Source organism: Telopea speciosissima, chromosome 1, assembly GCF_018873765.1.
Source record: "Telopea speciosissima isolate NSW1024214 ecotype Mountain lineage chromosome 1, Tspe_v1, whole genome shotgun sequence".
Lineage (NCBI taxonomy): Eukaryota > Viridiplantae > Streptophyta > Magnoliopsida > Proteales > Proteaceae > Telopea > Telopea speciosissima.
This window is the reverse complement of record NC_057916.1, coordinates 6,758,914-6,878,465: the sequence shown is the minus strand read 5'-3', so window position 1 is coordinate 6,878,465 and position 119,552 is coordinate 6,758,914. Positions and strand designations below refer to the sequence as shown.

General features: G+C 38.6%; 7 protein-coding genes and 1 long non-coding RNA gene across 13 annotated transcripts in view; 4 read left to right on the top strand and 4 right to left on the bottom strand.

Moving 5' to 3' along the window:
• The first annotated feature begins 5,972 nt into the window (after positions 1-5,972).
• LOC122648621 (pentatricopeptide repeat-containing protein At3g53360, mitochondrial-like) lies at positions 5,973-7,904 on the top strand. The gene has a single exon (XM_043841832.1). The coding sequence runs from the start codon at positions 6,068-6,070 to the stop codon at positions 7,841-7,843; it is 1,776 nt and encodes a 591-aa protein (XP_043697767.1). The 5' UTR covers positions 5,973-6,067; the 3' UTR covers positions 7,844-7,904.
• Positions 7,905-11,155: 3,251 nt separating this feature from the next.
• Positions 11,156-13,819, bottom strand: LOC122640925 (60S ribosomal protein L30-like). The gene is made up of 5 exons (XM_043834217.1): positions 13,739-13,819; positions 13,522-13,627; positions 13,329-13,430; positions 11,448-11,516; positions 11,156-11,352 (listed from the first exon to the last, which is right to left on the bottom strand). Exons 1-5 carry the CDS (start codon positions 13,757-13,759, stop codon positions 11,312-11,314), a joined length of 339 nt encoding a protein of 112 aa, XP_043690152.1. The 5' UTR covers positions 13,760-13,819; the 3' UTR covers positions 11,156-11,311.
• Positions 13,820-15,794: 1,975 nt separating this feature from the next.
• On the bottom strand, positions 15,795-31,868 carry LOC122665716 (formin-like protein 5). Of its 3 annotated transcripts, XM_043861875.1 has the most exons (6): positions 31,434-31,868; positions 30,394-30,756; positions 29,485-30,351; positions 19,746-19,946; positions 19,505-19,656; positions 15,795-16,430 (listed from the first exon to the last, which is right to left on the bottom strand). In XM_043861875.1, the coding sequence occupies exons 2-6, from the start codon at positions 30,713-30,715 to the stop codon at positions 15,951-15,953; spliced, it is 2,022 nt and encodes a 673-aa protein (XP_043717810.1). In that variant the 5' UTR covers positions 30,716-30,756; positions 31,434-31,868; the 3' UTR covers positions 15,795-15,950. The 3 variants fall into 3 exon arrangements, with proteins under 3 accessions (XP_043717810.1, XP_043717801.1, XP_043717806.1); XM_043861866.1 differs by having other exon boundaries at positions 29,485-30,756; XM_043861871.1 differs by having other exon boundaries at positions 29,485-30,746.
• Positions 31,869-36,886: 5,018 nt separating this feature from the next.
• LOC122648844 (18S rRNA aminocarboxypropyltransferase) lies at positions 36,887-56,883 on the bottom strand. Of its 2 annotated transcripts, none has more exons than XM_043842110.1 (10): positions 56,746-56,883; positions 56,378-56,415; positions 54,363-54,409; positions 53,816-53,881; positions 43,073-43,113; positions 40,628-40,764; positions 38,787-38,877; positions 37,966-38,037; positions 37,357-37,469; positions 36,887-37,223 (listed from the first exon to the last, which is right to left on the bottom strand). In XM_043842110.1, exons 1-10 carry the CDS (start codon positions 56,823-56,825, stop codon positions 37,087-37,089), a joined length of 822 nt encoding a protein of 273 aa, XP_043698045.1. In that variant the 5' UTR covers positions 56,826-56,883; the 3' UTR covers positions 36,887-37,086. The 2 variants fall into 2 exon arrangements, with proteins under 2 accessions (XP_043698045.1, XP_043698044.1); XM_043842109.1 differs by having other exon boundaries at positions 54,363-54,415; positions 56,746-56,882.
• LOC122648845 lies at positions 43,281-43,689 on the bottom strand. The gene is made up of 2 exons (XR_006331137.1): positions 43,373-43,689; positions 43,281-43,317 (listed from the first exon to the last, which is right to left on the bottom strand). It is a non-coding gene; the product is annotated as an uncharacterized LOC122648845 (long non-coding RNA).
• Positions 56,884-58,563: 1,680 nt separating the features above from the next.
• LOC122670682 (MICOS complex subunit MIC60) lies at positions 58,564-77,173 on the top strand. Of its 2 annotated transcripts, XM_043867647.1 has the most exons (12): positions 58,564-58,786; positions 59,180-59,231; positions 59,742-60,443; positions 62,264-62,395; positions 62,539-62,691; positions 62,851-62,928; positions 67,734-67,826; positions 67,920-68,039; positions 68,407-68,484; positions 68,929-69,108; positions 76,445-76,549; positions 76,669-77,173. In XM_043867647.1, the coding sequence occupies exons 1-12, from the start codon at positions 58,776-58,778 to the stop codon at positions 76,900-76,902; spliced, it is 1,938 nt and encodes a 645-aa protein (XP_043723582.1). In that variant the 5' UTR covers positions 58,564-58,775; the 3' UTR covers positions 76,903-77,173. The 2 variants fall into 2 exon arrangements, with proteins under 2 accessions (XP_043723582.1, XP_043723587.1); XM_043867652.1 differs by lacking the exon at positions 62,264-62,395.
• A 9,593-nt stretch (positions 77,174-86,766) lies between these two features.
• On the top strand, positions 86,767-101,100 carry LOC122650717 (protein CELLULOSE SYNTHASE INTERACTIVE 1-like). The gene is made up of 7 exons (XM_043844132.1): positions 86,767-86,878; positions 87,756-87,829; positions 90,768-93,831; positions 94,053-96,591; positions 98,490-98,944; positions 100,391-100,507; positions 100,624-101,100. The coding sequence occupies exons 2-7, from the start codon at positions 87,765-87,767 to the stop codon at positions 100,762-100,764; spliced, it is 6,381 nt and encodes a 2,126-aa protein (XP_043700067.1). The 5' UTR covers positions 86,767-86,878; positions 87,756-87,764; the 3' UTR covers positions 100,765-101,100.
• A 2,049-nt stretch (positions 101,101-103,149) lies between these two features.
• The window catches only part of LOC122648849 (aspartic proteinase-like protein 1), a 16,567-nt gene continuing 164 nt past the window's right edge, over positions 103,150-119,552 (top strand). Inside the window, exons 1-10 of one of the 2 annotated variants that reach the window (XM_043842119.1) lie at positions 103,150-103,541; positions 108,477-108,615; positions 111,871-112,112; positions 112,242-112,469; positions 112,597-112,735; positions 113,000-113,070; positions 113,149-113,248; positions 117,893-117,953; positions 118,089-118,160; positions 119,042-119,552. The exon at positions 119,042-119,552 is cut by the window's right edge and continues 164 nt beyond it. In XM_043842119.1, coding sequence (XP_043698054.1) covers positions 103,246-103,541; positions 108,477-108,615; positions 111,871-112,112; positions 112,242-112,469; positions 112,597-112,735; positions 113,000-113,070; positions 113,149-113,248; positions 117,893-117,953; positions 118,089-118,160; positions 119,042-119,289 — 1,596 coding nt within the window. In that variant the 5' untranslated portion in view covers positions 103,150-103,245 and the 3' untranslated portion in view covers positions 119,290-119,552. Of the gene's footprint in view, positions 103,542-108,476; positions 108,616-111,836; positions 112,113-112,241; positions 112,470-112,596; positions 112,736-112,999; positions 113,071-113,148; positions 113,249-117,892; positions 117,954-118,088; positions 118,161-119,041 lie in introns of both variants that reach the window. The other variant, XM_043842120.1, reaches the window with a different exon arrangement.

The window sequence follows — 119,552 nt, the reverse complement described above, 5'->3', positions numbered from 1 at the left end:
TTCCGACGCCTATTGACATTCTCTCACATATGATATCGGAGTGGGGATTCCTTTTGATACCTTCTAACAGTCTCTCACATGCGATGTTACAGTGGGGATTCCTTCTAACATCTTTCGACACCCTCTCACATAATGTGCCATTGAATCCACATTAACTCTCTCCTCCAATAAAATGTGTGTCCCTACTAAACAAATCTATCTCCCATCCTCTCATTGGTGTGGTTTCTCACTTTTGCATCATGGAAAACTTCTGCCTTTTTCTATAATATCGACCACAGTTTTAAGCTATGTTTGGCTTAGATTTTATTAAGGTTTCGTCTGGTTATCTTAAGAATTTTGTACGAATATATTCGATCGTGACTTCAAATATTTTAATATCAACCTCAGTCTTGGACAACATTTGGCGCAGATTTTATTAATGTTCTGTCTAGTAGGAATTATGATTTTATAACTACCTTAAGCTCCTACCGCATAAGGTAATAAAATTTTGGGAGGGGTTTGTTGCGTGGTCCTTGCGCCTGCTTGGGGGTCAATGGGATCGTGCACAAGGGCATCCAAGGGGAGGGGTGGGTGGTCATTTCATTGTCCCAAGTGAGAGGGGGCGCAAGTGGACAATACAAAGCAACGTTCTTTTTTCCTAAATTTTTTCACATGAAATCTTTATTTTCCTTCTCAAATCCAATGAATGTTGGTCGCACACATTCATTGTTCTTAATGATTTCAAAAGGTTTCAATTTTAGTTTTGTTTTTACTTCATTTTTTTTGGCTTTGTTTAGCTCACAACTCTACTCATTGAGCTGAGCCAAGTTTTTTTTAAAGGAAAAAAATCCCCACGATTCCTTCTGATGCCCGCTCACATACTAGTCACGGGCTCACACTGACACTCTCTCTCCTCAAACATAATATGAATCCCCTACTCAACGAATCTGTTTCCCACATTTCACTGGTGTGGTTTCTCATTCTGGCATTGTAGGAAACCTCTCTCTCTCTCTCTCTCTCTCTCTCTCTCTCTCTCTCTCTCTCTCTCTCTCTTGTGTGTATGTGTGTTTGTAATATCGATCTTAGTCTTAAGTAATGTTTGACGTAGATTTTATTAATGTTTAGTCTTGTTGTAATCATGATGTATAACTATCTTAAATTCTAACCATAAGAAATGTATCAAATCAACTTTTTTTTTATGAATGGATCCGATCGCAACTTCGAATATTTTAATATCGACCTCAGTTGTAGGCTATTTTAACGTAGTTTTTATTAACGTTTTCTGATTGTAATTGTGATTGTATAATTACCTTAAACTCTCACCAAATGTGGTAATAAAAACTTTCAAATGAAATTTTTATTTTCCTTCTCAAATCCAATGAACTTGATTGCAAATTATAGTAAAAGTAACATGTTTTGGAAAATTTTAAATTAGATATGCATTTTTTTTATGGTAATGAAATTAGATATGCTTTCATTGTTCTTAATGATTTCAAAAGGTTTTCCGTTTTAGTTTTGTTTTAATTCCATTTTTCTATCTTCATTTCTCTTACAATTAAACTCATTGGGTTGAGCCAAATTTTTTCTTATTTTAAAGGGAAAAAATCCCCATGACATCGAGGTGAAGATTTCTTTTGATGCCCTCTCATATAACGAGTCGTGGGACCCATATTGACTCTCTCTCTCTCTCATCAAATAACTATGGGTCACTACTGAATGCATCTATCACAGACCATCTCATTATTGTAAAATCTCTACCCTCTTCTGTGATATTTACCTCATTCTTAAGCTATGGTTGGCATAGATTTTATTAACGTTTTGCCTTATTGTAATCACAATTGTATACTACCTTAAATTCTAGCCATAAGAAATGTATCAAACCGATTCTTTTTACTGCGTAGACCTATCAAATTTTCAAATATTTTAATATCGAGATCTTATTAAAGATTCATCTGGTGTAATTGTGATTGTATAATTACCTTAAACTCTTACCCAATATGATAATACAAATTTTCAAATAAAATCTCTATTTTCTTTCTCATATCCAATTACCTAATTTGATTTTTTTGTTAATGATTACAAAAGGTTTCCATTTTAATTTTGTTTTAATTTAACTACTTTATCTTCGTTTCTCTTACAACTAGGGAAATGCTTCCCATGCAGTCCAACAATTTGCCACAGGGTTGTTTGGAATTGATCAAAATCTTGTGAACAAGTAGATCCCAAAGGCCGCCACTCGCATTTTAAATTTCAGCATAAAAAAGTTGAATGCATTGTAAAATAAAGATTTAAAAATCCAGGACTATCAAGGGGTGCACAGTAATGCATGAATGCCAAGTGGAGGACATGCTATGCTGTGCAATGCATGAATGGGATCTAAGTGGGCCCCTTGTGAAATGACCATACCCCCTTGTTTTTGCTGAGCTGGAGGAGAGCCAAATTGGCATGAATGCCAATTGGAGGACATGTTAACATAGAGGGGGTTTTCATTGAATAACACTAGTAAAACTAATTGACATGTGGATATCTAAACTATGTCCTCTTTCGTTTGAATTGTCATAACATTCTTTTCCATGGCACAATTATATGGGCATCCAAGAAACGGACCCTTATCCCTTGAGGTTCGTTGACTGGTACAGTTGTGCGGTTCCTCTCATAGGGGGGATTGAAATGACCATTCCACCCTTGACCAAACACACTGCCAGGGTGAGGTCCATCTCCCTTTTATTAGAGGCACTAGGGAACCGTACCGGACCGAGGAACCATAGGTGATAAAAATTCCCAAGAAACCCCTTCCTAGGGGTTATGCATAGTCATTTGCTTCAATGGTCTGAAGATTTTTCTATTTGTTATTAATTTTTATGCAAGTGAAATAAAAAATTGTTTTTTAGGGATATAATTTTGTAAAATTATGTGGGCATCATTATATATGTACTAGATATTCTTTTAGATTTCTACAAAAAAAAAAAGAAAAAAGATATTCTTTTAGAAAGAATAGGGATATTATTAAAATTTTGGTAATTTATCTTACCATTATTGTACATATATCAGAATATCATTTGGAATTATGTGTAAAAATACAGAAAAAGGTAGATTTTTTTGTGTCTTTTGAAGAGATTATGAAGTAGTCTTTTTTAATTAAAAATAAAACAAACAACAAATGCAAAGAACATTTTCTCATTAATTGTGCAATAGTCCAAGTTGCACCTTCGATTGAATTATGGATATAGATTATGGGGAATGGAAAATTATAAATGGGGATATCTTGGAAAATTTTAGCAATTTTATTCATGATGGAATAAGTAGTAATACAATTTTTTTGTTCAAATATAGATATTATTATCATATTGGAAGCGTGATGTTGCAATTTTGAAAATATCTTGGGGATCTCATATACCAAGGAGAAAAATCAGACTCAATGATAATGTTATATTTGCTCATATGTTGGTATATCATCCCATTTATGTCCATGTACCATCTCAATAGTACACGGTCTCCTCTATATTCTTGAGTTTTTTGATGTATTGTTTTGTCACTGGACTTACTTTGTTTGGACTGAAACCTCATATATGCAAGAGACCTTGACTTTTAATTATGCACAAAATTTCAACCTTATTTGACATGTCACAAAATTTGTATGTGGATTAGGTTACCAATCTGATTGAGTTGATAAGAAAAGTTGTCTTTAAAATTTGTATATTTTTTGTATTTCTTCGTCATTAAAAAAAAAAAAAAAAAAAAAAAAAAAAAAGAAGAGAAAAAATAGCTAAAAACTACAAAATAAATTTAAGAACCAAAATTGGATTTTTAAAAAGTTATATTACATCAAAATCAACAAAACTCAAGAAATTTTATAAAAGTAAGAGTTATCTAATATAGGAATGCCATCCTGGTGAGGTAAGAAGTATTGGCATTTGGCAGTTGATATCAAAGTCAACACGTATGGTGCATTTAGCAAATTTAGCTTGTCTCCAGGGAGCCCAGCACACCCAGGGTGTTGCCAGTTGTTGGGCTGTGCCGCACACATTCCTAGGCGTGCATCGAGATGTGTGCGGCACAGTTCAGCCGTTGGATGCCCCTTGGTAACACCCTGGGCACTGGCCTCCTTGGAGACGATCCTAATCCGCATTTAGCAATGCTAGCCTAGTGAAGGCTGACTATTTAGGGACAAGTGTTGGCAAAGTATGCTAGGGTTAGGAAAGCCCCGGAGATTCTATAGGAAATTGAAATCATCGAAGTGAGTTGTGCCTTATAAGTAAGAAGATGAGGAGATAACAGACGTAAGATATATGGCACCATCCTCTGCTTGTTTCAATGGCAAGCCAAAATCATCTGGTTAGATTGTCATTTTGTGGGAAACTAACTAGTCCCTCTGTTCTATGTTGAAGCCATTACGGTTAACCTCAAGATTGACTGGTTGAGTTTGGGTTCATCAAACTAATGGTCAGTTTATCCAAGGTTAGCATCTTGGACATCCCCCTTTGGATCTGTTGGAATTTTTTAAAATATTGATGTGGACTTTTAGTCCCACATCGGCTATGAAAGGAAAGCTCATTGGGTTTATATGTGTTAGTAGTTAGTAGTTATTATTATCACATGTAATGCTAGAAGAGATTGTACGGTGCACTTGCGAGCGAGGACGGTAACCGTCCGAGCGCGTACGCGTGTGCGTGCGCGTGCGTGAGGCGCAATGTGGCGCTTTGATGGCGCACTTTGCACTTCGCACGTGCGCATCGTCGCAGTATGTCGCCTTAATCTTTTCGGGATCGACGGTGTCTGATCAAAGGGTGCTTAGGATCGATCCGACCGTTGGATCGGTGGTTGATCAAAGAGGGAGTGCAACCCTTGGTTTAACATTGACCCCAAGAGTTGCAGCCCACACGAACAGCCAAGGGAGCCCAGCCCAATGGTCATGACCTGTCAGGTCAAGCCATATGAGCCAATGGGTGTGACCCATCCGAACAGGCCTTGTGGGCCTATAAATGGGCCACAAATTCTCTCAGTCCATCATTAAAAATCTCTGATAGCTTCACAAGTGTTCTTGTCTCGCAACCATGAATCGCCTGATTTATCTTGGGAGGCAGGTTTGCTGCAACCCTTTGCAGGATTAGGAGGGTGCAAATACTGTCTTAAGGACAGAACGATTTCGTTCGACTCAGGCTTTCTTTCTGTCCTCTCCTTTTTTGTTCAGATTTCTAACAGGATCAATAGATAGCATCTCTCTTTAGCCTCTCTCCTGACCTAATCAGCCGAAAAAGAAAAATGGAATAAGTTGTTCTTGCTGGATTGGCCTGCAAGGTTTTTGATAATTTTTTATCTGGATCGGGCCAGATCGGTCAATCCAGGACCAATTACTGATCCCGGCTCAGAAACGACCAAGAATCGGTAGATTGGCCGATCCGATAAAATGGAATAAGTTGGTCTCCTTATAATTTGTAGCTATCTGATTCCTCGTTTGTCGCCAGGGTTTTCAAAAGTGGAATCGGTGATCAAATCGGTCAAAACCGATTCTGAGAAACAGGGGAGCTTGGGATCAGAACAGGTGTGTTGCGCACTTGCGCCCCAAAACCCTAAGATTGATTCAACTCCGCCTACCAAGGATCAGAGCAAGGGTGTTGAGCGGCTTGCAGTTTCAGCAGTACAGGCACCTTTCCTCTTCCTAAGTTCTTGTTTATCCACTTCTATTTCTTTACCTCTTTCTATGTCTTCCTTTTACTGTATTCAGAGTCATCTTCTTTACCTCTCTATCTTCCTTTCTTAAAGACTTCGATGATTTCATTTTTTTTTTCTTAGGTTGACCTGCAATCAAGGTTTTATGCAGCAATCGTCATTTTCTCAGAATCCGACTATTGGGTTTTAAAGATCACACCTGGTTTAAAAGAAGAGTCGATCATAAAACAGAGCTTCAGTCATCGTTCCAAACGATTGATTTTTAAGGAAGATGACACTGAATCAGGGTCGGTCCATAATCCACCGATTCTTGAAACCCTGTTTGTCACTGTAAGTGTTAGTTCTGGGTCTGAACTCTGAAACAGGGTGTGGGAGAGTTCTGTAATAGTGTACTGTTAATGGTTTCTACAGCTATTGCATGTGTTCATCTGCGCAGATGATAGTGCAGAGTCTTGGTTTTCTTCTCCATCAATGCTCCAAGGCCAGGACTTTCCGACATGGCCAATCCCTTCATGCTGCAGTCATCAAAGCAGGATGCCAAGCTGACCTGATCCTCTCCAACCATGTTCTCAATATGTATGCCAAGTGTGATGGCATTAATGCTGCACGCCAAGCATTTGACGAGATGTCTGAGAGAAACTTAGTGTCATGGTCAGCTATGATATCCGGCTATGACCAGGCTGGGGAGCCTGCAATGGCACTCAACCTCTTCTCCGTAATGCCAATTGAACCTAATGAATATATCTATGCCAGTGTTATTAGTGCCTGTGCCAGCCTCTTGGCTTTGACACCGGGGAAACAGGTTCATGCCCAAACAGTAAAATCTGGCTACATGCCCATTTCTTTTGTTTCTAACTCGCTTATCTCAATGTACATGAATTGCGGTCTCTACAATGATGCACCTTCCATATTTACCAGCATATATGAGCCGAATTCTGTCTCTTATAACGCAATGATCACTGGTTTTGCAGAAAACATGCAACCAGAAAGGGCTTTCGAGGTGTTCAAACTCATGCACCAACAAGGTGTTGTTCCAGACCGTTTTACTTTCATGGGTGTCTTTGGAATTTGTACGGGAAGGGAACACTTGTGGAGTGGTATGGAGTTCCATTGCCAATCAATTAAATACGGGCTTGAAACCACTGCCATTGTTGGCAATGTGATTTTAACCATGTACTCAAAGTGCAATTTGATAGAGGAGACAGAGAATGCCTTCAAAGCAATTGAAAAGAAAGATGTCATATCGTGGAACACCCTTATTGCTGCTTGTTCTCACTGTGAAGATCATGCAAAGAGTTTGAGAATTTTTAGAGAGATGGGAAATGCTGTTGGTGTAAAACCTGATGATTTCACATTCACAAGTGCACTTGCTGCCTCTGCAGGTCTTGCTTCAGGGCGCCATGGAGGCCAGATTCATGCTTATCTGATTAGAACAAGGCCGTATCAGGATGTAGGAGTTGGTAACGCTCTTATGAACTTGTATGCAAAATGTGGTTGTATTGGATATGCAAAAAGTGTTTTTAATCATATGGTCCACCACAATCTTGTCTCTTGGAACACTATCATAGCAGCATTTGGAAATCATGGGCTTGGGAGGGAAGCTATCGAATTGTTTGAGCAGATGAAGGCAAAGGGACCGCAACCAGATTCCCTGACATTCATTGGACTTCTTATAGCTTGCAACCATGTGGGGCTTGTGGATGAGGGTCAGGCCTACTTCAAATCTATGAAAGAAGTGTATGGAATATCCCCGGAGATCAAACATGTTTCTTGTCTGATTGATCTGTTGGGGAGGGCTGGAAAATTGGTAGAAGCTGAAGAACTCATGAAGAGATCTTCCTTTGAGAATAATGTAGTTATCTTGGGGAGCTTACTTTCTGCATGTCGGCTGTATGGGGATGTTGTGGTTGGGGAACGGGTGGCTTCTCAGCTTATGAAGTTTCAGCCTGTGACCAGTTCACCTTATGTTCTGTTGTCAAGCTTGTATGCTTCAGATGGAAGGTGGGATGGTGTTGCTGAGGCGAGGAAGATGTTGAAGGGTAGTATGGTTAAAAAGGAGCCTGGGCAAAGCTTAATAGAAGTAAAGGGAATGATAGAGAAATTTACAGCTGGGGATGTTTCTCATTCAAGGATGGAAGAGATAGAGGATATACTGAGAAGTTTTAGTTGGACAGTGAGTGAGGTTTCTTTGTAAGCCTTACGGGAGCAACATTAAAGATGACAATATCAATGAGTTTACTGATATAAAATGTCTGTAAACATCTGTTACGTGCACACAGGTAGACAGATCCTTATCACCAGCTAGAGTTTCTAATTAAAAATTGTACGTGACCAACATATCCAAAAGACCATCCAACATTACCACATGACTAAGGCTCTCTTTAGTGCAGTTTTTATTTTTTATTTTTGCCTATTTTACAAAAACCATTTGTGAAAACTATTTTTGGACAAAACATAAAAATCATTTGGTAATCAATAGACATAATAGATTGTGTACTCAGAAATAGGTTTGGTATACCTATGTGCAAAATGATTTTTAAAACTTTTAAACTTGTATAGGAAAAAGGATGTATTTGGATCCTCCCCAATTGATTGGATGCCTAGTGAGGCATCCGATGGCTGGGAGGACCCGAAAACGCATCCCAACACATGGGCGGGCTGTCCCAAGAACACGAAAGAGGTTCAACCGATAATTAAAGTGATTAAAAATATAAAAACATCATAATCTTTTGAGACAAAATAAAATCAGCTATGTATGATCAAAGATACCCATGACATTCTTGGGTCTTAAAACACTTGGCTACTTCATAGTAATTCAACATATGCCATAACTCTTATTTCTTCATAATGTTATGTTAAAAATCAACTGAAGGAGGTTGCCCGCAAAAATTTCAAATTGACCATTTCAATTCTTCAAAATTTGGGATGCTCATGATAGGCAGTTTCTAACCCATTTCAAGAGCATCTGTTGAAATTGACATCTGTAACCTAAGAAGACTTACTAGGCAACATAACTCTGGGAAGGCCTTGAACAGTTGGAGATTAGAACTGCTAAAGCAAGCAAAGTGGTTCTTCAATCTTGTAAGATACAAAACACACTAAGCGAGAAAGGAAATGGAAATAGGAAAATCTCAGAGAGTCTTGTCGAATGAGAAAAGAATCAATTTTTGCTTTTGAAGTTCCAAACAAGCGTAACTACAACAACACTTCTGCAACAACTATTACTAAAAAGTATCCAATAAAGAAACACGACAATGGCTACTAAGAAAGAGATATTTTAATGGCTTTAAAGATTTACCGTTATAAAAAGCTTTCAAAGCTCAACAATTAAAAAAACTGAGATGGTGGGCATGGAAGTATGTCATTATCTACTCAATGGTAGTGGTGATTGGGTCCGTATTTCCATGGCTAAGAAGTGAATGGTGAAAATTGCAAAAAGGAAAGTAGTTGGCAGTCTATAAAGCCTCCAAGACTCCATAGCTGCCTAAATGCTTAATGGTAATCGTGAAACATGTGGATCAGAATTCAGATACAGAGGGAGTCAAGGTAAGGGACAAGACATTAATGTCCATTTGCGATGAAAACAAACAGAACTCTTGACGATTTAAGAAGACGACGTTGATGTGAACGGGGTTAACAGCTTAGCTGACTCCATCGTGAGGAGGGCACCGTCAGTTCGTGCACGAACAGAAAACCTCCAAATCGTCCAGAGAGAGAGAGAGAGAGAGAGAGAGGGGGGGTATGCAAGTGGTGCTGTAATGGAGGGAAATCGGAGGCCGTAGAGAGTGTTTAGGGTTGGAGGCGACAGAGATTTGAGTTTATGGTTGGAGGCGGCAGAGAAGAGAATAGGGGTGAGAGATGAGGGACGAGAGAGTGAGAGAGAAGGATTTTTGTTCTTAGTTACAGGGCAATTTACAAATTTAACTTCAAAAAAGAGCCATTACAACCACGTGCATTTTAAAGTTCTTAACTTCAGCGCCCAAATAGCGGAAAAGAGTTTTCAACCAAAAATCATAAACGGCTTTTCATCCATTTTTGGTTTTTGGTTTTTTTCAATCTTTTATAAATAAAAACAAATTCCATAAATGATACTAAACGAAACCAAAAACGTTTTTAAAGACAAAAATAAAAAATAAAAACTATACCAAAAATGGCCTAAGAAAACCCAACCTTTCAATGCGATCCAAATAAATTTCATACTCGAATTCAATCTAATAACCTTCCACAAAATTTGGGCAATATCTGATTTGCCATATGACAGCGTATTCAGTCCTCTTTAGGAATGGCTTCCTAAATGGATTGCTTTGGAAACATGGTTTTAGGAAGCAGAATCGGGGTGAAGCTGGGTGAGAGGACCGATAATTTTCCTAATGAACGGACCTTCCAGCAAAGCCTCTGGGAGGAGGTACGATACACCAGTGTCACCACTGATGATGTCCGATGCAATGCAATTACTCCGTCCGAGACTGACCTGTACTACTTAGTGCAGCAGCGAACAGATTTGAGAATGAGAATAGGTTTCTCAGACTAAGGACTATGGAGGAGGGGTTTTGCTTTGATGAGATTTTTGGGATATCAGGATTCTACGGTATCTGGGTACCGGGATGAAGGAAGTACAGATGGATTGGGTTCATTAACAATGTGATGGTTTAATGGAGGGGAAGAGAAGAGATTGAGCCCCAGGAGAGTCACCGAGACAGCCCATTCTCAAAGCTTTGAAAATTATAGGTACAACATCAGGCGAATGGGCGAAAGAGAGAGTTTGCTTACACTCTGCATTATCCATGTCTCATGGGAGATATCCAATAAAATTGAAACACTACACCATACATTAAGCACTCTGGAGTTGGATCAGTCTATCTTACTCTCCTTCCCACCCCAGATCCCTGCAACCGCCCCCCCCCCCCCAATAATCCATCCCCTTTATTTCTCTCTTCCTCATCCCAATCCCTGTCCTCCCACCCGGCTCTGCAAATCCTAAGCCTCCCCCCCCTTCTCTTTGTTTCCCTTTCCCTTTCCCTTTCCCTCTGTTCTTCCAAACGACACATTTGGGGAGATCACCATGTGATCATCATGCTTTATTAACGAATCAGATCAGATCGGGTTCTCATGCCCACCATTTTATAGAGGAATGCCTGTAGCATTTCCTGCTCCATATTTTAGGACTAAATAGACAGTAATATAAAAATATTGTAATTTTTTGAGAAGTCCGTCCACAATAATGTGATTTTCAACATCTTAAACCATGCTTTTGTTAAGATGGGTATGATGCCAGATTAAACTGAAAATTTCCAACAACAGATAATTACATGGACAATGAATCCCCAATTGGATAGCACATGGCAGTAAACCCACAATGGATAAGATAGTTTCAATTCTGGCACTTGATTCAAAATCATTTCCATACTATCATCCTCAAAAGCCCAAGACTGAAACTGAATCATAACTTCAAATATTTTGGTCAAAATCTCATACAGCAGTCACCTAATGTAAGAGCATCTCCTAATTTAAATTTGAAAGAGCTCTTCGAACTAGTAGTAGCATCTAAGCCTTAATCAAAACCTAATTGCCAATGAAGGTACATGACAGATAGCATCAATTATCACAATCTCAACAAGGTAGTTACACTCTTGACTTCCTTGCAATCTAAAGGCTATCTCACTCATTGCTCACCAGGCAGTGTTTTAATGATATCAGAATCACCTGTTAAAATACAGAAGACAGGAAAGTGAACTTGTCAAGCTTTCATGCTAAAGATTCTATAAAAAACCTCAACATAACAAAAATATTTGCCGCACCTGGATCGATAATGCTGAGGCATGAGACGGGAAAATATTTACCACATGCTGTGCCTAAGTCAACATTGTCTGCAGAAGAAAGAAAAATGATCGATCACAACAGGGTTTCAAGTTATTCGTAAAAAACCAAAATAAAGCAATGTTACTCAGACACGGCAAGGATAGAACTTGGGTACAACAACGATTCCATTTCCTACGTTCTCATAGTCTAATCTAAAGTGCTAGATACCAGTGTGGCTCATAATTTGAAGTGTGCGAGTAACATAGGAGCAAAGAATATCACTTTTCAAACCAACCATCAATTATCTAACATGGGTACAACTAATGGAGGGGAAGATGGGGCAGAAATCCATTTGTCTATTCCAGAAACTTGTGACCGGGAGCAGCTATGAAAATGCAATGCAACTAATCAAAAAAGAATAAGCTAATAACAACAGCCCTCTAATACGATGTGTGGAGCAGAGATCATATGTCGGAGGGGAAAAAACTAAAATAGATGGAGAATTTCTAGCACTCCCCTATACTTGGCCTATATTAACTCAAACTCTCCGAAGGCCCTACCCCAAACTTCTTTTCTGATTCAACCCTGACAAAAGTAAACTTCCACAACTCTTTCACCCCTGGTAATTCAAAATCCTTAGATTACCCCTGCCCCCTCACCCCGCCATTGCCCTATGCATCTCCCCCACTGCCCCTGGCCGCCATTAACAACCAAAAGGCAACCACCTTTGGAGATACTGGCTTTTATGGTCATAAGAGAATCTTAAGGGTTTCTCTCTCAAGTACAGAGGAGTGATAGAAATTTCTCCAAAATAGATACACTAATCCATCAATAAAAGCCTGCGAAAAAATTATCAGCAGCTTTCAAGCATTCTGAACACGAGGATTGGACTAAAAAGATCCTCAATGTTATACAGAACATAGATGAAGGGCACCAGTTTCGAGTACAGCAACCACCTAGCTCACATTATTGCTTTGCATAAGTTGAACATGCCTGAACTCTTGTCATGGCAATGCAGTCAGATTAAACTAGTGTCCATGGTCACACCAGAAACAAGGACCTCTTAGACCAAAAAACAAATCCCTTCTGAACGAAGCAAGTTCAACTGCTGAAGGCCCAAAGTCCATTTTCTCTATCTGAAGCTTAATTTCAATACGTTAGCAAGATTATTCCAGGTTCCAGTTATCCTCCGGGAGAATTGGGATCATACCTCAAACTGTTTCACGCGCACCAAAAAGATACGGATTAAATGAGTTGAATTTTCATATTTTAAAATATTAGCCTCCAAATAAGAAGGCCGACCATGACACATTTGGAAGGATGATAAGAAACATTCATTATGGGGACTCACTAACCACAAAAGATTACATTGGACTCAAATTCTTCTTGTTTTTTTATCCTATAAGCCAAAAGATTATATATATGGAAGGGAAAAGAACCATTGGAGTAGGGCCATTGGAAATTATTAAATTAATGACTATTATATCCCATCAATGACACTCCCCCAGTTTATTCAGGCTACAGTCTTTTAGTGAGAAGAAATGTTTATTACCAGTTTAGATTGCAAGCGGGATTATAGGATGAAGGAATCCATCCAAGAAGAAATGAAAATGTTTACCCTTTACTAGGATAAGGATGCCTCATCAAAACCATCCCCCCAGACAATGATCCAAAGAGATAAATAATTTATGTACCACCGAAAAATAAGAAGATTCCCAAATGGAGGTTTTAGAATCCAAAACACTTGTACTATTAGGAATATTTTCTTTCCAGTATAAAGCAAATAAATTTTAAGATGCAGTTCGCCGCAACAATATAAACCCTAGAAACATTATCTTTAAATTCTATATAACATTAGCTGAGCGAGAGGAAGAACTTACTTCCATTGAAATGGTGAACGCCGACCTTAGAGAGCATCGCATAGTACTCGATCTCAGACTTCCGCAGAGGCGGGCAGTTATTTGAAAGAATTATAAGTTTTCCTGCCATTCCGCAATAAAGTCGATGATACCCAAATCCTTAAAGAGGCCAAGGTAACAGAATTAAAACGAGAAGCAAGGAATGGGAATCCACCTTTCGAGTTTCTGAGCGTATGTAGCACGGTTTTATAGCCGAGCGTATACTTTCCGCTCTTCATAACGAGAGCGAGCCTGTTGTTGATGTTCTCATGGGTCTTCTTCTGTAAGATCATTGCAAGACCCACAAGAGGGATTTAGGGCGAATTAGTGAACACATTAAACATCAACCCTAAATCACTAATATAATGAAAAAGAAAAAACATGTCCGGTACCGTCTTCTTGACCGTCACCATTGCTGCTAGCTACAGAGAATCCAAAACCTTCCGCCAAACTTTCTGGAGAGAGAAATAAGAGTGAGTTTCTTGCTCCAATGGCGAGAAAAAGATTATTTAATAAATAATGATTTTCAATTGAGAAAAATATAAGAGAATAGAGATTTAGAGGTCAGGGATCCGTCCATACTGTAATCAGAGATCTTTGAAAGTAGGGCTGGAAACCTTAGTAAGCACAACAACCCGCAGGAGAAATGTATGATTGAGCGTAGAGTGTAGAGTTGTAGACTATAAAAAACGGTAGAGGAGAATGAAGAGGGAGAAATCTAGGATTTCTAGGGTTTATCTCTCACTTCATCGCACATGCAAGTCGCACGTACGTGTGTCAAACAGATGGTCCATACCAGTTCCGCTCTTAAGGGGCCAATCCCAGAACGAATTTTTATCCTATGCTGTAACCGCACGGTGATGTACTGCATTGTGCGGTGGCTGCAGAGGCCATGTGCACTATGTGAAGCTCACTGTGCCACATGATCTTTACAGCACCGTGTTATAACAGGAGAGGATAACGATTCATCCCAAAACCGACTCATTTATTAATTGATCTCAAAATTAGGATCCAATCCAGAGGAAGGGTGGTCCGATTCCAGCTTCTTAAACAGTTCTAGGCTTCTACCCGACAAAAAAACAGTTCTAGGCAATCAAAATTTCTAAATATACAAATTATTGACTATATATTTTTAAACATACAAATAATCAAACATCACTTCTTAAGCATATAAACACTCAAATATGTGACAATCTCTCTAGTATTTAAAAGTAGAAAGTTTTACTATAATGTGGATGAAGAAAAGTACACCCATCAATGGTCAGTGCTAGGCCGATGATATCCTTGTACTGTTCCCCAACGCCCACTGCACACCATCCGAACGGTCAAGGGTGATTGTGGGCGAAGGAAAACATAACAATTAGGGAAAAAGATTTCTACTTGGTGGTGTTTTTTTTTTTTTTTTTTGACCCTTTCGGATCCATGTAACCGACCCCATTTAGTTGGGATAAGGTTATGGTTGTTGTTGGTGTTTCCTTATGATTACAACATAATCTCTATACAAATCAATTATGTATTAATTAACCTTAAATGAGTAATTTAAGCATGTTAAACGGTCCTAGGTTTCCGGTTCTAATCGATTCCTTATTGGGCTTTCAGTTTTGCACCCATTGGAAGCCCATCCCATTACATTTAACATCCCAAAACCAGTTCCAGAACCATCTCATTTGGTAATGAGACGGACGGGTTCAGGTTTTAATGGATCAGTTTTGGGACAGTTCCCAATTCTGGACCTAAATTGATACTCTTACCCAGCACGAGATCCAGCTCAAAGCAAGGTCCAAGAGTCAATATAATATCATTGTCAACCGTCCGATCAAGACAATCTCATCAAGTAGTTAGGCCCCTTTTGGTTAGATGTGAAGCGAAGAGAAAACCAGTCCAAGACAATACCCATGGTAGGGACTCTTTCCTATACGCCCACTATTCTTTTACCACATGAATGGGTGATATTGCTCTTCTAACCATCGGGGATAGAGAGGCTTTGGTCTTAATTAACCACGTGCTAAATTTCAAAACCTAATTTAATCAAATATATGAATTAACATACATCCCCATATACATCCCCATGCATGGTTATGTTTGCCTATGATACTATGTTTTGTCTTGTGACAAACTCTTGATAGAAAATAAATTTTACACATGAGCTTCTGACCATTTTGAGCACCACCTGATCTGCCCCATTTTGTTGGCATTTTAAGTGTATGAAGGAAAGGTTTTGGAATTTTTAATATTTAGAAATAAATTATACAAAATATGTTTTGTACTTTTTAAAAAAATTGCTTTGAATAAGGGTGCTTCTTCCAAATAAGCACCTAAGCCACTAATAGGTGTAATTATTAGAAGACGTGTCTAATAATCAATAGACGTGTCTTGCAAAAAAAAAACATGGTTTTTTGAATATATTTAGGAAATAATAAAACAGATCATTCCGCCACTCGACCATAAAACAGTATCAAGATTCTTTGATTTGTACTCAACATGAATTCCCATCCAAAGCAAAAATTAATTGGAACACATCATCCACATTTGACTCTATGCCTGGAAGAATTCCACATCCATTGACAATCCTGATACCTTCTGCACAAACTAGCACGGGTAATTTCATGCCTTTTTCTCTCGTGCTGCAAGTTTTGCTGTGACCTGCTCATCAGATAAAGGCAGGTAATATATCCGAGGGGTAGCTTTAGTCTTCCTGAACAGATCATCAAGGGTAACAATTGGTGGTTCTTGCTTCTTCAAGGGTGGAGGTGGGGGTGGAAGAGGCAGCCTTTCCCTTGCTGTGGGTTGGTCAGACATCGGTGGTGGCGGTGGTGGTGGTGGGAGTGGAGGTGGGGGTGGAAGCTGCTGCCGCAGCCCATGTTGACGAACAGTAGTCAATGGGGTCTGGAAGTTTGAAGGGGCTCCAGGTGTTGCTGGACTGGTGCTGACAGGTGGTGCTTGGGGCTGGGGGGGAGCTTCAGCCCGCATTTTCACTTCCTGGGGGTCAACAAATTCGGCCACCAGGAGTCGTCCTCCATTTGAAGGCCACTGTAAGTTGTACAGCGATTTTCGAGTCTCGATGGCTTCTTCTACCGATGAATACTGCACAACCCAAGCCTCGTGCACATCAGTCCAGTGAGAAACCGTGATGCAGATAAATCATATAAACAGGCTTATTGGCAATAAGCTTTGGGTTGGATTATGTATGTGTTAGACCTTTGATCCCGTATGTTTTCATAGTAATAGACCACTTTAATGGGCCTATAATGTGGGTGGAGGCTAAGCATATGGAATTACTTAGTTAAGTATCTTTATTTTAAGGGTTTTTTTAAATGGCCCCACTCAAACTGCCCAACATACAAATGCAGCCCTGAAACTTTATTAATTCCAAATGCACCCCTACTTTCCAAACTTTGTAACAATCTAGTCCAGTCCATTAGTCTAGGACGTGGGACATTAGACATTAGTTTTAGGAAAACTAATGACCAAAATGCCCTTATGATAAAAACCCACCAAAATTAAAGAATAAAATGACGAAATTACCCTCATCTTCCCCAAATCGTTTAAGATTTGAAACTGAAAATTCTTAAAGAAATCCACATGAAAAAACCTTCCAAGGAGAAATGAAGGATCTTTTCTAGTGTTCTTCATAATGTCTGCTTTTCATTTTTTTTCTGTTGCTTTTCTGTGCGTTTTCTTTTTTCTGCTGTTTCGTTCAGGTCAAGTAATCGTTTTTTCTTTTCCGGCTATGTTTAGGATTTGTTGTTGAAAGGTGATATTTTGTCAGGTCTCAGTTGAATTTCTTTGGAGTAGAATCTGCTCCTGAGCTTTTACTTCCAGGCTAAAATTTCGAAGCGATTCTGTGAAGTATTTAGGACGAAGGAGTTACTTTCTGCTGTTTCTGAAACTTGTCCTAATTCAAACAAGTCAAACTCTGTTAACCTTTTGGGGTGTGTGATTTGTGTGATTACACTTTCATAAAAAAAAAAGCTCAATACGTATATACTAATTCTATACTGGTCGACTCAATCGTGAAGTTTCTCTATAAACCCTAACCCTCTCATCACCTCTTTTCTTTGTCTCCGTGTCTGTGTGCGCGCAACCGCTTACCCTATGGCACCATGGTCAGGTTCGGTTCCAAAGCTTAAAAATTACTTCTTTTTTTTCCTTCCCCCCTTTCAACACTATATATTTGAAATTTTGATTTTGTTGGTAGGCGATTTTTGATCCACAGGAACACCAATCTCCAAGGAAGGAATAGGGACCTTTATTTTGAGTATTTACTGCATTTCGTCATTGACCCAGATCTTATTTCAGAATTTAATTTTCTTGCTAGTGGGTTTTTAATTTAGTATTATTCGCTTTTATTCTCTTTGACATTATTGGAATTGGCTCCTCAGACGAGACCTACCCTGTTTCTAATCCAGTTGTTTATTTAGGTTTTTTCATGTGGATTTCTTTTAGAATTTTCAGTTTCAAACCCTAAACGATTTGGAGAAGATGAGGGCATTTTGGCCACTTTAGTCTTTAATTTTGGTGGGTTTTTATCACAAGGGCATTTTGGTCATTAGATTCCCTGAAAGTAACATCTAACGTACCAGACTAACGGACTGGACTAGATTGTTACAAAGTTCGGAAAGTAGGGGTGCATTTGGAATTACTAAAGTTTCTGGGGTGGGTGCATTTGTACGTTTGGGCAATTTGAAGGGGGCATTTGAAAAAAAACCGAAGGTCGTGCTTGGCACGTTGGTCAAGTGCTCACTTGCTGAACGCTTGGTCACGGGTTCAAGTCTTGAAAACAGCCTCTCTAGAAACAGGGGTAAGGCTGCGTACATTAGACCCTCCCCAGACCCTGCTAAACGCGGGAGCCTTGTGCACTGGGTACGACCTTTTTTTATTTGAAAAAAAACCCTTATTTTAATTGTTGTTACGTATTTTAGTTAGGCTGGATGAAGATTCTATAATCCAGTCTTGTTTTAAGCCAGTTTCCTTTGTTATTCAGTTTACTAATCAGTTTAGGTTACTTTGTTTGTTAAGGATTGTATTCGGTCTTTCCTTTTTAGTGTAGGAGTCAGTTTTTGAGTCTTCTATATAAGTTTGTAAGGAAGGCCAGCATTAAAAGCTATTGCTGCACTTCTCTTTATGTTGTGAAAAAATCCCTTAAGTTTGATCAAGGATTCTCGTGTTCGATCAAGGCTGGCTGATGTTTTATCCATCCAACCACCTCGCAGCGTGAAGCAAGGGGGGTTTAATTTATATTTTGTTCTTGTTCTTCCACCATCCTTCATCCATTACCAGTAAGTATTGTTGTAGTTCTTTTCTGCAATTCACATTATAGAACCTACTGTTCTAGTTGTTGGAATCAAATTATGTTCTAATCGAAACTCTGTTCTATTGGCTGTATACGATACAATTTACTCACCATCAAATTGTTGAATTGACAGTGAGGTACTCACCTGATTTCAAATATGTTTAATGATTCTTTCAATTGAGATTTTTCTCTACCATAATCTGTAAACAATTTCAGATTCTGACCTTTAATTGATAGTCATATTTCAACTAGGAATTCATACGTTACACTTTTTTTGAATGAATTCTGATTAGGCCAATCCAACCATTAGAATCTGTCCAGATTTTGAGCAGTTGTTCTTCAACCCTAAAGAACTCGATCATAGTTCAGTCCAGATCAGACCTGCTGATCTGGATATATATTGAGTTTTCTGATTCTGCCCTTAAATGGTAATCTGTCCATTAGTAAGTTAAATCGAATTCTGATCTAAGACCTGTTCCTGCTGAGATTTACAATCCATATACAGAATCAATTGGACAGTCTAGTTCTGATTTCTGAAGTTTATTTTGATTAGTCAGATAACTGATTTGTCCTTCTACGTAAACTAGGATAGGTCCCAAATTTCAAACCTGTCCATTGGATCGATCTCAGATTTTCAGCAGCTGTTCTACTACTGATTTGCTAGATTCGACTTGAGTTTGGGGTTATTCTAACCATCTGATTTACTGTTATTTGAAATCTCCTAATCTAAACTTATTCTTTGAGAAAAGATCTTGTTTATTGGAACTGTTTTTGAGTCTTCAAATTCAGTTCTATAGTAAACGATCTCATGCATATCAGTCCAGTGAAACCACACGATATAGCACACAAGGAAGCAGAGACATACCGTAACATAGCAGTGTGTCTTGATGTGATCCATCCAGAAACTAGAGACTTTTCCAGTTTTGGTTAGAAGCTCTTGCACTGCTTTGAGAGTAAATGGACGGAGAAAACGATCGATTCTAAGGGATGTCGTTGGAGGTTTTGGTGAAGGTGGAACTGCCAACAAAAAAGCAATGGCAATCCATAATTAATTCTAAGGTACATTTGTCACTTCACTTTTAACTGCTGAAAAGAGAGATGCTTACCAACACGTTCCTTGGGTGATTCTTCGCTTATGTTTGAGTTGGACCTGGTGAAGTTTCGTTTGGGGAAGGTAGAGTGAGAAGCATCTTTTGGTGTTGTAGAAGGAGTGAAATTAGAGACTTGCAGTTGGGGAACTTCAATATTCTCAGAATTCCATCGACGCTGTCGTTTTGGAGGTTCAATGTTCCCAACAGCTTCTTGATCTGTGGGCAAAGCTTGTTAAGCACACGATCACGAAAGTAAGGTTTAATAGTAGAAACAACAGCCTATCCCACAGACCTTAAATCCAGTTTCATATTTCAGAATACTACAAAAAAAATAATTTTAAAACTACTTTGATACCACATTAAATCTGAGAACATATGACACCATGGAGGAAACCCTAAACTTCACATTATTTATATGAACTTACATATTCATAGAATCAAATATCATATTCAACACTAAATAATTTACAATTTCATGTCATACCTATTACTAATGGAGACTGTCAAAGCTTATAACACACTAAAACAAGCAAATTCTCATCACAATAGATAAGACGAAAACTGTAAACAAAATGATTTGTTTTTCCAAGAAAATGATTATTTTTTTCCAAAACACGATTTTCAACTAGTTCACTTGAAACCTGCAATATTAAATTAATACTGGAAACAGGTACTGCAGCAAAAGTTCATACTAACAATTTTCTTGTTCAATATGTAAGGATTTCTAAAAGCAACTAGATTTCCATTTTAGGTTACCTGTCCAATCTAAGCAAATGCACGAAGGATGAAATGGTAAATCCAGCCCTTCCATCGTATTATAAAAACACAGTGGATGGGCCATATCACATTTAATGAACTCTAACTGTATGGCAAACCAGTAGACTTCTCAGCAGTAAACATTGTTTTGTAACCTAAGCTTACAATGAAGAAGACTTTGGTTTGACTTGTGCTGAAGTGATTTTGGGCTGAATTTTACATAGAGGATGGTGTGGCCAACATGTGAAGCTCTTTTCGATTGCCAATTTAGTTTCCATGTCAATTATGGATTGAAGTATTGGTATGGTATCGGACTATCGGTTGTATCGGCCAATATGTATCAATACTGATACCGATACAGGTAGGTTGTATCGGCCAAAAAGTTGTCCTTTTTGAAATTCCATCCGATACTGGACCAACATGGCCCGATACCTGATCGAAACGGATGTATCGGTATTGGTATCACCAGAGACCAATATGGCATCCAATACCTATAACCTTAATGTGGATGTTTCCAGGGTCATCGACATTTTTTTGGTAGGTGACTGACCTCATATTTTGAGCATAGTAAACACTAAAAAATAATATCCAACTTACACACACCCAAAAGAGGGGGGTAAAATATGGTTCATAAAATATATTAGCACAGAATAACTATATCCATATACATGTACTGATTCAGAAAGTGAAGTTCTTATTACAGTTCCTCATAATGTCTGTTGCTCTTATAGTGAGTTTCTACACAGTTGCTTGCTTATCATCTTCTTAAGTTCTTATCGCGAGAAAGAAATGGGTTACTCGAAAAGGCATAAGAGCCTTCCCACCCCAATTTAAGGGGCCACCAGGGCCAAAGGTGGTAGCCGGGAAGTAACATAAGTTCCTGGTGAAAAACCTCTACAGTCTACGTTACCTATTTTGTCAAAGGCAGCCAGCAACCAATTCTACATCCCTAGGCATACAGTCAAAAAGACGAGTATCAAAAGAAATAAATATGTACAAATTTTAAAACTTCAAATTGGCATGCCAGTATGGCACATAACCAACTGAAATAGATGTTGTCCACAACAGGATCAGGAAAACACTCTGCAATTTCTGAGCATCCAACCTACCTAAAAAAATATTTAGACTACATCAAAATTATAGAACCTAACCAAAAACATGTACTTGGGCTCTCTTTGGTATAGTTTTTATTTTTTATTTTTGTCTATTTACCAAAATACAAAAATCATTAATGAAAACTATTTTTGATCAAAAACTAAAAATCGTTTGGTATACATTAGACATAATAGAGTATCGAATGATAAATGGTTTGGTATGTCTATATGTAGAATAATTTTTTGAAGAAATGATGGATGAAGAGATTCCCTCTTCATCCATCTTCCTTCCTGTGAAAACGGAAAGGAATGAGAAGAAGCCCAGATTAATCAAATCGATACAGTCAATTCGATTAAAAGAAGAGAAAAATATTTGGAATAAAGATATTCACAGTGGAAATGCTACCCCTCATACCCAATTGTTCCATCTCATCAACAATCCCACGAACAAGTTGGATAGAATCAGATGCAGACGACTTGGCCAAAAAGGTAAGAAGTCGATTGTGGGTGAAGCAATCATGTCGATAACCAGGGATTGAAGAGGAACAGAAGCGGAAGAATTCGAGGGCAGAGGTGGTTATGGTTAGGGCCAAAGTGTTCAAATACTCGGAGAGTTCAAAGAAGGGGTCAGAGGAGGCTGGAGACTGAAGGATTCTGGATACGAAGTAGCTATTTTTCATGGCTTGATAGAATAAATGGGAGTAATAGTATGATTTGAAAGGTTCCAAACAGAACGATACTGAACCAACAAAAATGAATGTCTTGATATGAGATGCCATCTTCAATATCTTTTCCTCATCCTCTTCAAAACCACTGCAATTCCTTGCATCCAATAGAATCAGGTCTTTACAACCCTACAGTATTATCTTTAGGCTATTCTTTGGAAGTGTACTTAGATCCATTAATCTCAGTGACACTAGGACGCAGAGATCACAGAGACACACTCCCCTCGAGTCCTATAAAGAAATAAACCCTCTTTAGCTTCACAGTTTACACTCACAAGGGGTGATTCATTCTTTAGTTAAAAATGGCGTTCATGGCTTCCAAAAAGAAGCCAAGCTTTGCAGAAGGGAGGATTAAATCCAACTACGAGGAAAGAGAAGAAACAGAAACCCTTGACACAGTGAGCAGCTGCCTTTACCTGAAACCTTCTCAAACTTCAGAGACCCTTGACAAAGATCAAATCCTCTATCGTATCGTAAAAGGGTAAACAATTACTGGGTGCTGGTGGCGGATGGGTTGCACAAAGAAGAAGAAGAAAGAGGAGGAGGAGGTTCGATAATTCTAATTAAACGATGAAAAGACGCTCTCACCCTTCGATTTTGAGACCTATGACCACGTGCTCATTAAAGTCCTGCATAAATGGTCAAAAGTGATTTTTGGCCAAAAACCATAAACAGCTTTCGATCTATTTTTTATTTTTGGTTTTTTTCACTCTTTTGTAAATAGAAACAGGCTCCATAAACGATACCAAACGCAACCAAAAATGTTTTTTAAGACAAAAATAAAAAATAAAAACCATACCAAAGACGCCCTTGAGATTCAAAACTTTGATCCTATTATCAAGAATAAAACCACAATCATGAAAATGTTGTCTCCTTCACTCTCAAGAAGTTCTGAACTAAGCTATCACCAAGACAAACACAATATGTCCTCTTGCAATGGCTTCCCATCTCTCCCATGGGTCAGGAAGATTCAGAGTAGTTCTACAATCTAAGCAACAACAACTCAGTCTTATCCCAACTAAATGGGGTCAGCTACATGGACCCTTGTCCTCTAATCAGCTCTATTCAAAGCCATACATCAAACAAGACCTAAGCTATGCATGCCTTTTCTCACCACTTATCCCAGAGTCCTTGGATCTGCCCCTAGCTCTATTAGCTCCTTCAATTTGAATCAAATCACTCTTCTGTACTGGAGCATCTAAAGGCCTCCATTGTACATGGTCATGCCACCTCAAACAACTTTCTTACAGCTTATCATGTATCAGAGCTACTCCCGAATCTGCTCTTTGATCATTACGTACTTTATCCTTCCTAATTTTACCACACATCCATCTCAACATCCTCATCTTAGCTACACTGAGTTTATCCATATGATGGTTCTTAACTGCCCAACATTCCGTGTCATACGTCATAACCGGTCATATCACTGCCCTAAAAATTTTCCTTTTAAGTCTTACAAGAATACGTCGATCACACAACACTCTGGACACACATCTCCACTTCATCCATATTATTTTAATTTTGTGTACCATCATCATCTCTTTTTTTTTTTAAGATAGGTACTTATTATGTTGAGGGGGGGGGGGGAGGGAAGATGAGAACCATGAGGCTTGAACCCAAGACCTCCTGGTAGGGTGGGCTTCAACGCTCCACATTTCTACCAACTGCGCTACGCAGTAGTTCTCAACATCATCATCTATTTCCCCTCATTTATTTATGATTGAGCCCAGATACCTAAAATAATCATTTTGCGAGATTGCACTCTCATTAATTTTCACCATTTCATTATCCGCGATACTATAACTAAAGTTGCAAACCATATACTCTGTTTGCAATCTAACTTAGCGTTGATCCCTACTTATGTTTCATCCACCAAAACAATATCCGCAGCAAAAATCATAAACAAAGTGGTGTGATCGGGGGTTCAAAACCCAGCTTGGATTGCTTATGGGCCCCATCCAATTTCTGAATAGATTAGTAAGCAATTGGGATGGCAATTCTGTAATAAAATAGAATGTTCAATATTGGTAAACAAAGAAGCAATGGGACATGAAGGGAATTACTATTTATTGAGAAGGGATAGAGTTGGAAGCAAAGATAAGAGGACTAAGGGGAATAAAGGGAAAGAGAAGGGGGAAAGTGAGTGAATAGACTAAGGAGATAAAGTTATCTTGTGAGTCTTCTTCAACCTTTGAACAGCAGCGAACCAGAACAGAAATCAAAGGACTTGGATGGCTAAAACCTTTCAAAAGATCACAGATCAACCTGAAACTTCAAAGGGAGAATCACTGGACATAGCTCTCTTGAATGAAAGTGATAAGAACTCCAACAGAACATAAAAGTGAGGGTTATTTATTGCAACTGACTCTAATGGCAAAACAGGGATCAGACTCGAGATCTGACGTACAGTCTCATACCAATTGGTGTTCCAAACTCGCACTCCATAATATAAGTCGCTCCTGAGGTAAGGACCATCTACCAAATTCTTAGGAAGAAAGGATAGTGGATGAGGGAGGTGGAACGTGAGATGGAGATTCTGTTTTCACCGCTAAGACAGGGAATCATGGCTATAGGATTAGGGAACTCAAAGGGAAACAGCAAACAAAGAAGAGATGAGAGAGAGAGGGAATATGGAACAGCAGGAAGGAGAAAGTAATGTACCTGAGAGAAAGGAGAAGGGTCAAAACCGCAGATAAGAAGGGGAAAGGAAGAACACAAGGTGAGAGAGAAGAGAGGAGAACGGAGGAGAAGGATCGCACAAGCACGCCACGCAGGCACTCACAACTCTCAACTATTCATTCTCAAATCTGAGTTCTAAAAGCACAGCACATGTACATAAATAAAAGAAGCCGCCCAAAATGAAAAGAAACCTATTCTAATTTGGAAACTCAAAACAATTAGGAAACTAAATTCTAGTAGTTATCTCCTACTTAAGCTACCAAATAAAAGATCATATGTTAATCCTAAAGTATAAATATATAAAAATTCTAAAATATCTTACTAAACAAAAGATCCAAATTGGACCCGGTTCATCTCTGTCTGGATTTGCAAACGGGTTCAGCCTAGTCCAAAGAACTGCTCCTGCATCACCAAGGGACCTGATCTCGAATGTCTCGAGTACTAAAATCTAAAATTACGATATAATCACAAATTGATGAACAAAAAATCATGATCGTTTTCCTACTAAGTTAAAACGATGATGCTTTTCTGCATACATCAAACACAGAATGACAATAACATTGCTCTTATAAAAATAGATGTCACATCAATCATTCGTGATGCAGGTAAAAAAGGGGGGGGGGGGGGGAGGAAGAATTAGTTTGCGATGGTAATTCCTTGTGAAGTTTAGAGTCCAACTACTAATCTGGTCATCAGGTCAGTAGTAGGAGATCCTTTTTTTATTTCTGTGTGCTAATCCTGTCCCATAATCATGGTAGGATTTGAGTTAGTGTTTTCCAGTTTCGTTTTTGAAAGTTTTCTCATCCTAGCTGAACTAGGAGTCCTATTATGCTGGTCGACAGGTCTGTGTTTTCAAATATCATTCTTAGCCTAGGAATTGATTCATGCCAGTCTAAGTTAGTCTGTGTCTGTCTAGTCTAATACCACAAAAAGATGCACAGAAAAAAGCCTACCCCATGATTTTTATGAATAAAGGATACTTGAGTTTTCTTCAGAGCACTGTGGATTCTAGTACTTTCTCTGAGTGGATTGACAGATTCAACTTGGTCGATTCCAAGAGGGTTTCAGGTGGATTTCTAGCATGTTCTATCTCTTCTACTCCTCTATCTTATCTATCCGTTATAACAGGTCAGTTTATTATAGTTCTAATACATCTGTGGGTCCCCTGTTTTCAGTCAAGTTCTCTAGTTGCTTTCTTCTACAACTACTCTCAAACAACTGATAAGCTAGCTTAGCTCAAATTGTGCATATAAGGCCCTGCATGACAACACTTCTGTTTATGTGTTTCTTTGTTTCTCAGAAGAAAAAAAATATGTTTGTTATACCAGTTAACTCTTTTGTTCCTGGGAATGAACCAGTTGCCAAGAAACACAAAAAAGGAAGATTTAGTGCCCGCTTGATAACCTTACGGGTGTTTCTGTTCTGGTTATATCCTGAGAAACAGCAAAACAGTTTTTTTATTTTCTGTGCTGAGAAACCGTTTTTGACCCGCATGGTAAACCTGTTCTTGAAAACAAGCAAAACCCTTTTTTTTTTCTTTTTTTTTTTAAATTTAACAGAAGGATATGTTTGGCACACTTTTCCAGTTTTACAAAAGAGCATAGTGAAAGAATATAGGAGTTTTTATCGGGCACACTTTTCCAATTTTCAGCCAAGAAACAACAGAACATGTCCAACATGTTCTGTCAAAAGTCTTCCAGGGAGCATAAATTTTGATTTATGTTTCCAAAAACAGTCACAAAAAACACTTCGTTATCAAGCGATTTTTAGATGTTTTTCCGTTTCTCAGAACGGAAAAACACCAGAAACTGTTTCTCGTAAGGTTATCAAGCGGGCTCTTAATTTGGAACTTTTCTATTCCAGATACAAAAGGGAGAAAAAGGGGGTGGGGAACTACCGATACTAGTTCTAGATCTGCAATTCTGTTTTCTTAGTGCAACTAAGAATTGCCTGAAAATCCCATTCTAGAACTCTTTTACTGAGATTATCTGCAGAGATATTCTACTCATTCATATTATAACCCCTCAACCAGGGAATTATACCTTTCTGACCTATCTCAAGTTATAAACTTCTCCCTAAGCTGCACTGTTTCATTGTTTTGGGTGATCCTGATTCTGCTAATCAATTCTGGTCCAATCAAGTGGAGGCCTTTTTGGCTTTCATGCAATGAGGACCCAAAGGGCAAGGTCTAGTCCTAAATATATTCAATCAAACCAAACAACAACAACTCAGCCTTATCCCAACTAAATGGGGTCGGCTACATGGGTACTTTCAAAACAAAGTAAAGAGGGAATTGAGAAGAAAAATGAAGAAATTATATAAGAAATGTGAGAAATGAAAAATGAAGTGAAAGTAAGAGAAAAGAGGATGGCCCAGGAAATCAGGAAAAATTCGGCTACATGGTGTAAACAACATGGATTCTTGCCTTCCAATAGGCTCTATCTGAGGTCATACTTGGCACAAGACCCAGACTAAACATGTCATTCTTCACAACCTCACCTATGGTCATTTCAGGCCTGAACCTAGTTCTTTTAGCTCCTTCAATTGGAATCAAATCACTCCTTACTAGGGCGTCCCCAGGCCTCCGTTGTACATGTCCAAACCACCTCAGACGACATTCTCAAAGCTTGTCGCTGATCGGGTCAACTCCCACATCAGCTCTAATACATCCGTTCCTCATTTTATCCTTATTAGGTTTGCCGAACATCCATCTTAACATCCTTAGGCGAAGGGATAAGGATCTCAAAGATTATTACTGTGGCAGCACTAGATTCAGAGTTACCCATCACATATCCACACCAATAAAACGTTGAACTTACTACCCCAAGCTCCTATCCAAGTGATGTATTTTTGCGTGGGGTAAGTGGTTCTTGAGCTGCAGTAGAAGCACTGCACTGGTTGAGAGACTGAAGGTGTCACCCACCAATCCAACCTCCAGTCTTGAGGGCTTATGGTAGAAAATCTTCAATGAGGATCTTGGTAATCGTCACGGTCGAGATCGGTTCATCTCAGCCAAAGCAGCAGATGAGCAAAGCAACCGCACAACAAACAGAAGCACCATATCCCAGTATGGCTCATGACTTGTCTTGGATAAGGAAGACGGAAAGTCACACCCTCTAGTTAGTTATCTAAAAAGTGCATTGTCAGAGACTGAAAAGACCCTCCTTAGCATAGAACAGTTCGCCAAATTGTAAAGAGGCCACCGAGTTGGGAGTCGCCTCTTCAAGGGAGGAGTCTGCCATTCAAAAACATAGAAGAGGAAGATAGGCATCAAGTACAAGAAGACATGACACCTAACATCTGAAACAGAATCAGGAAAGACAGCAGTCATGTTCAGCTTGTAACACCTTGCATCTTTGTCCTTGCATCTTTGTCCCACTACAGAAGAGGCTCCTGGTTTCCACAGAGGGAAGGGAACAGGGAGCCCTGCATTGAGAGGATGCATCCCCTTGCCCAGTTCATCCCTTGATCTGGTGCTAGACTGCTAGTTATTTCCCTTTTTTCTTCAGTCAGGATGTTGTACAGGTTGGCATTGGGTGGTCTTGATGAGGATGGTTTATTTTCGATATTTTTGTAAGGTTGTGAATGATTGGCAGTCTTGTGAAACTTCTGGGGGATTCTAGTAAGCAGGTAGAAGCATTTACCATCGATAAACGTTTGGGAATTGGTAAGGTCATCAATTTTTGTATCAATCTTATCTACCTTTTGAACATGTTCTCTTCGTTTCCTATCAAACAAAAATGAGTAAGCAATAAACCATGACCTCAAATTATAAACTTCTAAAGTCAAAATTAAGAATCTGTTGGAAAAAAGACAGTAGCTAAGATTCAGTGCCATCATGCAATCCCAAGATGTCGTAAAAATAAAATTAATAATAATTCTAGCATGGATAAGTATTAACACCACTCTAGTCATGCACCCAGACATACATTTACAAAAAAAAATACTTAGAAAACTTAGTCTCCGATCTGGAATGGAGCATAAGAACTGAAGGAAAAATGCCTCATGGTTATCAATTGAAGACATCATAAAACCTGGAGTCTAAAAATTTTCCCACTTCAGTATCAAAGGTGTATATTAATGGGAATAAATTAAGATATCACATTAACAACTCAAATATCACTTCCTCAAGAAGATATCCCAGCAACAAAAAGTGCTACCTTCATGTCTTGCATGCACAGATTGATAATCCACTAGAGAAATAACAAATTAAAACCACAAGTCTGTTGATGCCTACTGCATCTATGTTAATGGTCCAACAAAGATGGTGATACAGACAAATAAATCCCATGTACAAAGAACTTCTAGCCTAAACCATGTCTTAGAATATAGTCCATCTACCCCATAAACAATGAAGGACAGAAAATTAATTCAAAGAACTGTCTAAGAGGTACTGAGCAAGTCCAAAACCATGGAAGTTACTACAGTAGGAACATATTCCAGGTTCAATAATAGTGAAGAAAATAATATGGGAGAAAACATCTGAAGAATCAAATGTACCTTCAAGTTTTCTTTTCTCAGCAGGAACAGCATGACAAGTCTTATTATCATCAGGAACTTCCTTCTTCTCAGAAGAGAAGCCACCTCCCACAGCGTCAACATGTCTTTCCTCTTTTACAACACGCACTTCAGTTAGCTCATTGCTATCTCTCAATTCTTCAGAATTATGAATAGAATCAATCTGCTTACTCTCCATTACATCCTCCTCCATTGAGTCGTCACCGGAACTTCGGTCTAAATTTAATTTTTCTGAGTACCCCCCATCAGCACTATCATTTTTCTTGCTAATGTCCAGATTAGGGTTGTTGGTGTCATCAATATCTTCAACAGAGCCCTGGTTCTCACATGGCTCTTGATCATCCAGTGGATGTACATTGCCATCATTAGGAGGAACATCACTGGATGATGGTTGCACCATCTCTGGCTTAACTTCTAGGTCTAAATGGAAATTATCAGCATTCAAATTATCCTTTAGTTCATTCTTTTCAATAATTGACACAGAATCAGTAGAAATAGACTCACACTTTACTTGGAACCCTAAAACAGGGCTGACCTCAGATACCTGATTGTTCGGATCGGAAGCGTTGAGCACAGCATCTTCCTGGAGAGGCTTTTGATCCTCATTCTCTGTCTTGGTTTCATTGTTCTGCGACTCCTGCTCGCTACATGCTGACTGAGTTACCATGGTGTGGCTGACTGTGATTGTGGTTTCGACAGACACTGCATTGACTACTGGTTCATCAACAACAGCAACAGGATCTGTATTACCAGTTGATTCCTCAGCTTTTGCTTTCCCTTGAGCTATCTCAGGTATACTGTCATCGATATCGACAACAGACTCATCATCATCTGCTGCTTGTGTTTTAATTTCTCTGCCCTCATTAGTATCTTTGGAAGCTTGGAATTTATTTTCACTGCCATCCTTAGTATATTCTGCAGCTTGGGTTTTAATTTCCCTACCATCCTCAGTGTCTTTGATGATTTCAGTGTCAATCAGCTTTCGCTCTGCCTCTTTACTCTTAACCTCTTTGGTATCACAATCAATACCGTTAACAAATTCTTCCTCAGAAGCAGCTTCTCTCTCATTTCGAATCGCTTCGTCTAACCGTTTTATCAGGTCATCCTTCAGCCCCTTTGTTGTAAGCTTCCTTCTCTTAAGTTCTTCCTTTAACTCTGCCACTTTCCATTGATCAATGGGTCGGCTGTCAAGAACAGGGTACTGACTCGACATCTTCCCTTGTTTCCGTCCAGCACAAACTAAACTGCACAACACTAACCGCAAAAGCAAATTTACTACACCATTAGGAGCTTAAAATTTTAAGGCAGACCAAGGGGGAAAAAAGGAACGAATTTCCTAAAACAAAAGAACCAGGTCCATCAAACCCAACTAGAGCTTTCAATACAAAGCCAAAGGAGGGAGAGGGTAAGAAACATTTCAAGTTCAAAAGCTGAACCCAAAAGGAAGAGGAAATAAAAGTCCTTTAAATTTTTGTTTGGGGATGGAAGTTTGAAGAAAAGAGCAGGAGAAATAAAATAAGAAACATAAACTTCACCAAATTCCCCTAAAAATGTAACATTCAAAAACAAACCCGGACAACAGAAATAACTGTAGAAGACGAACAAAATGTAGCAGATGCATGAACCTATTGGGCCAAATGCACACAGATCAACCCAGAAGTAAGAATGACTATATGAAAGCAAAAGGGGAGAGGGGGGTGGGGGGACAAACAAAAACATGCACGAACAGGTGTACATTACCGTTAAATCAACTAATCAAAGTTTACAGCTAACAGGGAGGCGGAGGGAAAAGGAATCATGACGAACAACAGAATCTAGCTTATGGTGAATGCTTGGGGATCCACATACAAATACATAATGAAAATAAAAAAGAGAATGCTACTAATTTGAATAGAGGGAAGAACCAAGGTAAAGATGGAGAGAGATCTTACAGTGCTGTCAGCTTTCTAGTTCGCAAAAAATCAAAAAACCAACTCTTCCTTAAGAAAGGAGTGAGGCGTGAAACCCTAATTTCAGAACAGAAAGCCAACCATTAGAGAGAACCAATCAAAACTCAAAAAAAGACACTCAAAAGGGCAGACATTAGAGCTCCAGAACAATAAAAACGGCGAAAAACTGTCGGTTCGTTCTGGTTTCCTCCTCAGTAAAAGAGATGAAGTTCAAGAAAGAAATGAAACCAATAAGGATGAAACAACAGATAGATGGTAGTATACGGTTTTCCAGATAAAGAACGACAAAAGAAGGGCGTCTGCTAGGGTTTCTTCACTATTGTTTCTTGCATGCCGGTTCTCTTCAAGAGAGTTTCTCCACAGTACGAGATAGAAAAAGAGAGAGAAGAGCGCGAGTTTGTTGTTTTGGCTTTGAGTTCTGCCCTGCGAGATATTTATCGCGGTTTAATAAGTAAGTTAGTAAGGCCAGGATACCGAGTAATCCTGACCCTCGCCCTTCCATGGAAATGATGAGATTGTAAGGGTGTAAATCGGTCCGGTTTTGAGAAATTGGTCCAATCCTAAAGGATCGCGACCAGAACCGGCCTATTTATCTAATTGATTCTAAACCACGAGATCTAGAACCGGCTAATGGTGACTGAGTTGATTCCGGTTCCTAGTTGCTTCCAAACATTATCATAAGAGTAATAATAATGTCTGAAATTTTTAAAAAGAATTATCTAAGCATATAAAGAGAAGAGTTTTCTACTGGAAGTGTGGCCTACGTCAGCACTTCCATGTGTCTATCTCTCTCTTCTTCAAAATAAAGGGGCAAAAATGTCTATTCATATGGAGAGCAGAGAGATAAACTCAGGGAAGACAAAGTTCTTTTTCCCAAATATAAATAATTAAAAAAATAAATATAAATAAACAAATATTTATCCATAACATACAACTAATCAAATATCCATCTATAAACATGCAAATAAAAATATGAACAAAAATATTTACAAGAAAATTCTCATTACTAAAATATATGATTTAATGTAAGTTTGAAATGGGTCTGCGTGATTCCGGTTTTAGAGGGGTCGGTTCCAAAATTTAGATCCACAACTGACAAATAAATTAATAGGTGGATCGATTCCGGTCCAGTTCCCAAACATGGACCTAAATTAAAAACCGTTAGACTGACGCGCCTTAAAAGAGCCTCTGCACGTGATCCCAATCGCTAAAACAATGGGACCCAATGATGTCCCATCATAGGCCCCACTTTTGAAGGGTGTTTCATGGACTTAGGTATTGGTATCAGTATACAAACCAGCCGTATCGAGCCTGGTGGACTGCTTTGCCCTTCAAATACCGATACTTGGGTATTTTTACCGTTCTAAGCTCCTCTATTCCGATACCACTCATAAAGTATCGATCAGGTATGTAGATCAATCACGACTGATACCGATACGACGGATCCAATATAAAACCATGGTGCATCTGCCACACTGTTATGACTTATGAGTGAGAATACTGGGATTGCAAAATGGACTCAATAGTTTTGGTCTTGATTTGACCCAAACGTAACCCGAACCACCACCCCAATGGCTCAAGAAGAGAAAGGCTAAAATAGGTTCTCCAATCACCTGCTTTGTTTTGGAATCAGGATAACGTTATAGTAGCGCAGGTCCATTTGTTTGGATGAATTTTGTGGGGTGGGAACAAAGGGCCCTTTTTTTGGCGGGGTTTTGATGGATGGGATTTCAGGGGTGAAGAGTTGTATTATCTTCCTACAAATATGGTAAAATTCACGTTTGATGGATGGGATTTCAAGGATGAAGAGTTGTATTATCTTCCTCCACTGAAGATGCTCCTTGTTGTGCCTCAACCCCCAAGAGGTGGGTACATTATATTAAGCATTTTGAGTTCAACAAATTCCGTCGATCGATCCCTAACCCCAAAATGGAATCTGTTTATGTGGGAGCCCGATCCACGCCTAGTAAATTGTGTTGGACTCTACTTGTCAAGAACAAATCTACAAAGACCATAAATCATCAGGTTGGAACTACATTATGATGTGATCCCTACTGAAGATACGTAGGTAGCTCGATATTCGAGCTCGGTCCACATTTTCACACACACATGATTTTTTTGCCTCTAGAACTACATCATGATCTGATCCCTAGTAAGGGCACACAGACAACTTGACAATATATAAGGGTGTCAGACAATATAGTATCCGAATCTAGTACGATTTCAGTGCGGTACAGAAGATAAAAAGTAGATATTGAAACCATACTATACCAAATACAAATTGTGTTTGCAATACCAATACCATATCGACTCGGTACGATTTGTATATGGTATTAAAAATGGTTTTTATTCGGTATCAAAAACAGTTTTTATTCAATAACAAATACGGTTATCTATTTGATACAGATACAAGCATGTTCTTTATTTGGTACAAATACAGACATTGTCTCAACCAAAATTGCATGAAAAATATGGGTAGAAAATCTACTTAAAGATGAAGAATGATTAAAATTCATATTCAACGAAAATAATGTACCAAAGATGTAGGTTATAGAATTCCAATAGAGTGTGGAGAAAGAGAAAGGAGAATTCTAAACATAATTCCGTATGGTTTAGCCTCAGTTCGATACAAATTCAATACGGTATCCATACATACCAACAGTTTTGTCTTAGAAACTAATATTGTACCCTACCGAAAGAGATTCTTAACATGTGGAAGAAGAATATTGAAGCCCTAGCAGACAAGTCGCCCACCGCCTTCAAAACGTCTTGGGGTTCTGACCTTCCACTCAAGTGAATCATTTCAACTGACTCATTTTTGTAAGTTTGTTCCAGTTGACCATCCACCTAAGTGGGCTATAATTATTCAACTGATCTAAACTATGATAAGAACAATAATGGTAAGAAGTAGGTAATCACATTTATTATTCTTACTGAATTTCACTCGTCATATCAATTATTGCCAAGATCTGACTTTATATCGAAGATTCTTTCATTCTGGGCTAATCAATCTAGTGTTTTCATCTTTTATAGGACATCCACATCATCAAGTCGAATTCAATTGTCAACAAATAGATTTTCTTAAAAGATTTAAAAATATTAAACATGATGGAAAAAAGATAGCTACACTGTCATTATATAGATTCTTTTTTACCCTCCTCACATAATAAACAATGAGACATATGGATCCCATATGAAAGATACTATTTATCAATCCCTCATTGATTATAATGTATAGATTCTTTTTACACTGCCCTTATAGGAAACCCTCTCCCAAATGTCATATCTAATTCAGTGGTAAGCTACATAGAGGATCTCTAGGTATTTTTGCGTGGAAAATTTTCTATTAAGGCTTTTTTGTTTCGTGGATATATATATATATATATATTACCTATTTCTTAGGAAACTTTTCCTTTTCCACCGTTTTACAAGGAAACAAATGCGTTAAATCGGAAGGACTTGACCCCTTTTCAGGTCCTATCCAATTTGGATTTTAGAACATCACCCTTATTCAAATACAATCACTGTCCAAGTTTGGATTTTCAATTCTATTGAGATTGTTGCAGAGGATAGAAAGGTCACAAGGAATTAAAGTAAGAGACTGCACTGATTTTTCTTTGCAAATAATGACATTAGACTCCATGAAGATAAATCCACCCATGGTGAAGAAGCTTAAAAAGGTAGTATTCTTAATTTGTTCACCATTTTCGATAGGCCTTGAACTTACAGTAATCAGAGATGGCACTAATGTTCACACACCAATGAGTTTCAGGAGATTTCTAACTCATGTTATTGGCATCCAAAGCCAATAACAATCTTAGTATCTTGATCCCTTGAGAAAATTTGGCCAGACAAGAAACAAATGGATATGAGGTTTTAAGTGTTGTTTGGGGCAAGGGAGGCCGTAATTATTATAATTGTAAGAGGAACTAGTTCTCCAGATTAATCTACCCAGATTGTCTCTGATCCGCATTTAAAACCCTCTCCCTCTCTCTCTCTCCCTCTCCACTCTTCTCTATAAAAAAAAATGACACATGAACTAATCAATATTGTAATAATTATATTCGTATTGTTTTTATTATATTTTATTTTCTATCCGTTTATATTCTAAAATTTTCAATCTTGCACCACTTGGGTAATTCCTTATGTTGATCTAAGTTTGGCTAAGCTTCTGTTTCTCAGATTTCCAGATTCTAATGGCATGCTATATCCTTGCCTTTGAGGTTGGAGAAGCAGGCTCTGAGAATATTGCTTGGGAGCAGAAGAAGAATTCCTCCCAGATTATCAGATCTTATGCCTTTGATGGATACCAGAAGCCGGAGAAGCGAGGTACTACTGCTGCCAATGCTCCTGGATTCTGGATTTTTAGCCCCCTGCAGCCCGAATTTTTATCACCTGCGGTTCCCCTGCCCGGTACGGTTCCCTAGTGCCTCTAATAAAAGGGGGGTAGACTCCACCCGGGACTGTGTGTTTGGTCAGGAGGTGGAATGGTCATTTTAACCCCCCTATGAGAGGAACCCCACAACCATACCGGTTAGCGAACCTCAGGGGATAAAGGTCCCTGCAGCCCAACTTTAAAATATAAACTGAGACTGGGTGACTAATACTTGACAGGAATCAAACACTAACAGTCTCACCTTTGAAGATGACCTATACCAAGATCAAGAATGGATGAACAAGTAAGCATCTTTTCTTGTCCTTGAAAGGAGAGAGATTCTTCCATTTTCCTTTGACGGGCATCATCTGTCTTCAGAAGTTGTTCTTGAAATCACTGATTCCGTTCTGGAATGGGAAAGATCAGGCAACTGGGGACGTCAGCATGTACTAATCACTACACCATACTCACCCCCACCCCTAGTTATAAAAGCTGAGTGAGAAGACGACCTCCTCCTCTCCCCCCCCCCCCCCTGCTAAGCTGCTTGATTCCACTGAAGAGTAAAGTGAAAACAAGAAGTGTTGTAGTAGCTATAAGAAATTAGTTCCCTCAGGGCTTGTTGAATGGGCATAAAAAATTTATAATTGAAAAACTGATCGATCAAAGCCCTCCATGCTACCTGCAAAACAGAGAATGGTCCACAGTTATTAACATCTAATAAATCTATCTTTACTGGATTTTTCAAGTGTGAGCTTTAATTGGTTAGTTATGCACCATCCATCCAAATTAAACCAATCTCTAACTTGTTTAGTACGCTCGATATCAGAAAAACTTTGAACAGTCTCGCAGAAAAGGCTGTAATGAGAATTGAACCTGTGAAGTAAATTATTTTAAAAAATACATATCAGAATCTTTCTATCCTGTCTAAGATGTTTTATGAAAACCAGTTACTCTCGAGTCTTGAAGCAACCACGAGTTAATACCAGTTACTCTCGAGTCTTAAAGCAACCACGAGTTATCTTGATTTTGAGCTGCCCATAAATATCCAGCGCCCTTCAAAGAGCAACAAACAAGGACTGTCCATTACACATTTACAACAGAAACCTTGGAGGATGCACATCATCCTCAAGGCCAACAATCTGCATTATAGGCCGCTTCATGTCTGAATCAAACTTAAGTCGTACCAGATACCAGCAGCAAGTTGCCTTTGATGATTGTTTTTCTAACTGAGCAAGTGGAAGAAGCGCAAGTCGATCCCATTCACTCACTTTCATCCTCACTTTGCTCCAAGTGCAAGTGATTCAAATTCTCTTCAAGTGGTGGAAGTCCATCTTCAGAATCATAATCAGACTCAGCATCTCCACTGAGATGCCCTGAGTCCTCTACAGCACCAGAACCTAAGCATAAACACCTTACAATATTTAAAATCCATGGAGTGCGCAATTCATGGCAGTCAGTCTAAGCCAGTAAGCAATTGAAATGGCACAACCACAAAAACGAACAAATACTTCACAACATCAGAAGACATACCATCTGCTTCTGCACGAGGTTGTGGAACTCTAGGGCTCTGAGAAAGCCAAGCATTTTGAACAGAAATAACATCAGTACTGTTTGCACATTCTGAATATGCCTTCAGCAGTTGCCTGCAAGGACAGAATGCACTGACAATAAATACAGCGCACAAACTATTCACATAGATTTGTGGATTGTAATGAACAAAAAAATTATATTTTGTGTCTCGTAGTCGATAATATCCAGCAACATGAGACACAAGCTGGAGGTTTATAGATAGATTTGTCAAACAGAATGTCCAGCAACATGCAACAAGAGCTGGAGGTTTATAGATGCCATGCCAAAGATCCCACACAGACCTTCTAGATCCAATTGGAGAAAACCATTGGATATTGCACCCAACAAAATCAAAATATTAAAGCAGAAAATTCAAATAGACGGGGTAATAACCATCCAGGAAGAGCAACTTTCTACCTCAGATGAGCTCGGCAGGATCCAAGAGTAGTTGGTCTCTACCTCACGCATATGTTTCCAAGTATGCAATATTCCAATTACAGATGATTATTACCATCAAAAAGACTGAAACAGTAGATACATTTCACTTTTTTTTATTTATATGCAACATACCTGTTTAGAGACAAGAATGCATGACCCCACTTAAATTTGCCCAGCAGCAGATTAGCTGTTTCCTCTTCTCCACTGTTGAAACATGTGATGGAAATGTTACAAAACAACATTATTCATGATGTATAGTATTTTTTCCCCAAGAAGCATAACAAATTAAATTATATTAAAGAAGTTGGTCAGGATATTATTTCATTCATTGCACTACTAGCCGAGGTGACAGTACCCAGCATGACAGCCTGAAATTTGTACATTGAACATCAAAGCCTTGGCTTTGAGCCTCACATCAAGACAAGCTTCAAGGTGTAATCCACAGACAAATCCTACAATGCTGGTCCTCATTAAAAACCATTAAACAGTTCGATATGTACAAATGAGAAGTGGGAAAGATAGGAAATCCCACACAAACAGCTATTGAAAATGTCATGAAAACACCTTTTCCAACCCTCATAAAATTTTCATGGCATTTAAACCCTTCTAGACTCCATAGCTACTGCCAAACATATTATATTCTCCTTGTTCCTATCACCAGATTTGCCCAAGGAGACCATTCTCCAAGACCAACATATGGTTGTTATGACCATTCAATCAGATGGCAAAGTTGTAGTTATAGTATGTGGCTTCCATCTCTTCTATTTGTGCACCACAGTAAGAATACAAGGGGTAAAAAACACTAATCATCATCTTCCACAGAACAAACTACAAACAATCAGGTTATGACTGAAAGCAGTTAATGAAGACAAGCAAGTTGAATTGACCTAAATCAGAATAATATGATAGCATCATCCCACTAAATGAAAAAATGCACAAATAAAATTTGATACCATATTATTAAAGCTGCTGATAATGCTTCCACACAAGACAGTTGACATGGCCGACCATAATTTACTGGATTTGCTGCCACCAACCATGGTACTGCAATTCATATCAACTTTTCAGATGTCTATTGCTAAAAAATTATAAATAAAAAAAACTAACTAGAGTGATCAACATTCTTCATATCGACTTTTCAGATGTCTATTGCTAAAAAATTATAAATAAATAAATAAACTAACTAAAGTGATCAACATTCTTACACTAGACCAGAAGATCACAAAATGGTCTAAACCAAGTATTGGCCACAATATAGAAAGAACCTGTTGAGATGGTGGGAGTTATAAAGGTATAGTCCCACATCGGTCATTTGAGACCTTGGATGTGTCTTCATATACCATTAGGTTATCTTCACCTAATAATATAAGCTTTTGGGTTGGACCTCCAAGTGGTATTTCGTGGGCTATCCCTCTTTATTTAACAGAACCCATTTGAAAGGATTCTAATGGGGAACTCATAATTGCATATGCTACTGTTATAATGCAAACAGAATAAAGTAGCATATAATATAGAATACATTATTTTATAAAGGTACCATAAATGGAATGCAGAGTCAAGTAAAACTGTGACAGTATGCAAAGATAAGCACATGGGATCAATCACTTTCCATATGAATGCTATCAAAATAAATCTTCAAAAACCTCCATGAGATCCCCCTTGAAATTATCCCAATAGTTCTTGCAAAAGGCATGTTACAGTCATCCAGGGGCCGGGATCAATCACCTTGCATATGAATGCCAAGTTCCACTTCCTTCTTCTGAAAATTAAACCATTGGTCATCTCACCCTCTATGTATTTGTACTCTAAACCTTCCAAAGTATGTTGAGCTAGAATGATTTCGATGCAGAAATTGCTAGAACATTTCACCAAGTGATTGCAAATGTCTTCCTGTTCTCCATAGCGATTGGAGGCTTCGACTTAATTGACTCACAGTCAAACTGGAGCCCAGGCACTAATGCAAGTAATGCCCAGGTTGAGTCTGATAACTATGACTAGGGTATGAACCTATTATTTATGTAGGATGGACCTAAGAGCTCCAAGAATGAGTACAAATATTTTATTAGGCATTAATTTTCTTAATAAAATGGTTGCCTTGCTTTTATAAAGTTTCATTTGTGTGTACTGGTATTAATTTTAGATATTTTGAAGCTTCATCTGAAATCCATAATTTCCATGGATTGCATGGACTTCTATGATTTTCAGAATTTCATGAAATCTGCTAAATGTTCAAAAAGTTTTGTACTTCCATGGGGAGTGGGGACCAGAGTCCATACCAAAGCTAATTTTTAGATATTCAAATCCAATTAAGGCATGGGTATCAGACCTCCTTGATATGGTGCACAACCATCAAACTGGGATGCATCATTTCACAATTGCCAAATCTGCATAGAGATCTCCTAGGTCAAAAATCAATTTACTAGATTGCACCCATTTGAGTTATCCATTTCTTATGGCTTGGAAGAACAATATTTGAATGTCACACTCTTCTTAGATAGGCTACATAAATGCAGGTATACCATGCCAAAACTTGAGATTTTCTTCCAAATTGATTGGGACCTTGCATGGAGTAAAGCCCTGGTTGATATGGTGTTTTATCCCAATACATTTGCATTTTCTTGAAATAAATTTTGGAATACTATTCTGACTGAATCAAGAGAAAATGACACATCATAAGCCCCATCTGACAGTAATATATACCAAGTATCTATAAATGGAGAAAAAAAATTCACAACTTGCAACAGAAACAGAAAACAAATAACAAATCCTTAAAATATATGTGAGGACTCCATACAGAGACGGGGAGCAGCACAGCGAAGCTTCACAAAGGGTACATCACTCAAGCGTGCCCATGAGCAATCCACCACAGCCAACCCTTTTCTCTTCATTAAGTTCTGGTCTTCCCTCGAGACACACTGATTCCCAACAGGGCTGGCAACAGACAAGAACCAAAAAAAAAACAGTAATTACAAGTCGAACTGATCGTTTCCATCATACCCATAAAGCAGCATTAGAGTAATCGTTAATCAACAGAATGTACGAAGAATAATATACCACTTATCTACAATATGCTAATTAAATTGCAGGGGCCTTTGCATATGCATAGTGCAAATGCTCATCAATCTGGCAGACCCATCTTGTTGGTCCCACCTGCAAGATCTCCTAGCCCAGAAATCAACCCCATTTTATGACTCCAACAAAAAAAAGTTCCGTTCTTTTAAATCGTGAAATGAAACCAGTGGCACTGTCTCAATAGAATATCAGATAGGCTGGGTATCAGGTGATCGATCCCCTTCTGCACAGACCAATGGTATTGTAAACACTTAAACCACAGTCCACCCTGGATATGATATGAGCAACTGCTGGCACCAATACCTACCGCATTAGATGCCTACACAAAAAGCTACTATCCAAATGATAGAAGCAGTAGCAGCGAATATGGCCTAAAAAAAAGGCCACAGTAACTTCAAGCTGACTATAAAACATGGATAGCTCATTTGTATGTATTCCGGCATCATCGTTCACTTGTTCATGAGGCGAATTCATTAAAGGAGGCTTAGTTACCAAGCAGAGTTGCTTGGCTCTCTGACTTGGTTCTACAACAGAAAATATGTACATGATGTTTACTGCCAGATACTTTGGATCACCAAATTAATGAACCTACACCGAAGTACTAAATACATGATTGCATTAATTGCATAATCTCAGTTTCAAATTGATGAGCAGTCAAGATAAGTATGTAAAGAAACCTCCAGGTGACATGCAATAACAACCTCAACTGTCACACCTAATGTAGTCCTAGATTGGTTGAGGACCAACTAGGAGCCAATCATCCAGGATTTGTTATGAACACGTGAATCGGCTAGGTCAAAGTAGAGTTTTTGGTGAAATTAGAGTTAGGGTTTGATGTATGGGGTATGTCAAGTCAAGATAGGGGAGTCTATCAGAGAAGGTCCTGAGATGTTTTGCTGGATGGAAGTGTGTAAACTTGAATGGGTAGCAAACTAGGTTTAGGGTTTCAAGTTTTTGAAAAGTGGAAACTGAAGGAATCTAGGTTTCAGGATGGGAATCTTGGCCAGAGGTTTGGATCAAGTATTCCTAGGGTTGAGAGGGAAATTCGATACAAGTTTGAGAGATTTCTAATGGCTGGTTTGGTTTGGTCTATGGAGATTTTAGGGTTTGGGAATGATGTTCAAAGATGGAGGGATACTAGGAATTGGGCGGTTTAGAAGATTAGAAGTAGAAGGGGGATGCTTCAATTCAAAGTTGTTGCAGAAAATCCTTGGCAGCAGCTTGAATACTTGAAGAACTTGAATAAAAATCAGCTCTTGAACTTGAACTTGAAGGAGAGCTTCAAAAGAACCACCCGGGCTTCACACCGCAAGGTGCCGATTGGATCAAACACCAATCCCACCAACGAACCACCCGGGCTTCCCACCTCAATGGGTCAATCGGATCAAACACCGATCTCACCAGCCTTGATTAAACACAAGACAAAAATCTTCAATGGAGAAAACGAGCAGCAAAAGCTTTTCATTAATATCAAAATTCGTGTTCAATGTTTGGCAGTTTGCCCACCTTACAACCTTATACAAAAGACTCAAAAATAGACTCCTACACTAAAAAGGTAAGGCCTCACCCAATAAAACTATGGAACTAAAACAACTAATCCCGTATGAAATCAAATTACCCATAGTTTAGGCCCATAAAAGTGGCCTATTACATGAAAACCCATGGGACCAAAGGCCCAACATGTATAGAACCCAACCCTAGACTTATTCCTAATAAAACAAGTCTATTTCAGTGATGAATCTGCATCAACAACATTTCCGCAAAGAATATTAGTAAGAAGTCTTTAAATAAATGAAAAGTTTCAGAGAAAGAATATTGACTTGGAACTAAACTGAGAAACTGTTAAGTTTAATTGCTGGAATTGCATCCATAGCCAAACATTCCACAAGCCAGAACAAAATGCATCAGGTTCTGTTTCACAACCACATATGTATACTCATACTGAAATTTATTTAGAACATATTCAATGATGTATTTTATATATCTAAACAGACAAAAAGAAAAAAATGAATAAATACTGAATCGCAACCATAAAGATCTGGTTGAAATCCATAATGCCCTAAAACCATTACTCATGAATCACAAAAGGTATGCAAAATATATTGAACACAGGGCAGATATACTAAATCACAATTGTAAAGGCCTCGCTGAAATCAATCAAATATACCTCAAAACAATGCCCCCAAAGCCATTACTCACACGCAACTCCTGCATGATCAATATTTTCTCAGTCACCAGCACTACCGCAACGAATGGAATGAACAAATAAACTACATAAACATACAAAAAGTCAGTGTGACTACCATCTTGCCTTAAAAATCACCAAAAGGTAAAACGGCTAATCCAGCATCAGTTTATATGTTTCATTTTTTTAAAGTAAAATTATGCAAATTTAGAAATTTAGTCACAAGGCTTCAGATGGTATCATAGTTCTATTGGTATATATGTTTGCCACCCATCACGTAACATAGAAATTCTTCATCTATGTTAGCGATGGTTAATAGTTCCTAACCCTCTCCTCTCAAAAGTGACTGTTTGGAAATAAGAGAGGGTAGTAATCTATCCCTCATATTTTTTTAACTCTATTAATATATCCATTTGAGATCCCTTTCTTTAAGCTACCCAAACCCACACACATATCCTGTATATGCCATGGAATTGGCCGATAACAAATGCAGAACAATAAGGGCTCATCTAAAACCCTAAGTGTAGCCTACAGGACTGGGAACTCGCCATCATCTCATCTAGTTGCACCTCTCACATGATTATGTCAGTATATCCACTTGGGACTCCCTGTTTTGCCAATTGCCTCGGAATAATCTCTCTAGGAACCCACAACATATTTTGGTCAATAAATAAATATGAAGATCTACCAATTCACTCTTGACCTTTCATCAACTAGCTATGACGTAGTTGTGCGTAAAAGTCTTAAGCAATTCTTTGTCCCATGTTCCCTATATTCCCTAATGCAGTTATTAATGAGCAATTCCTCGTCATAAGCATTGATACATGCAAATCTTCATGACTTGAGAGCATTCCAATTAGCTCTACATTAATAGGTAACAAACACAGATTTTCAAATAGTTCAAATTTATAGAAGTATAGGAAATAGTGAGAAAAGAATGGGACCAAAAAAAAAGGACAATTACAATGTTGGGGTGGAAATACTAGGTGTCAACTCTAGAAGATAATTTGATAAGCCTGTCTTCCCTTCATTTTCAGTGTCATCACAGTCCTTCCTTCTCATTATCTTTTTCTTTAATTTGTATTCGAATTTAAGAAAATACTCACAAAGAGTTGCATCTTAGTATCTGGTTATTATATACTTTTCAAGCTTCCACTGTTAGATGCAGGCAAAGTTTGAAGTATCGCTGATGCAGGACATTTTGGGGCTGCTCCTACTAGCCCTAGCTCAGGCCCAATTAGATACTCCAAGGGATACCATTTCAGGCCCAGGCCCAAGTCCTACCAGCCCTACATTTAGTTTTTTTATTTCAGTTTTCATTTTCATTTTTAGTGGTAGTGTGGTGGGCAGTTATAACTAAATTTCGGTAATTTCGACACTACAGAGACAAGATGGGCTTCCGAAATGAAAAAAGTTCAAATTTCGGCGAAATTTTGGTATATTTCGGCATATTTCGGTATATTTCATAGAAATACTGTGAATTGAACAGTATATTTTGGTACATTTCGGTAAATTTCGTAGAAATACTGTGTATTGAGTATTGAACTATTGACTATTATGAAGTTTATGAGTTATGACTTATGCACTTATGACTTTATGAGTTTAAACTTTAAAGTTTAAACTAAAGGCTACATTTGACTTTATTTTTGTTTCATTACTTTGTTTAAATTTCTTATTATGTCTTTTAGTACTTAAACAATATGTATTTAACTATTTTATACAACAGGGTCCGACCGTATACAGTCAATCAAGGGGGCAAACCAAAACACCACTTTGAGTTCATTTTTTTTGCAATATGAAGGTTTAAATGTGTTTATTTAGCTTAAATAAGGGTGTCCATGAAGTATCAGGCCTAGATATGGCCAAATACCCACCGAGATGGACTCCCAAAATATTGCAGAAAAAATGCAATATTTGGGCGAAATTTCCCCAAATTTCGGATATCTCGGTAGGCCCAAGATACCGAAATATCGCAAGATATAGTACTACGTTTATAACAACCCCATAGCAAGTATGTAGACATTTATTTTCTTTAAAAGGGCTACTGCAGCTTCTTTGAGGAGATGAATGATGGAATAGAGAAAAGAAAAAAAAAAAAGGATTCTGAATCTTCTTCTCCCCCCCCCCCCTTCTTCTATCTGGTTGCTCTCTCTCTAATTCTTTTCCTTCTTTAAATCCCAAATTCTGCTACTACATCTCCTGTCTTTGTTCTTTTCCCTGTTCTTGTAATCCACCCCATCATCTCTCATCTAGTCTGTTGAATTGTGAACTTATATGCCACAGGGGCATACTTGTAATTTTCTGTTTTTACTTAGTTATAAATCGAAGGCTTGGCTGGTCACTTAACCATCCAAGCATTTCAGTCCTACTCTTTCTTTTAACATGGTATCAGAGCTAACAGTTCTGACCTAAGTTTCGCACTAGATTTCCCCTTCACTTTCTCCCAAGCTTTCTCTATTTTGACCTAAAACAGCCCACCACCACCTACCGCCACCTTCTCCATCTTCCCTACAGCCCTTCTTCCCTCTCTCGGCTCTTCCTCATCCAGAAGGGCAGCACTAATGAGGTGATCTATTATGGATCTAGTTGCTGCCCTCCTCCTTACCTTGTTTCAAGAATGATTTGGTGATTTAAAGACCGACAGTTGCGGCCCAGCTTTTGCACTTGATTCTTAACTCTTCTTTGGAGATTGATTTCTTCCCTTGCATTGCATAATCAAGTCTCCCCTTATTGAAGATCAAGTACTGCAGTTATTGGAGAGCATCTGTCACAGTTTGAAGATCAGAACCTTTCTTTTCTTGCCCTTCCTGCGATTTCACACTAGGGTTTTCTTCCAAAACCCTGCAGGATCGATCTCAGTCATCTCTCTTCAGACCGGGCTGATTTTTGGAGGAACTACTTGACTACCCCAGAGAAGAACTCGATCCACCTTTCAGGCATTTCTGATCTCTGGTTTGAAAGTTCTCTGAAATCTCCTTTTTTGACCTAATTTTGAGAATTGGGTTTTTCTATTTGGCTCATCAGAAGTTGCTTATTTTTGGAGCACATCTCAACCATTCCAAGAAGAGAACTCGATCCAACTTTGAGCCTATTCTGACGGGCTATATTTGGTGATTTCTAGTAATCACCTCTATTTGGTCAATTTTCTCTCCTATCTGATCCTTGGTTCATTATGTCAGGTGTTACTACTGCATCTTTCAGGATCTGGTGACAGGGACGATGATTGGATGTGGTAAGGTGCAAAGTGGTCTCTATTTGCTTGAAGATGGTTTTCCTTCTCCTACTGCATTACCTTCTCAGGCTCATCAGCTCAACTCAGCTTCCTCTGATCTCCATCAGTGCCATTGTCATTTGGGGCATCCTCCTTTTGGCACTGTCTCTTCTTTTCCCGCAGTTAGTTAAACAATGTAATAGGGATGAGTTTTCTTGTGAGGTTTGTGTATTAGCCAAGCAAACTCGTTCCAGTTATTTTCCTTTAAATAAAAGAAGTCTTTCTCTGTTTTATTTGATTCATACTCATGTGTGGGGCCTTGCTCGTCGAGTATCTATTTCCTGTCATCGTTGGTTTGTTACTTTCATCGATTGCCATACTCGGACTACATGGGTGTATATGATGCAGCATAAAAGTGAGGTGTTCCGGTGTTTTCAGCTCTTCCATAAAATGGTTCAGACTCAGTTCAATGCAACTCTTAAAATTCTCCACAATGACAATGACGAGAATACTTTGAGGGTCAATTCCAAACTTATCTGGCTAACAATGGGATTCTTCATCAAACCAGTTGCATAGATACTCTAGCTCAGAATGGTGTGGCCGAAAGAAAAAATCGTCATCAGTTGGAAGTAGCTAGGGCTCTCATGTTTGCACGACATGTCCCCTCTCAGTATTGGAGTGATGCTGTACTTACCGCTGCCTACCTGATAAATCGCATGCCCTCTCATGTCTTGGACTCATGTGCTCTAGTTGAAGTTCTATAGGGATCCTCCTCCTTTATTATTCCCCCTAAGACTTTTGGTTGTGTTTGTTATGCTCGCAATCATCATTCTCATGGGAAGTTAGATCCCCAAGGTCTCAAGTGTATCTTTCTGGGCTATTCGACCACTCAGAAAGGATACAAGTGCTATCATCCTCCTACACGGTGTACCTTGATGACTATGGACATTATATTTCATGAGTCCTTAGCTTACTACTCATCGCCACCTCTTCAGGGGGAGTTCCTCGATACAAATAATGAAGATGTAGCGATTGTTGATCCTTTCCCTCTACATTCTCCTTCGCAGCCCATAGGTGATCTTCCTCAAGACGAGGCACCGGTTCAGATTTAGGGGGAGATTGGTTCAGATACTGTTCAAGTTCAGGGGGCCTAATCAAGGTTCAGTTAGGCGACAGGTTGAATGATTCCAGAAGCAAATTGATCACCCAGACCTTCAAGTCTATCGGAGCCGAACCAAGAACAAGCAAGTTGAGACCACTACCACTACGGCACCTTTACACATCCCATCGCCCTCCTTCGATGCAGAGCCTATAACTCCATCTGGTAACAATTCTACTCCTGAGCCTTCTCTTGAGTTAGCTATTGCTCTTCGTAAAGGTACTAGGACTTGTACTCTAACACCCCATATCTCATGTAGTCTTGTTTGATTCCCTTTCTCCTTCCTATTGTGTTTTTGTGTCTTCTCTTTCCTCTGTTCCTATTCCACAGAAGTGGCAGGAGGCTTTTGCAGATACAAAGTGGAATGCAGCTATGATGGAAGAAATGAAAGCTCCGGAAAAAAATGATACATGGGATCTTGTGGTTCTCTCTCCAGGCAAGAGACCAAGTCGGTTGTAAATGGGTCTTTGTGGTCAAGCAGAAGATGGATGGTACAGTGGATAGATATAAAGCAAGGCTAGTGGATGAAAGGTTCACTCAAAATTATGGAATCTACTACCAGGAAACCTTTGCACCAGTTGCCAAATTGAACATTGTTCGAGTCCTATTATCATGTTCTGTTAATCTAGGATGGGATCTACAACAGCTTGATGTCAAGAACACTTTTCTTCATGGAGAACTTGAGGAGGAGGTGTATATGGGTATTCCTCCAGGTTTTTCATGTGATAAAACTCATGGCAGAATTTGCAAACTGAAAGCATGCACTTTATGGGCTGAAGCAGTCTCCTAGGGCTTGGTTTGGTAGGTTTCATAAGACCAAGATTTTTGTAGGGTATAAACAGAGTAATGCCAATCATATCTTGTTTATTAAAAGATCCAGCGACAAGGTAACTATCCTTATAGTTTATGTTGACGATATTGTGGTGACCGGAAGTGATGATGATGAAATCTCCCGTCTTAAAAGTTTCTTAAGACGAGAGTTTGAAATAAAGGATTTAGGAAAATTAAGGTACTTTCTTGGGATTGAAGTTGCCCAGTGTTCAAAAGGCATCTTTCTCTCTCAAAGTAAGTACATCATTGACATTTTATCAGAGACTGGTTTGTTGGGCTGCCATCTTGCGATACACCTCTGGAAGCTACTACTTGACTCAAGGATAACGATGGTGAATCAGTTCATAAGGGCCGCTATCAGCGGCTGGTGGGAAAATTGATTTATCTCTCACATACACAGCCGGATATTGCCTTTGTAGTGAGTTTGGTAAGTCAATTTATGCATGACCCCTATTCCACTCATATGGAGGTTGTTCTTCGTATTCTTCATTATTTGAAGTCAGCTCCTGGAAAAAGGGGTTAATCTGTCCCCTCATGATCATCTTCGTATTGAAGCCTACACAGATGCTGACTGGGGTGGATCCCTTGATCGAATATCTACATCAAGGTATGCTATATTTGTAGGCGGTAATCTTGTCAAGTGGCGTAGCAAGAAGCAAAATGTGGTGGCAAGGTCTAGTACTGAAGCAGAGTTCCTTGCTATGGCACAAGGGATCTGTGAATTACTGTGGCTCAAAGGCTTTAACCAAGAGATTGGCGTTCATGTTCGTCTTCCAATGATGTTATACTGTAATAACAAGGTAGCAATTAGCATTGCTCATAACCCAGTACAACATGATCGTATCAAGCATGTGGAGATTGACAGACATTTCATCAAGGAGAAACTAGATAATAGACTAATTTGTGTACCCTTTGTGAAGTCAGACGATCAGTTAGCTGATGTTTTCACTAAGAGACTGGGTGGAAAGTTTTTTCATCCTAATTTGTTCAAGTTGGGCATGTGTGACATCTATGCACCAACTTGAGGGGGAGTGTTGCATTGTGAACTTATATGCCACAGGGGCTTACTTGTAATACTTATATGCCATGGGCGCATACTTGTAATTTTCTATTTTTACTTTGTTATAAATAGAAGGCTTGGCTGGTCACTTAACCATCCAAGCATTTCAGTCCTACTCCTTTTAACACGGTCATTACCACTGACAACTGAGCTAATGGAATTGGCATTCGTAATTTTTCCCCCCTTTTTAAGGGGATAGGGGGCTAGTTCCTTATTGTTCTTGTTAATGATTTCTATAGGCAATGACCTAATTTCTTTTTATCATTGGAACAAAAGCAGTTGATTGGGTTATTATGATTATTCTGTTGGGTGTAATTTTGGACAGTGGACACGATACGCTTGGTGGATCAATATGTAACACATTACTTGCATGAGCATGTTACAAGTTTCTCATCTCTCTTCCTTTCCTATGATGTGGGAAGAAGATTGATTAGCTATTAGTGGAGGATTGTCACAGTTGTCGGTGATTCTATACACTAAGATTCTTGGATTTCACCTCATACCTTGAAAATTTGGGGTCATGCAATCAGAAGGGTATGGATACTTGGAAGAGAGCTGCCCCTCACTACTTTCTGAGCTGTTGGCAACAATTGCAATTCAAGAATGAAAATGACAGACTCGATGGAGCTTTCTCTCTTGCTTGCGTGAAACTCTCTCTCCCTCTCTCTTCTTTATTCTTCTTCTCTCCTTCTACTTCTTTATAATTCTCTTTCTCTAATTCTGCTTCTTTTCTTTATCTATCCTCCCCACCCCATGATTTCTGAAATCAGTACTTACTCTCTTTATTCTCTTTTTTTTTTTTCTTACATGTAATCTGTTAACAGGACATGCCTACTATATTGAGGTAAGAGACATCTTGCTTACTGTCCTATTACACTTTAAAATAGAACTTGTTTGTTATCACCTTGCTCTTCTTTCTAGATTATATTCCTTGCTTGTAATGAGTACTCTACATTAAAATTGCTGCTGTAACATTTAAGTTGGTCGATTCATATACTGCTGTAGCATTGCAATTTTCAAATTCTCGAACGTTCCTGCATAACAATTTGACTGAATGCTGCCTGATACTGATTCCTAAGTTATCTAATTGGTTCGTTGCTGAATCGAACATATTTAACCCTAAATGTATGCTGTTCATTGTCTTTATAACTGTTTCTTTATCATGCATGCATGTTATGTATGTTGCTGACAGTCCAAATTAGACAGCCTTTTAGAGTTGGTTTGCGTCAACCTTAGGTTAGCATTGTTAATTTTATAGGAGAATCTAGCTTCTAGGTTTCATCCTACATCAATTCTAGTATCAGAGCCTGAGTTTGGTTTTCTGGTTGCTGCTGGTTCATATTCCCTAGTGAGTTTGATCACCTTTGCATGCCTTTACGTAGTGGCCGTGATTACCAAAGCATGTCTACCCCTCCCGATACCCAAATTTCACCTGAACAGTGGGCAAGGTTGCTTCAACAAAATGAAGAGACCTTGAAGACTTTCCAAGCTAATCAAGAATTGCTTAAAGCTGCCCATGTAGAGTTGGTTGCTAGTAGGACAGAACGGATAGCACAAGCTACTAGCCTCCAAGCCATTGACCAATATGACCAAGCCATTACAATGAGACTTGCTGCCGTAAAGACATCCGTCCTAAACTCAGACGGACAGCAAGGTTACAATACTCATGATACTGGACATAGGGCAGAAACTCCTAATCTAGGAAATCATGTCAAGCATGAGCGTCACAACCACTTTAAAGGTTAAAACAAAATGGGAGATAATTTCCAAGGCAATGGGCATGGCAGAGGTAGAGGTAGAGGTCGAGGACCACGAGTCCCAAGACAATTTTTCCCTTATGGAGATGAGGATGGTTTTGATCAATTAGATAGAGGTTGGGATGTTAGGAAAATGGTTAAATTAGAAGTTTCCTCATATGATGGCCAGATAGATGCCAAGGTCCTGCTCGATTGGATTAAGCAGATGGATAGGTACTTTGACTTCTATGATATGACTAAAGAGCTCTGCTTCAGATTTGCTAAAATGAAGCTTACCAGAGCTGCCCAAGACTTCTACACAAAATTAGAGTACCAAGACGATAGTCTAGGACATGAGCCACTTACAACTTGGTTTGAAATGCAGGAAAGGATCAAGAGGGAATTTTTGTCTATCACCTATAGGCTACAACTGTTAAAGGACATGAACACCCTGAAGCAAGGGAAAATGTTTGTGACTGAGTACATGGGCAAGTTTAATGAATTAAAAATTAGAAGCCGTACTCAAGAGGATGTTGAGCAAACACTCTCCAGATTTCTTACTGGATTCAACTCTGACATCCAGTCACGCATGGCACCCCATTTGATGCGAGATGTCCATCAAGCTTTCTGGACAGCCCTCGAACTAGAAGCATCAATGAGGACTTTTTCTCAAAAAAAGAGCAAGGTGATAACAAACAAGTTTTCTTTTAAAGTATAACAGGAGAGTAAGCAAGATGTCTCTTACCTCAATTCAGTAGGCATGTCCTGTTAACAAATTACATGTAAAAAGAAAAAAAGACAATAAAGAGAGTAAGTACTGATTTCAGAAATCATAGGGTGAGGAGGATAGATAAAGAAAAGAAGCAGAATTAGAGAGAGAGAATTATAAAGAAGTAGAAGACGGAAAGAAGAAGAATAAAGAAGAAATAAAGGAGAAGAGTGAGGGAGAGAGTTTCACGCAAGCAAGAGAGGAAGCTCCATCGAGTCTGTCATTTTCACTCTTCAATTGCAATTGTTGCCAACAGCTCAAAAAGCAGTGAGGGGCAGCTCTCTTCCAAATATCCATACCCTTCTAACTGCATGACCCCAAATTTTCAAGGTATGAGGTGAAATCCAAGAATCTCAGTGTATAGAATCACTGACAACTATTACAATCCTCCACTAATAGCTAATCAATCTTCTTCCCACATCCCAAGAAAGGAAGAGAGAAGAGAAACTTGTAACATGTTCATGCAAATAACATGTTACATATTGATCCACCAAGCGTATCATGTCCATTGTCCAAAATTACACCCAATAGGATAATCAATAATCATAACAACCCAATGAACTTCTTTTGTTCCAATGATAAAAAGAAATTAGGTAATTGCTTATAGAAATCATTAACAAGAACAGTAAAGGAACCAGCCCCCAGTCCCCTTACAAAGGGGGGGGAAATTATGAACGCCAGTTCCATTAGCTCAGTTGTCAATGGCAATGACCAGATGGGAGATGATGCGGTGGATTACAAAAACAGGGAGAAGAACAAAGACAGGAGATGTAGTAGCAGAATTTGGGATTTAAAGAAGGAAAAGAATTAAAGAGAGAGAAGCAAATAGAAGAAAAGGGGGGGGGGAAGAGAAGAAGATTCAGAATCCTTTTTTTTTTTTTTCTCTATTCCATCATTCATCTCCTCAAAAAGGCCACAGTAACCCTTTTAAAGAAAATAAATGTCTACATACTTGCTGTGGGGTGGTTATAACTGCCCACCACATTACCACTAAAAATGAAAACTGAAATAAAACTACTACACTGCAATAACTGAAATAAAAAACTAAATGCAGGGCCGGTAGGACTTGGGCCTGGGCTTGAGATGGTATCTCTTGGAGTAACTAATTGGGCCTGAGGTAGGGCTAGTAGAAGCAGCACCAAAATGTCTTGCGACAATCGCAGTATTGGTAAGTCAATTTAAGGGATGCTCTGCAGATGTATTCAAATATATGAAAGTAGGTTCACTAGAAATTTCAAGATGCACATGGAAACTCTTGGGAAACATATTCAACTGTTTTGAATATCCTTAAATTGCTAGCTTTAAAGCAAATTTGATTAGAAATAAGATACAAATGACAATTTGTACTTTCGCTACCTATAAACAGATTTGCTGATCTATGCATGGATCCAAAGAAAACATTAGCACTTGATTGCAATTACTTATTGGAGCAAAACCCACGCAGATGAATTTATAAACTACTTTTCTTGAACAAAAACAAGGATAATATGAGATTTAATGAAATAAAATCAAATTTAGAAAGGACCTATAGAATTTAGCCACACCAAGTTCCACCAAACCACAATGGTACTTTGAGCCATCTTACTTGAATATTCCTCTCGACTCTTAAGTAATGAACAGTATCACTCATAATATACTGCATTGGTATTAACTTAACTGATTCTGTTGATACTAAAAAAAACTCCTGGTTTCCTGGTTAATATTATACTGTGTAGGTGGAAAACCAGATGCTTATCAGACTTCCCCATAGGATGTGTATATATTTGTTATACCTGGATGCAGGTAAAATGCTCCTAAAGAAATACCTGTGTGTACTTATTTCAGAATGTTCTCATGTAAATGAATAAAATAGAGAGAAGATAAAAGTACGAAACAATCACACTAAACACAACAAGAGAATCAAACTTATGCATCCAAACCAAAAAGATTCTGCAACACCACAATGGATCAGGTACTTTCTTTCAGCAATCCAAATCTTGAAAGCTTGCGCCCTGTGCATTTTTTTGCATCACATTGTCCAAAATCCTGAATCAACAATATGCTATCAGTCTACATCCTTTGATTTCCTGTTGTATTAACTTAAGATATGATAGTTTCAAGAGTCAAAAGTAGTCCAATAACAGTCCCATGTCCCTGACATACATATGGCAATCAACACTGTTCCATTAGAAGAATAATCTAAGAATCTCCAGTCAATTGACACCTGTTGGATTGGCTGTAATTTGAGTCTCAAATTGATAAGATATCGCTTCCCCATGCAAAATCACTTTCTGGTCTTCTTAAGACCTAATTATGTCATCAGAACTAGATAATGAAGAAAATTTAAGAATTCTTAATATCATGATTTTCAGCAATATCAAATGCAACAGCTGACTGATTGACAGGACCACAGAGTCAATAAGGACTGGATATGGTAGGGACATGGGACTAGTTCAGTGGAAAATATCAACATGTCTATCAAAGAATTCCTCTTGATATATCATCCATGCAGATGTATAGAACATACCCACATTGCAAGCTGAACTTTTGGAACTGGAGACTCTTCTTCATTTGCTGCATCTGTTCAGAAACTTGTCAGACAATCATCTTAGCAAATTCTTGGACAAAAGTTAAAAGCAGAAAATTAACAATGAGCACTGCTGGCAGCCCGACAGATATATGAAGCTTGAGTGCTTATTTGAAAAGCATATATACCGAAAATAAAAAATAAATAAAAAAATTGAACAACTGGGTAGTCTAAGACTCCCAACCAATTTAACTGAAGGGTATTCGAATATTCAAGAGGGGTGGCATTCACCTTTTGGTTGTTGCATCACTTCTTAAATAATTTTATAATATATTAGCTATTGGTTTCTCTTTTTTCCCTTCTGTTGGTACTCTTTTGCTTTATGACAAAAATATTAAGGGGCAATTAATGGATTATTGAAGAACTTCTACAGGACTTTTGTTTGGTTACTTATGAGCTAGAGATTGCCTAGAAATTAGGGTAGACACCTTGGAAATTCATTTAGTAATTTAGTAAACTAATTGTAAGGAAGATTTTATAGGGGTTTTTAGTGTTTTAGCCAAGATACGTATACAAAAACATGGAGCTGCAGTGTATCCTAACTACTGGGAATTCAATTTATCTTCTAATAAAAGAAAAGGGTTTAGTTTCTGTCTCTTGTGCTACTTCTTGTTGGAGGGGTATCCTAAGGAATTTGCATCAGGTGGTGACATTGTGAACTCCCCAGACCCAGCAGTGGTAAGGCTGTGTACATTATGACCCTCCCCAGACCCCACAGTGGCGGGAGCCTTGTGAACTGGGTATGGCTGTTGGTTGCGGGTTCAAAACTTGGAAACAGCCTCCCTTGCGAAGGGGGTAAGGCTGCATACATTTGCCCCTCCCAGATCCTGCAGTAGCAGGAGCCTCGTGCACTGGGGCGCTCTTTGTTCTTGTTTAGCAGGAGAAGTTTGTAATTAATTAAATTAGTGGCATAATGCTAATGGATTCTGCCCATGGGGTCTTGATTAGTGTATACTGTCGAGGCATCAGTGCTTAGTTACCACCTTGGCACGCCCAGGCTTTTTCTTGGGTCCAAGGCAGCAAGAATTATATTCTATGCATTGTTATTTATATGTTGATTTTCTCCTATTATGCCATTACTAGCAAAATTATATCATATTGCATAGATATGGCTTTTATTTTGCACATAAGCACAATTATATAAAATTCTCATTGTTGTATTACATACGGTCATATACTGCACAGCTAGGACTAGGCAGGCACCTTGTTGCCTAGGCACCCCCCCCTTCCAATGCCTTCGGTCACCTAGTCGCCTTGACAACTAAATTATGCATGTCATGTGTTGATTTCCTGGTCAATTCCTGGAGTTTCCTATCTCTGTGTCTGTATTTGCCTTTTATTTCTGTCAAGACCTGCTAATACCCTCCATTCATGAGCAGTGTTTCTGACCTATGTAAAGGGCGTACCCAGTGCACGAGGCTCCCACCACTGCGGGATCTAAGGAGGGTCATAATGTACGCAGCCATACCCTTGCTTTCGCAGAGAGGCTATTTTCAGATGTTTCTGACCTATGTACCATCCGAATTACCACCCACCCCTTACGACATCCAACCTTTCCACTTACATTTCCTATCAGCTGAATGCCACCAACCCTGGATATTGCAAACCCCCAAACATTCCCAAAACCCTGATTTCTTCAAGGAAAACAGCCACCACCCCTCAGCCTCAGGCAATGCACTTGACCTATCAACTTGTGTTTATTATATATTAGATGCAGTTAAACTACCAATGTAGTGGAGTCATTGTTGTCCTCAATCTTACCCCCTATGTTAGCCTACTGCACTGGGAATCACTTCCAACAAAATTCAGAAGATTGGAGTTGATGCCATTTATATGGATAACTTCCGAGTTTATAAATAAGTGGGGACTCCACATTTAACATTATGAGAAGCAAATAATAACAAAACATACACAACTAATAATACAACACAAGGAAAAAGGGGGAACGGTGTTACCTTGATCTTCTGGGATACATCCATCATGATAATACTCACTGTATAAGGCAATAACAACAGTATTAAAACAAGACCCAAAACAACAACAAAAAATTGTGTACTTGCAGTAGTAATAACAATGAAAATAACAGAAATCGACCATCTTTTCATTCCGAGTGATGTAAACGTCACTTGAAAAACTTGGAAACAAAGGAGAGGAACTTCTAATTACATCAAAAAATAAAATAAAAAAATAATTGGAAATCATCGTTTAGATAAAACGATTCTTGTTTATGCGGATTAAGAATGCTTATGATAACTACTCCGAAACAAAGTGATGATGGTTACCTGCAGAGGCTAAAAGAACGGTTTTGCTTTTAAGGAATTACCGTGAATGATCCCGGCTACTACTGGCCTGTCCCCGATGGGAGTGGTGGTTTCTGATTCGCTTCGGCTTGCCGTGACCCATTTTGGAGAAGAATGTTGAAGTGTGACACAGGAGATGCTAACCACTAACCACGCAGGGCTTAAAACTTAAATACTTTACTGTATAAGGGTTTCACTATCATGCACCAGAGAGCAGTTTAACGGTCGTTTAGTTTAGGGCTTAAAAGGGCCGCCCCGGCTTGGATTTGGTCTATGGGGCGGTGAACCGAACAGGACACTTTTAACAATGGGCCCCCAACCGTTGGACTTATGGGCCTGAGATAATGTTGGATGGGCACACTTACCTCTTCTTGGGCTGTTTGAGAAAAAGTACTCCCAGCCCAATTTATGGGTCCATTCCAGTGTTGGCTGGGGTTTAGTACTAAGACCACAAGATAAATACTATAACGTGTACAGCCTGATAGAAGAGAGAGAGAGAGAGAGAAAGAGTGTGTGTGGTTCCGGTTTAAATGATTCAGTTTGGCTCATGATGTGATAGACAAAAACTGAAATCGAACCGATTACTAAAATTGATTTCAAGTTCTAATTGGTTTCGGCGAATTCATATGTCATCAATTCCGGTTGCACAGTATATTATCAGTTAAAATCCGTTTGTTGTTGGTTTTTTGTTCGGTTTCTAATCGGTATTATTTAGTTTAATTGGTTTGTTTTTTCGTTCATAATTGATTCTAATCGGTTTATTGGTTTAAAACCATTATAACTATATTAGAATAGTAACTTAACGGTTTACAATTGAACCAAACCATTTTTTGACAATTATAAATTTTGAAATCAAATTAAATAATAATCGATTTACCATTTCCGGTTTGAGCGTTTTTACATGGTTTTTCGGTTTGAAATTAACACTCTAGTATGGGGGGGGGGGAACAACTCTTAAGGATGAAAGATCCCTGCAAATGGACCCGGATCCTCTACGTCATTATTGTAACCTTTAGGTTCAACTCCTCAAATCTTTTTTAACAACTTAAACACCTTCACATCATCAGGCTTTGAGAATGGGTCCTTATATCCCTTCCCTCTGTTAGCATTGTTTAGGTATTTCTTCTTAAATCAACAAATGTTGTCCCTCAACTGAGTTTTTAAATTGATTTTTTGACGAAACTTTGAAATGCAACCATGTCAACATTCATCTCAGTAGAATATTTAATAACATTATGAGAACAAATATTAAGCATACCAAGACTTCTGCTGATTTCCCCCTGACTTCTTTGTTTTATCAGGTAATGCATTATCACCGGTTACTTCTAAGTTCCAAGACCCAATTCATATTCTTAACATAATTTTTCGCATCCTTTTCCAAACAAACACTAAGATTCCATGGAACAAAAATCAATTGAATCAGATCGGTGTAATAAAGCAAAATTTCACTCCCTCTGTTATCGTGGAACAAAAAATCAATTGAATCAATAATTGAGAGGGTTATCCTTGATTCCATGTGACATTGATTCCTTTTTTTTTTTTTAGATGTTGAATTTTTAAAACGTATTGTTATCATTTAATCCGTTTAGTACGGGTACGTATCTTACACACAAATATCCATACCCTTTTTACCGTATTGGAACGTACTTGCAATGTATACAACTAGGTTGGCCGGGCCAAAGGTCTCAGACCTGGCGTGGCCCAAATACGGCACTGGGCCGATTGGATATGACAGGGCCATTACTGAAGGCCCATGGAACAACCGCTCTTCAGCAACACCGATACAGTGGGCCAGTGGGGCCAACTCCAAGAGTAGAGCCTGAATAATGAAAATTCCCTGCAGCCCTTCCCCGTAAGCGAGGGATTTTCCAGCAACACTGTCGATTCTGGAAAAAGCGAAAGAGCGAGAGTTTCCTCTGCAAGTTCGCACCCTTCGATGTTCGAACCGCGGAAAAAGTCTTCAATGGCGGGAAGTTATCAATAAAATCAAAAGGAGCAGCAGCTGGACTTGCCGACCTCGCTCCGTCTCCGGTTTTCTCCCAGACAATCGACGATGATGCGAAGGTACAAATTGCAAACAATTCTCTCTGGTTTTCTTCATACCTTAAGTTATTGGAAGCTCACACATTAATGGTTTGATCCACTTCAATTCAATAAATGTTTCCCTTCATTCGCTTATTTTTTCTTTCAACCATTGGCCGATTCCGCTGCCTTGTAGGGTTTCTTTCCTGAACGCTTCATCCGTACTTCTAATACTCCCATGCTTGAATTGCTTAAATGGAGGTTGCCTTGTTTAATTTTAGTACTTACATTACGTAACCTTGAGACTCGTTGGGTTCTCCTTGATTCACAAACCACTGTGTTAAAATGTTTTCTCAAGTGATAATAAGAACAGTTATTTTGACCATCTTGAAGCATTACAAGAAGAAGAGTGTGACATGTAATTTACCGTGACAGGTGCGTTTTAGAGTTTTCTTGTAGCCGATCTGTAGGGCGGATTACAGCTCAGGCATGTATAACTCAGGCTTGTTTCTATTTTATATCGTTCAATTTTGTTCATACTACTTTTGTTTGGTTGGTCACCTTAACATATTGAATTGGCTGCCTAACGACTTGCTTTTACCTTATACATTGCCGTAGGAAGATATTGTATTTGCTTATGCAGAGAATATGATAGCATGACCTCTTTAACCAAATTTTAAATTACATTCCATGCTTCCAGATAATCATCGAATTATCAACCCACCAAATCCCTAGTAATATTTTTATGTTTGGATCACTTCCAAGCATGTTAACTTCTTATTCTGACTTGTGTCAATATATATTTTTAGATGGACTTTTTGGGCAATTCCTAGTTCCTTAATATTTGACAAAAAAATGCTTGAGTTTCAATAAGGGTTTTCAGAGCAATATATTTGTATTGTATGCCATTGTTAATTCTCAAATATAGTTGAAAACAATAATTATTTATTAGCAGAATTTGTTATTTATGCCTTTATCTGATCCCCAACCCCCGCAGAAACCATTTTGGCTTATTTCTAGAAAAGAATTATCAGTTGCATCCCAACAAAATGCATCACAAAGAGCTGGTTCCACGGGTGAACCACCTAAATCTGGGAGTAACATCTCAAAAGTTGTCATTGGAAGCATTGCAGTTGGTGCTGTTGTCATGGCAGCTTATCAAACTGGCTATTTAGGTCAACCTCCTTTCAAAGATCTTTCTTCTATTGACTTCAAGTATGGTGGTGATAACAAAATTCCAAAGGGAACCGAAAGTTTAGGGGAACAAGTTGTTCATAAAAACAATCAAGGAACAACCGGTTCAAGACCTGATGTGGGACATATTGGGGAAAACAACGAGGTTCACCTGGATCGTCCTACTGCTCAAGATCTGAGCACAAAGGAAGATGTAAACCAGGTCCAGGATGAAGTGGAAGTGTCACCTGTGGTGGATACAATTCCTGTTCAAGAGAAAGAATTTCCAAGTTCTCATCAAGATAGTGTCACATTTGATGGTCAGAGTCCTCATTCTGATATATCAGTTGAAGAAGGTCCTGATCTGAAAAACATCGGAAATGGTTTTACGCCCGCAGAAACTAGCAAGGAACAGAACAAGGAAGATGACAGTGTACCTATTTTTCCCGACACAAAGGCAGTTAATGAAGAAGCTGAGCTTAGGACAACTCCAGCTCATCAGCTTTCCTCAAACGACATTCCAGAGGTATAAGCATATCTTTTTATCTGTTTTATTTAACTGGTGTGGTTGGTTACATCTGTATTGCTCATGATTCTCTATAGACTTTTTTTTTTCCCATGCAAACTGTGTTGTTTCTAAAATTCCAGTGATTATTTTTCACTGAATTAATATGTTTTATATAAGAAATCAGGTAACTATGACCAAATGTAGGAACACGCTAGTACAACAAAAAAGTACAGGACCACATTAAAACAAAGTTAAGATGGTTTATTCTTCCACCTTCGGCATTGCCATCAGCAGAGAGAAAAAACCATTCACAGAGAATTTAAACCACACAAATCAAGAGAATCTGTATCTTGTCCAATTATTCATCTCCCAATTTATCTCTGAAATGATGAAAGCAGGGATCTCATCCCATTCATACGAACCTCTTGAGAGAGCAGCTCTCTTAACTAGCAAGTCAGCTACTGAGTTGGATTCCCTATAGCACTGGGAAATTGTCCAAGTAATAGAGGCTACAAAATTCCTCAAGTTAAGCCATGATTGCTGCAATTTCCATGGAATATTTTGGCAAAGAAAACTCTCTACCACAGCCTTGGAGTCACATTCAATCCAGAGGTGCTGCAGACCTTTCTCCCTAGCTGATTCAATACCTTTGTTAACAGCCGAAAGTCCTGCCAAATAATTTGTAGCAATTCTGATGTAGCTAGAAAAGCTAGAAATAAGATAACCCAATTCATTACAAAAAACACCACCTGCACAACCTGGATTACCCATAGCACAGCCATCTATGTTCAGCTTCACCCACAGGCCACGGCCAAGGAGGTTTCAACTTTCAACCAATAAACTACACTGATGTCTCTATTGAAGCGACCAACAGTCCTGAGCACATGAGATCCTGGACTGAGGAAATTCTGCAAGGATTCACCAATGAAACATCCTGAATATCCTGAAGAATCAACTTCACAATATATTCCCCATGCCTCGATACATTCTCAAAGCGACCTTGATTTCGTTCATGCCACAGGTGAAAAAGAATAAGAATTAAGGCCGAGAACCAGATCTCCCTGAATGAAACAATGGCAGCTTTTCTTTTCCACCACGATAGCAGATCTTGGTAGAAATTAAACCCTGGCCAATTCAGCTTAAAGATATCAAGGAATTTACGCCAAACCCCTACTGATAGAGGACAAAGTAGAAAACTGTGAGCTGAGATTTCACAATCTTGGTGACACAATTCACATCTCCAAACTGGAGGAACATTACGTTTCCTCACATTCTCATTAGTTGATTCTCTCTCATTAATCCATCTCCATCCAAAGCAAGAATGCCTTGGATGCACACATTTTCTCCTAATCATACTCAAAAACTCCCCGAAGATTGATGCTCCGTAACAGCATTCCAGGCTGATTTGACAGAGTAAACCAAAAGAATGAGTTTTGTTCTGACCGAGTTCGACTAATTTTTGCCTAGTCAACTCGGTCTCTATCTTTAAGAATCGTATGAATTGTCTGAATTGTAAGTGATTAAGACTCAGTGCCCGAGTAATGATTCCAGCAATTCCTGCTAGAATGCGACTCACCAGGTGAATCTGAATCGGTTGGGCATCAAATCGTATTGAATCATAGGATTTAATGAATGAATTTGGACCAAACTAAAGACAGAGTTACCAATCCAAAGTTGGTCTTAGAGGTGCTTGCTAGCGTACTTGTTTATTCTGTGTCGACTTATTTCTTGTATTATTGAGAGTATCAATTTTAAACTTCTCGCACAGTATTTGCAGAGTTATTTGTTGGTTTCTGTCAGAAGTAATTTCATTAGTATTATTTTTTTCCTTCCTGCAGGATAAACTGGGTAAAGATGCAGAGTCACCAAGTCCCCTTCTTGATGCATATTTTCTACAGGAAAAGGATGAAGGAAGACCTGAGATTTCCTCAAGTGGAGAGGGTTATGCACCCTCCCCCCCAAAAAAAGAGGTTAGTTTGTACACAAACTTTTGCCATACTGTTTGCATTCTCTATTTGCTATTATAGTTCGTGCATATACTTAACATCCATCCTCGAACTAAGTCATTATTATATTATTTGCTTATGTTAAATTTTGTTTTGTGCAACTGAAGGCTTCATTAGGAATGACTGATGATTTGAAGAATGCTTACATATCTGAGGATGGAAAGTTGGTTCTTGATTTCTTACAAGCTATTCATGCTGCGGAGAAAACGCAAGCTGAGTTGGATGAACGTGTTTTTGCTGAAGAAAAGAGGATGTTGAAGGTTTGATTTGCAAATTATTAATTTAAATTATTCATCATATGATATTTTGATCTGATGGGTTATTCCATAGATGTTAAAATTTACTTCTTTTGATAAATAATGGATGTTTAACTGTTTGTTACATCTTTGGTTCTTCCCAATTTTTATTATGCATTTTAGGAAAAGTATGAGAAAGAACTGAAGGATGCACGGGCCAGGGAGCTTATGTATGCTGAAGAGGCGGCTATATTGGATAAGGTTGGGTAGCTAACAATTATTGTCATTTCTTTTAAGTTCTACTGCCATTTCTTCGTCCTCATTCGTCAGCTCAAGTGTATTGTTGATCATGTTTTTGCTTCCAGTGCATACTCTTGTTTCTTTTTCCATTTTTACTATGTTGAAAATTAGTGTCTATTCCCCCCCTCCATACACACAAAAAAAGTTTCTCATAAGTAAATATTTTTCAGAAGCATAATTGTGCTTAAATTTACAAGTTTTCACCTTTGTTCGGAAAACCAGACCATCCTGGACTGTCAAACCGGTTGAACTGGAACCCGGCAGCTTGATGTATTAATAGGAGATTTAATGTAGTCCTAGATAGGTAGGAGACCTACTAGGAGCCAAACAACAAAAGGGGCTGCTGGTTCGAATGGAGAGCACTAGGATTTAGGTCAATTCCTAGGGTTAGGGTTGGATATTGGGAAAGGGGTTTATAGGGTATTAATGGGCAGGTCTAGGGGGTCAATATGGTATAAAAATAATAGGATTTGGGAAGGTTTTAAAATTCTGCAGTTCTGGACAGAATTGTGTTGCAAGTTTTGGGTTTTAATGGAGTGAAGGAATGGAGGGGATAAAGTGGAGACTAAGGGCTAGGGTTAAGGTCGAGTGTAGGGAGAGGTGTGGGGGATATAGGCTGGAAGTAGGGTTCGAAATTGATGGCCAGATCTGTAGTTATAAGGGAGTCCTAGTTGAAGTAGGAGTTGCAGGTTTAATGGAGATTAAGGTTTGATGGATGGAGGGGATTGTAGATTAGGTCTAAGTAGAAGAAGGTTTAAAATAAAAACAGATTCAAACTCACTATATTGCCGGAACAATGGCAGCAGCTTGATGACTTGAGAGAACCTCCCGATCTTCACAATGCAAGGAGTCGCAGGAGTCCACCCACCCTATCCACCTTGAGATCCACAAGGATATACACGCACAAAGAGCAGCAGCAATGGCAGCAAGCATAAAGCTAATTTTTATTAATCAAATTCGTATTCAATATATGGCCCCCTTAGAACCTTATATAAAAGACTCAAAATTAGACTTAGACATTAAAAAGGAATGGCCTAACCCAATCCTTAACCTATTAGCTAACTTAAACTGACTAGGAAACTGAAATAGACTCAAAATAGAGTCCTAATGACTTAAAAACAACTTAAACTACTTAAAATAAAGAAGATTCCCTAGTAGCCAATAGGATATAAGAACCTCTTAGCCAATAGGATGACTTCACTTAAATTAGACCAATTGAACCAATTGGATGCAACCAATTTAAACCGGTTCAATTAAAAACACACAATAAAAACTAAGTATTGGGCTAATCCCGTATGCAACCTATGTACCCCTATTTTAGGCCCAGAAAAGTGGCCTATTACATTAGAAACTCATGGGATCAAAGGCCCAACATGTATGTAACCCAACCCTAGACTTATTTCTAATGAAACAAGCCCTATTTGGTGATGAATCTGCATCAAGATTGCACCTGAAAAAGTATGTAGCTGGCTGTTTTGCATGTGTTTTTTGCAAAACATTTCTTTTCCTTTTCGTTTACAATCCCTATCTTCACTTTCATTCCTGCTTCGCCCTGTCCTCTTCCCAAACCAGGAAATGCTAACCTTGCTCTGTAGTATCCACGATTTTACCTAGAAGAAAAATTTTAAAAGAAAAAGAACACCTGTGAAACAATAATTGTAGTAGCCAATGGAGAAGAAGAATCAAGAAGCACTTATAAAAAAAATAATAAGAAGAAAGAGAGGCACACCATACAAATTGAAAAGTGAAAATAATGCAGGTCACGAAACCCTAATCCTTATTTAGAATTTAAGATGTGAGAATATGCTGAAGTATGAGCAGAAATAGGGCCACACTATATGTGAAATAGGAAAGCACAAGGTGCTGGTGGTGATTTTCAATATGATATCAGAATTTAGCAGAAATTTCTGAAACTCAGAAAATCAGATTTTACGGTTTATGGGAGAAATCATCTAACTCTCAAACCTCCAAATCAGATGGGACAAAATGATTGAGTGGGCTATTATCAGTACCCTATCATGTCGTTTGTAAGATTCCTAGGATACTATGGCTATAGCCCAGGACTGATAGCAGTGTCAGAACTTATGGTTTATAAACCAAGGTACTAAAACTCAGGTCTCGGTACCAACTCGGCTCTTGGAAAAACCGAGACGAGTTGAGATCTCGCCGAGTTGGTGCATTTTTTTTTTCCAACTCGAAGCCTCAACTTTGGGTCAATCCGAGATCCGAGATCTCGGCAAGATATGTCGAGTTTTGTTCAGTTAGGTAAGGTATTTAAGTGGTAGGTGGGTTAAAATAATGGGTCGAAACCGAGATCCAAACCGAGATCCGAGATCTCGCCGAGATATTGCACTTTTGAGACTCGCAAGAAGTCTCGTCTTGGCTTTTCCAAAAACCGAGAAACTTGGCGAGATCTCGCCGAGTTCTCGAACTATGTTATAAACAGAGAGTAAACTGATGCCAAGAAGTAGATCTAACATTAGCAATGCAAACCAGAATGTGGTAATGACTAGCAGAATTTAGTGGATTGCATATGAACTAAAATTAGAAGATAGACAGAAGAAAGAGTAGTTGCAGCAGGGTAAAACCCATAAAATAACGCATATGAAGAAATGGAAATCAGAGCAACAAAAGGAGGACAGAAAGGGATTTGCTAACCTGACATATAGCTTTTCTTACGTGGCAACCAAAACTAAAATAGAAGAGGAGAGGGACTTGCAGAACCAGATGAAACAGTCAAGTGACCCAGAAGTTGCAGCTCCTGATCAGAGTAGACGAAGAAGGAAAAGAGAGAGATGAAGGAGATAACGCGGATAGTGAGAATGAAAATAGAACAGAGAGATCTGAGAGAGGAAGCAATAAACATTTTTGTTACAGGTATCAGGTGCAAGTATGTGTCAAGGAGTGATGCAGCAGCAGGTAGAAGCTACGGTACCAGAGAAGGAAGAAGGCAAGGTGACCGAAGGCAATGGCCAGGCACCTAGGAGAAAAGGCGCCCTAGGCGTGCATGCTATATATTTTTATGCAATAATGAGATCTATAATAGTGCTTTAATGTAATATAATCAATTTAATGTATATGTATCAATGTATTATGATATAATTATGCTAGTAATGACCTGATATGGGAAAATGATATATAATAAACAAATTATAGGATATAATATAAGCATATTCATCTCTGGAAACAGCCTCTCTGCGAAAGCAGGGTAAGGCTGTGTACATTATGACCCTCCCCAGACCCCGCAGTGGTGGGAGCCTTGTGCACTGGGTACGCCCTTTCAATATAAACAGCAATAAGCTAAGAGCATATTAGCTAAGGATGTCAATCGGTACGGTTTTGGTTCGGTACATTGCACATATGCCCCATACCAATACCGTACTGAATCGGTTCGGTATTATTCGGTACAAATTAAAACAGGTATTTCGGTACGGTTTATTATTTCTCTTGGGTGAGCGAGTGGCTTGTTGCCCTCACCAATATGTTTTAGGACCGAGTCCTCTTTTTTAGCTTTAGCTTTCTTTGCCTTTAGTCTGTCTTTAGGCTCGTTTGCCTCCTTTTTAATCTTCAATAAATTTTTTATTTAAAATGAAAAAAAGAAAAGGTATTTCGGTACGGTATCGGTTCGATATGGTGTATTTTCAGTATTATGGCCCATATCGATATTGTACCGAATACCGACTCGGTACGTATATCCCATATCGATACCGTACTGAATATCAATAATTTGGTACGGAAACGGTTTCGGTATTTGGTACTAGGTACACAATTACACCCTTAATATTAGCATATGATAAAGATACAGATAAAGAATCACTTTATTATAAAACAAAAAATAATAAAAATATTAGCCTTATAAAAAAAGGTCCACCCAAGGCATCGCCAAGGTTTCCAAGGCAATGTCTAGGCGACCAGGGCAGGTGCCTTTCATGCATCCATAAAGGTGATAGCTTGCCTATGGCACTGAAAACCGCCTTATTCCCTAGGCGACGATTTGATACCTATGCTTGAAAGAATGCCATCTTTTTCATGTATATCTTATTGCTCATAATTCTAGAACAACTAGGTTTTCTCCCACTTTTCCTTGGATGTTATTTAATGGTTGAGGTTTCCAGTTTCTGTTGGGGACCATATGTGTAATTTACACCTTTGATTTTTAAATGAATTGTGCAACTCTCATCCAAATTTTTGAGTTTAAATTTTTTTTTTTTGGCCCACTGTAATTATTATGAATGCCTCATTTAGCCTATATCTATGAGGTACGGATTGAATAAAATTTGTTGGAAAGAAGGGGAAGATTAAAAGTGGCTGGATGCATTGCTTCTTAAGGAAATAATAGTTATAGTGGCTCTTTGGCTATTCAGTAACAATGGGATACTTTAGAATGAATGGGCAAAATTCTGTCCTAATTCTAGTTGCAGGAATGGAGTTCTACTCTTTCTGAGTGCCACCGTCACGATCATCTACATCTTACTATGTCTAGATCTGTGGTTTTTCTCAAGTTATTTCATTAGTAGTAAGGATATTTAGGTAGATATGTGCAGTTGTTTCATTTACTAACTTTAAATCACTTTTAAAGTGTGCATCAACTATTTTGCACGATGTACAGCAGCTGCTGTGTAGCTTAGCCTGCTTTTTAGGCTATTGTAAAGGCAACAGAACCATCACTAGTTTGTTGTGCAATGTCCATTGTACAATGTACACTATCACAGTAATGGTCAGCGTATTTCATCACTTGCTTTAACCATTATATTCTTGTCTTTCAGGAGTTAAACAAAGAAAAAGCAAAGAATCTAGCTAATATCAAATCACTTCAAGAAAAAGCAGAGGAGAAACTTAAGATGGAACTGGAACGCAAGGTGTGATTTGTTTCCACTGTTCAAAAAGATTGGGTACATTGTTCAATAGCTTCAGCTCCCTAAATTTGAATTACTAATATATGGTGTCTGCAGGAAAATGAAGCAGAATCACAGCTGAAGAAGGTTCAGGAGTTAGCAAAAGCAGAACTAGCTGCAGCTATTGCAAGTGAGAAAGCATCACAGATTGAAAAAATGGCGGAAGCAAATCTGCATGTATGACTTCTTCACAATCATGAGATGCCCCTTACCTACATACAATGTCTTTTTTGGCTATGCATTGTAATTGTAACCATGGGATATAACTCTGAGTTACTGACCCTTTATATTTTGCTGATGTTCTTTAATGTTTTCATCCCATTTATTCCATTCATTTAGGCTTAGAATGCCCTTGAGTTGATCATTAACTGTGATGCTTGAGGCAACTCTTGAGCTCCTCATTCTGCTTGTCATATTGCATATGCTTAGTGTATTTGCATATTCTTCGATCATTTGAGCCATACAATCACCTTAATTTATTTATAGAAACTAATTTAATTCAGCTAGCTCTTCTTTTGATTAATTAATTAACTATTTATTTCAGATAAATGCCTTATGCATGGCATTTTATGCTCGATCCGAAGAGGCTCGCCAGACTCACTCTGTTCACAAACTTGCACTGGTAATGTCCTTTCTACTTTGTTTGTCCTATTGGCTCCGTCTGGTTGAAAGGGAAATGAGGGGAAGTGGAGTGAAAATTTCAAACCTAAACAAGTAACTTTTGTAATCATTACCTAACATGACCGTATCACTTACTCCAAATCTTTCCAAATTTGGCTATTAAGTTTTACTTTACTTTGCATTCAAGTCCCTTGGATTTGAAAAGTAAAGTAAAAATTACATTTGAAAAGTATAGTTACTAAATATGGTAAGAAATTTAAGTAGGTTATACAAAATGATAGGTAATGACAATAAAGTTTCCTTTTTTCCTTTTAAAGACTAATTTGACTTCCCTTCCCTTCATTTCCCTTGCAACCAGATGGAGTTATTACAGAGATGTACTGTTGAGACATATTGCTCTTATAATAATCTTGAACAACCTAGCATTATTTTTGGGATCTTGCAGGGAGCACTTGCATTGGAAGATGCACTAGATAAAGGGTTGCCAATTCAGGCTGAAATAAATGTTTTGCACGCTTATCTAGAAGGCATTGACAGAGACTCACTTCTGGGTTTGGTCCTTTCATCTCTCCCAGAGGAAACACTGAAGTCTGGCGCAGATACTCAATTGCAATTGAATGAGAAGGCAAGTTATTGGCAGCTTCTCACAGTTAAAGTAGATGTGACCGTTAATTGATACTCATTATAGTCACCCCACCTTTTCGAGGTTTTTGCTGCTAATGATATGCAATCTTTGATGTGGTTTTACTTATTTCTGTTGTTTTAATACTACTGATCAATCGCAGACCTACAAAGATTGTAGTCTGCACTGCTTTCTACAAATAGGGTTAGTATGTTCATCTTAATATCTCAATGCTTTGACGATGCTCGGTTAGTAGTTTACACTGGAAGTCAATGCTAAAAGATACATGGTATGCTGTGGTCGTAACTTGTAGCATGCTAAAATATCCTAGAATGTTTATTTTAGTTCCATTAAGGAACCAGGTCTCTGATATGTATGTTGTTTTGTGACACTTGCACTGTTTCTGAAAGGGCAACTTCAGAAAACCTGAAACTTGGACACATCTGTATCGTAGGTATAATTTATATTAGGTGATAATTTTTTTGAGTAAACTAGTTAATGTAAGTGGGCAATGTAACAAGAACGTACCTGAGTTGAGCTTATACAGTAAGAATCATATAAATGGTGCTTAAGTAAAATAATTGAAACTGAATTTTTTTGGTAAAATTTATCAAAAAAATTGAGTTCCCTTGTTATCAGTTTTGTTCTGTTCGAGTGATCCAATCGATGCAAGCGTAAGTAGTGGGGTTGCTTGCCTTCTGAGTCCCAGGTTGGGACCATTTGAAGGTTCTGATCTGTAGTCCCAATATTGAAGGGCAGGTTGAATTGTGAGGGCCAATGGCTACAGTATGGTTATTTGGCTTTGGGTTTTGTTTAAGCTTATGTTCTCTAGTTTACATAAGTAGTGTATATTGTTAGTTTAGTTTAGCTCAGATCTGATTCGGGTTAGGTTTAAGTCCCCTATTTTGTGCTATGTGAAATGGGATTATCCATAAATCGTTTATCCAAAACTGCAACAATTATAGGAGAAGCATTTGGATGTATAGATGTTTGAGTAACATTTGTAAGCTCATGCCAGGATTTCCAGCTTATGGCTAAATTTTGACTAGTTAAGTTTAATCCAATTCCTTTCAACATAATACAAGCGTTCTCTAAAAAGATAGGTCAGACGACAGTTTAACACTGATCCTCTGAACTCTCTAGATAGATAGGCTATTACAAACTGTGAGCAGGAAGTGGTTATCCTTGCTCTGATACCAACATAATACAAGCGTTCTCTAAAAAGATAGGTCAGACGACAGTTTAACACTGATCCAATCTGGACCATAACTTTGGACAAGTTTCCATTACTTGTTGCACAAGGATAAGGTTCAGTAATTCTAAGCTGGAGCACGAGCTTTCTGTCCCTCATATCCCCCAACCGTTTCTGCTGAACTGATTTCACGCTTGCTGACAATGCTTGATGCTTCTTCTGTATGACCTTTATGACTGCTGTTTAGGTATGATTTCTATTTCAAATTCATGGGGTGATTTCTATTTTGAAAGTTGTTTGGTTTGATTTGTGCACCTTATTTCGGTGAAATAGAAATCAAATTTCACTGGATTTCTGAAATAGGTGAGAAGCTCTTTCAATTTCGAAATTGAAATTGCATTCACTCTTGCTCTTTAGTGTGCATATGGTTAATTTGATGGGCAAAACAGTATTTTCATGTTAAAAATAAAACACCACCCTTCTCCTGTTGGTCTCATCACCACCATGCCCCCACCACCACTGCCACCGCCATCACCACCCTCTCCAAAGAAATATAGAGAATCTATTCTCAGAAATCGAACTACCAAATGAATTTCTTATTCTTGAAATATTTCAGATTGATGCAATCAAAACAATTTCGATTTCTTGACCAAAAATCTATTTGTTAACTATTTCATTAAATCAAATCCGAAATTGAAATTGAAATCAGACCAAATCAGCCCTTAAATATGACTAGCTATTCCTGCTAAAAGCAAAGCCCTGCGTAGTCCCCAGTTCTCCTTGTGCCTATTTTTCTTTCCTGTGTTTTACATTCTGCCAGAAAAAAAACTTGGTTCTTTTATTACACCTTATTCTGTTGTGTTCCTTTTTTTTGGGGGGGAGGGGGGGGGGGGAAGCAACAGATGAAATTTTATGGAATCAAAAGCAGTACAGGAACATAAGTCACATGGCAGTGACAACTGAAACTAAAGAAAGAAAAAAAAAACAAGGCCCTCATTGCATACACAACAGCCACAACTAAAAGAATACAAAGTAAGAATGCAAGGTAAAGTCCCACTACTCTCACAGAAGAAGAGAATTCAATGGGGTCCATTGGTGCAGTACCTATAAGGCTGCTGCCAGGGTCGAAATCTGGTATTAGGGAGAATAGGAAAAGGCCACGATTGAGAGGAGGGGGAAAACTTTATGGGATGAGGGCTGCAAGTGAAAGAGAGGGTGAAGAGAGAGGCTGTAAAGTGAGATAGATAATTCGTAGGCTGACTTGAAAATTTTGATGTTGATGTTGAGGAACTGAAGAGATTAACTTAAAAAGTAACAAGAGATAATGAGGATAGGTATTTGACAACTAGAGATCCACTAGTGCCCTGGCTCTTGGAAATCCACCTTGGATGTAATTTGCTGAGTCCATAGCCCACCTGAGATCCACAGGATGTAGTCTTTCAACGAAAGATTTATTTTTTATTTTTTTAAATTCTGGCTGCCAAAGAGGCTCCCATGATTTCTTTATATAGGGGAGAAAAGGATCAGTTGAACCTTTGGTTACATGCATCTAATAATAAAGACTGTTGGAATCCCCAAGCTAGATGGAATTCCAACACCTAGGAACAATTCCCAAAAATCTAGAAACTAATTCCCAAATATAGGAACTACAAACAAGAATAATAAATCTACCTAGAGAAATGAAAAGTCATAAAACTTCTGTTCACTTGTGGGGCCAGATTTGGCCACCATAGGAGTCCACGAAATTGCTGTGAGGGCCAGAGTTACTTCAGTCCAGGCTGGACGGAACTGGGCTGGTTTTGAACCTGGGCTGTTGAACCAGCCGGATGCTCTGCATCATCCATCCTGTCCTTCCCACATCTTGCCTAGCTAGTTTGTTTGCCATAGTTGCCTTCCATTTTTAACTCCACCTTTTCCTATACCCTGCCCTATCAATCCATGTTGTGATCTCTATTACATACTACTGGAGCCTAAACTTTTAGGTTTTGGTGAAAAGAAAATGCCTGATTAACAGTGGAAAGAAGAATGAGAGAATTCCTGCCATGCATGCTAAACCAGTTTTAACTCCATACCCCATCCTATTCTGTTTAGTTCCATTAATGTCCTACTTTCCATATATTTGTTATGTTGTCTCTGGACTATAGTTGTCAAGGCGTCACCTAGGCGTCCAGGCGCCTTTCTCTCGCCTTGGTTTTTTACCCCCTTGCTTGCCTTTGTTTCTCCTAGGCGCCTTGATAACTATGCTCTGGAGTCCAACCAGCAGGATTTTTTCACTAAATTCTCATTCAATAGGTTTTGGATTATTGCTCTGCATTAGTCATTGCCTATAGCCATCTCAGTAAGCGTAAAATTTCAATGCTTGGATTTTTGGTTACTGAGGCAATTTTAGATAATTCTTTCTTCCTTCAAAAGGTGGTACTCTTCTATGAAAATCTAAAATGTGAGTTGGCTCTCTATTGCCTTTCCTCCCTCAATCCATAATCCACCTGTTTTTGAATTTTTTATATTAAAAAGTTCAGAAGGTTTCCATTTTTTTTTTTAACAATTGTGTCCCCTGCTAGTGAATCTCCCAATTATGTTAATGGGCAGAAAAGCTATCTAATAGCATTTCTGTGGTGATCGTTACCCACCCATATATTGGCATAAATACTCCTACATGCCTTTTCAACCACTTGATATTACCAGGTGAGCTAGGTTAGCTCACTGCTGAAAAAAAGCAAGGCAGAATCCTACTTTCTTTTTGCAGAAATCTGGGAAGATATTCCTCTTATTAGAAGTTCATCATCTTACCTCTTATTAGGGAGAGCCTCTACGCCGTTCTCCCTCACCCCTACCTCCAATAAGAAGCACAGAAAGTGAACCTGCAACTCTTTGGAATCAGCTTCTTTTTTGAGGCTGTGGTTCTTAAAAATTGAACCAGGTTTTGGTTTGGTTTGAACCTATGGTTGGGTCAAGTTTAATCATGTGCTAGTAGTGAGTTTTTATTTCTTTTACTTTTAGTGTTGTTAGTTGTTGAGTCATGCTGGAACACTTACATAAGTTTCAGTTTGTGTTTTGGGTTCTTTAATTAGTTTCCTTGTCGGTTCAGGTTACTCAATACCAGTCCATGCATGGAGTTTCCTTATTTGTCTTTGTTTTGTTTTTAGTTTCCTCTTTAGAGTTTGATTCTGTCTAATCATGAGCAAGTCATAGCTAGTTATAAAAGCGTGTAAAGGGTAAACCTGACACATGATTTTGAGTAAAGATTATGTCTTCATCTTTTTTGTTCTGTGGTGATTCAGAATATGGTACCATAGTGATTCAGTTCTAACCCCTGCAGTGGTGATTCCAAGGTCATATCCCCTTCTTATTCTAATTTTTTCTTTATTTCTCCATCTTATCAGGTCAGTTTCTAAACTCCTTTGCTGCACATTACTTTCCTAAAAACTGTCCATAGCTAAATATCTGATGTAATTAGAGGTTGGAATAAATAGAAACTCTTTGTAATCTAAACTTCTTTTCTCCATTTTATTCATGTTATTAGAGTCGTAGGAAGGTAGAGTCCAATTAGAGTTGGATTTGTTTTTTGTTTTTTTAAGATTTAGATAGAGTCGATTCTAATTTAGACTTCGACAAGGATTAGGATTTGATTTTCCCTTTAAATACTTGGATGTACTCCACGGTGGAGATAGAGAATTGGAATGAAAATTTGTTTGGGTTAGGTTGATGGCTGCCATGAGCCGTGCGTACCTCCTTTTCGTCCTCTGATCTTCTTCTTCTTAATTTTACCCTCATCTGCTACTTCCCCTGTTCACGATTTTATCATTGGTTACTGGGTTTTCTCTCTGCTGGGCGGTACTACCAGTATCAAGAAGGGGCTTGCTGACCATTGAACTTTACCCAACAACTCTGAGAATCTGAGATATGGGTCGAAGAAAGCCTGTCTCCAGGTGATTCAAACCCCTAGAACTTTGGCTCCAAGTGTTTTCTTCACTGTGAGAATCGAGACCATAACCAGATCTGATTTCTGCCTTACCGCCAGATCGGAGTTGCAGGATTTTCCTTTTATCTTTGACCTTCTATTTGGAGTGCTGCTTGTGTGGAATCGATAGAACCTGGAGTGGTGAGTCTATGCCTGAAATTTCAGGCTCATCCGACAGTTACATAAGGAGTTTTCTCCATCGAAGCTTGCTGGTTTTCCGTTTCGAATTCTGGGTTTTTCTTCGTCGAGGGTCGAAGAAGACATGGGTCTTTGAAATTACAAGTTAGGACAACTAATGTTATTTACACAAACCCCCTTATTTTCTGATATTATTCTTTTATCCCTCACTCTAAATGTTCCAATCGCAAGAATACCCTTCCCATTAACACGTTATACTCCATTCTCTTGCTTCCTTCTTTTATAGTTGATTCTATCAAATTACAACCCTGTTATCTCTTCTTTGCAATTTCAATTTAATTACAGATTTGCCAATTGAATATTTGATTATTACACACTTGGGTGGACCCACAAGCAACCCAATATGGTTATCCCAACCTGGGATTGCACCAATATCATTCAACTGATTGTAATTCTTGATCTTAATCTCAGAATTTTCGACTCAGTTTATCTTTTCTAAATTCTATTTCATTCAAATTCTATCTTGCCATCAATTTTTCTGTTAACCAGTTTCCTTGTTCAAATAGGAAAACTCCTGATTTTCAGATCTTTCCATTGGACCTGCTTTATACTTCGAAGTCATATTCTTCTAATCAAACAGAGCACTTGACCAAGGTTATTATTTGTTCATCAGATTTGAATTCTGAAAGTTACTCTCTCCTAAAATTCTGGTTTTCTTGAATGCTGTTCTCTGGTTCTAATTTATGCTAGTTTTTGGGCTAACCTGATCTTATTTTCTGTTGCCGATTAATCTGTAATTTGAGCCTTAATTGATCACTGCATTAAACCCTCAATTCTGCTAATCAATTCGGCAGAAATAGAGATTCCTACCTCAACAAGGATTCTCTCATAATTTTGAATCTATCCGTCTGATTTAAGTCAAATCTTGCAGGACTGCTTTTCAGTCAAAGGGTGACGTTCGACCAGAGTATTGGCCTCATCTGAACATTTGATTAGCTGGAATTGATTTTCTCTTGAATCTGGTTTCTAAACCACTGCGATTCTACTTTTTTTATTGGTGATGTAAATCCTAACCTTTAGGTGGTTAGATCTCAATCACTCTCTTTCTTATGCACACCCATCAACCCACACACAGAGTAACAGGACAAACTCAGTAACAACCGGCTTATTCTATCACACACACCCCATTTCTCCCTTATAGTCCTCCTACCTCATCCTGTAAATTAGGGTGGCAGTTTGGCAGGGTCACCAGGTTGAGCTCTGGTGTCTTAGGCTGTATGTCCAGCTCGTGAAGAATTAATGATTAAAGTAAGTTTTAGTTTTCTGGTATATAGATAATGTATTGAGTGGCATTGACCTTACAACTGGGCAGGTAAGGTGGGCCCTCTGTAACAGGTAGACTGGCCCATCGAGTTCAGGACCATGCCTGAGCCCAGCTCCTTTAATAATCAAGCTAACAGGACTAACTCAGTAACAACCTGCTTATTCTAGTTCAGTTGGATTAGACTGGGTGGGTTTGGCAAGCTAAGCTTACACTGGGAAAGGCTGAAAACTGCGATCCCTTCTTAAATCCCCCTCGCTTTCTCTCTCTACATACGCATGCTTGTCCTGGGGTCTTCACTGGTTGGTCGTTATTTAAAAAGCTGGAAGAGGCCAATAAGCAAATGCCTTTTGGGACATTCTCTGTCCTGTGTCCAAGATACCCACAGCTATCCTGATTATGGCACTAAGCATAGGATTCTGGCAATATCAATATTATGGATCAGTATCTACAGTGGATCTTGCGATCCGATCCTGATCTGCTCATCTACGAAAGCAATTAATGGTGCTATTTTGTGCGTAATTGTGTAGGAATGTACTCAAATTTAAATTTTACTAGTTAATAAAAATTAAAAAATGCATGGAGACATTGATTTTTTTCATTTGACTTGCTTCAACTGTGCATACATACATCATGGACTTGGAAGTTTATTCAAGTTCCAAAGTCGCCCATTCCAAATAACTGAACAAATAAAAGTTATCCTTCTGACATCAAATTCTTCTTGCAGTTTGATGCCTTGAAAGGTTTGCTGCGTCATTACAGCTTCATCCCATCAGGTGGTGGTGGTGGCATCTTGGCTCATTCTTTAGCTCATGTTGCATCTTGGTTAAAGGTACTTGTGTACTAAAGTTGTTACAAATCCTTGACTCAATATTATGTATCTTTAGGTAAACCAAGACCCACTAACGATGCATGTCTCTCTCTTGTGCACATGCACACTCACAAAAACAGGTGAAAGAAGACCAATCTGGTGATGGAATTGAGTCTGTTATTAGTAGAGTTGAAAGCTTCTTAGCTGAAGGGAAGCTCGCTGAAGCAGCAGAAGCCCTTGAGCAAGGGGTCCATGGCAGCCAAGCAGAGGAAATTGTTGGTGATTGGGTGCGACGAACAAGGAACAGGGCAATCACAGAGCAAGCGCTATCCCTTCTTCAATCTTATGCTACTTCCTTGAGCCTTACATATTGAATTTTGCTTTCCCCAAATTCCTTAAGAATAGATTTTGCCCTTTGTAGTATTCCCACATCCACTGTTGTACTGAATCGTTCTGTTTTTCCTTTGGTTCTGGATGCGGAGGATATCAGAAACGTCCCCTCTTTCTTGGCTCCAAGGGGGAGGTGAGGTGGGATTGGGTTGTTGAGCAACTCAAACCTGAGATTTGACATGGAAGAGCAATTGCTCATTCTGACATTGAGTGCATTGTTTAGGTATCGTCAATAAAATGTTTACTTTGACGAAGAAAAGGAAAAAGAAAAAAATTGAAAAAAGAAGAAAAGAAATGTCTCCTGATTACTTTCCCTTTGAATGGATGTGCAGATGGAATTATTGTATCCTTAAAATACCTAACTCCTGATTTTACACAATAAAATGTTGCATGATAGCATGAACAGAAACCATTTCACTGGCTTAAGCATGTTGAACCAAGTTCTAGAGTTGCAATTGCCATCACAATTAATTTCCTATATAAAGTTCCAGCTTTGTTAACTTGCCACTGGGGGCAGGATGGGAATCCCAGCTCCCTCGATGACGATTAACAGAAGGAAATTTCAGCCTCTTACATTTAATTATTTATTTTTGGGTTATCTTTTGGTTTTAATGGATGTTCTTAATCAAGTTTTCTACTTCTTGATACCATGACATTTCCCTTTTTATTTATTTACTTGTTTACTTGTGGTTGGTTGAAGCTTTGTTCCCTTGTAGGCTAATGCCATTTATCAACAATATCAAACAGATGCATCTGCAATCTCGGAACAGAGAATGTCAATAGGGAGGATGTTAGCCTTCTACTGAACCAGCAGATAAATGGTACATTGAGTTCGTGAATGAGCTGCTTATTAGAGAAAAGGAACTAATGCTTACCACCCAAACTTTGCTGGGGTAGCCTTGATTTTTTATTTACTCAATTTGGCAAGGAAATGCCTTTCCAAATAATTCAATCTTGTTTCCAGAACATAGTTCAGCTAGTGCCCTTCCTGATTCATAACATAGTGCAGTTCCTGAGCAGTGCCAGTGTGGTTGAGTAGAAAACAGGAGATACGGAGATGTGTTTCAATTTTCAAAGATGACAAAAGGAGGCCAACTTTGTTCTGAGGGAAAAGTGTGGGCACTTTTTGGCCGGTTTTTAGATCCACAGCCGACAGTGGCAGTGTGGGTAATGTTCTACCATACATCAATCATGGTTTGGGAAATGGTTTCGTATAGTTAGGGTTCCACAGGGTAAAGGAAAAGAGTGTCAGTGTAGGATTCACATGATTGGGACGATGGTGTGGGAAAACATCCCACACTGTTGGTGTGGAGATTTATTTTAAGGGTGGGGAATTGCCGTCAGGTTGCGTGGCCCTTGCACCAAAACAGGCTCAATGGAAACACCAATGGAGGCATCAATAAGGATGGGATTTTCTCATTTTACTAGGGGTGGGGAGGTCATTTCTCCCTTTCCTATGTCTGGCACAGGTGCCACACTGTCTGACAGGAATCTTTTTTTTTTTTTCTTTTTTATTATAATTTCTAATGTAACTAAACAATAACAGAGACATGTCGAAGAACTGTGGCTCAATGCTTTCTACAGACAAACTGTGTACGAAGCATCAAATAAAACATTCAGATAAGTGAATAGGCAAAAATAAAAAATTCGCCATTTGATTGAATTATTAATCATTTTTTAAGAACCTAACCATAGGAAGCAAAGCATTTAACCCAAACAGAAGAGTAAGGGGTAATTTGGTGGCTGTGAGGTATTCTCTATTTAGTTTGCGATGGACATGTAGAAGGTACTTCTCTGCAGTTCTCTTGGATGCTCAAGTATCAGGTGTTTGTCAAGGTTTGATTTGTGAAGAGTGGTCCATTTGAATGGAGGGAACAGAACCTTAATTGGATAATTTGGTCAGGTTCTCATCTTCTAATCCTGTCTTGATAGGGTTGAGCTCCTCTCTAGGGAGCCCAGGGGGCATCCAGCCATTGGGCTGTGTCACACACATCCCGATGGCTGATTGGGTGCATGCCGGGATGTGTGCGGCACAGCCCAGCCCTTGGATGCCCCTTGGGCAATCCTTGGGTGCTAGGCTCCCTGGAGAGGAGTTGGGTCCGTCTTGATAGGAACTGATCTTGTCAATTCTCTCCATAAATGAAAATGTCGCACTTTTTTAAAACGAAAGATGCTAACGTGTCAAATAATTGAAAATGCATTGTGAACATCTTCAGGTGACAAAATTCGATGTCTACACATTGCATTAGAATATTTTTTCCCTCCAGATAAAGATAAGTTTGTCTTGAGAGTCTCTTTCGAGCCATGTGAAGTGTTTCACAGGACAAATCAACTATTGAATGGGATACACCCTCCATGAATTAGATACTTACTCCTAATTAATTATAGAAAAATCTCATTGTTGTGATAACTAAAAAGGATGACTTCCAGATGGTAGTTGCAACGTACTATTCAAGCCAAGCTATGCTGGGTAACAACTTTCTTAAATGTATTCTTGTTTCTATTTTCTTAATGCCTTCAAATGTTGTATTTTAATTCTTTCGATTTTATTAATGGAACAATATACCAAACACCCAAAAAAAAAAAAAAAAAAAACCAAACACGTTAACATCTCTAATTGAGGCAAACTAGAATTGATTTGTCTGAATTTACAGATCACACTGATTTGCCTAAATCTTGTTTGGACTCAAATTCAGACATGAATGTTTGTCTAGACCTGAACTTCTTTTTCATTGAACAAGAAAATTTAATTATAGAGGATATAATAACCTGATTTAAAAATAGTTTATGAAGTAAAATAACCGATCCTCCAATAACTACCACACGATAGTTCAATTCAGTTTGTTAAATGGTAAAACAAGTTATTGAAAAAAATCAAAGATTACTATCAGAATATAATGGAGTGCATGGACATACCTGGGAGATATGTCATGCACAAGACACAAATTTTACTAAACATTAAACGGTCAAAATTTCCATATCACCCTTTCACATGACAAAAATGACAAGACATATTGATCTAACTCTGATTAAGATTGTGCTTGAATCTTTTTTATTATTTAATAGATTTGACGAGAGAAGAAAAAAAAAACCCAAAAAATTGCTCCTTATGGCTCCATATTAAAGATGAAATTAATTACGAAGTGTACTAGGAGTGAAATTAAAGGTATAAAGCAATAAAGAACTGCATTAGTTGAGCTTTATGATCAAATTTTCATTAAAAAAGGGGTAATCCTTTTCGGTGTTAAAATGAAACATTAAATATGGTTATCAGACATAACCTTACTGTAAACTCTGCTTTGAGTAGCTTCCAAAATACAATACTTTGAGGAGAAAGTTTTTCTCCACCCACGTTCAGATCTCATCATTATTCTCCCACCGAACCAATGTTGGAAATAATTACCTATAAAAAAAAAAATGTTGGAAATAAATTATTTTTTTTCATTATACTTGATGGTCCCATCCAACCACAAAAAAGTGGTGGGGTGAAAGAAAACTCGGTCCCACATTAGGATGAAAATTGTATACGTTTCTTAACCATGTATATGGGTTGTTATGGTATGATTTCTATTTTAGTTTTTATGGGGACATAAATTGAAATTATGGCGTTTGGTATGATTTTTTTTCTATTTTATTTATAAGAATTTGAAATAGTTGAGGACTTGTTTCAATTTCAAGTTTATTCTATGCTCCACTTTGATGAACATGTATTAATAATAAAGATAAATGTGTCATTTGACATGTTTAAAAAGAAATTAAAGCAAATTTAGTATTTCACCACCACCATTCTTCCCAAAACCCACTCCCGCCCCAATCTCCACCACCACCCTTTCAAAGAAATATAGATAATTTATTCTCATAAATTGAACTATCAAATGAATTTTTTATTTTTTAAAATTTTTAGATTGATTCAATCAAAATAATTTTAATTTCTTGATAAAAATATATTTGTTGATTATTTCATCAAATCAATCTCAAAATTGAAATAAAAATTATATCAAATCAGCCCTAAGCTAATAAAATTTTTGTTGTTTTTTATATGAAAGTATAATCACACAAACTACACACCAATCCCAAAAGGTTAACCAACTTTTAGGATCATGGACTGACGAATATATACAACATACACCACACTCACACACCCGATGTGAGACTAAACACACACACCCCTTCTTTTTCGTTGTTGAAAGATGGAAATTTCATACGTTGATGTTATGCAAACGTCAAAGCTTAGCCAGCGCCAATAAAAGTATAATGCATTAACGGCGTACCTTCCAAATGAACCCTTTGGCCCCATGAAATTACCAACTAAATGAATAATTAGAACAGTTGGATTAAAAGCCTTCTACAAACCTTCCCCAATAATAAATCAATCAAATTCTCTCAACTCCTATTTTCTCAACCTCTCAAATTCAAGTATGCTGATAAAGAGTTAAAAGACAACTAATTATGAAATAGTTTTTGACCTTTCCAGTGTGTATCCTTTACATATTAATTTGGTTTGGTTTTCATATTAAATCAATTCGTTTATATTTAATCATTCTTTTTTTCTTGGTTTTAAAACTTGGATTGGAATTAGTTGAATCGGGCGAGTCAACTTGAACTTAGAATCTATCGGGGAAATTAGTTGGATTGGCCAATCAGTTAGTTGAATCGGCAAGGTTTTGGGATTGGTCACTTGCAAAGCCGGTACATATTGGATGATACGATAAACCGCTGAGAAATCAACTTCATTGAACAGTTCAAAAAGAATGAGCGACGAAAAAGAAGAAAATAAAAAATACAATATTTTCTCTTATTAATTAATTTCAACAAATCCCAACAAAAAGGAAAAGGAGAGGCTCAACTGAAAACTCCAGCGGTCCCAGCTCAGATTTTTGCTGTTCACGCAACGTCCCTTGACAACTGTCAAGTAGTCTCCATCACTCTATCTAATGAGGGCCCCACTTCCAATCCCATAACAGCAAAAGTTCACCCATCTGTTAATCTTCAATGACCAAAATGCCCCTCCCTCACCACACCTTCTTCTTCCAACCCCACCCCAACACAAAATTAGATCTTGTGAGGTTAAGCTAGCTGTGTTGGTGAATGATCAATGTTACCTACTATTCTGAATGGAGTTGAGGACAATGACTTATAACCTCTTCAAATGATTGGTTTGTTTTTATTTTTATTTTTTAAATTAATTAACCCCAATCAAAATGTCTATTATTATTATTTTTTTGGTAGGAAAAAATGTCTATTATTGATCAATACTCACCATTTGATTGCTTGAACCCTAACTTTGCAAGCAATCGTCCTTTTGGATCAGCTCTACTTGGATTCAGACATCTATGTGATGCCGGGTTTGGAGAGAAGATTTACCCTCCTGAGAATCTCTTTTCATTTTTCAAAGATTGTGTCTATATTCTTTGGTTGAAGAAATTCTCTCTTTACTATTGATGAAGGAAAACTCAATCTTAATTAAAATGTTTACATATGATAATAAATTAATAATTATCCATTGTCTTGTGCAACAAACGAAAAATATTGCATTGATTATTGTTACTAGTCAATTTAAATAGGCAGAGATTTAAGGAGCGAGTTTTCCTTAAGCCACGGTGAAGGAGAATCCCTTGAACATTGGCTTTTGGATGGGCGGGAGAGGTTATCATGCAACGGTGGGGGGTATGAATGACCATTCATAAATAATGGATGTTTTAAGATCCTAGGAGGGTGACTGAACCCTTCTTGCATGGTGAAGTAAAACTTTATCACCTCTAGATGGGATCCATCCTCAAAGGCTTATCTAGCGTACCCTACACAATTTGGCAACATTCGTTCTCCCATAATAATAGAAGGGAGAATGTTTTCTATGCCAGGGGCGTAGGCTGCGCCCAGACACATGGAGGTAGGTGAAATAATCACTTTGCCCCTAAATGGCAGGCCTATGTGTCTAGGCATAGGCTGTGCTACGGCACAGAAAACATCAACCCATAATAAAATGTGCAAGAATTATTGAAGCAAATGAAAGGGGAAAATGATGCTTGTGGGAGGGTATTCTAGTCACGAAGAATAAAAATTATTGCGTTTTAGATTGACCTTAATTACCTTCAAGCAGCGACAGGTATTGTCCGTAACCCATAACCTTAAGCAATCATAATCAACTTCATTAGGTATATAATTATACATCTTAGTCTCTTATTAGTGTATCGAGTGCCTCTGCCAGCTAAGCTTGCTTCTTTTTGAGAGAGAGAGAGAGAGAGAGAGAGGCTCGGCTTGGTTCATACGGCTTAGTTGAATTAACTCGTTAGTGTCATGGCTCATTATGTTTGTTTACAAATTGTTCTTCCACATGGACCAGTGGACCACGTTACCTATATATATTGTTCTAAAAGGTGAACCGGATTTCCCGGTCGAACCGTGCAGTTCAAATATCATCCAACCACGATTTCAAAAAACATGGTATCGCGATCCATATAGGCTAGTGCCGATAGCATATTTTGACTGATATAGGATTAGTTGAACAGTACATATGAAGGGCGAAATGGTCCAAAAAATGAAGGTAAATTGATCTGATTTAACCTCCTACGGCTGATCCATATTCGTATTGGCCGAGACCGATACTGTTACCTATACCTGGATTTAAATCCCTACACCCAACACTGGATGATCATGTCCCACGAACCGAGTTGCTATTTTGTCCTTTATATTCCCATTCAGTAATGGGTCTTCGGGTTTTAGCGAGTTGGTTCTAGAACAATTCCCGGTCCGGTCCCAAATTGAAACCATGCTCTCTCTTTCTCTCTCTGGGTCTGGTATCAGCTGTAATTGCCTTAGGATGATTTAAACAATGATGTTCATATCACACTTAGTTCAAATGCCACTATTGAGATGCTAGGCATTATTTTCTATAAAAGATACCAATAACTAAAGTATTTATAAGGAATATTATTACAAGATTTTAAAGAACACCAAAAGCACTGTCCATGTTAGCTTTTCCTAACCTTCCATTCTTTATGATTTGATCATCACATGCACACATATACAAAAATGTACAAAATGAGGTGTAATATACATACAATTCATGTGTCTACTTATTCATTATTAGAGAGATCACCTTTTTGTCCAATAAAGTTTAGACAAAAAGGTCAGCTTCATGTTATAAGCTAATGATCTACCAGCCTTCCTAATAAGATTCTCTATGATTTGTTATAAGCTCCTTTTTATTATTCCTCAATTAGGATGTTCGATTGGAACCTTTTTGTTTTTTCATCATCAACAGAGTAGATGAATTTCAATATATATAAAATAGGGGACCGTTCTCTATATGGGAGCGCAGGGGCCACATGTGCACGACAACCAACGAGAGTTTGCATCGTGGCACATTGGGGGTGGAATTTTTGCCGTTCATGAGGCCGGGGTGGTCATTCCGTCCCTCACTGTGTCTAGGCGTGGTCCTTGTGTCTTTCTCCATATAAAATTTTCACTAATTTCATAAAAGTAACATTATTATCAACAAGGGCTTCCCAAGACTCTCATATCTTTTTTTTAAGAAATTATATTCAGATAGAAGACATGTGTTACACAAAGTTTCAAAAACATCTAAGTTTAGAAACTAAGGAGTGAAATATGACCCTATCTTATATATCATAGACGAGACTTTCAGGACTAGGGAATAGACACAATCATTAATGTCCCTAGAAACAAAGCTAGAAGTCCGGCTAACAAAACAAGAAGATATATTAAACATATTCTTCACACTTGATAAAGTCACTGTGGGCATTGAAGCGTCGAATGTGATAATTTGGATCTGTCACATTTGCTTCACTGAGATTTTTGCCACATTTATTTTCTTACCATGATAGATAAGAACTAAATGCATCAAAGACTAATCAATCGGAATCACACGCCGTACTTAAAACCACATTTGCTTCACTAGGATTGTAACCGTTGACCACAAATTGTATTTGATAAGCACTAAAATGACTAAATGTAGATGTTTGTGGAACACTAAATGTAGACTTTGGAGGAGCATTAAATGTAGACAATTGTGAAGTACAAAAGCAAAAAATCAAGATTATAAATCTCTTGACACCTTAGAGGGTGTCAATAAGAAAATCTCATAAATAATTTTTTATTTATTTTTTAGTATTTAGTAACATAAATAATTATATGTTACTAACAACCCTAAAAGTCTAAACAAACACACAGTCAAATAAAGGACACACGTTATCTGTCCAGGTGCGCTTCTAGGCGCAGGCTACGCCCAGACACATTGGGGTAGGGAACATGGGCAGGGTGAGGGTCATCAGGGGCAGGCCAATCAATTTGCCCACTCCCCATGAGTCTGGGCAGACCCTGCACCCCGAGTACAAAAAACTTGAATCGTTGTTCCCTCCAATTCGCTGCCTCCTCCAATTCCTTCAATTCCTCACATGGGGGTGGAAATGACCACCCTATCTCTGCCCAAAAACACTGCCCAAGGTGGGATCCACTCCCCCCTATTACAGGAATTGGAGGAATTGAAGATGCCTGCGAATTTGAGGTGATAATTATTCAGAAAACTTTATCCTTTTTATCTCTTAAATAAAGGGCAAAAAGATCTCACTCTGGGCATGTACTGCGTACACGCAAGGGATAAGTTGAAATGAGATTTTTGAGTTAAGGGGCTGGAAGGTAAAAACACTTGATCACTCATTAGCTTTCTTCTTCCTATAAAAAAAAATTCCTTAAATAGGTGATTATTACTTATTAGAAACCAAAACCTAATTATTCGAACGTTTTCTACTTGCGATTGTTGAGATGAGTTGAGTTGAGCCGAGAGAGAAGCTACCAAGCTGGCGCTTTGAAATTGTCGGCGGTCTCGTGTCAACGAAAGCGTCACTCTCCAATCTACAGACACAACGGTTAGAAATGGAGCTTATTAAATTATTTCGTTGCGAGAAGAAAATGTCGTTTTTTTTAATCCTCCCGTACAAAGAGGGCAAAGAATTGCAAATACTCTTTATACTCTGTCCGAACGGATGAAGCATCTTCACAGTTCACTACCTCCTATCTTCTTCGTCTTCTTCTTCTCTTTTTCTGCAACAAGATGTATGCAGTGAAGGCTTTCACCTTCATTACTTCAGAGAATTGAAGAGAAGTATCAGAAGGTGAGGAAATTGGATTTAATTCTTAGCTTTCAGTTTCTTTTACTTGGTTGGATTTGTGTTTGAATGGTTGCTTACTTTGGATTATAATCTGAGATTATAATATCTGAGATTCTTGTTTTGCTTATCTGGAGTCTTCCGAGATATATGGCTAACTGGACTGATGTGGTTGTTCTAAGACTAACTCGAGTCAGTGACTTGGAGTCCATCCGAGATATAAGGCTAGCTTGACTGATCTGGTTGTTCTGAGACTAACTCGAGTCAGTTACTTGCCAATTTTGTCTTGAAAAGTGAAAAGACCGAAATCTTTCTTTGGAGAATAGTGCAGTTATTTTGCTTTCATTGTTCTTTTCAGTAGAAAACTTGGGTGCCTGCGATGGAGAACAGTCGATCTAGTGTTTTGTTGAATTAACTGTTTTTTTTTTTTTTTGGACAATTTACTTAGGCTTGCGCCATTGTTTGGAAGATTGCTGATTTGGATTCAATCCAATCTATGGAATCCTGTTCTATAACCTTGGATCTAAGCTTTGTACTCCAATTGTGGTGTGGAGATCGAATGGATCAGTCAAACGATTTCGTTAGTCTGGTCTCGAGATCCTTAACAGCGAGCAATAAACATTTTATCCGAGTCTGCAAGTCTGATATTCTTTCCCCCCCCCCCCCTCTTACTGGATCGGCAGGAGGTGTTTCTTTTGTTGATGATATCTCCCGACTAGATCTGGAGAAAATCAAAAAAATTATTTGAAGGTCTACAATTGTCGCAAAGCTGGTGACACTAGCCTGGAGGTTTTCTGCCAGCAATGGCAGCAGCCATGGAGCTACTGATCTGTTATGTTCCCACTTTGACAATTAATTCTATTAGTCACCATTTTGTTCGAATGTACATTGGAAGAGCTTTCATCGGTTTCACTGTAGAACTTTTGTGTTCATATATGATATATGACCCTTATGAACCTTTGGTTCCTATAACTATGAAACATGCAATCCGACTTTGCTCCCTTTGGGTGTTTCAGTTTGTTTATTGATTTCCAAACTTAACTGAAGTGTCCTTCATATTCCAGTTTTAGTTTCTTTCTAAAGAAGGAAAGGGAGCTTTCGTGGAAACGGGTTCATGATAGGTCCTTAGGCACTCTGAAAAGAAGTATGCTGTATTTTAAGTGATAAAAGGATGTAAAGCTATATGCCTTAATCTCTCTGTTCAAATAATGGAAATCAGCAGGCGTATGATGATTTATCACTTGTTTCTATCAATATCTAATACCAATATGTTTGTTGACATTGAGTAGTGGTCATTAAGAGTGTGATGTGTAATGTAATTATTTGCAAGCTGTTGAGTATATGAAGCAAAGGCTCCATGAGATCAAAAGACCATTTGTAAATATCAATGTATGGGAACTTACATGAAAACCAAGTTAGCATTTGATTTCTCTACCAATATTAGCATTTGAAATTCATAAGCCTATGACTTGTTTGATGTCAATTTATCATCAAAAAAATTGTGCCTTTTTTTGTTTTTTGTGTGTTTAATACATGCTATAGCCATTCATGGTGGAGAAAGTCTACCACTTGCTATTTCCGATGCAACTGCCACAAATTTTCTCTAATCTTACGCTTCTTTATAAGAATTTTCTTCTTCTTATTTCGTGTGATTCCTGACCTTATGCTGTTTGATACCTGCCCATCACAATATTCTTTTGTCATCCCAGGAAAGAAATATGGATCCAAAACTTCAAGATTCGGAGCCTCCAACTCCACTTTCAGTCATGAAGATGGGTTTGAGGTATTTAAAGATTTTCCTGGATAATATTGCCAGTTTTCATGATTTTTTTTGGCCTGTGACTTCGGCATATTAATCTTTGCTGTAATTTGTGAGAAAATTCAATGTAGCCTCGATGCTTTTAGTTTTCAGCTTATCTAGTTGGTGCTAAGAATTTTCTTCACTCTCTATAGCTATCAAAAACGAATGTGTGGAATCAGACAACAGCCTTAATACTTCATTACATGTCTGACTTTAAATGACATTTTTGGCAGATCATACTGATGGAAGTTTCTGTTCCACAGTAAATAACAAAGGACATGTTTCTGTCCTGGGTGTGTGATCATATTGTGTACCACCTGTTTTTGCCTGGGAAATTTGAGACAATATCGTATTATAACCCAAATGTGTAGAAATGATCCCCAGCCGCAATACCACACTTCTTTCAACTCCATTTCTCTTTTTAGTCAGGAATGAGTATGACAGAATTTTATTAAAATAAAAGTAAAGAGATAGAATTTAGGAACACATATAGAGATCAGAGAAGTAGGCAGTTCACCATGGTTATTTTATCCCCACTTGCACCTTCGTGGATGTACACCATATTGTTGGCTAATCATGTGATAATAGAAGCACCTGAAGAATAAACTGGAGCCTAATTCTCTTTCTTAATTATGTAGGACATGGGTAAAAACCTCCTTCATGGGAGCCCAAGTAATCACACCATTAGTCCCTCTTGGCAGCTAGACTCTAAGACTAAACCTCTTGCTAAGTCATGAAAGCCAGATTCAGCCTTATCTGAGTAACAAACACCAACGGGACCTTGAAAAAACATGAAGAACCCCCTTTTACATTCTCTAAAGAAACAGGTTAGGAATGACAGTGGGATGGATTTGGTGTGTGTTTTGCTTAATCCGAGCCTGGCATGACCTTAATTTGCAAAGTAGAATACCATGATTGATGATAATAGAAAACACTGAACCTGTCCTGCCACTACCTTGATTTGATGAGGGTGGAGTGTGTCTCCTTCCTGATTACCCTATTTCAGCCTTTAAAAAGGGGGGAGGGGGGTGTGTGGGGGTGGGGGAAGGAAGTTGCTGCTGTATAAGGGTGCACTTGGGAGAGGTATTGGTATTAAACCTTCTCGTTGGTGTTAGATGGATTTACGTTTATCCTGGTAGGATCTGGATGCTTGATGGATTCCCCCCCACACAATTGACAGGAACAGCTCATTGGAGGATCGTCATTGTCCTTTCCCCAAAAATAGGAGAAGTCCACAAAAAAGAAGTTTTTCCTGATTATTTGTGCTGAGAAAATATGAAAGATATGTTAAATCAGATGCTCATATTTCTTGTAAATCATGAGGAAGAAACGAGCAGTGCTAGTGTGCTGTTTTCCTCGACTAACAATGTTGGATTTACCAAAAAAAGCATTGAATAAATCACTAAATAGATAGTATAAAAGAAGAAGAGAAAGACTTGCTATACTCACCTGATCAGTGCAACACAAACACTGCATTGGAAATACAAAGATCATCAATCTCATAGGCCTTGTATGTGCAGTGCTTGTGCTATTCCGTTGCTTGGGATGGGAGAATGAGAGGAATCAGGAAGAGGAAGCACGAAAACTAGAAAACAGGAAGCCTCGCTTGAACTAATCATAATTTCCTAAACCCTCCATTTAATGAGAAACTAAGATAACTTTGTATGTCTATCAGAAGTCTAAAATCCCCATGCTTTTGAATCTCATTGCTGTACATTGGGGGTGGGGGGGGGGGGGGGGAGTGGGAGGACTCAAAATCCTATCACATTTGGTAAGAAGGTAAGATACTGTTTTTGTAACAGGGTTGCGGCTAGTTATTCTAATGTCATACTTACTTGTATGAATCTAGTCACATGGATGGGTCGTGCTGTGTGGCACTGAGCTTCGACTAAATACAATCACTCCATAATGTGCATAGCTGTAGTCAGAATAGGAATAAACAGAAACATTGTTTCTCTGTCCTTGATTCAACCATTTTGTCTGGACACAAGGTTCACACACACAGCTAGATTGTGGGCCATTCTGCAGTTGATGTACTATGCTAAGCTGTAGTAGAATTGGCGCAAAAGCATGAACAAGCCAACTCGGTCATTTTGTATTTGGCATATAGGATCAACCCAAATTAGGTGAGTTCCTTTGTGAATACCTGATGATGGGTTGGTGGAACAGTTAATTATTTCTGTCCAGCGATTTGTCAGCTAAATTACATGAGCAATTTTTTAGCCTAACAAATCCAAAGTGGTGATGTAGTCTAGACTGGAGCAATAACAGAAGCAGCTCTAGACAAGAGAACATAAATGGATAAATCCTACTTCAATAATAGGCTAAAACTTAGAGGAGAGGAAAAGATTTCATCTACCAGTACTTAGTTGCAACTGATGACATGTTTTGAATGACCCTGAGAGGACGGGAAAAAAGAGAGGTTTGTGTAGCTTTTTCTACAGTATAAAGTGGAACTAAATCTAAAACCTGGGCGTAGCCTTGGATTTAACTAGGTTTTGCTCCAAATTCCAACTGGTTTTCTTTTTTGCATAATCTCAGTGGAATCTGGATCTAATTTCAAACTAAGTCGAAGATTGTTGTCTTGATTGCATTGATGCATTCTGATTCACCAATGTCATTTGTTATTATTTTTCTCTGGTTGTTTATGATGTCGCTTCCATAATATGGATTGAAAAGAATGAATCTGAATTTTTTTCAAGAATAGTATATTCCATTGGAAAGGCTGTGATAAATCTACAGCTCTGCTTTTTGAGGCTTTATGATAAGCACTAGCTTATTTCCTTCCCAGAATAACTGGTAGAAATGAATTTTAGCTTGCAATAATAAATTTTTTTTTTGGGGGGGGGGGGAGGGGGGACACTCATAGTTAGACTTATGATAACTGTAAATACAAGGTCTTACTTAAACTCAACTGCAGGGACAGAACCGCCAGTATGGAGGACCCAGATGGGACATTAGCTAGTGTCGCCCAATGCATTGAGCAGTTGCGCAGGAGTTCGTCAACTGCACAGGAGAAAGAGAATTCATTGAAGCAGTTGCTGGACCTTGTAGATACCCGTGACAATGCCTTCAGTGCTGTTGGATCCCACTCTCAGGCAGTTCCAATACTTGTTTCTCTTCTCAGATCAGGATCACTGGGTGTGAAATTGCAGGCTGCTACCGTTTTAGGATCTCTTTGTAAGGAGGAGGAACTAAGGGTGAAAGTCTTGCTGGGGGGATGCATTCCACAGTTGCTTGGTCTCCTCCGTTCCAGCTCAGCAGAAGGTCAAATTGCTGCTGCAAAAGCTATCCATGCTGTCTCTCAAGGTGGAGCTGGGGATCATGTTGGTTCAAAGATCTTCTCAACTGAAGGAGTTGTTCCAGTGCTTTGGGAGCAACTAGAAAATGGTCTCAAGCCTGGGAACTTGGTTGATAACCTCCTAACTGGGGCTTTGAGAAACCTGTCCAGCTGCACTGAGGGATTTTGGTCATCAACAATTGAAGCAGGAGGGGTGGATATTCTTGTGAAGTTACTCAAAAGTGGACAGTCAAGTACTCAAGCTAATGTTTGCTTTCTTCTTGCATATATGATGATGGAAGATGCGTCTGTTTGTTCAAGGGTCTTGGCTGCCCAAACCACTAAGCAATTACTCAAGCTTTTGGTGCCTGGTAATGAAGCCTCCGTTAGAGCAGAAGCTGCAGGTGCTTTAAAATCTCTATCTGGTCAATGCAAAGAAGCAAGAAGGGAGATTGCTAATTCTAATGGGATTCCTGCTTTAATAAATGCTACAATTGCTCCATCAAAAGAATTCATGCAAGGCGAGTATGCACAAGCATTGCAAGAGAATGCAATGTCCGCTCTAGCGAATATCTCTGGTGGTTTGTCATATGTCATCTCAAGCCTTGGAGAAAGTCTTGAGTCATGCACATCAACTGCACAGATTGCTGACACATTAGGGGCTTTAGCTTCTGCTCTTATGATTTATGATAACACTGCAGAAATGATTAGAGCCTCAGACCCTCTAACTATTGAGAAGATATTGGTTAATCAGTTCAAACCTAGGTTACCGTTTCTTGTGCGGGAACGCACCATTGAAGCCCTGGCAAGTTTGTATGGGAATGCTATCCTCTCCAAGAAACTTGCAAACTCTGAAGCAAAGCGTCTGCTTGTTGGTTTAATCACAATGGCAACCAATGAGGTTCAGGATGAGCTGATTAGATCCCTTCTGATACTTTCCAACAAAGAAGACAGTCTATGGCGTGCACTTCAGGGTCGTGAGGGAGTTCAACTGCTGATATCTCTTCTTGGCCTTTCGTCTGAGCAACAGCAGGAATATGCAGTTGCTCTGCTTTGCCTTTTATCAAATGAGAATGATGAAAGTAAATGGGCTATTACTGCTGCTGGAGGCATACCTCCACTTGTTCAAATTCTAGAGACAGGGTCTGCAAGAGCCAAAGAAGATGCTGCAACAATCCTTGGAAACCTCTGCAACCACAGTGAAGATATACGGGCATGTGTTGAAAGTGCTGATGCTGTGCCTTCGTTGTTATGGCTATTGAATAACGGCAGCCAGAACGGAAAAGAGATCGCATCGAAAACATTGAACCATCTTATCCATAAATCAGATACAGGGACAATCAGCCAACTCACGGCCTTATTGACTAGTGATCTTCCTGAATCAAAGGTCTATGTTTTGGATGCTCTGAAAAGTTTGCTTTCTGTGGCCCCCCTTAAGGACATATTGCATGAAGGCAGTGCTGCCAATGATGCGATTGAGACAATGATTAAAATTTTGACTTCAACAAAGGAAGAGACTCTAGCAAAGTCTGCATCAGTTCTAGCTGGACTCTTCCATCTCCGGAAGGATTTGTGTGAAAGTGGTATTGCAGTTAAGGCTCTTTTGTCGGCCATGAAGCTGTTAAATATGGATTCTGAAAATATCTTAGTAGAATCATCATGCTGCCTAGCTGCTATTTTTCTTTCAATTAAACAAAATCGGGATGTGGCTTCTGTTGCTAGGGATGCATTGTCTCCATTAGTTGTTCTTGCTAATTCTGTGGTTCTTGAAGTTGCAGAACAAGCAACAAGGGCTTTGGCTAATCTTCTTTTGGATAATGAAGTTTCAGAGAAAGCATTCCCTGAAGAAATTATTTTGCCTGCTACGAGGGTGTTGCGAGAAGGCACAGTTGATGGAAAAACCCATGCTGCCGCAGCTATTGCTCGCCTCCTCCAATGTCGCTCAGTTGATCATGTATTGTCTGATTGTGTCAATCATGCTGGAACAGTTCTTGCATTAGTTGCTCTCCTGGAATCTTCTAGTGTTGAATCTGTTGCCACATCAGAAGTGCTTGATGTGCTTGCTTTGTTGTCTAGATCTGAAGGAAGTAATGGGCATATCAAACCTTCATGGGCTGTCCTTGCGGAATTTCCTCACACCATAGCTCCAATAGTTTCGTGTATAGCTGATGCAACACCCTTGTTGCAGGAAAAAGCTATAGAAATTTTGTCGAGGCTTTGTAGAGATCAACCTGTTGTCCTTGGGGATACAATTGCAAGTAGCTCGGGGTGTATATCATCAATTGCTAGAAGGGTCATCAATTCGAGGAACTCCAAAGTTAAAGTTGGAGGAACAGCACTTATTATTTGTGCTGCAAAAGTTCATCATCAAAGAGTAATTGAATCCCTAAACAAATCAGACTCATGTGTTTATCTCATCCAATCTCTTGTTGAAATGCTCAGCTTGGGGCAATCATCTGGATTTACTCTCCCGGGGAAAAAAGAAAACATTGAACAGATAAGCATTTACAGGCATGCTAAAGAACCAACCAGAGAAGGAGAGTCTGAAATTACCACAGCGGTCATTTCTGGTGACAATTTAGTTATATGGATGCTTTCTGTACTTGCCTGCCATTATGGTAGGAGTAAAATTGCTATTATGGAGGCTGGAGCAGTTGAAGTTCTCACTGAGAAAATTTCGCAATGTTTGTCGCAAGCTACTCAGGTATTTCAAATATGATTTATGAGGTTCAATAATCTGTTTTGAAACCTCTGAATTATGGGTTTACTCTTGAATAGGTAATAATTTGTAGATGGTGTTATCTGTGCATTGGCATGACAAACTCTTTGTTGTTGCCCTTTGCACTGTTAGTCCTGCTATATACCATTGATGCAGCTATCATTGTTGAAGCATCTATTAACCTTTTGTCCATACAATTTCTGCAGGGTGACTTTAGAGAAGATACCAGTACATGGGTTTGTGCTTTACTGTTTGCAATTTTGTTCCAAGACAGAGATATCATACGAGCAAATGCAACCATGCGCTCAATACCTGTTCTTGCAAGTTTGTTGAGATCGGAGGAGGCAGCAAACAGATATTTTGCAGCACAAGCAGTGGCAAGTCTTGTCTGTAATGGTAGCAGAGGGACTCTGCTGGCCGTTGCAAATTCAGGGGCAGCAGGTGGACTTATTTCCTTACTTGGCTGTGCAGATGCTGATATATGTGATCTTTTGGAACTATCAGAGGAATTTGCTTTGCTCCGCAATCCGGAGCAAGTTGCTTTGGAGAGATTGTTTAGAGTTGATGACATTAGAGTTGGTGCTACTTCTCGGAAAGCAATACCTGCTCTTGTTGATCTGCTAAAACCAATTCCAGATCGACCAGGGGCACCCTTTCTAGCTCTTGGACTCCTGACTCAGATTGCAAAAGATAGTCCTCCAAACAAGATTGTAATGGTAGAATCAGGCGCCTTAGAAGCACTGACCAAGTATCTTTCTCTTGGCCCACGAGATGCAACAGAAGAAGCTGCTACAGATTTATTAGGGATCCTGTTTGGCAGTGCTGAAATACGGAAACACGATGCTGCTTTTGGTGCTGTCAATCAGTTGGTTGCTGTTTTACGCCTTGGTGGAAGAGGGGCTAGGTACAGTGCTGCTAAAGCCTTGGAGAGCATATTTTTGTCCGACCATATCAGGAATGCAGAAACTGCTCGACAAGCTGTTCAGCCGCTGGTGGAGATTCTCAACAGTGGCATGGAGAGGGAGCAACATGCCGCTATTGCTGCATTGGTTAGGTTACTACGCGAAAGTCCATCAAAAACCCTAGCTGTGGCAGATGTTGAAATGAATGCAGTGGATGTTCTTTGCAGGATTCTTTCAACGAATTGTTCAATGGAACTGAAAGGAGATGCTGCTGAGTTATGTTGTGTCCTTTTTGGAAATTCAAGAATCAGATCTACAATGGCTGCAGCTCGCTGTGTTGAGCCTCTAGTCTCTCTCCTTGTGACTGAGTTCAGTCCTGCTCATCATTCAGTTGTCCATGCACTGGATAAACTATTGGATGATGAGAATTTGGCAGAACTAGTTGCTGCAAATGGTGCTGTCATTCCCCTTGTTGGGCTTCTTTTTGGTAGAAACTACACACTTCACGAGGCTATCGCAAAAGCTCTTGTGAAGTTAGGGAAAGATCGGCCTGCTTGTAAGATGGAAATGGTGAAAGCTGGGGTTATTGAGAGCATACTCGATATTCTCCTTGAAGCCCCTGATTTTCTCTGTGCTGTACTTGCAGAACTGCTTCGGATACTGACCAATAATACTACCATTGCAAAGGGCCCTTCAGCAGCCAAAGTGGTTGAACCCCTTTTTCTGTTGTTATCAAGACCTGAGTTCAGGCCAGATGGACAGCATAGTACATTACAGGTTCTTGTTAATATTTTGGAGCATCCCCAGTGCCGTGCTGACTATAACTTGACTCCTCGCCAAGCTATTGACCCACTTATCCCCTTATTGGATTCTCCAACACTTCCCGTGCAACAGCTGGCAGCTGAACTTCTCTCACATATGCTCTTGGAAGAACATCTTCAAAAGGACTCAATAACACAGCGGGCAATTGGCCCACTCATTCGTGTTCTGGGGTCTGGTATACCCATTTTGCAACAGAGGGCTATGAAAGCTCTTGTGAGTATTGCATTAACGTGGCCAAATGAAATTGCAAAGGAGGGTGGTGTCAATGAATTGTCGAAAGTTATACAAGATCCTCCATTGCCTCATGCCTTGTGGGAATCTGCTGCTTCTGTTTTAGGCAGTATCCTGCAGTTCAGCTCCGAATTTTATCTGGAAGTACCCGTTGCAGTGTTGGTAAAGTTGCTTCGATCAGGCACAGAAAGCACAGTGATTGGTGCATTAAATGCTCTGCTTGTGTTGGAAAGTGATGATGCAACTAGTGCTGAAGCAATGGCTGAAAGTGGTGCTGTGGAGGCACTTGTGGAGCTCCTCAGGTCTCATCAATGCGAGGAAACTGCAGCAAGACTGCTGGAAGGATTGCTGAACAATGTAAAAATTAGGGAAACAAAAGCTGCTAAATCTGCGATTTCACCACTGTCCCAGTACCTTTTAGATCCGCAAACTCAAGCTCAGCAGCCAAGGTTATTGGCTACACTAGCTCTTGGTGATCTGTTTCAGAATGAGAGTCTTGCTCGGACTACAGATGCTGTCTCAGCTTGTAGAGCCTTAGTAAATCTGCTTGAAGACCAACCTTCAGAAGAAATGAAAGTGGTAGCTATTTGTGCCTTGCAAAACCTAGTAATGTACAACCGAGCAAATAAAAGAGCAGTTGCAGAAGCTGGGGGAGTTCAGGTTGTACTGGACCTCTTCAGTGATAGTGATCCAGATACATCAGTCCAAGCAGCAATGTTCATTAAACTTCTCTTCTCTAACCACACCATTCAGGAGTATGCCTCCAGCGAAACAGTGTCTGCTCTAACTGGTTTGTCTCCTTCCTTTCTTGCATTTGTGAATTTCTGTCTGCTCTTGGTTTCAGGAGCATATCTTACTGGTATTTGTCTGATTAATGCCTGTGACATTGGATAAAAATAAAATGTACTGCTCTTGGATCATTGGCTGACTTGCTTTGTGTGTCCTAGAATACTGCTTGAAACTTATCTAGAAAAATAAACATGAGTTCCTACTGAAGCTTGCAGTTTGTCTTACTCTAGCATCGTCATTTTCTTCAAACAAATAGCCTTACCTCATTTATTAGTGGTACATGAATCCTACTTGACAATTACATTTTATGTAGGAGGGCATTGAACATCTTCATTCTACTATTGATGCGTCCTACAATAATTTTTGTTCTTTTATTGTCCCTTGTTCCTAAAGTCTTCTAGCTGTCTTAGTTCAGGCATCAATTCTGGCTGTCATGACCTTTGTTGTAAATGTTTGAATTTTCTTTTCTTTTTTCTTTTTGAACTTTAATAAATACTTATTTTATTTCTCTCACTCTTATGACTGCTAAATATGCCATGCTTATATGGGGAAAGCACATTAGCCACCCTGTTAGGATTGGCATATCCTGTCTAAGGAGGTAAACAAAATAATCTTTTGCCAATACTCACTCCAACTTGCAACCGAGCTACAAACAGATATTTTAGCTTTCTTCTGTCTGTCGTAGTTCAGGTGTCAAGTCGTCAACAAAAAATACCAATCTATATAAATGTCTCGAGTCATAGAAGCATAGATGACAATTGGCATGAACTGTCATGCAATTGTATTTCAGGCTCTCAGCAGAACTTTGCATCTTATCCCTGCTCTTTTATTCCTCTGTCTTTGCGGTATCCACACTGGTAATGCACGTTTATTAAATGTACATTACTGGATATAGAATGTTTTCTGTGCACCTTGTAGGAAATCAATATGTCAGAAGTTTAGATAACTTAAGGTGGCTTTCTGCATATAAATGCTATGGATTGTGTGAATTACTTCAAGATTCTTTGAAAACATGGAGTTGGGCCTTTCTAGTTGACCACAGAATTGGCTTACATACCTAACTGCATAAAGAATGTCCAAGTGAAAGATATCTTCTGCTGCATAAATTTGGATTTGTTTGAATCTCTGATGTCATTTAATCAATAATAAGTCTAGACTGCCACTTTTGTATCTCTGTTATTGAACCTGCTTTTTTTTTAAGAACACCCTAGGGGGTGAAGGCAGGATTTAGATCCCAAGACCTCACTAGTAGCTACAACTGAGGTCCTTACAGCTACGTTTCTGTAACCTTCAACCTGCTTTGTTAGAAATAAGAATACAAGGACCAAATAGTCAAGAATCTACGTATCTCCTTCCATTTTAAGATGGTTCTTGGCTAAATTTTATAATAGAGCTCCTTGAGCAAAGAAAATATACATGTATACTGAAGAACAGAACCTATCAAGGAAAACTACCCATCTTCTTTTCCAATAAATTATTTTAAAATGGTGTTTCCCCTCCTTTCTTGTATTTCAAGGAGGATAAAATATGTAAATTCCATGAGACATTGAAATTTGACTTTTTGGTAGTCTTGAGATATCCTTGGATCCTGACCTGCGGTTCATTATACCATTCTTTATGCCCCCTTACCCTTTGGGGAAGAAAATGAAAACAAAAGGAAACAGTGACTGCCTTACCCTTTGCATTTACTTGTAACCCTGTCTCAAGTTTTAAAAGTTAATATGGTTATAGTTACTTTTGATTCTTTCAGTAGAAAATTGCAAAATAGAATTAGGGAACCATGAATAGTTGATGGTTGTATCTTTGTAACATGAGAACTGGGCATATCCTCTGAAGTAACGGTTACTTGTTTTACAAGATTCTGTTTAACTTTTCTGATGTTCAACTGGTGTCTTGCAGCTGCTATTCAGAATGAATTAGTGGCCACTGGAAGTGTGAATGAGGAATATCTGAAGGCTCTAAATGCACTCTTTAGTAACCTTCCACGTTTGAGAGCTACTGAGGCTGCCACACTCAGTATTCCTCATCTGGTCACATCACTCAAGACAGGGTCTGAGGCAACCCAGGAGGCAGCCTTGGATTCACTTTTCCTTCTGAGGCAAGCTTGGTCAGCATGCCCAGCTGAAGTCTCCCAGGCTCAATCAGTTGCTGCTGCAGAGGCAATACCTTTGCTCCAATATTTGATCCAGTCTGGCCCACCTCGGTTTCAGGAGAAGGCAGAACTCCTTTTGCAGTGTTTGCCAGGGACCTTAGTGGTAATTATAAAGCGTGGTAACAATTTGAAGCAGTCAGTGGGGAACCCTAGTCTCTACTGTAAGCTCACACTAGGCAACACTCCTCCAAGGCAAACCAAGGTATCATACAGTCAAACCCATAAATACAGTTTCATTTCCAAGGTAGGACTTTCTGACTGCATTATTATTAACTGGTACAGGATATTGATTACACTATTACCCGCTTTTTCAAACTGATATGTAAATCATGAAGTTATACTAGTTAAATTGTATTTTGCAGGTATAACCTATGTAAGCTTACGCCTGATGTAAATTATAACATAATAAATAGTATTTTAGGTTGAGTCGAGAGTGAACCGTAATAATGCTTTATTGGTGTATAGTGGTCCATGTGGTCCACATGCATGTGGATGGATTTAATGTATTCATGTTAGCAGTTTAGAAATCTCTTGATGCCAAAAATCTTCCTGGTGGTTGATCATCATATGGTCTGCAGATCATAGTTGTCACAGCGATTTTATATAATTATGCTTATATGCAATATAGAAGCGATATCAATGCAATATGATATAATTATACTAGTAATGACCTAATATGAGAAAACCAACATATAATAGACAAAGCATAAAATATAATATAAGCATATTCATCGAAAAACAAATCAATAAACATAAATCAGCGTAAATTCATGTCAACAAGGTGTATTATCGCTCTGGACCCAAGAAAGAGCTTGGATGCCTAGACTATGCTGCAGACTTTACACTGGACCGTCAACCATATTTCTAGTCTGTTGTAGATGAGAACATAGTAGTTTGAATGATTAAGATCCAAGCTTGTTCTCCCATCCCCACTTGTGCTGTGTGAGTGAAGGTAATAATTTTAAGATAAGGTTTTTATTAGCAGCAAACTGAATTTTTTGTTTTTTTTTTTTTTTTTGGGGGGGGGGGGGGTGGGGGGTGGGGTTAATGTAAACTTAAGTTAGATATACTTTGGGCTTGTTAAAATCATTAAATGGAAGGATCGGATCATTTGATTTCTAAGGAAGGGAGTGGAGATCAAATTACTTATTTTAGCCCTAAAATAAGGAGACAGATTGAATGATACACCAGTTTCCTATTCTTTCCCCAGAATGCTAAGATTGACCACAAAGAAACCCATGAGCCCGCAACAAGTCAACAACTAATCTGTTGCTGAGTACATATTGACCTACTTTACACCTCAATGTGGGCGACCAGGTCTCAGGATATATAGACAATGAGTCTTAAAATATTTCTATCTCATCTTCGACTCCAGGTGGCAAAATATGGGATCCACCAACATGTGACAGTACCCGAATTTTAGATTACTGGCATCAAGTGCCAGACTGAGTAGTGAGTACATAATGATTACTTAAAAAGCATTTGTCATTTCCCAGAAGTTTCTTGTTGGGATGCTGGAGAACCTTCTTTTACCATCTGGGAAAAAATATCACAGTTTTTCATACATTTACTTCTCTGTATGTGATTGTAAGTAACACCAAATTCGTGATTGCATTTACAAAACAAAGTTTGCCTGCTTGCTTGTCAGATTTTATCAACTGGTCCTACTCCTGAGTGGGATGAGAGCTTTGCATGGGCATTTGATAGTCCTCCAAAAGGACAGAAGCTTCATATCTCGTGCAAGAATAAGAGCAAAATTGGAAAGGTCAGTGACCCTGAAAGAAGTGCACAACCACCTCCCTCCCCTGGGGGTTTCTTGTATCTTTTTCTCTTATTGCTTGTATTGGTTACTGACTTTCAGTTCATTTCTTTATACTGCAGAGCTCTTTCGGTAAAGTAACTATCCAGATTGACCGGGTCGTGATGCTTGGAGCAGTTGCTGGCGAGTACATCCTCCTTCCACAAAGCAAAAGTGGGCTGTCTCGGAACCTGGAAATTGAATTCCTGTGGTCCAACAAATAGTGACCGTAATTGCAAGGTGATTGCTTGTTGTACTTGTAATTTTAAGTTTGAAGCAAAGGTATAGCAATCAAACAAGGATTTTTTTTAATTTTTTTTTGTAATATTAGTATTTGCACAGTTTCATTGTACATAGTCAAGAATATGGTCTCTATATGTGTCTCTGTTTAGACCAGGTTGTCTCATTCATTCTTTTTGTATTCTTTACTGTTGAGTCTATTCCCATATCTACTAGATATCAAGAATGTGGAGGAGAAAATGTAGATGTCTTGTACTTGTATTTTTCAGGTTGATCTTTGAATGATTAATTTCAATGAAAGTCCAGGACTGGGAAATGCACAGTAGTGATTGGACTATCATGGGCATGTATGAACATACCCGGGAGAAATTATGATTGCACTTGATTCTGATATTTGACTACAAACCATCCACTGGCTATCCAACGGTCAGAATAATATTTTTGTCCATGTGGCAAAATTTTGTGAATCATCAAAGGAAGCTTATCTCAACAGGGCCGGCTTTTTTTTTTTTTCTTCCAATTAGTAGCTATGAGGACCCCTGCTTCATCAAATCTTATCCTTCAACCAAAATGGGTCCATTCAAGGCAAGACAAAATACAAGATAATATTCTCATCTGCCATGAACTCATGCATTGCATCAAATTCCTAAGAGGATGAAGGCATGGATTGATGGCAATAAAACTCAACATGAGCAAAGCATATGATCGAATGGAATGGGATTTTCTCAAAGAAGTGATAGAAGCTATGGATTTCATCCCCGATGGATTGAGTTGGTTATGTTTAGCCCAACTAGCAGTTCTTTTGTTCAACAGGTCAATTCAAAATTAGAGAGTTGGAAAATATTTGGGAAACTCTACTTGATGCTATTCAACTTGGCTTTATCCCAACAATTAAATGGGGTCAACTACATGAATCATTTTTCTCCAACAAGTTCTATTCAAAGTCATACTAGTTAATAGTCCTAAACTATGTTTGTCTTTACTCACCACTTCTTCTAAAGTCATCTTAACTCATTCAACTTCAATCAAACCACCCTTCCAGATTGAAGCATTTAAAGGCCTCAGTTGCACATGTTTATGCCACTTCAAACTCTACTTGCCGTTATTTAATCTAGTTTTCAAGTTGAACTAAACCAAACTCGAATCCAACCCAAATCAAAATCAAAATCGAAAGTCCTTATTAGTTCGGTTTCGATTTTCCTGAAACTCACACAAAAATCGAAAAAACTGAACTGAACCGCCTGATTGACACCCTTAGATCTGACTGAGTCATTCAGCCTGATTCCGTTTTTTTAAATCATGGTACCAACCTTTAGACAAATAGACAATGTGGACATGATTCTATTGAATATTAACCTACTAGAACGACTTTAATTTTCATCATTAAAGAAAGGGATACTACTGTAATTAGGAAGAAGAACGTTGCCCCGATCACGTGACTCCTGCACCTATCACGAACCAATGAGATAGAACACACAGGGGTTATGGTGAGTGGGGATTTTTAATTTTTAGAGGGTGGAGCGGTCATTTCTCAAGGGCTCTTTCTTATACGAGCGTAAGAGCCACGCGATCAGATAGTGTTGCTCAAAAAAAATTTGGGGGGACAGAAATTTGAAAAAACGGTCGAAGATAATTGACCTCGGAAGTCGGAAGACTCATACATACGTGTCCTCTTCCTCGGTTCCTAAAAGGTTCTTTCCTTCCCTCCCTACTTCCTATCACCACGTCCCTATCTTTTTACCTCCCTGAGAAAAATCCGAAAACACCGAAAGGTATAAAATGGGTCCCACCTGTCGGATGCGCCCAGCCTCGGATCTCTTTAATCACTTGAAAGTACTTATAACAACAAACCGGAATTGTGCGTGAGATATGGGCCCCACGTAACACGTCACCTAGGGACCACCATACCGGATCATCTTTATTGTTATTTTTAATTACTTTAATTAATTACGTTCCTACAAAAAAAAAATAATAATAATTACGTTTGAGGCTACATTCTCGGATGTGGTAACCCGCACCTAAAAATACTAAGCAGGATTCCCTCATTCCCCTGTCCCACCCGAGTCCCGACTCCGGACTCCAGAATCCGGATCCAAATCTGTATCGGACCGTGTGAAAGTAAGTATTCGAGGGATCGACGCGGTGCGCTCAGTGCGCAGGAGAGTCGTAATCTATCAGTGCTTCAGAAACACTGTAGCATACTACCATACACTTCTTGGACGCCTGGATAGCTCGGAAGCTTTTGTATCTCTTTGAAGGAGGTTCGAGGGAAGAGCATTGCTTGAAATCTGAAAACTTTTAGCTTCCGAGAGCACTAGATCTATGAGTGTGAGCATATCTTTCATTTTCGTACGAAGGTAAACCTTAAAGCTCAGGATTTGTTACTTGGACAACCCTAGCTGTTCTGTGTTTTGATCCAAATAGGTTTTACTTCACCATTTCCTTTTTGAGGGATACCAGAAGCCATGGCGATTCGGTTTCTGTTTTTTCTGGTAGTGGCATTTATGCTAGTTTGCTGCTCTCTCGCTCTTACATTTTCTTCGAAGCTCATTCATCGTTTCTCTGAGGAAGCGATGGCTTTACGGGTTCCTAGAAATGAGGTGTTCTTTAGTACCTGGCCTAAGCGGGGGAGTGTTCATTACTACCAGTTGCTTGCTAACAACGATTTGCAGAGGCAGAGGATGAAGCTCGGGCCTCGACATCAGTTGCTATTCCCGGCTGAGGGGAGCACTACGATGGCTTTTGGAGATGAGCTTGCATGGTAAGTGAATTCGCTCTTTGTTCGGTTGAAGCATGTGAACTAGGATTTTCTTAGACTGGATGGCTTCATTTCATGCGCATTGTTTTGTAGTAGTAGTAGTAGTATAAAAAAAAAAAAAATCGTTCCCGTGTGAAATAGTATTTCTATCTTTCAACGACCTCAGTTTGCCCTATGGATCGTTCGGAACAAAACTATTTTGCACAGTTTTTTTAGCTGGTATCTACGGAGCGGATCGGACATTGCACAGACGAACCTTTTTACGATGGTCCTATGCAATCCTTACGCACTCTTCGCAGCTCTGTTAGGTTTGAACGACAAACCAGTAAAATGCGCGGTGAAAGCAACAAGAAAGCAAGCCGCAGGAACACCGTATCTTTCTAACAAGAAAACATTACAGTTCTGGATATAGGGTGCCGGTTGCTACAGATTGGGTCCATAGTGTTTTGACCTGTTTCCTATCGTACTTATTTTATTCATATTCCTAGTTTGAGCTATCTACTTTGCTTTTAGAAGTAGAAGTTTTTAGGAACAATTTCTGCCCCTTTTCTTTTAAGCTGACTTTGTTTGGGTCAAGGTTTACCTGTTTATCATATTTTGTTGTCAAATTAGAAATATCATGATCACGTCTTAAATGGGATTAGTCCCATGGAATTGAGTAAATTTGGATCAGTAATGGAGAATATATTAGATTAATTTGATCTGAATAGGGACAAAACCCTAAAAGACAGGATCTCCATAGGGCATTCAAGAACACAATCAAATAAATAATAGAAAACAGGGATAGAACCACTAACCTTGTTTCGCATCCATAGTAATAATGATCACAGCAGAAAATAAAGACCGAGATCTAAGTGCTTCCCCTCTATTCCCAAAGTAACTGGCTTGATGAGAATACCGAATGCAGAGGGACAATGAACACTGAATATCTCCCTCTCTTTCTAGGATGCACTCCTCAATAGAGATTGAGAATAATTAGTTGTCATGGGTAGAGGGGGGACCTAGTTCTCTTTATGTAGTAATTCCTATAGGGCTTAACTCATCACAGTCCCAATAGGAATCTATCTGCCCACACTAAAACCAGTCCACATAGGATTCCTAATATCACCCAATGACCCCCTTAATTAGACCAATATTATAATTAGCTTGAGTTTTAGGTTATTTAATATTAGTCCATAATAGGAATATTAATTCTATTCTTAATAGAATTCTAACGGAATATTCTGAATGGATATCAATTTGTGACATAGTGGTGGATTTTTTGCGAGTTCCATTGGTCACCAGAAGCAGTCCTGCTTCTTTCTGTTTGAAAGCGATCTCCAAAATCGGCTGGGGAATGCTATCCTATGCAGAATTAAGGTGTATTAACCACAGAGGACCTCAATAGTGACCTGTGGAGCTCAGTTATTCCTCTCTTTTGCAATTGTTTTAAGGTTAAAAAGCAACAAATAAACAACTACTTGTAGTCAGATAAACATGAAGTATGGAAAGAGTTCCTTCTGGAGGAGGATTCGTCATGCTGACCCTCTAATGTAAGACTAAATTAGGTTAATTTAGTCCCAAGTAAACCCACAAATCCAAAATAAAAACAAGAGGCAGAATTAGAAAGTTTATGAAATCAGCCAAACCAGCCAAAGGAATTCTCCCAGCTTTGGATTGAAGGATGCTTGTATAGGGTAGAAACACTGCTGAAAGTTTCAATTGGTTATGATGGTTGTGCTGGAAGATATGACAGCGACACCCAAAATAGAAACTGATCTCCTGCAGGCCAAACCAGCCACCAGTTTGGGCTTTTACTTGGATCGAGGGACTATAGAGAGAAGGCTCTACTGTAAATTTGGTGAAATTCTGATGTGTAGAATTGAAGTTATGGGGGTGGAATGAAAATAGAAGGTTATGGAGAATAGGGCAATTTAGCCAACATGACAGGCTAAAATTTGGATCAAGTGGAGGAAGTGTTGGTGTGATGCTATTTTCCACAATTCAACAGTTTCTGTGGAGTGGTGGGTGCTATGGAATTAGAAGGTTGCAGCAACTGGGGACTTGCAAAGGAGCAGCAGCAGCTTCAGTTGAAGGAGCAATCAGCAGGAGCACAGTTGGGGTGGGGGGGTGTCTTCAGCCCACGGTTGGTCTTCTTCAGCAGCAGCAACAATCACAACACAGCAGGGGCTCTAACAGATAGAGCAGAAGATGAGATAAAAGAGAGAGAAGGATAGTGGGATTCGGCTCTCCTCTCCCAGCCAGGCTCCTAACAGCCCTTCAAGTCACACTTAAACTTGAGAAAAGAATCATAATTTGCTAAAGCAATCTTTCATTCAACTGTAAAAATCGTGGGGGGGCTTCTAAAAGCCATTACAAATATTTAAAGGGCTATGCTTGCACCTCAAGTTAAAAGAAAAATAGAAACTTAACATAATAGACTTGCAACATGAAAATAGAAACTTCTTTAAATAACTAGGATTGAAAGAAAATAGCAACAAAATAAAATCTTCACTCTCCAAAAGGTGCAGCCGAAATCTTCATGCGGTCCCCACCAAAGATGCCACTTGGCCAGGATTGTACTTCAAAATTTTGTCAATAAAAATTGACAGTTATGCCCCCACGATCTGGGTTTGAGAGACCCGGCAACTCCCAGCCCTATTAGGCTTGCCCAACATAAAGTTGGTTGGCCCTATGGTCCATTGGGTTGGTCCACTAATTGGTGAAGTGAACCAGCCTTTCTCCCATGAGTTCCCTAAGTGTATTTCTTGCCAAACAGCTTGGCATCTGCATCACCCTCTCTTGTCTCAAGTACATCATCTCCTCAGGCCTTCACCTCAACCTATTTTCTTCCTCCTACTCCATGTTCCAACAACCTTGATCTTCATATTATCTTATGCTGCTGGATACCCTAACCATAATTAACTTCCTTTGACATGGGTGATGGTTCACCAATATAATGGTCAGCTCACTTGACAGCTTCATTGACATTGATCTCTCCCATTGCATTTGCAATTCCAAAACCGATGAGAGGGAATTTCCCTTAGAGTTTTTGAATTGAAATATCCATTAAATAACCCTTCCTTGGTGTTAGTTAACCTTAAATGAGAGGGAGGAGGGAAAATAGGAGAAATAAAAACAGGAACTGATTTGCTTTTAAAATCAAAATCTAACATGACCTGATTAATGCCAAAAGAAAAGGAAAAAGACCTACTCATTTGAGCTATAGATCAAATGCTGTGATCTTGGAAATTAAATCATCCTACTTAACTAACAGTCAGAGAGAAATAAAGCAAACACTAAACACACAAGTTCCCGGCATTAAGGATCTCAGGGATCATAACTATGAAATTTGATCAGATTCTGCGGAAGTACTTGTTTCTCAAACTAGTTTTATTGAAATCCTAAAACTTCCTCCAGAAATTAGTTACAAAGGGGCGGGCCTTGGTGCAACAGTAAGATTGCTCCATTGTGACCAAGTGGTCACAGGTTCGAGTCTGGAAACAACCTCTTTGCAAAAGCAGGGGTAGGGCTGCATACATTATGATCCTCCCCAGACCCCGCAGTGGCAGGAGCCTTTTGCACTGGGTACACCCTTTTAGAAATCAGTTACAGACCACCAGAAGTGTACAGGCACCAGCTTTTTCTTCAACCCTTTTCCCAGACTTTAATTAGGAAAATCCTAATAGCTCCTGCTGTTCTTCTTTCTTTTGACTCCCACTGCCAACTCTTATTGCTTTTCATGGCTATTTTTCTCATGCCTAACCTTTCCTATGCAAAAAGTTCTGTTTTTGACTATTTTTTTATCCACTGGTCTTCAAACATTGTTCTTATTAAGTCTGGAGAAGTGTTTATGAATTCACTTGTTGGGATTCAAGATTCTTCATTTCAATGTGGCATGGTGTGAATCTTGAAACAACCTTGGTGCAATGGTAAGGTTGCTCCATTGTGACCAAGTGGTCACGGGTTCAAGTCTGGAAACAGCCTCTCTGCGAAAGCAGGGGTAAGGCTGCGTACATTATTACCCTCCCCAGACCCTGCAGTGGCGGGAGCCTCGTGCACTGGGAACGCCATTTTTTTAAAAAAATTATGTGCGAGTCTTGAAAAATTTTCTCCTATTATTGAGGAGTTGTCGAGAAATTTCATTGTCAAACACTAAACATTAATGTTGATATTGGAGGCTTATGCAAGTTGAAGTTTACTCTGTTTCAACTATTTATTTCTCTAGAACGGGAGAAGGGCAATTGAAGTTACTGTTCCGAATGTGCACATTTCAAGCTCCAATGGAAAATATTTTCTATGAGTAGACCAAAGGTTAGTTGTGCTTGCACGGGACTGAGAATCCCTACATTAGTCCCCAAATGGACCCATCAAAATTCCAAGTAGAAAACAGCACTTAAACACCAAATTAGTTAGTGTTTTAAGAAATAAATGGATTTGATTTACTACATGTTTTGACCTCCTATGGGAAATCTCTTCGTAAATTAAATTAAAGGATGGTTTTAAGAAACAAATACAGAGGATGTAAGAGTCCTTTTTGATTACCATATTTCTCTTTTCTGCTTCCTGTTACTTTTCTGGTTGTTCATCCAAACATAAACTTCAGAAATCTTCTGCTGATTGCAAGAGGGAAGACATGATGTAAAATAGGACTGTGAGAGAACCTGGTATGGAACACCTGAAAATAATACCGCAAGGTAAAAGAATTTTATGGTAAAGAACGAAGTAGCCGGGTAGGAACTTCTGAAAATACCAATTCTTCTCTTTGTCAAAACTCCACTGAGTTTGGGATCTGCCAATGGTATGCATTATGATGCTTCACTCTCCACAGTTCCCTACTTCCCTCTATTTCAACTCTTTTGCAGTTGAAACTTGAAACTGATATTTCTCAGTCAAAATTCTTGTCTTTTGCTTCCATCTTATCTCTCCATCTCAGATCTCTTTTCCTGTATGTGACAGGCTACATTACACATGGATTGATATAGGGACTCCAAATGTTTCCTTTCTTGTTGCATTGGATACTGGGAGTGATCTTCTCTGGGTTCCATGTGATTGCATACAATGTGCTCCTCTTGCTGCCAGTTACTACAGTGTTCTGGTTCGCCCACTTCTCTAGTTTTCCTATTTATTCTTGTTCTCATAGTTTGGTTTTATATGGTTATGTCTTAAACTAATTGTCTTTGTTTTAACTCTTCTACTGCACACTGTTATATTTCATGGTTTCTTTATTCTGCATATGGATTGACATTTGTATGTTAGAATTCTGCTAGGGAGCATTTTATACAGTATGTTGCAGCTTACCAATATACTTCTAAGTTGGAAGAAATTGGGAGCAATATATTCATTGTCTTGTGAATTTGCTGGAAGTATTACACTAATTGCAAAAGAAACTGTCACATTTATGCTCCTTGCCCCTTTTAGAACGTGTCCAAAGAACATAGTTCCAGTGACTGAAACACTCCTTGGCTGAATAATGGGATTTCTAGTCACCTACTGGTTTAGGGCTTAAAAAACTTAATAAAATCCTGAAATGCAGGAATAATGAAGAGTTCAGATTAGGAGAAAATTCAATAACTTCAAAAGGACTGATCTGATTAAGACAAAACCCTGGTCGATTGTTCTATTATCAGAGTAGACTCAGTAGAGTATTCCAGTAAAATTTGACTGCTGGTTAGATTCAAAATATCAGTAAAATTTGACTAATGTTTAGATTCAAAGTTATGAAGCAAAAATTTGACTAATGTTTAGATTCAAAGTTATGAAGCAAAAATTTGACTAATGTTTAGATTCAAAGTTATGAAGCAATCCAGCTGGAAGTAGGAAAGCTTAAGAACAGTAGAATCGATGGACAGTTTTAGGGTTCCAAACCAGAATTCAACTATGGTATTTAATAGTTAATTGAGTAAGTGATTGAAACCAGAAAACCAGAAACAGAAATCAGATTCAGAGAAAATCAAAATTGAAGAAGTGGAACAGAACTAGGATTCTTGAAAATCTATTTGGGTTTTGAATGTTTAGAACAGAATTTGAAATTTAAGAACAGTAAAACAAATCAATGGCAATTATTCCAGGGAATATTGATAAACAGATCAGCAACCAAACCCTAGTTCAAGAACTAACCTGAAATTGAAAGATTCTATTTGAATATCAAAACCGTATGGTACAGAAATTAGAACTGACACATAATCGAAGGGGAATAGAAATAGAGATTGAAGAGAGAGAACCAATCTTAGGAATCCACCAGATTGCTGGCTTGGAATCCACCAAGCCTTCACTACTGAATCCACATCAGTATTGGTTTTGAATTCCACTGAACCAGCAGCAAGAGCTTCTTTTTTCACCTCGATAAAATAGTCCGGTTTTGACACTTGTAGAAACGAAATCGTGCGAATTTAGAGGTCTTCAACATTTCAGTTATTTCACCGAAATAGGTCTCATATCAGTGCCATTTCGGTCATACTGGTGGTATATTTTGACATTTCTGTCATTTCAATGCCATTTCAGCCATTTCGGTGGTATATTTCAGTTTTAACCAGAAATAGACTCAAAACAAAACTGTAACTTATCGATCCTATTCCAGCTTGATTAAAACAGCTTAAAAAAAGGATGTACCCAGTGCATGAGGTTCCCGCCACTGCGAGGTCTGGGGAGGGTCGTAATTTATGCAGCCTTACCCCTGCTTTTGCAGAGGCTGTTTCCAGACTCGAACCGTGACCACTTGGTCACAATGGAGCAACCTTACTGTTGCACCAAGGCCCACCCTCTAAAAACAAGTCCCATGATTCTGGTTTCAGAGAGAACCAGAAACTGAAACCATAGGGTAGAAAAATACTAGAAAACTGGTTCAAAACAGGAACTGCTGGTTTAGGGAAGGCCTTCTTCGTGCTGCTGCAGTTCTTTCTTCTTCTTTCTACTTTGTATTTGAGTTGGAATCTGGCTTCTGGATCACGAAAAGCCAATTTTTTGGGGGTAGGGGTGATGTCAGATTAAAGTGAATGTTTTTGAAATGTCTAATGCAACTTGTTGCCAATGATCTGGATGAGATGTTGAGAGAACAAAGAATAAGAGGTGGTTTACTGAAAATTTTCTGTACCAACATTTGCTGCAAAGTTCTATAGATTAAATATCCATACAAAGGGTTCTTGGAACAACCTTATAGAGATAGATTTGAGATAGATTTCCACTTTGTCCATGACAAAATAGCTAAGGGAGATCTCCATGTTCGATACCTCTCTACCACGGATCAGATGGCGGACATTTTAACAAAAGGTCTTTCCACCACCAGGTTTCACAAGTTACTGTCCAAACTCAATCTCCTTCCAGGAGACTTGACTTTGAGAGGGGTGGGGGGGGGCTGTTATGGATATAACCTAGGTCTGTTCTGGTTGGTTTATTTATTTACAGTTGTATTTGTAGCCAGCTGGCACAACTGAAGTCTGTCGGTGTGTGAGTAAGTTGGGTTGTTTGTTTCTCTTGTAACCATTCATTATTATAAATATATTCAAGAACCCAAGAAAATTGTCAAGGGGGAATGGCAGCTTTACTTTGCCCTTAACAGATACGGTTGATATGTAACAATACTTAATACCATGCTTAGTCCTCTTTCTCTGTAGATAATTAGATATGCATTTGGGCCAATACCATACATGTTGGTTGGCAACATGTTGGGTCGATTAAGTGGGCTGGAAATTGTTTGACATCATAGGGCTAGTGAATCGACAAATACGAAAACCCCTCGTATCCTGGTTCCTTTGCATAGAGTTGCCATTTCATATGCACAGCTTTAATTGGCTCACTTTTGGGCGTTTGATGAGGTCGTTGCCCTCTTGGATTTCTCAATTGCTGACCCAACAAGGTCTATGCTGCATTACTACTTCTCTTTGTTATTCAGTACTTTATTTATTTCGCAAACCTGCTGGGGATGACAAACTTCTCTTTTTCAGCTTTTTGTTAAACTGGATTCTGATCTTAAATAGTTCTTCCTGACCTCTCCGTTATCTGTTCATTTGAAGCATTGCTTCTTTAAAATATTATACATTGTACATAATGAACAGTTGAAACAAGATATGGATGGTTAACATAATCTAATTAATTGTTGGCATGTATCTTGTATGTGAATGCAAAGTGGTCTTCAGCTGAAAATACTTCGAAAATATGACGTATCCTGATGACATAGTAGAAACCTTATGTTAACTGCTACTTCTAAAAGGCTCACTTCTTGCATGACTCCAAACTACGCTTATTTGGGTTGGGTTGTGGAGTTGTTCTGCTAAAACTTGGTAACAGGTTTAGCACTTATTCCGAATGATTGATTGGCAGGTGCTCCCTGGTATTTGGGGCATCTATTATGCAGGATAAAGATATGAGCGAGTACAGCCCATCTAGATCAAGCACCAGCAAGCATCTATCTTGTAGCCACAAACTCTGTGAATTGGGTCTGAAATGCGAAAGTCCAACGGATCCCTGCCCTTACATTGCTAACTATCTTTCGGAAAATACGTCAAGCTCTGGATCGCTGGTTGAGGACATAGTGCATTTGTCATCAAGCGATTCCAATGCATCCAAAAGTTTGATGAAGGCTCCTGTCATTGTAGGGTGTGTTCCATTGGTCTTTATGCTACTGTTTTTATTCAATATGCTAATTTTTGCCATTTGGTTGGATAGGATGCTGTTCTTAATAGTTGAAAAGCTTAAATTATAATTTCTGTTGTTTAATTGATGCAGTTGTGGTAGGAAGCAAAGTGGTGGTTATTTAGATGGAGTGGCTCCTGATGGCCTTTTGGGCTTGGGATTTGGAGACATTTCAATTCCAAGTCTCCTTGCAAAATCTGGACTGGTTCAGAACTCCTTCTCTATTTGTTTCAGTGAGGATGATTCGGGAAGAATTTTCTTTGGGGATGAAGGACTTGCTACCCAACAAACCACTCCACTCTTACCCCTAGATGGAAAATAGTATGGTTTCATCACACAGTGTAATGATTACATTTGTCAGCTTATGATTCATAGGCATGCTCAGAGCTAGGCTCAAGTTCTTTACTATCATTTAATGCTTTTTGGGATTCGCTTGTAATCGTTACAGTTATACATACATTGTTGGAGTGGAGGGTTTCTGTATTGGGAATTCCTGTCTTAAGCAAACTGGATTCCAAGCACAGGTTGATAGTGGAACATCATTCACATTTCTTCCTGGTGGAGTACTTGAAAAAGTAGCTGCTGAGGTACTTTTGCCTGGAACGCTTAAATGGGGAATTATATTTATTTTGTTCATACCACTGTTTCAAAAATCCGAACGGCTGTGACCAATCGTGATTCTGGACGCTCCAGAGTGGCCCCAATTCTAGGGTTCTTGGGACCAGATCCTGGGTTTTCAGATCTGAGGGGGCCGATTCTAGGGTTTTTGGGACTGATTCCGTCCTATTCGACCCCCGATTCTGAGTTTAAAATCCTTGGTTCATACTGAAAGTTTACTTTCCTGATTCTAGTTTGACAGAGGAGTAAATGCCACGAAGTCCAGCTACAAATTCTCTCCTTTCGAATACTGTTATGAAGCCAGGTATTTTTGCAAGTTAGTTGAAGTGATCTTTGTTGCTATGTTGCAGATGCTGATCGTTAGTGCTTCTTATGATAACAGTTCACAGGATTTGTCCAACATTCCTGCCGTGACTCTCATGTTTGCTCATAACAACAGCTTTTTGGTCCATAATCCTGTTCTTCTTATCAAAGGAAATCAGGTCTGTCTATATTGTCTTAAATGATGGCCTATAATAAAGTTGTGCATTTATGGTTCTGTTCAAGAGCTTTTCCTTAAAATCTTTTCATGAATTGGAGTGCTTATCTTGGTTATGCAAATTCATCCTTGGAACGATTTGGATCCATATCCATCGTTATGGTATTGTCGTTATTAATTTAAAACCGTTGTCTTTATTTCTCATTTTCTTCTTTTTAGGTCATTTGTTGTATTGAAGTGAAATGACATTTATGTGATGCCTTAGATGAGGCTTACTTGGGTGCAATATATTAAAGATTCTGGCTAAACAATCTACAAGTATGGGAACAATTTGGCTTAATGCTTAAGAAACAACTTAACCAGTTTATTTGAAACTTGGTGAAGAGAATGAGTGACAAATTTCACTTTTCTGTGTTATTTGAAAGAATAACACTGCTAACAGAGGGTCCAGAATTTACTGACAACCTCTAAACTTAAGATGATAACACTGCTAACAGAGGTTCCAGAATTTCCTGGCGACCACTAGACTTTAGATTGGTTTCTATTCTTTCCCTATTTCCCCTATGTTTCATTCACCTTGCCTCTCCTTTGCTAATCTTTTCTGGGTCTTTCAGTATAGGGTTTGTCCTTCAAGTGATAATCAATGGGGGTGGGTGTACTCTAGGCTGAAAACCATACTACAGAAACCGAAAGCTAAATGATGACCTTGTAAAGAGGGGTGGGTCAAACAAAGGTAGGTTGAAGTTCTAATTGTGTTTGAGGTAAGGAATTTAATTTCACCATATACATTTATCTCAACTGCTGGGAAATGAGATAAAAATTCTTGAAATCATAGAAACCATGGGGTTTTTCTTGAAATTTTTCTGTACAATTTTAGGTGATGTTACTTAAAGTTCAAATAAACATCAAATAATTATTTGTATGAGGAAACATTCAATAGTTTCAAAACTTAGTTTGATGGTTTTGAAACCTATTTTGGTAGTTTTATTGCACAATTTTTTAATGCAATAGATCATTTGGCACAATTATACGGGGTCTAGGACATACTATAATAACAAAAACAAAATTGAGTATTAAATGACCAGATATGATGGAAGATACAGATTACATACCCTTTTTTCGGGGGGGGGGGGGGATAGGTAGGCCCCAAGGAGATTTGAACTCATGACCTCTTAATTATGAGGTGTTGGTATACCCTTGTTTTTCACTTCATGAAATACTTTAAAATATTGGATACTATGTATTTCTTTAGTATTCTCAAACAGTAAAAAATGTAGCCACAATACTTCCTAAGCAATTTTTACATTTTCATGTAATAACATGCTTAAATATGCATTTATTTTTATTTTTATTGTTATAATTATATTTTTCTTTTGAAAATTCAAGCATTTTTTTTAACAAAGTAAATAGGAAAATGAATATCCTTATAAAACTCTAACCTAACCTTACCAATCTGTGGATCAGCTATATCACTTCTTTATACCAATCTTTAATACTTGTTCCTTTTAGAATTTAGTTTTTCCAAAATTCCCTTCTTTCACTACAAAATCAAACCACTATTGCTAAACATCTGTGGAGGAATTTTGTTAATGTCATGCTATTGTTACTTATTTTATTTATTTCTATTCAGATATCAACTTGTATAGTGCTGTAAATAAATAAATAAATAAAAAAGAATAAAACCTCAAGAAAGTGATCTTTCCCATCCCTTCAAGTCTTTGCTTTATTCTATAGCGGTTGAAATCACGAGATATGTGTTCCTATATCTCATCTCCCCCACCCAATATATATATATACACACACACACCTATTCAACCCAAAATGCCACACATGCTTGTGTGGGCTGTGAAATAAGGAAGCTAGGGTCAAAATAAATGATTTCATGAAAATGAGTCGAATCTAATGGAATCTTGTATTTTATATAAGGTATGCATGTTTCTGCCATCCCATCCAAAAAAAAAAAGAGAGTATAATGTTGAAAGGAGTGAAAAATGTTTGCCGTTTCAAGCAACACTCATCAATTTTTAAGTACATATAAGTTGATTTTTCCATCCAGGGGAATGTAATTATTTAAATGATATTAAATTCCATGGTCATATTGAGGGAGTTCAGGACTTGAGAGTGAAGAGGAGGAGATTGGATGAGGGGAAGTCGATCATGATGATTTATCATGCACTTACACCCTTACCTTCTTCATAAGAATAGTACTCATTTTGGGAGGACAGTAAGATATCCTCATCTTTTGGCAAACTAATTACATGGTAGTAACCGCATTCCCTCTCACTCAACCTTTTCTACACTTCCTTCTTATCGAGTTCCTTTTAATTGATAATGTGAAGATTGTTTTCCCTACTTATACAAAGCTTTGTGGAGTAATTACCTACTAAGATGGGGCAACAAATTAGCTGCTATGTTTTTGAAAATTTGAAAAAGTGAACTCTAAATTAAATTTTCTACTGAAATTGTCAATTGTATGGGTTTGAAATTAAACTGATTTTGTGCACTTTGATTTGTTTTCAGACATTGACTTTCTGAGAATTTTTTTGTTTGGGGGGGGGGGGGGGTGGGGGTAGTTACTTTCTGAGATTTCTTGTAAGATGTTATAACTTGCATCATAAGACATTGTTATATCTTCACCAGCAGATTAAAGACACCAGTTCAAGTGGTGGATGGATAATATGGATGATCTGCCACCTAAGAAATCAAACATAAATGCTGACCTTGTTTTTCATGTTTGAAGTATTATGGCCCATCTAATAGTTGCCCATCTGAGAAACTCAATGGCTGATCTGTGTTTCCTCGTAACACTTGAATAGCTTTCTTTTTTTATAGAGTATATATTAGTACAGAAAAAAGATTGTGTTGATCAACATTCTCTCTGTATGGCCCTGTTGACCATTCAGGTAAGGAGAGATCCAATTTTGGTTCCTAATCATGTGCACATAAAATGTGGCAATTTACTGCTAGACTGGTTTGCTGTTCATGTAGCTAAGACCCAAGATGTTACCTACATAAACCGCGATACTTGATGTGGTAGCCACTACTTGGGTCTGTTAGGATTAGGTTTGGTTCGTCTTTGACCCAGTTATGTTTATCCGAACTTGTATGCTCTACTTCCTCATTTAGTTGTATTTACTATATTAAAATTTATGCTTGTGTATGTCATGCCTATTTACATGCAGCTCAGTTCAATTTTTACTCAATTATGACAAATGAGTATTATAATAGTTTTTGGCGGAAGCACCAACCAGTCAAAACAATAAGTTAAGATATTTTGGTTGCACCAACTCTTAAAATTAAAATTCAATGAGATCAAGTTTCGGAAAAAAGAAAAAAGCAATATGCCAATTAGTTCCTCTTCCCCTCCCCCACCCCACAAAAAAAAAAAAAAAAAAAAAAGGAAAAAGAAAAAGAAAAGAAGAAGAAGGTAAAAAGAGTAGCTAAGGCCTCCATCAGTGTTGTTAAGTTGCAGGCCTTAATCATGAGCCTTACACAGCAAGCACGAGCTTTAACCTTGTACCTCACTGGCTTGCTCCTGTGCATCTTTGTTGTTGGTTTGCTCTACTCAAGCAAATAATCCATAACACACTTTTTTTTCTATAATTAAAGTATTAGGGGCTTCCTTTAGTTGAATTAAGCATTCTCTGCACTTTTGCAGATTGTTAGGTTATGGATCTTAGACTTTGTTCTCTTGCACCCCAGTTATGTGTTAAAGAATTTGGGCTGTTCTTAGTTGATCTATTTATCGCCACTTGTAATTTAATGTGGTGGTGTAATGTTACTTTCATATATTCATAAATTATGTTTATTGTAGTAAGTAATTTTTTGGTCTTTGTCGTGTATGTGAATCTTCAATTACTCTAGGTGTTTTAATAGCGATTATATTATATATCTTTTAAATTGCACTTGACACCATCAGGCTTGCAGCTTGCTTCTTAGGCTTTTAGGAAGCCTTGGCACCTTGGGTACTTTTATCACTTGGTAATTCTGATCCCTGTTAATAAGATTTATTGATTTCCTGCCCTCTTTTTTATTTTCTGAAAATTTAACCTAAACCAAGCATTAAAGAATATGCAACTGTACTTAGGTGGCTTCCTGTTTTTTTGTATATTTATTTTTTCCTTTTTCTTTTGTTTTTTAATATAATTTACTTATCCAAAAAAAAGAATATGCAACCAGATTTTTTTTGTGAGACCATGTTTGAATAGTTTCCTGGAAAAATAGATGTTTTGAACAATTGTGTGTGTGTGTGGGGAGGGATGAGGGGGTTGACACACTTTGGATCGATATCAAACTAAACTGATAGCAAGCATCTATGAAGACCGACTTTCCAGGTGGCTCTGGTTTCCGAAATTCCACAGTGAAGGATACCAACCCTTTTGTAGCTGTTGCTTTCATATGTGTTTGTGCCCAATCTAATGCTTTCTTGAATTGTGGCATTGATTTGGAAAAGAAAAATTGAACAGGCACTTGATTCTCTTGCATGGTATGATTGCCTTTTTTAATGATCTGGTGCAAATATTTATTTTATTTGTTCAGCCAGGCAGGTGGTTTAGTTTCAATTTTGACACATTATTGTGAATCAAAAGCTTGTAATGATCGTAAACTCCTTTTTCGTGTGAATAACCTCAGAATTATTGTGGTGCAGGGAGTTGAGGGGTTCTGTCTAGCAATAATGCCAGTAGAAGGAAATTTTGGGACCATTGGCCGTGAGTTCCAACTCTCGCTGTTGCATCCTTGATTAATATTCTTTGCTCTGTTTTCTTTCCCTGTTTCTTTAAATCAGTATTTCCCACTTCCCATGTTTTCTTGGGATTTAGCGTACTACTGAATTTCTGATGCAGAGAACTTCATGATGGGTTATCGCTTGGTGTTCGATAGGGAAAATTTGAAGCTGGGTTGGTCTCGTTCCAGTTGTGAGTACCAGGCTCTTTCCGTTCTATGAGGGGAAGGGTCCTCCATCTTTTTGTTCCTCTACTAATTTATATGTATTCCTCTTGGAAAGTTGGAGAAATGATAGGAAAGTGATCAATTGTTCTGATCTCTTGCTTTGGTAACTACTGTGTTTCCTATGCTTGTTAAGGCACTTGTTACATTAGATTCCATCGACTGAAATTTAGGCTATGTTTGTTTGGCATGAAATGGAGAAGGGAAAAGAAATCTCAATGGAGAAGGGAAAAGAAATCTCTGTTCTTTCCTTTTCTCCATTCTTTGCCAAACATACATAGCCTTGGGACAGGGTTCTCTCAACTTCTCTTGAGTTTCCTGTCATTTGGAAGATATTTAAATTTCGTGGAGTATAAATGGTTTCCAATGATCCTGCAGGCAGTATCCGTCTATTTTTTTTAAGGAGGGGGGGGGGTTGGAATGCTTGGGTTTGGATGAGGTGATATCAAGTATTTATTTATGTTGTTCACAGGGTGTGTAAACTCACCTGTTAGGCTGTTACTACTTTCTGCTTAGTGTCAAGGCAATGCTATATTAGATTGTGAGATTATCTCTCTTTGCTCCCCCCCCCCCCCTGGTGAGAATGGACGTGGTGTTTGGAGTTATATGTAGGTGCCAGAGTGAGAAGTCGACGTATGTCTGCTTTACCACATTCGAGTACTTTGTTTTTGCTTCAACTTTTTCCCTACAATTTTCTTTTGCAATAGAAATGAGAAACTTCTTGCCATTTTGCTCAGAAATTGTCTAGTACTTTAGTCTATGCATTATAGAACAGGTTTTCCCCCATTTGTGCCTGCATTTAGATTTGCTATTTCTTTATAACTGAGATGTAGCTAATTTGTTCATACAGGTCAAGATCTCAGCGCTGGTGAGAGACTACCTCTAACACCCCCACCTCATGACAGACCACAGAACCCACTGCCAACAAATCAGCAGCAAAGGACCCCTGGTGGGAGTGCAGTTGCTCCTGCGATTGCTGGTAGGACTCCATCCAAACCCTCAGCTGCCTCGCCATTGGAAATGACCACTCACTTTCTTATAGAGAGATTGCTTCCAATGATGCTACTTCAGCTTTGGCTGTTTGCTTCAGCCACCTGAGTTTCTGTTCTCTCATGAATCCATCTATGCTTTTATATCGATTACATGTAAATCCAATATTCCTGTCAAGCTTTCTTGCAATCCAATGCTGTATTTTTTCTCAAGGTCATTGGATTGGTTGGGGCTGCTGGGAAACTCTCTCTCTCTAGTTCTTGACGTTGAGTTTATAAGTTTTTGTTGCTTTCTTTTCACCCTTTCAGTGTAATAGAATTATTATTGTAGGGGCTTGTTGCTCAAACATCTCTACCCCTTTGTATATTCTT

Bases quoted from the DNA above. Each gene is read 5' to 3' on its own strand.
- LOC122648621 (XM_043841832.1), top strand. From the start codon at position 6,068: ATGTGTTCATCTGCGCAGATGATAGTGCAGAGTCTTGGTTTTCTTCTC.
- LOC122640925 (XM_043834217.1), bottom strand. From the start codon at position 13,759: ATGGTGACGGTCAAGAAGACG. The intron at 11,517-13,328 runs GTAAGTTCTTCC...TTTCTTCTGCAG, and splicing joins CGTTCACCATTTCAATGGAA to ACAATGTTGACTTAGGCACA. The intron at 11,353-11,447 runs GTGCGGCAAATA...GTATTTTAACAG, and splicing joins CCTCAGCATTATCGATCCAG to GTGATTCTGATATCATTAAA.
- LOC122665716 (XM_043861866.1), bottom strand. From the start codon at position 30,715: ATGTCGAGTCAGTACCCTGTTCTTGACAGCCGACCCATTGATCAATGG. The intron at 19,657-19,745 runs GTAAGCATCTCT...TTTTGTTGGCAG, and splicing joins ATCACCCAAGGAACGTGTTG to TTCCACCTTCACCAAAACCT. The intron at 16,431-19,504 runs GTATGTCTCTGC...TGGGTTGTGCAG, and splicing joins AGACACACTGCTATGTTACG to TATTCATCGGTAGAAGAAGC.
- LOC122648844 (XM_043842109.1), bottom strand. From the start codon at position 56,825: ATGGGTCACGGCAAGCCGAAGCGAATCAGAAACCACCACTCCCATCGG. The intron at 54,416-56,377 runs GTAACACCGTTC...GTTTCTGAACAG, and splicing joins ATGTATCCCAGAAGATCAAG to ATGCAGCAAATGAAGAAGAG. The intron at 37,470-37,965 runs GTATGTTGCATA...CTGTCCTTGCAG, and splicing joins GCATTCTTGTCTCTAAACAG to GCAACTGCTGAAGGCATATT.
- LOC122670682 (XM_043867647.1), top strand. The intron at 62,929-67,733 runs GTTGGGTAGCTA...CTTGTCTTTCAG, and splicing joins AGGCGGCTATATTGGATAAG to GAGTTAAACAAAGAAAAAGC. The intron at 68,485-68,928 runs GTAATGTCCTTT...GGGATCTTGCAG, and splicing joins CTGTTCACAAACTTGCACTG to GGAGCACTTGCATTGGAAGA.
- LOC122650717 (XM_043844132.1), top strand. From the start codon at position 87,765: ATGGATCCAAAACTTCAAGATTCGGAGCCTCCAACTCCACTTTCAGTC. The intron at 96,592-98,489 runs GTTTGTCTCCTT...GGTGTCTTGCAG, and splicing joins AACAGTGTCTGCTCTAACTG to CTGCTATTCAGAATGAATTA. The intron at 100,508-100,623 runs GTCAGTGACCCT...TTTATACTGCAG, and splicing joins ATAAGAGCAAAATTGGAAAG to AGCTCTTTCGGTAAAGTAAC.